At 37.4% G+C, this 144,179-nt stretch overlaps 5 protein-coding genes and 1 long non-coding RNA gene across 10 annotated transcripts in view; 1 reads left to right on the top strand and 5 right to left on the bottom strand.

Annotated features, from left to right (window-relative positions):
• Positions 1 to 33,253: 33,253 nt before the first annotated feature.
• On the bottom strand, positions 33,254 to 33,852 carry LOC131166536 (uncharacterized). Its single transcript, XM_058125129.1, has 2 exons — positions 33,784 to 33,852; positions 33,254 to 33,667 (listed from the first exon to the last, which is right to left on the bottom strand). Exons 1-2 carry the CDS (start codon positions 33,850 to 33,852, stop codon positions 33,254 to 33,256), a joined length of 483 nt encoding a protein of 160 aa, XP_057981112.1.
• A 2,218-nt stretch (positions 33,853 to 36,070) lies between these two features.
• LOC131165673 (probable phytol kinase 1, chloroplastic) lies at positions 36,071 to 39,081 on the bottom strand. 2 transcript variants are annotated; one of them, XM_058123663.1, is made up of 6 exons: positions 38,608 to 39,081; positions 37,098 to 37,165; positions 36,852 to 36,983; positions 36,641 to 36,756; positions 36,447 to 36,561; positions 36,071 to 36,350 (listed from the first exon to the last, which is right to left on the bottom strand). In XM_058123663.1, the coding sequence occupies exons 1-6, from the start codon at positions 38,998 to 39,000 to the stop codon at positions 36,167 to 36,169; spliced, it is 1,008 nt and encodes a 335-aa protein (XP_057979646.1). In that variant the 5' UTR covers positions 39,001 to 39,081; the 3' UTR covers positions 36,071 to 36,166. The 2 variants fall into 2 exon arrangements, with proteins under 2 accessions (XP_057979646.1, XP_057979647.1); XM_058123664.1 differs by having other exon boundaries at positions 36,852 to 36,926; positions 38,608 to 39,077.
• A 23,580-nt stretch (positions 39,082 to 62,661) lies between these two features.
• On the bottom strand, positions 62,662 to 77,455 carry LOC131166721 (probable U3 small nucleolar RNA-associated protein 7). The gene is made up of 8 exons (XM_058125295.1): positions 76,955 to 77,455; positions 76,240 to 76,305; positions 76,074 to 76,163; positions 75,390 to 75,522; positions 71,754 to 71,872; positions 67,834 to 67,901; positions 67,539 to 67,587; positions 62,662 to 64,194 (listed from the first exon to the last, which is right to left on the bottom strand). The coding sequence occupies exons 1-8, from the start codon at positions 76,961 to 76,963 to the stop codon at positions 63,166 to 63,168; spliced, it is 1,563 nt and encodes a 520-aa protein (XP_057981278.1). The 5' UTR covers positions 76,964 to 77,455; the 3' UTR covers positions 62,662 to 63,165.
• A 1,833-nt stretch (positions 77,456 to 79,288) lies between these two features.
• On the top strand, positions 79,289 to 81,350 carry LOC131166451 (uncharacterized). Its single transcript, XR_009139853.1, has 3 exons — positions 79,289 to 79,349; positions 79,800 to 79,863; positions 81,223 to 81,350. It is a non-coding gene; the product is annotated as an uncharacterized LOC131166451 (long non-coding RNA).
• A 36,647-nt stretch (positions 81,351 to 117,997) lies between these two features.
• Positions 117,998 to 120,430, bottom strand: LOC131166535 (G-type lectin S-receptor-like serine/threonine-protein kinase LECRK4). The gene has a single exon (XM_058125127.1). It carries the CDS (start codon positions 120,428 to 120,430, stop codon positions 117,998 to 118,000), a length of 2,433 nt encoding a protein of 810 aa, XP_057981110.1.
• Positions 120,431 to 142,753: 22,323 nt separating this feature from the next.
• LOC131165886 (uncharacterized) overlaps positions 142,754 to 144,179 on the bottom strand; it is a 5,018-nt gene continuing 3,592 nt past the window's right edge. For 2 of the 4 annotated variants that reach the window (XM_058124032.1, XM_058124033.1), the window contains exons 7-8: positions 143,442 to 144,179; positions 142,754 to 143,341 (exon numbers count right to left, since the gene is read on the bottom strand). The exon at positions 143,442 to 144,179 is cut by the window's right edge and continues 26 nt beyond it. In XM_058124032.1, the coding sequence (XP_057980015.1) occupies positions 142,973 to 143,341; positions 143,442 to 144,179 (1,107 nt within the window). In that variant the 3' untranslated portion in view covers positions 142,754 to 142,972. The remainder of the gene's footprint in view (positions 143,342 to 143,441) is intronic. The other 2 variants (XM_058124034.1, XM_058124035.1) reach the window with 1 other exon arrangement.

Genomic DNA, 144,179 nt, shown 5'->3' with positions numbered 1-144,179 from the left:
TACTATACTTATTAAATTCTATAAATTTGTATACAATATACATAACTGAGATTTTTCCCTGAAAAAATGTATGTCATGATTTAACCTTTCATGACAGGGTTGTGCGGCCCGTAGGCTAGACTTAACTCTGGTTGATCTACCAAGTAAGTCAACTATAATCTACCCTTCCTCAGTCCGGTCAAACTGCATCCTCTCCTAAGCACGGAACTAGAAAACTACCTCATCAAACTAGCTCCCCTTAACCCAGAGTTCTGGGGAGACTGCAAGCTCTCCGCGCGCGATTGACGGAATCCACATACTATCTGAGATATGTGGTTGCACTCTGATATGATAATAGCAACAGTAGTGTGCTCTATTGACTGAATCTGTCTAAAATATTTCATTAGGGATCTGATACTGTATATATACTATTACTATAATTACCCTACTGTCTTCATCATGTTTCCAAAATAACTATAACATTATAAATCTGAACTGGAAATACTGTAATATCTGAATAACATAATTGTAGTATCTGACTGTTATAACTGTATGTCTGACTGTATAATCTATAAAATTTGCTGTTATGGTTTTAGAAAACATGACATTCTGTAATTACTATAACATACTGGTATGAAAAATATCTATAATACTTGTCTGATAAGTATCTGTTAGGTAAATATTTGTCTATATATGCATATACTGTAAATCATGATATTCTGGAAAAACTATATAAATTCTATATCAAGCAAATATCCACTCAAGCCACACAAATATTAAAATTTATATTCTGGAAAAACCAAATAATAAACTGATATATATATATATATATATAAAATTTTCTAATAACCTTACTAAAATTCCTAATATAGCATATTTCTCTTACCTGGTTTCTAAAAAGCCCCTACAAAGCCTAGCCTTGCACCCGCAGGGTTCCACGTTCAATATCCTGAAAATAACATTTCCTTGAACAAAACTTCAGTATTTCTTTTACTACTACATTTTCTGCAACTATGGGAAAGGTAAATACTAAATAAAAAGTCTTACCCTGAATTTGGGATGGAGTTCAAATAAGCTCCACCAACAATCCACTCCAGCAAACTTAAAGAGAACTTTCCCTGGAGTGTCGTGGTGGCATCGGATCGTCGAACCAGCGAGAAACAGAGCCAAAATCGAAGAGAGAAGGGGAGAGGGTCAGTTTTTAGAGAGAGAGAGTGGTCCTGCGCAAATTTTCTGTGAAAAAAATCTTGTTTTTGCTTACTTATAGACCCTGATTCATCAATGAGACACGTCATCTCGTCAATGAGTTCATGAAGGAAGTTCGTCGCCGAACATGAACCCCTCGTCGACGAATTTCTGACTGCCAAACCTCCTTCTCTGTATCTTCTCGTTGACGAGACACGTGTCTACGTCGACAATCCCGAGTAGAATGCTCGTCGACGAAGTCTTGCATTCGTCGACGAGACCCCTTTAAGTCCTTTTGAAATTTTTCTTTCCTTCTTCTTTATTATTTAATTTCAATAATTTTATGGGTTATTACAAAAAGTCCCTTCGATACCTGTTCTCACCACCTAATCGCTGATGCGTGGCGTCTCCTTTGCAGCACATGTAGATGCTTTACGTGGTCTCCTCCTGTCCGCTCGATCCTCATTTCCCTGCAATGGGCGAGATGTTGCCACATCAGCTATCTTCACTCATCATGCCCTTCCACTTGCAGCACACCATGTGGCGCATGGTCTTAACCAAGACCTTAAATTGGTTCCCCCTCAGACCAGCCAACGTTTGACCGGTCCGTTCTCCCTTGAACCGGTTGGTACCAATTTCCTCTATTTTATTTAAATATTACTATTTAAACACCCAAATAATTAATGAAGACTTTACAAAAATCATACAAATTCAACAAAAACCAGAAAAATTAGAGACAAATCAGAAAAAATGGAAAAAAAAATACTTCCATACCAGTTTTCTTTGTTTTTTCCTCTTAAAATAATTTTTATGTTAAAAATCATAAAAAATAAAAAAGAATACAAATTTTCACAAAAAATATTTTTTTAAAATTAAAAATTGCTTTTTAAACTTATAAAAATCAGGAAAAATACAAAAAATAAAAATAAAAAATTTTTTTGTCTCAATTTTCATTATTTTCCTTTAATTGTTTTTTTGTTATTTAAAAAATTCAAGAAAATTATAAAAAAAATTCAGAAAAATGGAAGAAAAATCAAAAGAAATATTTTTGAAGATGAGGATCATTTTTGACCCTCTTTGAAGTCCCAAACCTCCCGAAATATTATTTTTCATACTTAGAAAATTATATAAAAATTTCAAAATCCCGGGAGTGTATTTTTGTAAACTACTTTCTCAATTTTGCGATCTTTATGATTTAAAAGGGAGTCATGAGCTCTTCAGAGTACGGTATGCCCCAAACCTGAGGGAATACTTATACTGTGCATTTTCTTTGATTCTTGAAAGGGAGTAATTTTCTAAGGCTTATTAGATTTATCTTGTGATAAATTTCAATTAATTAGTTATCGTTCGTAAGAGCGGGCACGTGGGGGTTGCTAATACCTTCCCCTCACGTAACTATACTCTCATACCCCACTCTGGTAACGCGGACCAATTCTACCCTTAATTGGGTAGTAATCAAGTGTTTTAACTACACTAAAAGGTTAGTGACGACTCCTTACACCATGTTTTCCACGAAAATATATTTTAAAATCTATCTTTTCAGTTCCCACACCCTGGGGCAATACACTTGGTTTTTCCGCCCTATGCAGGAGCACGTCGCGACAGACATTATTGGTGAAAAAAATTTTGCCACATGTAATATTTTGATCCGAGACTTAATTTTTTTATTAAAAAATTATATAGTTGGTTTTTTTTTCCTCGCAAATTTATATTGAATTTCTTTCAAGTTGAGACAAATCCAAATTCAGACCTTAAAATTTATTTTTCTAGATACTACTAATAAATTTTTGGATAAAATTACACAGACATATGCGTTTAGTAATTTATTTCATTAGGCATTAGCTCTAGTTGGAAAACAAAAGCTCAATATTTTGTTTTGTGTGTTTATCTTATATGCCTCAATTTTCAAGTCAAAATTTGGGGAACAACACTTGCAATTGACACCTTTTAAAAAAAAAAGTCATATAAATGTTGTTTGAATTTTTATTTCCTTTTAAATTCACTGGTTCTAATTTATTTTACAGGAAAAAAATTATGACTAAAAATAGTGTTTCATAAAATATATATTATCCTTTTTTCATTTAAATATGAAAGGCAAGAAAAATATAACAATTTTTAAAGTAAAAGTGATAATTTGATTCATAACGGAAGTGATTACATTACTTAGCTTCTTACATTAAATAGTAAAAATATTTTAATAATATAGTTTTGTCAGACCGTATGGGTCACTTTGACCTAACCCCGCTTGATTTTTTCCTCGTATACTATATTTTATTTTATAAAAATCAGTTAACAATTATTTAAACTAGATTTTCAAGCTTATATGATCATATTAATTTGTCTTTAATTATAGAAAATTATTAAAATTCTTAAAAATTTTTAAATAAGTAGAAAATAGAAAAAAATAAAGAAATATTTGGAAGTTTTTCTCATATAAAAAAAAAATATATTTTTTTTATAAAATTTATATCATTTGCCTCAGATCTTCTTTCTTTTATGAGAACTGAGATATGAAATATGTCAAAAATATAAGAAGGTTAACTTCAAGTAATATTGCACTAGTAAGGTATATGTTAGTAAAAGAGAAAAAAGAGAAAAAAGTTGTGATGCATTTGCATGTGTATGAATCTCACAAATATAAAGAAATTGGCATGTCAATGATTTTACGAGAACATGTGATAGCATATGCTTTATAAAAAAAAAATGACATGCCAATAATTTTATGAAAATAATTTTTTTCATAATATTATAATTTTTAAAATCATATGCTATCACATGTTCTCGTAAAATTATTGACATGCCAATTTCTTTATCAATGCACCATGACTTGGGATAAAAAAAAAAGAAAAAAAAGGAAATACATTTCTAATTTTTCTTCTCAACACAAACAAACCATAATCTTTTTTTTTCTCTTCTTTAAGAGCAGTTAAAGAACTTTTTTGTGATGGGATGTCAACAATTTTCTTTACATTCTTTAAACTGTTTATATATGAGATGTCATCAAATAATGTTTCAATCTTTAGTCTTTTCAATTCATTGTTCACGAACCAATAACATTAGATCAATGAAATAAAGTTGTTCTTGAGTCATAAAGATGCATAGTTTGGCTAATATCAGGTTCTTTATTTGTTTAGAAAATGTCAAGTTCTTCCTTTATTGTCTAGTAAATAAAAGAAATGTTGAAAATCTTACGTATGACATATTTAGTTGCTTAAGATTGAGAATTCTACTTGTAAGTTTATTGTCGACACCCCAATTTTAATCAGGTCTTCTCGAGAAAATTCAGTATAATAAAGGTTGATGTTGAGTCTTAGATGGACCCATTTTTCAAAATTAAGACCCCAAGTTCCCTTTTCCAAAAATTGAGTCTTTTTGAGTAGTTCATGTCCCTTTAATTTCAGTTTTAAAACCCAACTTGTATAATTTTAGCATAGTTTTCCTTAGTTACAAAATTAATCTTTTTTCATAAGGTTTCGTGAAATAAGTCCTCGTAATTTTAAAATTGAGTCCTTTTGACTTCGATCAGTCAAGCTTCTCAAAAATCTTTTCAAAGCAGGGTCTTGCAAAACAGCGTCTGCCGAATCTTCAAAACCAAGTTGTTAGTTTGTGTTTTTGATTAAGTTGCAAAATTAATCTCATCAGTAGAAGTCCTGTGATCTCAAACTAGGCTAGGCATTGTGTCTTAAGTCATAAAATCCCATAAATCTGAGTCTTTGATTTTAATCTTGAAATTGATCTCTTCGAATCAAAGTTTGAAGTTTTTAAAATTTAGTCTTTGGCTTCGATTAGGGTGCAAATTAAGTTTCTAAAAATTATTTTCTTAACTCCTTCGCGATTTGAAACTGAGCTTTTATATCCTAAATTTTAAAATTGGGTCTTTAATTTTGGAAATTGGTTATTTTATTGAGGTCTCAAAGTCATTTATTATTATCAGGAGTTTCTTGTGAAAAAGGGTCAACTCTAGAATTGTGGTCAAAATTAAAAATAAAGTCACATTTCATTAGGTAAAGGGAGGGGGGGGGGGGTGCACGTGTGGGGGTACATACACAGGCAGGCAGAAAAAATACAGTAAAATTTACATATGAAAAAAGGTGGAAAGTGCAAAATAAAAGAAAATGTACAAACAAGAGTTGCAAGACAAACCATTCAGGGGTACATAAAGGTTATAGTCACAAAAAGAAAATACAAAAAAAAATAATAAATATAAAAATTAAAATAAAATTCCCTACCATCCTCTCCTGGTTCGCCACCTAGAAGCACCCCAAAAAGCCAGCAAGTCCTGGGTTGTCACCTGGACCCTCACCTGCGCACAGAAAGAAAAAGAGCACAATTAGTTAACAGAAATTCAAAACACAATGGAATGAATCACATGCAAGTTGTTAAAGGGAATTATTCCCCGACATAGTTCGTTAGGGAGTCTCACTGTAGGAAATGCACCTGAGAATACAGAAGCACTCTACAAAAATAGAGAGAGACCTTAGAGAAGTAGAGATACCCTGCCGAATCAAGAAGTGAGAACTGAGAGCAGGAAGAAATTTTTGCTAGGTTGCATAGAGCAGAGAGCAAAGAGGCAAGAGGGATGAAGAAGGTGCAGACAGACCAACGAAGAGGCACCCCATGGTGCCTTCCTGTCCAGAACTTGAAGCAAAAGTTCAAGAATTCCCACCCAAACACCCAAAAAGACATAGAGGCAGACAAGTTTGGTCTCACTCACTGGAGAAGAAGACCGGAGGAGGAAAGGCCATAGGTAAATCTAACACTCTCCCTATTCCAATTCAGAATCATTATATGGTGTGTATGCAGATACCCATGATTAAGTCCTAGGTTCACATGTAAACCTAAGCCTAGGCTTAGCAAGGAGCAGACCCAAAAGTTTGGCCCGAACCCGAACTCGGGTTCGAAACCCTTAACCCTCCCCTGACCTTTCAACTCGAATTCGAGCTTGGGTTCAAGTCACATTCAGAATCCGAGCCCTTTCCCAAATTTTAAAACCCCCAGGTCCGGTCAATGTATTAAAAGGAAAGCCCATTTTATAAAACCTGGGGCTCGGGTTTGAGTTTTAAAATCAAGGCCCATTTTATTGAAAGTGCCCGGGCCCATTTTTAAAACAAACTTGAGGCACACATTCATTTTAAACTCAATTCGGCCCAAGTTTTAAGCCCTGTACCCTTTTTTTTTTTTTTTTTGTAAAACACCCAGGCCCGTAACCATTTTTTTAAACCAGCCTTGAGACCGTTTGAAAAAAAAATTTCCCCGAAGCCCGTTTCAAAAATTCTGATCCCATGCTTGTTTTCAAATTAACTCTAAGACCCATTTTTAAAATGGCCCGACCCACTTTCATTTTTAAACAAACCCCAGGTCCATTTTTATAAGTTGACTCAAAGCCCGTTTTAAAGAGTTTTAACCCCTGGGCCCATTTTTCATGAAAAACCAACCAAACCCACTTTTAAGGACTTAACCCCAAGCCCATTTTTAAAGACTTACCCTAGGCCCATTTCAAAACCGACCCAACCCAGTTCCAAAATACACACATGGGCCTGATTTTAAACAAAAGCACACTTTAGAGCCCACATGTGTCCAATCTAGACGTACTGAACTCACTCGGGTTTAACTCGAGTCCACATGCTTCCTCCCATGGTTTGTGTAACGACCCGAATAAAAATGGTATTTAAATAATAAAGAAAGGGAAATGGAAGCCGGAAAGGGAATCAGCAGAGCTTCGTCGACGAAGAATTACCGAGAGGGGTTTTTGAACTGATTGAATTTCGTCGACGAAGAGTGGATCTTGTTGACGAATTTAATGAAGGACTTGTCGACGAGGTGACGTGGCTCGTCGACGAAATCTCCTATCTATAAATAGAAAAATCCAGATTTTTAATTTACAAACGAAGCTACCTCTTCCCTCTCTCTCTCTCCCCTTCGGTTTTCCCTCTTTCTTTCGTCGATGTCGGGCTAGATCTTCACCGGATCAACAATCCAAAGTTACCACGACGTTCCTGGGGAAGTTCTCTCCAAATCTGTTGGAGCGGATCGTTGGTGAAAGTTAGGTGGAAACCATTCCAAATCTAGGGTAAGGCTTTTTACTCAATATTTCGATTTGTGACAGTTGAGAAAAGTGTTATATGCTTAGAAATACTGAATTTTAATACTGGGAGTTTTCATTTTCAGGGTGTTGAGTTGGGAACCCTGCGGGTGCGGGGCAGTTTTATTAGAGGCTTTCCAGGAATTAGGTAAGGGGATAAACTAAGCTAGTTCTTTTTGAAAAAATGTATATATATATATATATATATGAGTTATATTTGGGAAAATACTGTTTAAATGATGTTATGTTGAATACATGGAAAATATGTTCAGTGTGGCATGAGTATAAAAACATTGGAAATACTGTTTTCTGGGAATGTGAATGATACAAATTTTTGTGATGGAAAACTGGCGTACAGGCCAAGGTTTTTATATGTTTTTCCGGTGTACAGGCCGTGCTATAATGTGATTTGCCAGCGTACAGGCTGTGCTATGTTTGCCGGCGTACGGGCCGTGCTATGATGTGATTCGCCAGCGTACGGGCTGTGCTATGTTCGCCGGCGTACGGGCCGAGTTATGATAAAATAAGTAATACCAACGTATGGGCCGATGATTTTCTTGATTCACTTATATATGCAAAATTATATGATTGATGTGAGAATAAATGATATGAAATATTTATGTATCACAGTTTTAGTATATGCTATATGATATCAGAACCTGGTTGGTCTAGTCTAGGCTAGCATTTGCACGGTACCGTTGCTATGTGTCCATGGTCCTCGTGATCATGATATTTGTGTTAACGCCGCTGTACGGAGTGGTGTGAGATTGGATGGTCGATGTGGTTATTAAAGAAGTGTGCTGTGATTGCCCCTGGTGTACAGACCAGGTCTGGCAGACCCATCGGACCTACAGACTACTGTTTGACTTGGCAGTGGTCGGCCAACCATTGTCAGGTCCTGCCTTCGGGCCACACAACCCAGTAATGTGGGGGTAATACATGACAACAGCCAGCTAACCTACCAGGATGATTTTTATGTTATTATTACTATATGAGATGAGATATGTTTATGAAAATGCAATATGTTCTGCCATGATTTGACATATACATGTTTTCCCAGATTTGACAAAACAGTATTGAATATGTTATGTATGAGATATGTATAACACAGAATACTCATGTTGCCACACATTAGTATTAGTTTATTTCCCTTATTGAGAGGTGTCTCACCCCTTAATCTTATAAACTTTTCAGGAGCCCCAGATAGGTGAGCGGGAAAAGCCCCGCTGAACTAGTGTTGTGTATCTGCCCTTTTTGAAGGGTAAGTTTTGTAGGGATAGTTAGATTTTGGGGGGAAATGTCCCTAGGTCTTATTTTTGAGATGTATATATGGAAATACGGTGGATATAGTGGCTCTGGTATTTGTTGTTAAATGATGGATGTTTTGTATTTACAATATTGTGAATATATATATTCCTGCTGCTTAGGCTTCCGATTGTGTTCTGATGTATCCCTGATACCCACAGGTCCAGGTGGATTATGATGTGTTGAGCTGGATTATGAGATATGTGATATTGATTTAAAAAAAAATATGAAAAATAAGCAGGTCGTGACAAGTTGACTCGTGCAAATCAACCCTGTTGTTCACTCACTAGGTCTAAAGACGAGCCCACTTATCCTCAACCTTTGCCTTACCCCTACAATCAAACCCTAGCCAAACAAATCCTAGTTTTGAGACTCAGGGTCATCAAAACAGCCGTGAACATATCACAAACAACATTACATACACAAACAATCGTGCTCATAAAAAGCTGAGAAAGATTGAAAAAAATATATATATCTTGAGCATCTTCGGGACCTCTTTTAGGTCGGCAGTGGCCTTCTTTCTTGAAATCCTTCCCGAGTATTTATCGTTCATCATGATCCAACCATAGGGCTCCCTGGTCATGCAAATTTGACTACGAGAGCTTAAAGGGAGAGCTGTTCAAAGTTAGGTTTCTTTAGAGAATTGTGGTGAGAGTTTTGGAGTGAAAGGAGGTTACAGGTCCTAGGACCTGATTTAGGGTTTCGACTTTGAGCAAAGTTTCAAAGAGGAAGCTCGAGGATTGTTAAAAAGGTGAGGATGTTAGAAGGACGTAGGACTTTAGGGCTTTAGAGAACTTTGCTGGTGAGAGAAAGGAGAGGATTGAGAGCCAGGAGGAGCTTCAGTCCCCCCTTATCGGCCATTGGATCTCTGCCCCTGTGAACGCTCAAGATCTGTCCACATAATAGATCCGCGTCGAATGCCCTTAGCCACTCGTGGTGCAACACCTGGCATGGTCCTGACTCGGACCTTAAACCGGTCTCCCTCAGACCGGTCAAAGTTTGACCATTCCGATCCCTGACCCAGATTACTCTGATTTTTATTTCCTTTAATTTTTATTATTTTAAATAATTCCTTTTAAAATACATAAAATTCATAAAAATTCCAACAAAAATCATAAAAATGTCAGAAAAATCACAAAATAGTTTAGAAAATTCAGGAGAAAAATCTAAAAATGTATTTGCCTTGATTTTTATCACTTTTTCTTAATTTACTTTGTGTTATTTCAATTAAAATAAAAAATCGTAAATTATATTTTTAAGATCAAAATTGCTCTTATACTTCGAAAATCACATAAAAATTCAAAAAAATCATAGGAAAATAAAAAAATATTTTTGAGTTGGAAAACTCATTTTCACAAAATCTTCATTCCCAAATAAAATCAAAACCTCCCAGAATATTATTTTTCATACGTAGAAAATCTTATAAAGATTTCAAAAACCCAAGAGTATATTTTGTACCATATTTTCTCAATTTTTCAATCCCGATGATTGCAATAGGCATTGAGCTCTTCGGAGTATGGTATGCCCCAGTTCTGAGGGAATACTTATATAGTATTTTATTTTGTACATTTCTTTACACTTTTTTATAGGGAGTACTTCGAAGTATGGTATGCCCCAGTTATGAGGGAATACTTATATAGTATTTTATTTTGTACATTTCTTTACACTTTTTTATAGGGAGTACTTTTTTAAGGCTTATTAAATTTATTTCGGGATAATTTTTGGTTAATTAGGTACCGTTCGTAAGAACGGGCACGTAGGGGGTGCTAATAGCTTCTTTTCGCATAACCGAACTCCCGAGCCCGACTCTGGTAACGCAGACCAATTTTACCTTTAGTTGGGTAGTAATCAAGTGTTCTAACCACACTCCAAAAGGTTAGTGGCGACCCAATACACTTTGTTTTCCATGAAAATAACATTTTCAAAATCCACTGCACTTCACTTCATTATCATCTTTTGAGTCGTCCCAAGTTCACGTCCAGGAACGTCGCGACATCTATCTCATATTAGAAAAATAGAATGAAAGATGGATGCTCATATACATTGTTGGAGGAAGACCTAATATACTTAACTTTTGGATCGAGTTGGTGTTCGCCCATGTGTATCAATCCCGCTTATGGACACCTCCCACACTAACACTTAGTTTTGTAGAAGAATCCCATTGCTAGAGGGGATTGATCCTATGAATTAGGAATCGTTATCCAAAATCCTATGTTTTTCTTCTTCACTAATAAATTTGAATATGTTAGTTGTAATGACCCAAAAATTCATATCATTTTTTTTCCTTTTTTTATTAAATATACTGCAAAATAAAATACTCTAGTACCCTTGATAATATCTGTTATAACATCCCAAGCCCCAGGTGGGCACTGAAGAAATTCCTGCTCACAGAATTACATACCTATGCAACATAAAACATAAAGTCATACATCCATATTTATAATACCAAAATCCAGTATTTTTTCAAAATATACATATATAATTACACATCATCCCAACATCTTCTACCCAAAACTCCTAAATGCTACACAAAATACAACCACCTAATAACACTTATTGTAACACCCCAACCCCGAAGGGTCTGGGATATTTACTTTTTACCTTTGATTTACAGCGGAAGTAAATAAACTCAATTATTATTAAACCAAAGCAATCATTTATTTTAAAAGAAGAAAAATTACATAAGCCTAAACATCTGACATCATACTAATATTTATAATCAAAATTTTTTTTTTTCTATTCTATTCCCACCCGCATGCTTGCTATGCCTGATTTCCGATATGTCCTTCAGAGTTATTTGAAATGTAAAAATATGATTGGGGTGAGACAACACTCAGTAAGTAAATAAGATTATTATTAGTGTGTGGTCAAAATGAGTTTTTTTTTTTAAAAAAAATTCGTGAAACAATATTTAATACTATAACTTCAAAAATGCTTCTAAAATAAATGTAAATTTAAAAATTTCTACATAAAACTTTTACCATCAACTATAACAGTAAAATTTAATAACCATATACTGTGACTGTTAAATTTAACTTTTAACTTTAAAACTGTAAAAATATTTAATTATATATATATATATATATATATATATATATATATACTTTTTCTTATACGTTTCCTTTAGATCGTCATTTAGGCATAAGAATGACCATTTTCATATAAATATATACGTTTCCTTCAAATCATCAATAATTTTGTATACGTAATTAAATATGTATAAACATATATTGTAAAAAAAAAACCACCCTTAAGCCTGTTTGCCATAAGTCATGTTTACCCCCATGACTGGGTTGTGCGATTCGAAAATTGGACTTAACTGGCTGGCTGACCAAACTAAATCAACGTACGTAAACATTAAGTGAGATTTTCTTTATTAAGTCTTGGTCCGGAACCAAGTGTGCACTCAAGAGAAATCCACTAACATAAATAATCATTCTGTAAACAGTGTGGGTGCACTTTGATCCATTTAAAACTTTAAGCTGCGGTACCGAGCATCTGTAACTTTGAACTTCCTTTGCCATAGGGGGTTTTAAAACTATCTTATTATAATTTATGCAATATAAAATCTCATCTTTACTTATATTTTCATTAAAAAATATAACGTAGAAATAAACTCATGCCACACAATTTTTATGTTAAAAATATAATTTTTGTTTTGAATATAAAGAAATATTGAAAATTTATCCGAGGGGATTAGAACATTTCTTAACCGAAAAATAAATGCAAGTATATTAAAGATATAACTAATATAATTAAATATGCGTAAAAGAAATAAACTCATGGAAATTTTATGGAACTAACTAACATAATTGAAATTTACTTACAAAATAAATTCGGGTATAAATTTTAAATAAAGAAAACTAACATAATCAAATTTACTTACCTTTTCTTTTACCTTGTGCTACAAACATAATAATTATCTCTAAGATATGAGATCGGAAAGAGTAAGTGAGTGAGAACTTACTCAAAAATTCTCTCTCCACCACTAATTCTTTCACTCACTAATCCTTCTCTTCCTTAAAAAAATTGTTATGAAAAAATGAAGGTTGAGAGTTACCTATTTATAGGAAAATTTTGGGGAAGAAATGAAATTTGTGAAAGTGTGGGGAAAGGAGTGAAATTATAATTTTTTTAAAATTAAAGAATGGGCAAAAGATGAGCTAGGTATAGGCTAAGTATGGGATGGGGATGGAGGCCATGTGGGAGTGCTTGCCACCACTCCCATTTAATTAATTTTTAAATAAATAAATAAATAAATAATAAATTATTATTTTTTAATCATTATTATCATTATTATTATCATTGTTATTACTTTTAAGCTATTTTTAGTATTTATTTATTTTATTATTTATTTTTAAAAAAATTAAATTTGAATTTCGAGACCTAAGTGGGTCCTATGTAACTCCAATAGTCCTGACACGGTTTTATTAAGCCGACACAGTTTCGAGACTTATGTTGACCCCCACACGGCTTCGGCACTCATGTGGGCCCCATACGGTCTTGTGGGCTCCACTAGGATACCTATATTATTATTATTATTATTATTATTATTATTATTATATATTTCTACAAATTATATGAGTCAAAACATTATTTTATGTACTTATTTTATGGTCATGTGGGCTCCAGCAGGCCTAATATAATGTTTAGCGTTTGTCTATGCGCTAGATTTTAAGCTTGTCCTAAAGAATCTCATCTTCATACGGTCAAACGAATCTTTAGATACTTAGCAGACACTCATGACCTAGGACTTTTCTATCCTAAAAATGCTAATTTTAACCTCACTTGCTATTCTGATGCCGACTACGGTGGTTGTAAAACCAATAGAAAACGCACTAGTGGAACATGTCATTTCATTGGACACTCTCTTGTTTCTTGGTTTTGCAAAAAAACAAACCTCCGTAGCTCTTTCCACCACCGAGGCTGAATATATCCAGCCAGTAGCTGTTGTGCTCAAGCGTTATACATGAAACAACAACTTGAGGATTTCTGAATCTTAGTTAAAAGTACTCCATTCATTGTGACAATACTAGTACCATTAACATATCAAAGAATCCATGTCTCCATTCTAGAACCAAGCATATTGAAATTAGGCACCACTTCATTCGAGATCATGTCTAAAAAGGATACGTTGAGTTGGTTTACGTTCCCACCGAAAACCAACTTGCTGACATTCTAACTAAGCCTCTCAATGAATAAAGATTCCAAAAAATCCGACATGCCCTAGGAATGTGCATTCTTTCATACGTCCTATAGACTCCTCATGTCAGCTCCTACTCCCGGATTCACTCCCCATTCTCTTACACTTAGTTCTTCATTTCCCTTGCTCCAGTTATCGTCGACGAACAATGGGTATTCGTCGCCGAGAAGATTGCATAATTCGTCAACGAACACAGGGGTATCGTTGACAAATTTTCCATAATTTCGTCGACGAACACAGGGCGTCATCGACGAAAACCGTCGGGCTACTCATTTTCTTCTCAGTTAAAACAAGCTAACCCTAGCCCTTCTCACACACCTCCCCTTTCTCTTGGCTTTGTGTCCTTCCTTTGCCCACCCTGCGCCACCACCTATATCTCTCACCACCACCTACCTCTCTCGCCACCACCACGCTACCAGCCCCTCCTCTCGGCCGCCCTCATTTATCTCCTTCCCTCCAGTTCCCTCCTCCTCTTGGCCTCACCAGTTCTCTCCGCTCCTCTATGGCTCCCCACCCCAAACGCTGGAATCTTCATATAGAAGCCGGCGAAGGATCATCTCGCCCTGCCTCCGGCACCCCTACACCTGCTCCAGCCAACCCCAACCCTCACTTCGTCTCCCTAGAAGCCGCCTCCCGCTACTGCAACGACATCCTCAAGCGGCATATCGTCTATGGCAAAATCCTACCCTTCAATTTTCTCCAGCTTCATTTCCCTACCCTTCTCACCAAGATTAAAGCCCTCGGGTGGGATGTCCTTTTCAATTTTGATGAGCTCGTTTATAAGGACCTTGTTCGCGAGTTCTACACGAATTTCATTCCCTCCTATTGCGGCATTGCCGCTTACTCCACTGTTATTTAGCTTTCCGATGATACGTTCTCTACGGTACTTGGCTGCACCTCTTATCCTCTTTGTGGCATCCCCAAGTCCTCTTGGCCGACACGTTTTAACTGGTTCGACTCCCACACCGCTCTTAAACCGATCATTGGAAATCCTCATATTCCTGCGATGGCTCGCCCAAAATCCAACGACCTCACTGTGGAATTTTGGGTCCTCCATCATATCATAACATATAACTTGTGCCCTCGCACTAGCCGAGATTGGGTCACCCTCGGAGACATTTTCTGCATGTACTGTCTATGGACTGGTCGAGGTATCTATCTTCCCTCTATTATTGTTCAAAACATGGAAGAAGACCTCAAATGACAACGTGGTTGTCTCCCGTACGGTTGTCTCCTCAAAAACTTCTTTGATCACTACGATCTCATTCGCGCCGGCCTGCCTTGCATTCGTCCCGCACCGGAAGATGTTTACATTGAGGCGACTCTTCGTCGCATGCACTTTGAAAGGGACGATGCAACCAAAACGTGGGTCAAAGCCCACGAGCAGGGCAATATTCGCGTGGATGAGATTGAGGCCGCCCTGGAGGCCAAGCAAGAAGCAGCAGAAGGCGAGCATGTGGACACCATCTATGGCCACATACTAGAGCTCCTAGATGGGCTTCAGCACAGTATGACATAGTCAGAACTTCATCACCGCCACCGTTTTGACTCCATAGATGCATCTCTTGCTAGGCAAGAGGACGCTAACTACGCCCGTTTTGACTCTCTCGAAGCATCTTTTGCTGCGCTCTTTGATCGACTGGGTCACTCGCGTGAATAGCGCAGTTCCTCCGCTATCCCCCCAATTTTGATTATGGCAAAGGGGGAGAGATTATTTAGGTCTTTCTTTTCAGTTGTATTCGGATGTAGTTAGAATAGAATATATTAGCCTTAAACACTGTTTGTAAACACGACACATATTCAGTAATGAAACATTAGCAAGCATTGCATCTTTTAAATGTAAATGCTCTATCTATGTACTTGAATGATTGATATACTGGACTATCATAGTTTATGCAGGGATAAATGAAAAATATCTTACTTATAAACAACATGCTGCCAAAATGTAATAAAATGCTATTTCATAAAATGCAAACATTAAAGGGGAGAATTTTATTCAAACTATAAACTATTCCTTTTAGTAAGGGGGAGCATTTATCTTTCAAAGAGAACACTAATGGATTGCCATTATCAAAAAGGGGGAGAATGTTAGACCAAGGTTTTAAGGGTCTTTCATTCCTACCATGTTTTGATGACAACAACCCATTAGCAGTTCTTAAGGCTACTGACGTTTCTCTCTAAGTCATGTTTCAGCTATACAGAAAGGCATCTGAACCAACAAACAGTCAAAGCAACTCATACCATGACCAAAAGCACAAGCCTCTCAATGCATTCATGAACGATGCACAATAGACAAAGTCATCTGAAAGATGAATATGAGAATGAGAGAGAGACCATCTTATAAATATCTTGTATATAGAGTAAAACTCAAAACTAAGAGCAAAAAATGGGTGTATCACACACGCACACAAGTAAAGTTATCTAAAAGTGTGAAAATAAACCCCCAAATGAACAAGAATCTTCTTTGTACTTAAAAGAACAAATCATAAAGAAGGAACTCATCGACGAACACAGGGCTTCGTCGATGAACACAGGGTTCTCGTCGACGAAGAGATACCGAGAGGCATCTGAATTCAGAGCCACAATTCGTCGACGAACACAGGGCGTTGTTGACGAATATAAAGAAGAACTCGTCGACGAACACAGGGTTCTGGTCGACGAAAATATACCGAGAAGTACCTAAATTCAGAACAGCAACTCGTCGACGAACATAGGGCCTCGTTGACGTATTGACTGAAGAGCTCGTCGACGAAGTTCGACCTTCGTCGACGAACGTCGGGTAGCAGCGAACATTAAATGCCGCAGAACGGCTAGTTTGACCCTTGTTTCATATTCATAAATGCCCAATGGCTCTCTAGCTTTGCCCTCGCCCATTTGATGTTTAAATAGGAGTAAATAGCATTTATTCCTTACCAAGAAAGTTGATATTGTAAGAAAATCATTCATTGGTGTTGGTATCTTCTAGGGTTTGGTTATACACTCACTGCCCTATTCTTATTGCTCTTAGTCTTGCTTCTACTTTATTAACAAGAGGATATTGAGTAAGGTTTTTATTGTTGTAATAAACACAAAGGGAGTATTCAAGTTTACATTTATTTCTCATCTACTTCTTGTAAGGAAAGGCTCTTTGTGAGCTATTGTTGGGTGTCTCTAAGTGAGCACCTTGTTGAAAGCTCTTTGTGAGCTGCTGTGTATTGGCTTCTCTGCCTGAAGGAGGATTATAGTGGATTTTGGGAATCCTTGAGTTGGCCTCAAGGCGTGGACGTAGGCGGGGTGCCGAACCACGTAAATATCTTTGTGTTCAGCATCTCTTCTTTCATATCTTATTTATTATTATTAAGATTTCCTGCATCTTTACACAGCAACTTTATACACTTGCTCTTTGTAAGATTTTTGTGGTTGTAGAAAGTTGTACTTCCGTGAAGAAACTCTATTCACCCCCCCTCTAGACATTCAACCGGGCCAACAGTTACCATTTCATAAATCCTTGAGTTCAAGCATTTTTCAAAATTTTGGGCCTTCTTTGATTCATCCGAAACCAATTATGGTGCAAACCGGGATAATTCAATCAATTTTGCTGCATATTGTTGTACGTTCATATTTCCCTGTTTTAACTCCAAAAACTCTCTGGCCTTCGCATCTTTGGTGGTTTTGGGGAAAAATCGTTCAAAGAATACTTCCTTAAAACGCTCCCACGTAAGGATGGTTGGATTTGGTCCTTCCTCTAAGAGTAAAATTTTCAAGTTCCACCAGCGTTTGGCCTCACCAGTCATTTTATAGGCAGCATATAGCACATTCTGTTTGTCCGTACAATGAAGGACTCGTAGTATTTCTTCCATGACTTGCATCCAATCTTCTGCAACGATTGGATCATCTTTTCCCTCAAAAGTCGGAGGGCTGATTCGATCGAACTGTTCAACCGTACAACCTTCATGGGTTGGTGGATCATTCCGATCCTTGGAGTTCTGCAGAAATTCCTTCATGACTTGTGCCACATCACGCAACACTGTAGTAACATTGATGTCTTCTCCATTGCAAGTACTCGTATTATTCTCGTTTCCTTCAACACTCACGTTGTTGTTCCTTGAGTCCATTCTAAGGGAAAAGACTAGAGTTATTTTAAAATCATTAGCTTATCTTTAAAATTTAATCAAAGTTATAGGCAAAAGAAAGACATCCTAATTTACTTGTTATTACCTCATCATGGTTATGCTTATGTTCTGGTAAGATTATTTCTTAAAGTCTACAGAACCTATAACCTATTGCTCTGATACCAAATGTAACACCCCAACGCCGAAGGGTCTAGGATATTTACTTTTTACCATTAATTTACAACGGAAGTAAATAAACTCAATTATTATTAAATCAGAGTGCTAATTATCCATATTACAATCATTTATTTCAAAAGAAGAAAAATTACATAAGCCTAAACATCTGACATCATACTAATATTTATAATCAAGCTTTATTTTTTTTTTTCTATTCTATTCCCACTCGCATGTTTGCTATACCTGATTTCTGATATGTCCTTCAGAGTTATCTGAAATATAAAAATATGATTGGGGTGAGACAACACTCAATAAGTAAATAAGATTATTATTAGTGTGTGACCAAAATGAGTTTTTTTTTATAAAAAATTTTGTGAAACAATATTTAATACTATAACTTCAAAAATGCTTCTAAAATAAATGCAAATTTAAAAATTTCTGCATAAAACTTTTACCATCAACTATAACAGTAAAATTTAATAACTATATACTGTGACTGTTAAATTTAACTTTTAACTTTAAAACTGTAAAAATATTTAATTATATACATACACATATATATATATATATATATATATATATATATATATATATATATATATATACTTTTCCTTATATATTTCCTTTAGATTGTCATTTAGGCACAAGAATGACCCTTTTCATATAAACATATACTTTTCCTTCAAATCATCAATAACTTTGTACACATAATTAAATATGTATTAACATATATTGTAAAAAAAAAACCACCTTTAGGTCTGTTTGCTGTAAGTCATGTTTACCCCCATGATTGGGTTGTGTGATCCGAAAACTGGACTTAGCTGGCTGGCCGACCAAACTAAATCAACGTACGTAAACATTAAGTGAGATTTTTCTTATTAAGTCCTAGTCCGGAACCAGGTGTGCACTCAGGAGAAATCAACTAACATAAATAATCACTCTGTAAACAGTGTGAGTGCACTCTGATCCGTTTAAACTTTAAGCTGCGGTATCGAACATCTGTAACTTTGAACTTCCTTTACCATAAGGGGTTTTAAAATCATAGCAATTTAAAATAATCTCGTGAAAATCTTATCTCTACTCATATTTTCATGAAAAAGAAGGATTAGTGAGTGAGAATTTACTCAAAAATTCTCTCTCCACTACTAATTCTTTTATTCACTAATCCTTCTTTTTCTTGAAAAAATTGTTGTGAAAAATGAAGGTTGAGAGTTACCAATTTATAGGAAAATTTTGGGGAAGAAATGGAATTTGTAAAAGTGTGGGAAGATGAGTGAAATTATAATTTTTTTTAAATTAAAGAATGGGCAAGGGATGGGCTAGGTATGAGCTAAGTATGGGATGGGGATGGAGGCCATGTGGGAGTGCTTGCCACCACTCCCATTTAATTAATTACTTAATTAAGTAATTAATTAATTATTTTATTTATTATTTTTTAATCATTATTATCATTGTTATTACTTTTAAGCTATTTTTAGTATTTATTTATTTTACTATTTATTTTTAAAAAAATTAAATTTGAATTTCGAAAACTCATGTGGGCCCCACACAACTTCGAGACCTAAGTGGGTCTTACGTAACTCCAATAGTCCTCACACAGTTTTATTAAGCCGACACAGTTTCGAAACTCATGTGGACCCCCACACGGCTTCGAGACTCATGTGAGCCCACACGGTCTTGTGGGCTCCGTTAGGATACCTATATTATTATTATTATTATTATTATTATTATTATTATTATTATTATTATTTTATCATATATTTCTACAAATTATATCAGTCAAAGTCTTATTTTATGTAGTTATTTATGTATACAAACGGTGTCTACCCTGTTTTATCCTATGAAATTCCATTTTGATCAGGCCGATCTCGAGTGAGCAACTGAGTCGCAATGGTCTCTGATTACTCGCTTAGACAAGGTCTTTCTTAGGCATCAAATATGGAATCAAGGATCCTAACAGAGAAATACTTTCGTTTTGATACTAACTAAATGACCATTATTATAATTCTATATATTTTTTTTTGGGTTATTACACTTACCCTATAGGCAGGGTAGTATAGATGACCTCTCTACCTGCGAGCCTGATATCCTTGTCTAACTAGATCACTTAAAAAATGTTAAGTCATTGGGATGAGACAACACTCAGTAAGACGAAATATGCTATTACTAGTGTGTGACAACTGAATTTATATAAATAATTTACTGATAAATAACTAAACTGAGATATCATGTAAAATATAATATTGTGTAACTCACACCTATGTGGCTCAAAATACATCTGTAATATCTAAGTTTTTTATTTAATCATACTGCTAGTATTATAATATTTTTGCTGTTATTTTGTAAATCTGTATATACATAAATAACTGTGAAAACTACCCTGAAAATCTATATGTCATGATTTAACCCCTCATGACAGAGTTGTGTGGCTTGTAGGCAGGACTTAACACTAGTTGGCCTACTAGGTAAGTCAGTTGAAACTTTACCATCATCATTCTGGCCTCCTCAACCCAGAATACTGGGGAGTTTGCAATCCCTCTAGGCACGGTAACTGATCTCTACCTCGTCATACGAACCTCCTCAACCTAGATTTCTAGGGAGCCTGCAATCCATTCACACACTATCTAAGATATGTGGGTTGCACTCTGATATGAGTTAGCTATAGTACCGTGCTCTGCTAATTGAATCTGACTGAACTAAATCATCAAGGTCAGATACTATATATAATACTAATATATATAATTATTTTACTGTTTTATCATGATTTCAAAATAACCATAGCACTATAAATCTGATCTGTGAATACTGTAATATCTAACTGAAATGACTGTAATATCTAACTGAAATAACTGTAATATTTGACTGAAATATCTGTAATATTTGACTGAATAATATGAGTGTTATGGTTTTGAAATTCTTGAAATCATGGTATTCTGTAAATACTGTAAAATATCCGTCTATATAAAATCTATCTATAAAATATCTGTCTGTATATACATTATAATTTATAATTCTGTAGAATCTAGTAAAACTTATTTTTGTACATAATTACTGTAAATAATGGTATTCTGAAAAACTATATAAACTCTGTACTGAACAAATATCTACTCAAGCCACACAATTAATAAAAACTCATGTTCTAAAATCTATAAAACTGTATAATTTATACCATGTATCTTAATAAACAAATATTATAATTTACTGATAAAATTTCTGAATTTTCTAGCATAATGTATTTCTCTTACCTGACTAACTAAACTCGCCTACTGATTCTAACTCACGCCCACAGCATTCATAATTACAAAATCCTGAAATTATACACATATATATTTTCCTGTCAATCAACTGAATATCCAGAATAATTTTCATACTCATATTTCCTAAATTATAAACTATTCATCATTTTACTTGGATTCTTGAGAACACCCACTAGGTTCCCTAACCTTCTTGCAATAAAAGCCCCAACACCTTGGATTCACAACACTCACATAAATCATCCTAAACACCAGTATAACAACATCTGCTACTAAATTTGGGTTCAGAAAAACCTACAAACCAAATAACCCTTAAATAACCTACTTACCCTGATCTTAGGTTGGTGCCCAAACTTCTCAAATCGAAATTTTGTTTCGGTTAAGTTGTAGAGAATCTCCCAATGATCAACGTGGTAGGTTCTGATCATCGAATCGGGGAAGAAACGAGTCGAAAATCTAGAGAGAAGTTAGAGCAATTGTATGTAGAAAGAGAAATTGAAGGAAAAATTGATTCTCTTGCTAAAATCCCGATTTTTGCATATTTATAAATAAACAACTTGGCATGTGGTTTCGTCGACGAGACATGTGGCCTCGTCTCGTCGAAAGTAAAGAACTCGTAGACGAACCAGTGGGTTTGAAATACACCCTCTCGGTATCTTTTCATCGACGAACACTAAGACTCGTCGACGAATCCTATATGGAGTTCGTCGAAGAAATCAGGACATTCGTTAACGAACCCTGTTTTGACCTCTTTTAAATTTTTCCTTCTCCTCTTTATTTAATTACTATTATTTTTCGGTTCTTTACATTAGTGATAGAAGCGGAAAAAGAAAAAAATATTTCAACATCCCTAATTTTCCTTTTATAGTGCGGATGTAGGTTTTCGTGGGGCTTTGCCAAGAAATTTTCTAACCAAAGCATCATTCTACTTTTTTTTTTTTTTTAAGCTTTGATTACATATACTTGTTGGAGGTTAACTAAAGTTTTTTGTTTAAGTTTGAGGTTTAAATTACTCTAATGGCTTGTAGTTCAAATAGCTTATTTCCAATTTGATGGTTTTATTTTTGAGTTCATCTTTAAGTAATCTTATTTTTTTTCAAAAAAACATTTAATCAGGTCTTTTGGGGATTTTAAAAATCGGACTAATTTTGAAAAGTTCTTTCTTAGCGTTAAAAATGACAAGTAAAAATTGAGAAACATGCGCATTATGTATTTCAATAGCACGTACACGCACATATATTTTTCTCTAATCCTCTCCGACTCGTACGTTACGATAGAACTTGAGTCAAAAGCTGTTGTTTTCCTTTCCCATGAGTCGCTAGTCATTTGAAGGAGGGGAGTTAACGCAATATGAACTTGTCACAAAAATGGAGATTGGGGAAAAGGAAAGGCCAAGGCATTTCTGGGGGAATTCCATTTGGCAAATCGTCTGGCTTGCCTTGCGTATTAAAATTGAACGGGAATTTGAGGGGAGGCAACCTACACAAATTGGAATTGAAAGCGTGAGGGTCCTACGGAGGGGTCGAGAGGGAAATGACGTTGAGGATGGGCTTGGCTTGCTTGGGCCACTTTGAATTGACATGGACGACCATAAAAATGATGAAATAACCGAAAGTTGGAGCTTGGAAGATAGGGACAGCCACCATTTTATCCACACCCAAACATCAATTGTAGGACCCTGTGCCCTTCCTTGTAGAAACGCTATGCCTTTCGTTGTTGGACCCCATACCTTATCTCTTCTTTTATTTGGTGGAAATTGTAGAGCCAACAAGATTGTCAACAACTTGTGGACAGCTCCATCTGCCAATAGTATGCTTTTATTTTTAGATTGCTGAAAGAAAATACGAAAAGGGGAAAAGGGGAAAGGTGAGAATGTGCATAACCTTAAAATTAGTGGACTCTCAAGCTGTGAACATTTTAAAAAGTAGAGAATTAGCATGATGTATCTTTTTTTTCATTTATCTTAATTTTGTGTTTATGACAGGCTCGTTAAATATCAATTACAAAAAAAAAAATTATTTTCTCATCTTAAAAAACTTCTCATCTTTTTTTTTTATTTTTTATAAAATAAATATAAAGAGTTAGTAAAATATATATGAGTGTAAGGGTGCCTTTCCCAACTGATTATGCGGCCCGCAAAATATTTATCTTTAATATCGTTGTGAAAATAGGATTTCTTCAAACAATACACAGCGAAATAAAACATTATATAAAAGGATCACACATATACTTAAAACAATATCAGTGGTGAATACAGAATCATTTCACAACCATAGTAACATAAAGAAAACAATAATAAAGGCAACGATACCAGGAATTACGTGGTTCGACAAAACCTACATCTACGGGAGCAATCGGTAAGAGATTTCACTATAAAATTTGAGAATATACAATACACTTCACAAAAATCTCTCTCTTACTCTCTTACATGTCAAAATATGCCCAGAAGAGCATATATAATAAGTCCTCAGAGACTTCCCTCCGAATCTCCAACTATCATACCGTTTACATTCAAAATTCAAATATTTTCGCGCAATCCAGAAGTACTCATTGACAAGAGCAGGGCACTCATCGATGAGACAGAGAAAACCTCTCGTCGGCTAGTATATCCACTCTTTGATGAGTTTTTAAACACTGCGATTTTCTGACTCTCGGTATCTCTTCATTGACGAGTCTTTGTTGTTACCCTAGACCAAGAACACATCCATATGTTTTTCTTTTCTTTGTTTATAAACTCATAAAGTATAAGAGTCACACCATAAACAACAAATATGTCATTTGTTAGATATATATATATATATATATATATATATATATATATATATATATATATATATCAGGAGATTAATTAGCTTTACAAAGTTATGAACCATAAACTTGGTACTATTTGTTAAGTTGAGTAAGTCTTTATGTAGGTATTGTCTCTAATACCGTCACTAGTTAATACTAGGCATTTTTATCTTATTTCTAATTCTCTTGATTCTCGTATACCAAATACTATCCAAAATTTAAGCTTTAAAAGGATAGATGTTTTATTCTATTTTACTTGTTAAAAAAAATAATGTAAAAAGAATAATTTTGGAGATTAATATGGGAAATTATAATGATTTTGAAGGAAATGAGTAATCCTTGAGCTTGACCTAGATTAACCCCCCTTTTTTTATGATGCAAAATTAGAACTATTTGATATCTAAATTTGTAAAATGTATAACAGCATAAGGGCAAGATTGTCAACTAGTTATATAACCCATGTGTGGGTTTTAATATGTGTGCATGGATGAGGACCAATTTAATCTATCCGTGTTTGGTTCGCGGAATGAAATTGAAGCAAGAAAGGAATCGAGGGAGGAATAGAATCAAGGTAGGGATGAAATTATTTTTGTAATGCAATTAATGCATTTGGTTAGTAACATGTAATGATAGTAGGAATCCAGTTTCAATTTCTTTCCAACATTTAATATTCTACAATGGATTCTATAATGGAATGAAACATAGTAATTTTTTTTAAAATAAAAAAATCCCTAATGCATAATTATGTAATTTTGTGTTATTTTTTATTTAATAATAGTATTTTTTATTTGTTTTAATATTATTTTTTATTGTTGTTATTATTCTTGTTATTTAATATTTTGCTAGAAATAAATATTATTATTAGTGTAACAATCCCAAAAATAGTTATATTTGATTAGGGTTATGATACTTAAAAAATAAAATTAATAAATTAATAAATATTATTAATTAAATAATATAATATAATATATTAATATATTAATATAATATAATATAATATATTTATATATTTGTAAACGTGAAGGATCATATCCTTCAGGAATTGAATTCCAGAGAGATCTCTCTCTCTCTCTCTACCAAGCGTATAAACGATTAAATTAAAGAATATAATTATATGTATATTATGTTGATTTTAATCTAAGTATATATTGGTTTTAAATTTGAATATATGATTATATTATGAGGTATATGATTTTGTTGAGTGTTATTAAAGTATGATTTTATTATTTAAATGTGTGGCATGAGATTATTTCAGATTATTGTATAAATTAAATCTGTTGAGATTACGAAAATTGTTGATAGTAATGTGGGTAGACCTTTATGAATACGGTACCATGGTATTGTGTAATTGTATATATGAGAGATATGTTTGGCGATAGCAAGGCAAAGGGGGACGCGATCTTGATTATGGGACACTGATTCTCTGGACTTAGCCGAGGGCTTGCTGGTGGGGGACGACAAGACGTAACGCCTCACAGCGAGTGCTTGAATATGTACCAGATGTGGTCTTCAAAGGATAGATAGATTGCTTGATACATGAACATGATTCGGGGAGTGAGGAGATAGATATACTGATTTATGTGATTATTTTATGGTTTATTATACATTATAAAATGTTATTTATATGAAGCACGTATTGAATGTTATTTATATATATGATACACTAAAACTCATTAGTCACACACTAATGATAATATTCTTTCTTACTGAAAGGTGTCTCATCCCATCATGATTAATTATTTTTCAGATGACCTGTGAAGTATGACAGTAATAAGAGTAGCGCAGTGGAAGCGTGAGTGGGACTAGATAGTGAGATTTGGAATAAATGTTAATTTTGTTATTCTAATTTATCTTGAAATTCTTAAGGATGTATTAGATTGATTTTGGAGATATTGTTGATATTTTATTTATGTTTTGATGAATTCAGAACCTTATTGTGATATTAGTATATTTATTGTAATAAAAGATGATTTTAGTACTCTGATAAATTGTTATGGAGATCTTCCGCAGTTATTTATGTGGTATCAGAGATTCAATTTAAAATAACCCTTTGGGCTCCACTTGGCGGGTTATGGGGCTTTACAATTAGATTTTATTATTTTTATTATAATTAGTATTCGTTGTTATTATTTTTATAATAATAATAATAATAAATTGGTATTATTATTTGTTATTGTCTTTGTTTTATTATTTTCATAATAATGATTGTTATAAGCGTAATTATTATTTTTTATTGTTGTTATTTCTATTTTTTATTATTTTTAAAATAATTATTATCCTTAAAATAATAATTGTTATTATTTTCGCCTTTATTTATTATTATTGCTCTTGTTGTTATTACTATTTTATAATAATAAATATCATTTTCATTTTAGTTGACATTAGTTCTTATTATTATTTTATTGTTTTTATAATAATTAGTATCCCTAAAATAATAATAATAATAATTTTTTTATTATTAATATTATTCTTGTTGTCATATTATTTTTAATTACTATTATTATTAGTTGTTATTATTGTTATGGTATTTATTATTAGTTTTTATTGTTTTTCAATAATAATAATAATTATTATTATTATTATAATTTTTGGAATACACACCGGGTTTCCACGTATAATGATAATAATAATAATAATTATTATTATTATTATTAGTGGTTGTTTTTGTTTAATTATTATTTTTCTATTATTTTCATAATAGTGATTATTATTATTGTATTTTTTTTTATTTTTATTACTATTTTACTATTTTTATAATAAATATTATCCTTAAAATTATAATTATTACTTTTACCTTTTTATTTATTATTATTGCTCTTGTTTCTATTATTATTTTACAATAATAAACATTATTTTATTGCAGTTATTATTATTTTTTATTTTTATAATAATTTTTATCCTTAAAATAAAAACAGTTCTTATTTTAGCCTTTTATTATATAAAATAATAAATATTATTTATCATTAGTTGTTATTATTTTTATCTTTAGTATCATTAACATTTGTTGTTATTTTTAGAAATTTTTTATCATAAAATGAATCTAATTCTTGATTCCAACCTATTTGAATTAGAATCGTCATTCCTTCACTCACAGAAATCATATTCCGACCTTGATTTTGCAAACCAAATGCAATTCTTTTATTGAGATTTGATTTCATTCTAAACCTAACTCCAGAAAGAATTAAAAGTTTAAACCATTAAGTTTTGGTCCGATCAATATCTTCAATGTGTGACAAGCTCATAATTAATTTATAATAAAAATAATTTATATTTTAAAACTATAATTCTTAATTTTATCAAACAAAAAATCATTATAGTTCACAGTTTTTTAATGTTATACTAGTATTAATATATATATATATATATATATATATATATAAAACCAGTGGCAGCCTTCTTTAGGGTTGATCCCTCTAACGAGTCGAATTTTAAAAGGCAGCGTGCATTTGTAAGTTTGTGGTGATTGTTGTTGACCGGCGAGAATATACAAAGTCTTGATGAAAGCACGCGGAAGGCTATTTATTTATTTTCAAAATCTTGCTTTTCAGAGGATCACTGATTCACTGGATCTGATCTTTGGATAAAATTATAGTAGTGACACTAGGAAAATAAATATTATATTAATTAGTTTTAAATCATAATATTAAATATGCCTAAAAATAATATTAATTTAAATTATATTATAATTTATATTTTATTCCTATCTTGCAAACGTCACTGTTACCTTATACTTGCATGATGTTGTGACGTGTCTTTTTTTGTTATGTTTTATTTAAATAGTTATTTTGATAAATGTTATTATTATGATAGGCTCTATTCAATGATTTTGTTGCCATTCGTGTGTTTTTTTTTTCTTATTTTTTTTCTCCATTCAAAAATCATCCATAACCCAAATCAAAGACCTTACACTTGTCCATAGTTAATATTAATATATATATATATATATATATATATATACTTTTATCTTTTATTAATTTAATTATTTAAAACACTCATTTGTTGTAGTATGTGCCTCATTAACACATATACAGAGAACGTAAGCTGATGCTAAAAGTGGAACGTAACGACGACATCAATTTTTTTGAACTTGTAATTTATTGTTTTATGGTTAGGACGATTAATGGGTTGGGGGTACTGTATAGGGGTATTTGAGGAATTTTTCTAATATTTCTGTGCAACTAGGGTCGGTATAAATACATATAATATAACCCTACTTTCTATATAGTGAAACCTAGCCGCTATTTGCTCTTGTGGATGTAGGCATACTGTCAAATCACGTTAAATCCGTATGTTTTTATTACTTTATCTCCGTGTTTTACGTACTATTCATCATAATTTCTGCACGTTTGCATCTTGATCAAACACTATTGCTGCTGCAAGTAATTTCAATTATTATCTGATTCAAGTTCTTGATCCTTTAGTCCGTACCACTAAATTATCATATCGACAATTAAAAATAACTAACATTGTATAACCTTTAGTAATAATAATAATAATAATAATAATAATAATAAAATATTTTCTTTATTTTTTTTAATGAAATTTGGGGATTTTTTAAAGGGTTCATCATCCACATTATGCATGATTTAACAACTAGATGATATAAATAAATAAATAAATAAATAATTAATTATTGCAACTCATGATTGAATTGTTTAAAACAGTCTTATCCTAAACCATTGTTTGTCCACTCTCCCATCTATGCTGGTGAAGAAGAAGTATTAATTGTTGAGTGATGGAAGAAAATGAAGACAATAGTAAACCTTCAAGGCTGCAAATGATCACCTTCTTAGAAACCATATTCATATGATATGAATGATGACATTAATTATTTGGCCATTCTACAGGAGCAAGCCTGGTCAAAGTTTAAAATGCACCATATGACCATTCACCTTCATAATACCTATCAAGTATTTAATAGAAGAATGTCATTCTTTGTTTGCCCCATCCTTATCCTTTTTGTTTTTTAAACATAATAATTCTTTTCTCTAGATGAGGTTTGACGTTTACTATTCCTTGCGATGCTAGGTCATATTCCATGAAGGTTTTTTCATTTGTCAAAATTTATGTGTTTTTGACCTCCCATTTCTTATTTTGTCAATAAAATATTTTAAAAATTTTTAAATATATATATATATATATATATATTCGAGAAGACGAGCATGCACTAATGCAAATGTTTGAGAAATTCGGAAAAACCTCTTTCTATTATCAAATTACTTATGGATATGCTCATTTTTGGAAAAAAAAATATTGATAAATAATAATTATGTAGTGGAGAGTTTTTTGAAATATACTGAGATAGTGTTTCAGAACTTAAATTTTAGCCTGTGTAGATTAATTGGAAGAAACCTAAATCGTATTTGAAAGTATAAATTTGAGATTTTAAATTTAAATTTGTGTAAAATTCTACAAAAATTAAATATAATTTTTTACTAATTTGTTCTAAATCTATATAAATTCAAACTCAAGACATCTTCCATAGATTAATAAAATTTCATATTATATTTTATCTAAATTTACATACATTTTATATCATATTTTTCAAATTATAATGCACCATGTATCTGTCAAAGTCCTTTTAAGCTTCTTGATTAGGTCATGGTAGGCTGATAGGGAAAGGCCACTTTAATTAGGTCATGGGCAGGCTCATACATATCCCTGAGCTTGTCCATATATATATATTCGGGATAGCATGAAAGAAGTTTGTGTTGCATTTGATTTTTGCACGAGGCAAGTAAAACTCATTCTAGAAGTGGGGCTTTCTTCCAGCAGCCCATCGTGGCCTGATTTTCTTTTGACTACTACCAGGTCAGAGCAGGATTTAAGTTCGGCCATCTGGGCCTGGGACTGGTCCTGGGCCTGAGCCTGGGCCTCTCCAATCTTCTAGACAGACAATCCAGTACGGCGAGGCCCAAAACTCATATTCATATCATATATCATTTCGTTGTAAGGTTGTGTTTGGAAGTGTAAATTCTAAATATAAATTTGAATTTAAGTTTTAAAGTTTATTTATTTTGTATTTGAGAGCTATTTTCATTCTCAAAATTGATTTCTTTCTATAGAAAAAAGGGCAATGGGTGCATGATGCATAATTCAAGTTCTCGGTTGATTGCGTGCAAAATGCTTTTATCTAGAACAAGGGTTTGAACATTTGCTCTCCTTTTTTATTTTAAAATTCGAACGAACCAACATGATGTGGCAGGCACTTGACCGTTATATTTTATTTAAAGAATGAATTTTTGTTTGCTCCTGAGAAATGGACTACTTGTTTGACTTTACTTCCAGATTCATTCACTGATACAAAAACCAGAAATATATAGTGCGCCGTTGGATAGGTAATAATTTATAAAAGAACCTTCAAAGAATAAATAACAAAACAAAAAATGCAGACAGCTTTCAACTTGCTTCGCATTTTATTATTTTTACTATTACGGGATAAAATTGGTGATGACTTGTAACGTCGCTCTCCAACTTCTAATGACCTGAAAAGAATGGAAACACAGCAAGTTTGGATGACCTGGGGTGTACTCCGGGGGATTACTCCGATGCCTAAGTAAGGGAACGCTTCAAAGAGATTGAATACAATAGTAAAGTGGGTTAAGAGTGAGTTACCTTGGTTTGTTTATATCAACATTCTTTATAGTGGCGAGGTTTGACCCTTTGGGTGATTCGTCATTATGACGCAGGGGCGTGGATCACTTCAGAGGTTTAAAGCGCCAGCGTGGATCACTCTAGGCATTTAAGGCGCCAACGTGGATCTCTCCCTTCATTATTGGATTAGAACTAATTGCTTTTACTAGAGAATTTGACTTGGGTAGTGATTGCTGGATTTTGACTTCCTTTTATAAGCTGATATATTTAGGGCATATCAGTTGTCCCTCCCTAGTTTTGAAGTTTTAAACCATGTTCCCAAAGTTCGAAAGTTGTTCCTGTTGGGCTTTTGTGGAGCCTAGTTGTGTTTGATCTGGGTGATGACCCGATCTAAGGTAATGATGTGTGGTTTCTTAATGGAAGATTTCTTACTTGGGCTTAGTCTATGGAGCGAAGGTTTGGACCGAAAATTTTTATTTTTTAACACCCTCTTCAGCTACTTCTTTATCTACAGATTGTCGAGCCGAATTTGGGGCGTGCTCAGCTTACCCGAGTCGATCTTGTGGCACTCCTGGCTTTACCGAGCCAAACTCGAGGGGGCATCAGCTAGTCCGAGCCGAGGTGGAGGCGAACACGGCTTTGCCGAGCCGATTTACTGAGCCGTATTTTCATTGAGTATTTGTATCGAGCTGCTTTTGCCAAGCTGTTCTCGCTGCTCTTGCCGAGCTGTTCTCGCTGAGCTGTTTATGTCGAGCTGTTCTCACCGAGCTGTTTTTTTCGAGCTGTCCTTCGTGGGCAACTTTTGCCGAGCCGCTCTTCAAGGCAATTCTTGCCGAGCTGCTCTTTGTGGGCAACTTCTGCTGAGCTGTTCTTCAAGGCACTTCTTGTTAAACTGTTTTTACCAAGCTACTCTTCAAGGCACTTCTTGCCAAGCTGCTCTTCATGGGCAACTTTTGCCGAGCTGCTCTTCAAGACATTTCTTGTCAAGCTATTTTTGCTGAGCCGCTCTTTGTGGACAACTTTTGTCGAGCTGCTCTTCAAGACACTTCTTGCCGAACTGTTTTTGCCGAATTGCTCTTCGTGGGCAACTTCTGTCGAGCTGCTCTTCAAAACACTTCTTGCCGAGTTTTTTTTTGTCGAGCTGCTACTTCAAGGCACTTTTTGCCAAGCTGTTTTTGTCGAGCTGCTCTTCGTGGGCAACTTGTGCCGAGCTGCTCTTCAAGGCACTTCTTGCCGAACTGTTTTTGCCGAGTTGCTCTTCGTGGGCAACTTCTGCCAAGCTGCTCTTCAAGGCACTTCTTGCAGAGCTGTCGCTCTTCAAGGAAATTCTTGCCGAGCTGCTCTTTGTGGGCAACTTCCGCTGAGCTGCTCTTCAAGGTAATTCTCGTTGAGCTATTTTTGCCGAACTGCTTTTCATGGGCAACTTTTGCTAAGCCGCAAGACAATTCTTGCAGAGCTGTTTTTGCCGAGCAACTCTTCATGGACATTTTCAATCGAGTTGCTCGTCGTGACATTTCTTATTGAGTTGTTCGTCGAATCATTTCTTGTCAAACTGCTCTTCGCGACATTTTTTGCCGAGCTGCTCTTCATAGGCAACTTTTGCCTAGGTGCTCTTCAAGGCAATTCTCACCGAGCAGCTCTTTGTGGGCATTTTCTGTCGAGCTACCCTTCAAGGAAAATCGTGCCGATTTGTTTCTTTTGATCTGCTCGTTGTTCGGTATTTTTTGTTTAGTGAGTCGTGCTCACTTGTTGGCGGTTATATGGCTTCATGAGCTGTGCTTGTCAGCTTGACCTTCTTTGCCTAATGAGCTGTGCTAATTTGTTTGACACTCTTCTAGCCTCACGAGCTTTGCTTGTCAGTTGGGCCGATTTCGCCTAATGAGCTATGCTCATATTTTGGGCAGTCTTCTGGCCTCACGAGCTTTACTCGTTAGTTGGGCTGTTCTCGCCTAATGAGCTATGCTCATTTGTTGGGTAGTCTTCTAGCCTCACGAGCTTTGTTTGTCAGTTGGGTCGATCTCGCCTAATGAGCTATGCTCATTTCTTGGATAGTCTTCTAGCCTCACAAGCTTTGCTCGTTAGTTGGGCCGATTTCGCCTAATGAGCTATGCTTATTTGTTGGGCAGTCTTCTGGACTCACGAGCTTTCCTCGTCAATTGGGTCGATCTCGCCTAATGAGTTATGCTTATTTGTTGGACAGTCTTCTGGTCTCACGAGCTTTGCTCGTTAGTTGGGCCGATCTTCTTTGCCTAATGAGTTGTGCTCATTTTTTGGGCTGAAATCGAATAGCGTAAGAGAGAATGCAATTATAGGTATGTTTACAAAATTTGATAATTTAATAAAGGCACACTAAATGTTCGAGTACATGACTGATAGAGATGTAATTTTATAGAACAATTTTCTTGGGCATGCTAGATTAGGTCAGAAACCCCTAGAGCATTTGTATGCGAGACCTCTAGGGGAGTGTAGGACCGAAACTTACTTGTATGTCCTAACCCCCTAGGGCTGCTATGCAACTTGTTACTCTCTTGCCCCTTCCCTATTTAGAGGCCTCCTCCATATCCTTCGAACTCTTTCTCTTCAGATAAGTTCACTATTTTCTTGTGTCTATTACCTCTTCTAGATTAATATACTTCTGCGCTCTTGCTATCAGCTCCCCCATGTCAGCTGGGGGTCTCTTTCCTAGAAAAGACATGAAGTTTCCTGGCTGAAGGGCCGTGGTCAAGGCTACTAATGCCACTCTAATGTCCAGGTTGCGGATCTCCACGGTCGCAGTGACGAAGCGGTGCATGAACTTTTTTAGTGTCTCCCTTTCTCCCTGAACCATACTCATCAGATGAGCCGGTGTTTTAACGATTCTCCGATTACTGAGGAAATAGCCGGTGAAATGCTGCTCCATCTCTGAGAAAGAACCAATTAACCCAGGCCATAGGGTTCGATACCAATCTCTGACACTACTTTTAAGGGTTGCAGCAAATGCCCGACACATGATGGCATCAGGTGCGCCCTACAATTGCATCAACACCTTGAAGGTATCCATATGATCGACTAGGTCAGACAAACCCTCGTACTTTTCAAAGGTTGGCATTTTGAATTTGCTTTCTTAGGTGGGTTAGGGCTAACCTGGTGTTGGTGGAGGACATGCTCTTCTTGACTCTTTTGCTGCAAGAGTAGGTTGAACATATTCTCCATCTTCTTTTGAAAGGCAAGAAATTCCTCCTTGGTGACTCTTGAATGTTCTGCGCGTGTGGAGTGGATGGACTAAAGTGATTCTTTTCTAGCAGTAGGGCTAGAGCTAAAGCCGTGAGTGGTTGACATTATTTGAATGTCGGAGGTCGAAAGCCAGATGGGTACCTCTCAGAAGCAAGTTCCCATAGACAGCGCCAACTATTGCGGGATAAAATTGGTGATGACCTGCGACATCACTCTCCGACTTCCGATGACCTAAAAAGGATGGAAATACAGCAGGCTTAGAGGACCTGGGGTGTACTCTGGGGGATCACTCCGATGCCTAAGTAAGAAAATGCTTCAAAGAGGTTGAATGTAACAATAAAGTGAGTTAAAGTGAGTTACCTTGGCTTGTTTACATCACCATTCTTTATAGTGGCGAGATTTAACCCTTGGGGTGATCCGTCATTATGACGCAGGGGCGTGGATCACTCCAGAGGTTTAAAGCGCCAGCGTGGATCACTCTAGGCATTTAAGGCGCTAGCGTGAATCTCTTCCTTCATTATTGGATTAGAGCTAATTGCTCTTACCAGAGGATTTGACTTGAGTAGTAATTGTTGGATTTTGACTTCCTTTTATAAACTGGTATATTTAGGGCATATCATTTACTTCTTCTGTTTTTGAGATTTGGAAAGAGGCTAAAGCATGAAGCCTCGCAAATGTGCACTAGGCCTCATCCTATCAGTACACAACAAAATGCACAACTTTAAAAGATGCAAAAAAACTTCAACCAGGAAACAAATGCATTTTGTAATGATTAGCAAAACTTTAGAATGATAATATTAACATCAAATTGGCAACCAGAATTCGAGTCATATGATTCAAAATGTGTCATCTTGGAATGTTTTGGCTTAAGCTTCCTTTGCCAAAACTGTTTTTTCCAACCCTGTTACTCCATCCATTGCCTCTAGCCTTTTACAAGCTCATGGTTTTGACATAAATCAATGAGGTCAACTATCAATGGCAGGCAGGGACTGTAGGGGTGGCAAAATGGGTCAAAATCGATTGATGATCCGTGATCCACCCGATTAAACTGAGTTTGAGTTAAATGTAAGCTGATCCGTTTATAAACGGGTCAATCCAAATTTGACCCATTTATTTAATGAATTGGGCAGGTTCGGATCGAGTCACCCAATGGGTGACCATTTATTTGCATATATATATACTCCTTGTTACTTGCAATTGCCGACTTGTGGAGTGTGGTTTGGAGACCGGAAGGCTGAAATCCCTAACCCTAATAGCACGCACATGGCGTAGAAGCCTCTTGCCTCTTGATCTGCAGACAGAAGCCTCTCGATCTTGGGCTCTCCGTCACTCCCTAATCTATCTTGGATTCTCAATCTAACAATCTCATCTTCAGATCTCCCTCAGGCGACTTAGTCACTTAGCCACTTAAACCTCTTTGTATTGGCGCTCCAACAGAAGCCGGTGCTCCTAGCAGCGAGGAGCGGTGCAGCCGACACTCCAACATGAGTGTTTTTTATTTTATTTTTTTAAATGTCATTTTATATGAATGTTTAAAAAAAATTAAAATAAATAAATTATATTTTCTTAAACAAGGTGAGCCGTTTATGACCCATTTATTAAACAAACGGATTTGGGTTTACATACTAGTGAACAGTTAATAAACAGGTCAACTCGAACCCGAATTTGTTTAATCCTAACCTGCTTAGGACATGCCCAAATCCAGCTCGTGTTTTGTCGCCCCTAGGGAACTGAATGCTCTGAAAAGGGGGGAAAAGTGTAAATGAACTCCATAAAAAAAGTTTGAAAATTTATCCATTAGGTGAAGCTCTACGCACCCATGTCATATTTGTTCTTATACTTCGAACAGCCAGCTCCGAATCCGGAATAAGCTGTTGGATAGAAGATTAGATAGACTGGAAGCACAAAAGCTTTAGCCAAACCAAATATAAGAGACTGTCTTCAAGATTTAGTACAAGATTTAGTATCTAATGCAAGCCAGTTAGCTATGCTATGGCCAAAGCTAGTGTAAAAGAGACCACAGGGGCACAAAGCCAACGAAAAACAGCTGGATGGTAGTGGACTGGATTTGAACTGGGTGGAGGTAATGAGCCTAGAGAATACAAAATAATGGAATAGGATTCATGTTGAAACCAGACCCTGACAGTTGGAATAACATAATGACGGTTGCAACTTCTGCAATTATTAGGCCGAAAAATTCAAAAAAGAAGCCTGCATTCATTTTAATTTTACTGCTCCCTACAAAAGAAACAAAATAGCATGACAAATGTGGAGTTTTAACATCAGCAAACTGCTATCGAAAGCTCAAGAATGCCACCACCATGCTTGCTAGAGGAACAGATATATTGTCGTCCACTACATTTGCAGTTGGGAGAGACTCCACTACGGTTGCCACCAAAGAAACTAGAGCAACTGCGCTCATCGTCTGAGCCCAATCCAACTGGAAATATCCCAGAACAGAGAAGTAGTACAGCATCCTGAAAAATGGAGAAAAGATTGTGTCGAGGTCAAGTGAAGCAAGAGCAATTTTTGTTAATTATTTTGTTTGGATGAGAAAGAGATTCAAAACCCACCCAATGGAAATCGAGAAACCACATATAAACATGGAAATGCTACCAGCCCAGCTCTTCTTGTGATTATAAGGAATCCTTGCAGTCCCAAATCTTCTTCCCATAATGTCAGCAACACCTATAAAATTCCAATCTAGAAGTCAGTAACAGAGAGAAGTGAGAAATAAGCTAATTTTTGGATGGGGAAGAGGCATTACCGTCCCCACCACACATCATTGCCAGTGAGATTACCCCAACAGGTGACTCACGCCAGAAGAGGAGAGCAGATATTATCAGTATCAGGACATAATATAAAGGACCTCTAAGTAATTCCCTACAAGAATGAAATGTTGAACCATCAACAGAAACTTTAATTTTTCTCAAGAAATAGGAAATTGACAATCCAGTGATGATAAGTGGAAAAATTACCCTGGGTTTCCTTCTCGAGTAACAGATTTTACAAGTCCTTGATTAGGAGCCAATGAGAGGCCATGGATGACAAGCCTAAAGCAATTCACCACAGGAACAAAGGAAGCAAAGTAGCGAGCCTCCATTGAGGTACTAAGGTAGGATTAAAAAGAGGAGCTGAAGCAGTTTAGACACATTCATACTCACATCACTTAAGATATAGGAAATTGTTTTATTTGGAATTGCAAAGACAGGGAGAAGTGATACCTGAAAATTGGCCAGGAAGCCATGAAAAGTAGACCAGACAACACATGAACCAGTTTTCTGCTCAAACTCTGCTTCAAAGAGTAGAGAAGTGAAGAAGTAGGGCAATGTCATAAACTGAAAGGTATAATGATAATCTCTCTTTGGGCTAAAATGAAGTAGAAATTTTGTTATCAATTTGATAAAAAAAAAAATTCAAAATTTGTTCTGTTCCCCTTTTAAATAGAAAAAATAAAATAAATTTGCTGTGTCACTGTACAGAAGTACTAGTGTTCCTCTTAGTTTTGGGACGAAGTGACGTCTCCAAGCTTATTTCTCTCTAACTTACAAAATTAGACCATTATCTTCACTTAACTAAAGGTAGTCTGCAACATTTTTACTTCCAAGCATAATGTTTCTCAGTTCTATTCCAATTTCCAAATTAAGCAACTTCCACTAAACATTTTCAGAATTCAATGAGTATGGGGCTGTGGCCTAGTGGCTCAACTTCTGCCACCATACCCCCAATCCTCTCCCCAAATGGGAGAGGCCCTTTAGATTCCCCTCAAGTCAGGATGTGTGGGTGTGTTTATGTGTATGTGTGCGCGCTTGTGTGTGTGTGTTGCATTAGAATGGCTGCATTTTTACCAGTGAAGAAAAATTTTAGGAGTGTAATGAGAAAATCAATCGCCCTTCATGTGAAACCAGGTAAATTAAGTTCCATAGCTGATATATCTGTACTTGAAATGCACATGATAAATGAACTATATGTTCAAAACATAGGAATAGAAAATGAAATGGAACCAGTTACTTTATTTCTATATGTTCTTCATCCAATTATTATATTCAAGAACACAATGCAACAGTCCAAGAATCACCACCTGATAAGTTCAATTGCTATATTTCATGTCAATGAACTGTTGGTAGTAGCTTTAAACAAGAGAATCAGCGTTGTCCAAACCCATACTTGACCTAGACCACGAGTATTTTAATAAGTTGTGTGAAGTTTATGGGATCAAAAACAAGATGTCACACACCATGCATGTATAATCTTTTTCTTATTGAAAAACGAGCTGAGCACAAACAGGGGCGGGCGAAGCATTAATCATAAAACCCAAATGCTTCCAGGAAAAACCCTAAGAGACTTTCATTCTGTGCTTGTGTCTGCAGCATGAACATAGGCAAATGAGGCAATGTTGATAGCTCCCAGCTAAAACTTAATGTTGCCTATCAAATGCATTCAATACCTAGATTTATTCTCTCTCTCTCTCTCTCTCTCTCTCGTGTGTGTGCGCGTGATATAAATGCTCCGTGCCCGTGAGATGTAAATATTAAACGATTTGCCAGAGTTCAATTTCTATACGCCGTAACTATAGAGTTGCGCATTATCTGTAATGCGATCAATATGAGGTGTTGTGGGTTTCAATTCTTCATCATCTCTGTGAATGTCTGTGTATATGAAGTATGAATGCGCGTCCGTATTCTGTGTGTGTGTGTGTGTGTGAGAGAGAGAGAGAGAGAGAGAGAGTCGGACCCGCTCGATGAGATTGCGTTTGGTGAGAATATCGAAAACGAAGACGAGAGCATAAGCACCGGCCAAGACCAACACCGTGGCTCCGGCGTCCTGCAAGAATGATCCGCCGCCGCCGGCATCCGAGACCGCTCGGGAAACTCCCGAATTGGAGCGAGTTACGGAAGGCGAGCGAAGCCGCCATGGGGGATCCGCAATAGAACACCGCCGAAAAGAAGAAAAAGAAACCAGAGGAATTGGAGGAGGGGAGAGGATAAGCGTGGGGTGCACGTGGCGGCGCAGAATAGACAGCCCGCATAGAGAGTGGCAAGTAGAGGCGGGAGAAGGGGCGAAGGGTAAGCTAAAAGCAGCAGCCTCGGCGACCGCCGTTGGTGGTGCCGACAGCACCGGTCTCATGATAGCAACACGCCCCCGGCGCCTGCGCTTCAACAATCTTCTTTTGTCTCTCTATTTTTTATCTGATCACAGTATTTGCCACTCTACTAATCTTTTCTATATATATAAAAAGTTTTTTTTTTAAAAAAAGGTCATTCATAATCGTACCTAAAATTATTACTAGTCATTATTATTATTTTTAACGCAATAAGTTGGCATATCTGTCTTTTTTTATTTTTAACTTCCAATGAGAAAACAAAAATAAAAATAAAATAATTATGCAATATATATTAAAATATAAATATATTAAGTACTAATAACATTTTTTTAAGTTAAAAGTAATAATAGATAAAAAGAAAATAATATGAATATTTGGGCATGGGTGGGAATGGCAGGAGATGGGGCAGAATCTGTGTTCAGGCAACATCTTTTCAGGTTTAGAAATAAGAGTATGGGGAGGAGGAAGTGCCACCTGTCCTCTGCACCGCCTTTGGTTTCCTTTTTTCTTTTTTCTTTTTTTGGGTCCTCACTTCCCAACCTCAAAATAGTCCAAATGTACCTGCACCTTAGATCTCACCCTTTCATAATAATAATAATAAAAATAATAATAATAAATGTGGCAATTTATTTGGCCACGTTGCTTAAATTAAACAAATCAAGCACAATTTAATTAAATTATCTCTCAAAAGCCAAGAAATAGAGAGATTCATACAAGAAAAAGGACACAAAAATATTCAGAAAGTAAAGTAAGAGACATTCTAATACAGAACCATTCAGAAAGAGAAATTTAGACACACACAAGCAATCGGACAGAGGCATTTAGAGAAGAGATTCACACAGAGGAATTCGCACACAGTGAGAATAATAGAAAGAAATTTACACACATTGTGACAGACAGAGGTATTCAGTTAGTAATTCACACAAAAAAATTTCACAATTAGAATTTGGGATTCAAAATTGCAGAAAAAAAGATTTAAAGATCGGAGGAGTTGAAAACCAAAGGTAGGTGTTAATTTTAATTTGCTTTTTCTGTATTAATTTAGTATGAAAATATGCTGCAAGAAAGATCTGATTCATTAAATTTGATTAATTGACCTGATTTTCTTGGTTGACCCAATTAATTCATGGACTCGATTCGTCAATCTAGCTCTATTTACTTGACCCACTGAACTTGGGTTTACCCAACTCGTTGGGTTTAAGGACCCGTGGTCCCAAGACTCAAATTCAAATTGGATCTGGTCCACTAATATTAATGCCCAAAGGCCATATCTTGTTTTAAAAAAACTTGCAGGGCCCAAGCCCAATTTTACAACTCAAAGCCCACGACTCATTTTCAAAAATAAAAGGGTCCGGGCCCAATTTTTTTAAAAAACCAAACCTTTGTTTTTTTTTTTTTTTCAAAGCTCAAACAACTAGGCCCAATTCTTTTACAAAAAATACACTATGGGCCCAATTTCTAAATGTAATCCACTGAGACCCAATGGGTTGACTCACTAAGTCGCCCAAACACCAGAGTCAACCCAAATCACCTTTGTGGGTGATTCTAAGTCAAGCCAAACAGTCCCAATTTCCGATCTCAAACACATATCAATATAGTTTGGATGGATCTTTTAAAAAATAAACATAAAAAAAAAAAAGATATCAAAAGAAAAGAGAGGGAAGGACTTATCTTTTGCGAAATCTTTTTTATTCTTCCTCAAACCCACTTTGTTTCAAACTGCAAAACAGAAAAGAGAAGATTAGAGATAAGAAAGTGTTAGAAGAGAAACACACCGTAAATCTCATTAACACTATACAAGGCTTTATACAAGGGTACAAGGGTAACTTAGAAAATATACAAGGATACAAGGGTAACTTAGGAAGTATACTAACATCCCCCCTCAAACTCAAGGTGGTATTGAAGATGTCAATTGGAGTTTGCATACTAAAACACGATGGCGACCAGGTGGATGAGCCTTTGTGAAGATATCAGCCAATTGATCAGTCGAAGGAACTGACAAGAGGCGAAGTGTCCCTTCCTAAAGATGATGACGCACGAAATGACAATCGATCTCAATGTGTTTGGTGCATTCATGAAAAACATCGTTGTGAGCGATCTGGACAGTACTGTGATTGTCACAGTAAAGTGGAGTGCATGAGGGCTGAGGAACACCCATATCATGGAGAAGCCAACGAAGCCAAAGAAGCTCAGAAGTTGTATTAGCAAGAGCTCGATACTTAGCCTCAGTACTAGAGCGAGCAACAACAGTCTGCTTTTTGCTTCGCCAAGAGATAAGAGAGTCACCAAGTAGAAAAAGAAAACTAGTGGTAGATCGACGATCAGTAGGGTCCCCTGCCCAATCAGCATCTGAATAAACTTGCAACTTCAAGGATGAGTGAGAGGAAAAGAAAAGCCCATGAAATAGGGTTCCCTTCACATATCGTAAGATGCGAAGAACAGCTGCATAGTGAACTGAACGAGGAGCTGACATAAACTGGCTAACAAGGTGCACTGCATAGGCAATGTCCGGTCTAGTGACAGTGAGATAAATCAAGCTCCCAACAAGTTGTCGGTAATGAGTGGCATCAGGAAGAAGCTCCCTATCAGTAGGACGGAGTTTGATGTTGGGTTCTAGCGGACTATCAGTGATCTTACAATCTGTGATACCGGCACGTGTCAGAAGATCAGAAGCATATTTAGCTTAAGTCAAAGAGTAGCCATCAGAGGTAGGAGACACTTCTAAGCCAAGGAAGTAGCGAAGAGAACCGAGGTCTTTCATCTCAAACTGCTGACACATAAATTGCTTAGGCTCATTAATACCAGTAGTTTCATCACCAGTAATGATCATATCATCAACATAAAGTAGTAAAATAGTCATGCCAGTAGCTGTGTGACGGGTAAAAGGGCTGAATCATAAGGGCTAGAGGCAAACCCAAGCTGTGCAATAGTGGAGTTGAACTTGGCAAACCAAGCACGAGGAGCTTGCTTAAGCCTATATAAAGCACGATGGAGACGACAGACCTTACCAGAAGGATGAGGATATCCCGGAGCGGGCTGCATATATACCTCCTCAGCCAAATCACCATGTAAGAAGGCATTCTTAACATCCATCTGAAATAAAGGCCATCGGCGAGCAGAGGCAATAGCCAACAATGAGCGAACAGAAGTAATATGAGCAACAGGAGCAAATGTCTCCTCATAATCAATGTCATATTCCTGAGTAAAGCCCTTTGCCACTAAACGAGCTTTATATCTTACTTCAGAATCGTCGGAGTTCGTTTTCCATTTATACACCCATTTGTTCCCAACTACAGTCTTTCCAGGAGGCAGGTCAACCAGGTCCCAAGTATAAGTTTTGTGAAGGGCGTCTAGTTCTTCAGACATAGCTTGCTGCCAAACAGGAACAGAACAAGCTTCACGATAATCGCGATGCTCGTGAAAGGAGTCAAGAGTAGAAAAGCAGTGATAATCACTAAGATAGGTAGGAGGTGCCCTTACCCGACTAGAACGACAGACATCCAAATCATAGGACTCAGGCGGAGTGGATGCGATGGCATGATCATGAGGCGGGCCAGGTTCGGGAGAGGCAGACACGGAGTGATCACCTAATGAGCTGTCATGACCTGCACTAGAGGAAAAATCGGGAGAGAGATCGATGGCAAGGTCAGTGAAAATAGGAGAGTATGAGGGAAAATCAGAAGAAAATGGAGAGATACTTGTGAACATTTTATGTTCCCAAAACTGAACATGTCGAGAGACTCGAAGACGCTTGGCTATGGGGTCGTAGCACCGATAACCCTTGTGTTCAATGCCATAACCAAGAAAGCAATAGAGACGAGAACGAGGTTCAAGTTTTGTATGTTCATGAGGTGGGAGCACAACAAAGCAAGCACAACCAAATTCTTTGAGAAGAGAATAATCGGGTACCTTTCCATAGAGAGCCTCATATGGGGATTTATTAGAAAGAGTAGGGGTGGGAACCCGATTAATAGTGTAAACAGCTGTAAGAGTAGCTTCTCCACAAAAGGATTCTAGGAGGGATGCAGAGAAGAGTTGAGAGTGAATAGTGTCAAGGATGTGGCAATGCTTACGTTCAGCACGACCATTTTGTTGGGAGGTGAATGGACAGGATCAATGGGATAAGGTGCCAGCCTCATGAAGTTCTGCAATGAAAGGAGTAGAAGTATATTCTAGGGCATTGTCGGACCGAAAGACTTTAATGTTGCGATTAAATTGAGTTTTAATCATTTTCTTAAAGTCACGAAAAACAGTAAGTAACCCAGTGCAATCATGCAAAAGATAAATCCATGTAAACCGAGAGTAGTCATCGATAAAAATAACAAAGTAACAAGACCCACCCTTAGTAGGGACAGGAGCAGGTCCCCAAATATCAGAATGAACCAAATCAAAAGGTGAAGAAGACAGAGAAGTGCTTTCATTAAAAGGTAAAGCTTTCTGTTTCCCAAGTTGACAAGACATACAATCAAAAGGTTCAAACTTAACATTTCCCAAGCAACCACTAGAAGCTAAAGACTGAACACGAGGTAATGAGGTATGACCGAGACGAGAATGCCAAACACGGGAAGACACTGCAGCAGAAATAGATGGGGGAGAACACGAATGAGGCAAATGCAGAGATGTGAGCTAGAAAAGGCGACCAACTTTACGCCCGGTCCCAACAAGCTGGCCCGTCTTTGGATCCTGCACATCACAACCTTTGTGAGAAAAGGTTAAAATCAAACCACGCTCAACAAGTTGACCAATAGAAAGGAGATTGAGAGACAAGTTAGGCACAACATATGTGTTAGGTACAGAAAAAATAGGAGTAAAAACATGACCAAGATGAATAACAGACATATGCGAACCATTAGCAGTATAAATCAAGGGAACAGGAGTTAGAGACTGCTTATGCATCACTGAAGAGGAATCAGAGGTCATATGATTGCAACAGGAAGAATCAATAAACCAAAGTGAAGAGATACCTGTGGAGGCTGATAAGGCAATAGAAGTGCGGGAGAGAACCTAGGTGACAATTGCCTCAAGGTCAGTTGCAGAAAGAGATGACAAAGGAGGTGCAGGAGATGGAACAGAAACTGAGGAGCTGGTGGAGACAGCAGCAACAGGCCTAGAAGAGGAAGATGTCTTAGCCTTGAGAGCATCCATAGCATCCTTGGCCTTCTTCTTAGGACAATCAGAAATACAGTGACCTTCCTCCTTACAATAGTGGCACTGGCCATTAAAATGCTGCGGTCTAGAAGAAGCAATAGCCACAGCAGGAGTAGATGAACTAGATGAAGTAGTAGCCAAGATCATATCGGTAGAATGAACCCGACGAGTCTGTTGTCGTGTCTCCTCAGAAATGAGCTCCGCAAGAGCAACTTCAAGTGTAGGAAGAGGAGATCTATGTAACAAAGAAGCTCGAGTAGTCTCAAATTCATCCCGGATATGCATCATAAAGTATAGGAACTGATGGCGATCCCGATATGCCGCAAAAAGCCTAATTGACTGCTCATCAGAAAAAACAGGGTCAGCATGAGAAAGCTGATCTCAAATGCCACTAACCTGAGCATGAAACTCGGCAATAGACTGTCCAAGTGCCTGATGCATATGAGAAAGCCTAGTTTCCAATTGAAACTCGAGAGCACCATCACTGCCACAGTTGTATCGTTTGGCCAAAAAATCCCAAGCAAGTTTGGCATTACGAAACTTAGGAAGGAGACTCTGAATAGTAGGAACGGAGGTATTAATAAACCAGGAAAGAATCTTACAGTGAGTACTTTCCCATTCATCAAGAGCCTCATCAAACTCCTCTGTGGATTGCGTGGCAGTTTTGGTAGGTTTCGGTTTTGTTCTAGTGACAAAAAGTCATAATCGTCGACCAATCAAAGAAACTGACATTTGTTGAGCCCACGCATTGTAGTTGGAGCCATTCAAAATAATCTCTATAGGGCGAGCAACATCGGTGAAAGACGCCATTAAAAAATAATAATAATAAATGCAAGGACAATGGTGGGAAATTTGAAGCACAGGAAGGAGAGTAAGAACTCAGCAGATTATTTTTTATTTTATTTTTGTGTTTAGTAGTGGGCTTCTATTGGAGAGTAGGAAAAAAAAATGGTATCACTGTAAAGAGAGAAGGGGTGCTTCTCTGGTGACTTGTAGTGGAGCACAAACGGCCGTACAGAGGGACCGCCAGAAGGTGCAGCAGTGGAACCGATGCTGGTGTTGCCGGAGGGACAAAGCCGATGAGACGACGTTGATAAGCAAGGTTGCCGGAGAATCAGGAAGGACCACAACCAAGACGGCTGAGAACGGAAGGCCATGACCACCACGAGTGTAGAGACGACGAACGGAGACGACTCCGGAGAAGGAGACGACGAACCAAGATGCCATGAACAGAACACGACCACGACGAGTGCAGAGACGACGCAGGAGAAGGAGACGCGAGACGGTGGAGAACGAAGACGACGCCCGGAGAACACCGAGAGGAAGCCACGAACAGACCACGACGTTCTATTGTTGTAGGAGAGATGGTGGTTCGGGTGCTGGCTGTCATGGTTGGCCGAGGAGCTCGGTTGGCTGGAGATGGTGGCAGACTGCACGGGAGGCTGCTGGTGCTGGCTTCACGGGACGGCGGCGGCGGAAAAAAAAAAATTAAAGAACCCTAGTAGGCTCTGATACCATGTTAGAAAAGAAACACACCGTAAATCTTATTAACACTATACAAGGCTTTATACAAGGGTACAAGGGCAACTTAGGAAATATACAAGGATACAAGGGTTCTTTTGCGAAATCTTTTTTATTCTTCCTCAAACCCACTTTATTTCAAACTGCAAAACAGAAAAGAGAAGATCAGAGATAAGAAAGGAAGAGAGACAAGGAAGAAATTAGAGGGGGAAAAAAAAAGAAAAAAGAAAATGAAATAGAACGAAGAAGAAGAAGAAGAGGAAAAATAAAAGAAGAGGAAGAAAGAAATGTGAGAGAGAGAGAGAGAGAGAGAGAGAGAGAGGATCCAAAATTTTTACCATTTTTTTTCAATCTCTGATACCATAACTGTACGACCCGTACCACATTGGGGTACTGGGTTTACTTGTCCAAATCTCATTTTCATAACCAAGTAGCGGAATCAAAAATATAAAATCCCAAATATAATATCAAAGTTCTAATACCATCATATTTACATAAATACTCCCAAAACCTTATTACAACCCCACTACACAAAAACATGTCTAACTGTATACATAACAATTCTCAGCAATACTTACTTTCGATAACACTATATATATATATATATATATTTACGCAGTACCATACCAGAGTCTATACAAGAGTAGGAACAGGCTCTAACATATAGCATACGACTGGGTGCCAACACATCCCAAAATGGAAACCCATCAAAACACAGTCCTAACACTTACCCAAGCGCTAACCACAATACACCGGCCACTACGGTCCCTATACCAGGATGCTAGTTCTGGTTACTCGAAGGACCTGTAAAAATGTACGTACAGTAGGGGTGAGACACCTCTTAGTAAGGAAGAACACAGGTTATATCGGTGTGTGACATTTGAGTGTTATTATGACATACTAACATGCATAGTTCAATAGTCAAAACAATCAAAATTCAGTTCCAGTATTTTCACAAAACAAGCAATACAATCTGGTGTCGTCACACCTTTCGGCTCGAAGCCAGACTATCTAGTGGTATTTCACACCCTTCAGTAAAAACCAGCAATCTAGTGATATTTCACACCCTTCGGCCAACGCCCGCAGTCTTGTGATATTTCACACACTTTGGCAAGCGTCGGTGCTCCCGATAACCTGGCATAGCATCAGCGTTGAAACGGTGCAAATCTGGTGCTCGCACACCCTTCTGCTCGAAAGCTAACCAATCTAGTGGTATTGCGCACTCTTCGGCAAAATTCGGATTTTCAAACTTGGAACAATTCAGAACCTTGTTCCAATTTCACCAAGATACAACATATGCATGCGCCTATAACCAAACAAACTATCACCCATTTGGTAATCTAAATTCATGGTTTTCCAAACACATACAGTTTAAAACAAGTCAAGGCATGGCCATCCTGATAACACTATATAAATCAACATATACGTTTGGTTTTCAACAAAACTAGAGATGCAGTCCGTTGCCCCCTTTTTCCCATAACTATAATAATGAAAAACCCATAGTTTTTCTCGTTAGATCTCCTCAAATGAGTAGTCAAAACACACACAAGACCGTGAACCACAATTCTACAGAGTCCGATTTCAAAAATAACTGATATAAACACAATTCCCCTTACCTTTTCCCCGAATGGCCAATCCCAAACTCTAAGGTCCCTAAATAGTGAACCGAGTTCCATAACCTACAATCAACAGTACAGAATATAATCACAACACTGTTCCCTACAAAACTACCGGATAAGAATTTAAAACCGAGCCTTACCTCGATTTTAGGCTGAAAACCGAAAATCTCTGAAACGGGATTCCAATCCGTAGAACTTGTAGAGAATCCTTTTACGATTCTTGTGGTAACTTCAGATTCATGATTCTAATGACGAACGGTGAAGAAATCTAGAGAGATAGAGAGTAGGGAGAGTTCTAGAGAAAGAGAGAGATATTTGAAGTTTCTTAATGGTTAAGCAATGAAATTTCTATTTATAGCCCCTTTGACCCGGGCAAACTCGTCAACGAGATGGTGTCCTCGTCAACGAGGTTCTATAGTCCTCTCGTCGACGAGACGGAGGATTCATCGACGAATCCTAATATCACCAGTTCCCAAAACTCCTTAGCTTCTCCTCGTCGACGAGCCTCCAAACTTCGTCGACGAAGCCTGTTCAAATACCAATTTTACCTCTCTCTTAATTATTTAAACCCATCTATCACGGTTCGGGTTCTTACAATCTCCCCTCCTTACAAATATTTCATTCTCGAAATTTGCCATCTCTCATTTACAAACTCATACCACTGAATACACATACAACATTCCAGGAAGAAAAACTGGCGACTACTACAATGTAGCCCCCTCATACACATACACATATATACCCTCACTTATGGCGGAGGAATACCGTGGTTACATAGACAACCGTCTCAGGAGTTCACAATACACACACTCCCGACGACTAACCATCTATCCCAACCCAAAGTAGGATAACATACAAGTGCTCAAAACAATTGTGGATACTTCCGGCATATTTCTATTTCCAGTTCCCAAAAAGCTTCCTTAACCTCGTGGTTCCGCCACAATACCTTCACTAATAGTATCTCTTTAGTACGAAGCTTCTTAACTTTACGGTCTAGAACCTGAAGAGGTATCTCCTCATATGCTAAAGTAATTTCCAACTCATCATGACTGATAACATGTGAAGGATCCAACACGTACCTTCTCAACATGGATACGTGAAACACATCATGGACCCTCGAAAGTGTTGGAGGTAATGCAATCCTATAGGCTACCGGACCCACTCGCTCAAGAATCTCGAATGGTCTGATATACCTTGGGCTCAACTTGCCATTTCTCTCAAATCTCATCACCCCTTTCATCAGAGCGATACGCAGAAATACCTTACCCCCCACCTTGAATTCTAAATCACAGTGGCGAACATCTGCATAGCTCTTCTGCCGGCTCTAAGCTGATTTAATCCTCTCCCGGATCAAACTTACCTTCTCAGACGCCTGCTGTACGAGTTCAGGTCCTAACACCTGACGGTCACCAACCTCATCCGAAAACAAGGGAGATCGACACCTCCGTCCATACAAAGTCTCGAACGGTGCCATCCCGATACTAGTCTGGAAGCTGTTATTATAAGCGAACTCTACTAGTGGCATAAACTGTATCCAGCTACCATCAAAGTTAACACACAAGCTCGCCACATATCTTCCAAGATATGTATCATCCTCTCTGATTGTCCATCAGTATGGGGGTGGAACACGGTACTAAAAGTAAGCTTCGTCCCCAGTGCCTCCTGCAAGCTCGTCTAGAATCAAGAAGTAAACCTTGGATCTCGGTTTGACACAATGGACACCGATACTCCGTGCATTCTCACGATCTCATGCACATACATATCAGCTAGCCTAATCAAAGGATAGCAAACCTTCATTGCTATGAAATGAGCAGATTTCGTCAATCTGTCCATGATTACCCAGATAGCATTCTGCCTGTGAAGAGTTGGTTGCAGTCCGGTCATAAAATCCATGGAAATATGCTCTCATTTCCACACTGGAATAGGCAAAGGCTGCAATGGCCCTGCCGACCTCTGATGTTCAGCTTTCACTCGCTGATGCGTTAGACACTGCTTCACGAACTGAGCAATCTGCCTCTTCATACTAGACCACCAGAAAGTCTCGCGTAAATCCCAATACATCTTCATACTTCTAGGATGTACCGTATACAAAGAGCGATGCACTTCCTCTAGAATCGTCCTTCTGATCTCATCATCCTTCGGAACACATAATCTGGTCCCAAACGTCAACACACCTCCCTCAGATATGTTAAACTCTGTAGCCAGTCCCTGCTGTACCTTTTCCATAACCTCTACAAACTCTGCATCGCTAGCTTGCACAACCTTAATATGCTCGAACAAGGTCAGCTGGACCACCAAGCTAGCATTGAAAGCCTGATGATCACTAGATACCAACTCTATATCCGAGCTCTCCAAATCCCATCTTATGTGACTCCGAGTTACAACTGCATATACAACTGCAAGCCCTGACTTCCGACTCAACGCATCAGCCACCACATTCGCCTTCCCCAGGTGGTAACTGATCGTGCAATCATAATCCTTAACTAACTCCAACCACCGTCTTTGCCTCATATTCAACTCCTTCTATGTGAAAAAATACCTGAGGTTCGTATGATCAGCGAAGATCTCATACTGCACACCATACAAATAGTGTCTCTAGATCTTCAGTGCATATACAACAGCTGCCAACTCCAAATCATGCGTAGGATAATTCTTCTCGTATTCTTTCAATTATCGAGAAGCATGTGCTACTAACTTACCCTGCTACATAAGCACACATCCCAAACCTTTCAGAGATGCGTTGCTATAAATCACAAACCCACCATCCCTCGAAGGAATGGTTAACACTAGAGCAGTAACCAGCCGGTGCTTCTATTCCTGAAAACACTGCTCGCAATCACTGGTCCAGTCAAACTGTACTCCTTTCCTGGTCAATCGAGTCAGAGGCCCAGACAATTTAGAAAACCTCTCCATGAACTGACGATAATAACCCACCAATTTAAGAAAACTCTGAACCTCCTGCACACTTTTCGGCCTCACCCAGTCGACCATAGCTTCGATCTTGCTAGGATCAACTGATATACCATCACTAGTAACCACATGGCCTAAGAATGCAATCTGACTCAACTAGAATTCACACTTCTTTTGTTTAGCATACAACTTCTTCTCACGCATAATCTGTAATACTAACCTCAAATGATCCTCATGCTCTTCCGTACTCCTCGAGTATACCAGAATATCGTCAATGAACACCACCATGAACCGGTCTAGGTACTCATGGAAAACCCTGTTCATCAAATCCATAAAAACCGCCGAAGCATTTGTCAACCCAAATGGTATGACCAAGAATTCATAGTGGTCATATCTAGTTCGGAAAACTGTCTTTGCTACATCCTCAGCTCTAACCCTCACTTGATGATATCTTGACCGCAAGTCGATCTTTGAAAAGACCCTCGTTCCCTGCAACTCATCAAAAAGATCATCGATACGAAGTAAAGGATAACGATTCTTCATAGTTACCCTATTAATCTCATGGTAATCAATGCACATCCGCATCGACCCGTCTTTTTTCTTTATAAACAGTACTGTGGTTCCCCAGGGCAAAACACTAGATCGAATAAAACCCCTGTCCAGTAATTCTTGCAACTGCTCATTTAATTCTCGAAGTTCTACTGGAGCCATCCGGTACGGAGCTTTAGAGATCGGTGCCTTGTCAGGCAGCAACTCTATCGCAAACTCCACCTCACAATTCGGAGGTAAACCAATTAAATCATCTGGAAAAACGTCCGGGAACTCGTTGACTACCCGAATATACTCGAGCCTCAACTCATCCCGCGGCGGTTCCTTCACACAAGCTAGGTACCCTTGACACCCATCTAAGAGTAACCTCCTCGCTTGTTGTGCTGATAGAATCTGTGGTGCCGGATGCACACATGATCCTACGAACTTGTACTTCTGTTCTCCAGGAGGTCTGATAACTACCACCTTCCTACGATAGTTGATCCCAGCATAACTGAAGAACAACCAATCCATCTTCAGAATGACATCGAACCCTGACATGTCGTATACCACAAGATTCGTCGGTAGCAGCTTCCCCTGAATTACCACTGAGAAGTCTACCAACATATTCCCACAGAATGACACACCCCTAGATGGCGTATTAACAGATAACACCTCATTCATGTCTTGGGTCTCAACCCCACATCGTCCCACAAAATTCGCAAATATAAACGAATAGGTTGCACCTGAATTAAACAAAATAGAAGCTTTATTTGAAAGTAATAATAAGGTACCTGTCACCACGTTCCCTGTATGCTCAGCATCCGTTGGAATAAAAGAGTATACTCTAGCTGGAGCTGTATTTGTCTGAACGGTTCCCCGAAGTATATAATTGCTCCCTCAGTTCACACTAGATGCAGGCGCGTCTCGCCTCGGTGCATGACAATCACGAAACATGTGACCTGACTAGCCACAGTTGTAGCAGTTACCTCCAAACGTCGGCCACTCACCCTCATGCCATTTGTGACATCTGGTACAACGATCCCTAGTCTGGCTCCCCTGAAAACTGTGGCGCTCGGTATTCTGATGGTAACCCGAGCCCTTGTTCCTCTTCCTCCACGATCTTTGATAAGATCCTGTTTGAGAACCAAGAGGTACTATCCTCTTCCTCGATTCCTGATCCACCTCATCCTCTCGGATACCAGTCTTAATCACCATGGCTTTATCCACCAACATCGAGAACTTACGGATCTGAAGCATACCCATTAATCTGCAAATATCCTTCCTCAAGCCCTTCTCAAATATCAGAGTCTTCTCATACTCGCTCGAGATCAAACACGGCGCAAACCAGGACAGCTCTATGTACCGAGCCATATACCCCTGCACCATCATACTCCCCTGAGTCAGAGCAGAAAAATCATCTGCCTTCGCATCACGCACAGAAGCCGGGAAGTATCTGTCAAAGAATACTTCCTTGAAACGGCTCCATGTCATCTCCTCAGAGCCACCCCTCTACTTCTCCAGCAAATTCACCGCAGTCCACCATCGACCCGCCTCCCCAAATAGCTGGATAGTAGAATAGAGGACTCACTGCCTATCTGTGTAGTGCAGGACTTCCAGAATCCTCTCAATCTTCTTCATCTAGTCCTCTGCTATCGTTGGGTCAGGTCCTTTAGAGAACGTCGGAGGATGCATGCGTGTGAACCTCTCAATGGTGCACCCCATAGTAGTAGGAGAGCGCTCACGTCTCCTCACACTTCGCCCAATCTCCCGTAATACCTGCCTCGTCAAACCTCGAGGCACAAAAGGAGACTCATCACTCGTAGTCTCCTCGAAGCCACTTCCTAGGTCATTATCCTTGGGCTCCATTCTGTAGTACAATAAGAATCTATCAGTATCCCCACAACATATACAGTTAACACAATGATCTATACTAATCGTGTTAATTGCTTCCTGCTAGGTCCAGGTTTGTCTTATCACACCGACACGAAAGTTGTCAATGATCTGCCCTGCTTTTACTGGAATCGTCATCCTAGGAAAAACACGGAATACCGTCGACAAATCCTAGTCTAGCAACCGAACAAATCTCAACCAACTCTACCCATATCTCACATCCTATATTATAGTTATGGTATGTACTCACAGCTAAGCCTAACCAAGTCTGCAAGACCTAACAACCTGGTTAGCTCTGATACCAAGTTGTCACGCCCTGAACCCGGAAATGGGACCCAGGGGTGAAAATGTAATCTAACCTGTCCCAGTATCACACAAATCATCTATAGATACAGTACAAAGGATTAGGGTCCGATCCCGTGGGGTTCCCAGGCACCCTATATACATCCAAACACAACAGAATATACGCAGCGAAAAAAGTTTTTCTATATATACACAGTACCATACGAGAGTCTATACAAGAGTAGGAACAGGCTCTAACATATAGCATACGATTGGGTGCCAACACATCCCAAAATGGCAACCCATCAAAACACAGTCCTAACACTTACCCAAGTGCTAACCACAGTACACTGGCCACTACGGTCCCTACACTAGGACACTAGTTCCAATTACTCGAAGGACCTGTAAAATTGTACCTACAGTAGGGGTGAGACACCTCTCGGTAAGGAAGAACACAGGTTATATCGGTATGTGGCATTTGAGTGTTATCATGACATACTAACATACATAGTTCAATAGTCAAAATAATCAAAAACTAGTTCCAGTATTTTCACAAAACAAGCAATACAATCTGGTGTCGTCACACGCTTCGGCTCAAAGCTGGACTATCTGGTGGTATTTCACACCCTTCGGCCAACACCGACAGTCTGGTGATATTTCAAATTCTTCGACAAGCGCCGGTGCCCCTGGTAACCTAACATAGCATCAGCGTTGAACCAGTGTAGATCTGGTGCTTGCACACCCTTCGGCTCGAAAGCCGGTCAATCTAATTGTATTACGCACTCTTCGAAAAAAGCCAAATTTTCAAACCTCGAACAATTCAAAACCCCGTTCCTATTTCACCAAGATATAACATATGCATGCTCATATAACCAAACAAACCATACCCCTTTGGTTATCTAAATTCATAGTTTTCCAAACACATACAGTTCAAAACAAGTCAAGGCAGGGCCATCCCGATAACACAGTATAAATTAACATATACGTTTGGTTTTCAACAAAACCATAGATGCAGCCCGTCGCTCCCTTTTTCCCAAAACTATAATCATGAAAAACCCATAGTTTTCTCTCTTAGATTCCCCCAAATGAGTAGTCAAAACACACAGAGGACCGTGAACCACATTTCTACAGAGTCTGATTTCAAAAATAACCGATATAAACACAATTCCCCTCACCTTTTCCCCGAATGGCCAATCCCGAACTCTAAGGTCCCTAAACAGCGAACCGAGTTTCAAAACCTACAATCAATAGTACAGAATATACTCACAACACTGTTCCCCACAAAACTACTAGATCAGAATTGAAAACCGAGCCTTACCTCGATTTTAAGCCGAAACCCGAAAATCTCCGAAACGGGATTCCAATCCGTAGAAGTTGTAAAGAATCCTTCCACGATCCTCGTGGTAACTTCAGATTCACAATTCTAACGATGAACGGTGAAGAAATCTAGAGAGATAGAGAGTAGGGAGAGTTCTGGAGATATATATATATATATATATATATATATTTGAAGTTTCTTAATGGTTAAGCAATGAAATTTCTATTTATAGCCCCTTTGACCCGGGAAAACTCGTCGACGAGATGGTGTCCTCGTCAACGAGACGGAGGATTCGTCGACAAATCCTGATATCACCGATACCCGAAACTCCTCGGCTTCTCATCGTCGACGAGCCTCTGAACTTCGTTGACGAGAGATGCATGGCCTTTGTCGATGGCCTTCGTCGACGAAGTCTGTTCAAATACCAATTTTACCTCTCTCTTAATTATTTAAACCCATCTATCACGATTCGGGTTCTTACATCTCACGCTCTCGTTAACCGGTTAAATTCTAAAATGACAAGCATAAATCATTTTTCTTACCTTAACTTTGGAATGGTGTCTAAGATCCTCAAACTACAAATCTGCTCTAATTAAAATGACGAGAATCAAAGTTAGGACCCCGTGGTGGGGTCCGATCATCGATTTGGCAGAAGATTAAAGAGAAATTGAGGAGAGAGAGAGTATTTTCGTAACCCTAGGAGAGAGAAGAGAGAGAAAGAGTATTTGTTTCCAAACTAAATGAGCTTAAAGCCTTTATATATAATCTACTGCCTAGGGGAAACCGTCGACGGTTTGGCTTTTTAATCAAATCGTTTTGTACTATTTAACCTTTACTAAGCCTTAGTAAATTGAAATCGTCGATGATTTCCTGAACTTGCTAAAATCGTTGATGGTTTGGCCTCACTATACTATACACACTCAAAATCGTCGACGATTTTCCTGAGATTCCCCCAAACCATCAACGGTTTGGTCCTATACCAAACCAAAATTTCCTTTTTCTTTATTATTTTTATTATTCTATTTTTCGAGTCTCTACAGAGAGAGAGTACGTAGTGGGAGAGAGAAAAATAGAAGAGAGGGAGAGGAATCGAAAAAGGAGAGAGAGAAAGAGAAAGAGAGAGAAGAGGAGTGAAGTTGTATATAAACATCCCAAAAATTTCCCAACATCCAGTATCCATATATGTTCATCTCAGAAAACTAAAAACATAAACCCAAAAATACATCCAAGATTTGTACCCTTTCACAAAAATACTATGCTAACAAACCCAACCCCGAGCTCGCTAAGCTTGATCATGTGGAGGTCTTGAAAAAGATGAATTGTATAATAGGTAAGACACATCTCAGTAAGATGGAATAGATTCATACCAGTGTGTGGCTATCATGAGATTTGTGTATAAAATATAATCATCATTTTCAAATTAATCCACAATTATGAAATCATTCTCTGTTCCTACTCACACACATGCAGCGTATTTTATTAATAAGAGTTTCCCAAGGATTGGGGTGTTACTCGCACATACAAGTAGCACCCCTATGCTTTGATACCTTATGCAACCGGGTATGATTACAATTGATGCTCATCAGGGCACTTACCTTACTTAGTAAGCCCTCAGGTGGATAGTTTGTCTCATATTGACACACATTCACACAATTATTTATCAGCGAAGGTTCCCGAGGATAGTGAAGATTACTCGCCCATACAAGTAGTTTCCCTCTCCCCTAATACATTATGCAGCCCAGTATGGCTACATCTGATACCTATCATGCACTCGCCTTTCTTAGCAAACCCTTAGGTGGAAAGTTTACCTTGCCCCAAATACATATAATACTACAATATGTAATACACTTATTACTTTGTTACATTACTCTGCGCCCTGTTATCTCTGTAATACTTATCTCTTCATAATCTTAGTTTTCAAATTTCTCAATATTTCACATCACATAATATTTCGCATAACATAATATATCACATCGCATAATATCTCACATCGTATAATTTGTTCCCACATTCACATCACATAATTTGTATTCACATTCCACATCACATAATCTGCTTTCACATACATTATTCTCATGTTATACATTGGTTAAATTTACAATTATGCATTTATAACTCATTGCCAGATGCATAAACACTGTCATGTTTCCCCTAATGACGGGTTGTGCGGCCCGTAGGCTGGACTTAACCTTGATCGGCCTACTAGAGTTAAATCAATAACAACTTCTTCAGTCTGTAAATCAGATTGACTATTCCCATACTGGTCTAGACTCCAGGGGGACTCTACTCTTCTCAGCACAATTGACCATCCCGTCTCCACACTCTCTCTAAGACGTGTAGGTGTACTAACTCTTCAGAAATCACGCGCAACAGTACTGTGCCTACTATGGTCCACCGGAGTTCTCAAACCATAACTTGCAATTTAATATTCACATTTAGTTCTGTTTTAAACAATCACGCACAATATATATTCTCAACGCATTTCAGTATTTCCATCTCATAAATATATCATAATTCAACACAGTATATTCACTTTACTCATGCCACACGATTTGAATACTACGCATAATTATATCATCTGAAATAATAATTCAACCCATGTTCATCATCTGTTTTACTGAAAATGCACGTTAAATTATCTCCACAATTTATCCAGAAAATCTATTACTTTAATCATTCCATTTTCACTAATAATAACTAACACAGCCCTAGGCTCAAAATCATAGTTCAAACTTTTGGTTTTTCAAAACCCACATGATAAACATATATACACAATTATAATTTCCATTTTAATCGGTTGAATTACAAAATTATTGGCTTAATATATTCCCCTTACCTTATTCACGAAGATTGTGCTTGTAAGATTCCTGAATCGTCGCCTATGGCATTCAGAGCACAAACCCTATAACCACATATTTCAGTATAATCAGTTAAGTTTTGGAATAATAATTATTTCAATATCCCTAGGCTCACACACTCCCGTTAACTAGTTAAATTCTAAAAACGGGGGATGATCCACTTCCCATATTTAAATTTAATCTCTAACATATTAAAAAAAAAATACCAACATGATTAAATCCCCGCAGTTTAATCTAATTCCAAAATATTCCCAGAATTTTAATTTAATCCAATCCCTGCAATTTAACTTAATTCCAAAATATTTCCCAAAAATTCTATTTAATCAAATTCCTGTAGTTTAATTTAATCCCAAAAATATCTCCAAAAATCCAATATAATCCATTCCCTATAATTTAACTTATTCCCAAAACACTCCTAAAAATCTGATATAATTAAATATGTTGAAATTGGTGTATTCCCAAGAGGGGGGTGAATTGGAAATTTAAACTTTCTTAGGTCAATTTATATAAACAACAGTATTTTACAACTTAGGGTCTGTCTATGTAATACCAAATGCGCAGATAAATATAATATGCGAAAATTTAAATCATGCATAGCACTCACCGACTGATTGAAAAATAACATACATGTGCAATAATTAAATTGCGGAAATATAAAATGCACACACTATATGTTATCGGGGTTTAGCCAACTGTGCTTACGTCCCCGCCTCAGCTCGCAAGCCCGATGATTATCACTATTGCTCGCTTAAAGGGTGGAGCGACATAGATTACAACCAAGTCAAATTCCCAGGGCTGACCTCAACTTTTACAAACTCTCTTTGCGGGGCGAAGAAGGCCCTAGGTCAAATTCACAGAGCTGACCCCAACCTGATCCCTACAGGTTAGATCAAACCCCCTCAGGTCACGCCTAGAATAAAACAATGAAATATAAATTTGTGTACAATTCAAATTGTTTCTATCACAAGCATATTATGTATCGATACGCACATGAAATAATCAACGCAAATCAATATGATAAGAATTATAAGCTCAATGCTAATGAAGTGTAATTACACTCAATCTGATGCCAATAGTCAATCATGCACAAGAGTGTATTCTCAAATAATCTTTGAAACAATAAATCAATATTTCTCAATCTTACGTAGGGTTTCAAAGATATCCAAATAGTGCAGTTAAAATATTTCAATAATGATTTTCTCAAAAAATCTAGTGCAAGAGATATTTGTAATATAAGCTTATCAAAATAGTTTTCGCAAGAACACAATACAAGACAGTTTTCGCAAGAACACAATACAAGACAAGCTTAATGAGTCTTGCAATAACAGTGCAAACATTCACTAGCTAAAAGTTTTCCCCACTCAATGAGTTTATTAATTAAACCGCGGGGACGGGGGGGGGGGTGGAATTTTGGCTAACAAGCAATCAAATACAATAAGAGTTATAGCTTTGAAAAGCAATGTAGGATGATTTAAAATACTCTCACTCAAATGGATTTTGCAAAAGAATGATAAAAGGATGAGTATTTTGGCTTGGAGTATAAAGAATGGTTCTAAAAAATTTAGAGAAAATATTTGCTAGTTAAATCCCTAATCTTATCTTCATTTTTACAAATGAGAACCTATATATAGAGATGAGAAAAATTATAGCCGTTGGGGACACATTGGGTATTTTAGAAAAAGATTAACTGAGTTTAATTAAAAATAACTTATTTTAACCTCGGTAGAAATTGAGCAACCCGAGAGGTTTGGTCGATCATTTTTAGGGTTCGGTCAACTAGGTTACTCAGTTCGGTCGACCGGGCTAGGTTCGGTTAACCGAATTTGGATAAACGGTTGACCGGGGCATTTTACAATTAGGAGTTCGATCGACCAGGGCATTGGAATTTCCCCACATGTCAGTTCGGTCGACCATGGCGTTGATGCTCATTTTAAGAACGGCCGACCAAATGGTCAAACCATTGACCCTAAGGAGATTTAGTTGACCAAAGGTCTTAGTATGTTTTGGTTCAGTCTACCGACCAAATAAAATTTTTGAATTCAAGTCCTAATTTCACTTAAAGTCACCCCTATTCAAATGATTATTACTTCTAAGATATATGGGGGTTTTTTCATGCAATATATAAGGACCTATGATCAGTCTAAGGTCTTTGAGCATTTTAATTAGTCCCAAAATCTAGTGTCGGTCGACCTGATCCCTAAGGTCCATTTATGGTCTTGAGCTTATAATCCTTACATGCATGATATGCATTAATTATTACAGACCTTTCATTATAATTACAGACCCAAATAATAAATATAAAAATACAACTTAAAACAGAAAAAAGTTTCATGCTCTGCTCCTCGGGAATTCCATGGATTCGCCGAAAGATGTGCTCGTTTGAGTGCTTCTCAGCTTCCATTTCTTATCTTTCATCTGTGTTTTAGAAAGATAGACATGTTCATATACTAAGCACACAAATGAGATACTGTGATTTGTCATAATCAAAACAGGAGACGGACTCAAAAAGTCAACAAAATACTATAATTTAATAATTAAATACTACAATTTAATCGGTTAAATTTTTAAAATAGCCCACATAATTTGTACTCATCACCTTAGCCTTGGAGTGGTGTCTGGAAAGCCCAATTCAAAATTTCGCTCCGGTCAAATTGATGAGGATCGACGCTAGGCCCTAGAAATGGTGTATGATCGTCAATTAGGCTGAATATTTGAAAGAAATTAAGGAGAAATAGTGAGTTTACCTTACCCCATGAGTGGTGTCTACAACGCTCCTATGAAAAATCGATTCCAGTTAAATTAACGATGGAGGAGAATGGTATCCAATGGTAATTTTCATTTTTCGATTGGTCGAGTATTTGCCGAGAAAATGAGAAGAGAGAGAAAGGGAAGGCGGAGGAGTGACATGAGGCATAGAGAATTGGAGAAAAGAGGTCTCTATGATGGAAACTTAATAGTTAAGTTTTGATATATTTACACACACACACACACACACACATACATATATATATATATATATATATATATATATATATATATATATGTTTACTTATATATCCATCACATTATTTAATTAATTAATTTAATTTAATAATATTTAATTAATTAATTAATTAATAATACTTTTTTTTCCGGATTACTACATCACCACTGTGCGTTTTGGGCCAAGTATCAGGGGGCAACATGGCTCAATTTCAAGCGTCCAATCTGTGTTTTCTCTAGACGGCCAAATCTTTGCTACGTCATTGATCCCTATTTAAAGATTTGAACCATTCGAATGATGACACGTGTTAGGATGATGTCATGCTAATGTCATCCTATTACAAAAATTCCAAAAAAAAAAAAAAGGAAAAGGGGAAGCCACCGGATGATGACACGTGTTAAAGTGACATCATGTTGACGTCACCCTGCTGTAGTAATTTAAAAAATTAATAAAATAAAAAAAAGTGTCGTGTGTCACCACTGTGGGGGGCACACGTCGCCCCCACTAAAATGAATTGGTTGACTCGATTCAAATCAATTGAATCAGTTGACTGTTGACCCGATTCAAACCTCTTAAGCCATTTTTTTTTAAATATTTATTTTATTTTATGATTTAAATTCTTAATTGGTTTTTAATTTTAGAAATTAGGGGAAAATAATGAAAGATCATTAAAAATAAAAAAATAGGGAAAATTTGGAAAAATAATTTTGAAGTTTGAAAAAAAAATTTGAGTTATTTTGGCTCGAAATAAAAAAAATGAAAAAAATCAAATATCAAAAAATGAGGAAAAACCTTTAAAAATTTGAGAAAATTTTTGGAAAAATGCTAAAAATGTTCAAAAAAGTTCTACAAAGTTTTTTGAAAAATATGGGAATGTTTTTAAAGATAATTTTTGATGATTTTCTTGATTTGTGCTTGTGTGTGTCCCATGATTTTAAAAAGTGGTAAAAAAGTATTTTAGACCTCTCCTGCACTAGCTCTAAAGCCGCCCGGGGGGGGGGGGTGGTTTATCTAACAAAAGTTCCCTCATTTGGAGGTCTTATTAGGCATTCCTAATTGCACAGTGATTTTCATTTTCCTTTTAAATCTTCCTTATTTATTTATTTCTTTTATTTATGTATTTGTTTGCTTATTTATTTAATTATTTATTTCAAAAGGGTTAATTAAATATCATTAGATTCAATTTAAGAATAATTCATAATTAATTAAGTACCGTTTGAGAACGAGTGTGTAGGGGGTGCTAGTGCCTAGTACCTTCTCCTCGCATAACTAAACTTTCGATCCCAACTCTGATAAAAGCAGATTAAGACTACTTGTTCCTTGGCCTAGAAATAATCTAGAGACCAATCAATGAATAGTAAATAAGTGTTCTAACCGCACCAAGGTAAATAATAAGTTAGTCACGACTCCATTCAATTTATAATATTATTATTTTTTGCTATATCAAACCCTTCTCCGGGATGTTGAGCCCAAAAAGATGTCACCATGACGCAAAATGAACTCTCAATAATTTGTGTATTGCATCTACATCTAAAATTTAAATTGGTACAAATTAGCGATGTTTATAGATCAAGTTCGACCTAAAATTCTAATCGATTCAATTTCGTTGGTTCAACAAAAAATAAATTTTAATTCAAATGGTTGAAGATGCAGTTGATATTAATTTGGTTATCGAGTGGATTAGGTCCGATTTATGGTTCGATTTGCAAGTAGAAAAAAAGATACAGGCAAAGGAATACATATGAGAGACTTTTGCTAATATTGAAAATGCTATTTAAACTAGTGTCACCCAAATTAAAAATATTTGATGGTTGATTTCTTAGAAAAAAGAATATCAATGTCGCAATACAATGTAACACAATAAGTATCTAATAATTTTTAATTTTTCTCTGATATCATAATTTAAATGAGGTTCAAAAAATAATTTAAAAATGTTATATTTGGTGTATAATATACATATTATCAACCACGTTAAATCATAAAATGCAAAATATATTCATTTTCTTTACTAATTCCACAACCCATCACATGCATTCTTTCTTAGGCCCCGAGTAACTGACCCATACAATAAAATATACAAAATGAAAAACCACCAATCAATCCATAAACTATGTGAAACTGATTTTTTGAGTTAATTCGGTTTAGGTTGATTAGATTATTAGAGTTGGGTGGGTTGTTAAACATCCCTAGTGCAAGTTTATACAAAATACAAAAGAAACTGTATTTAACTACGTCAAAGCTTGAGATCTTAATTCCGGCACCCATTGCAATTGAAATCAACTTATGCTAAGACTAACAACTAGACAATGGGAGATTAATAGTATTTTCAGTTGGATGGGAAAATGGTTGGATTTATGGAGAGTTGTCTCAATGGCAGTTGACATAACATAACGAGAGAGAGAGAGAGAGAGAGAGAGAGAGAGAGAGTACTCCATAGCAATTGGATCCATAAACTTTTCATACTTAATACTTGCGTCACAAGGCCTCAAAGACCCATGAATGCATAACCCATATTATCCTCTTAACAACAAAAGCAGTCTCTTGGATCTAATTTCGAGTTATAAAATTGGAGTATTGATGCACTGCTGCATACAACTTCAAACTTTCATGGACATTTCAATATGAAACCAGCCAAATAAACTACCTGAAATATATGATTTCTTCGATGACATAAGGCCTACATTATCAGCCCAAAATAACGTTATTGAACAAGAGACAAATCAATTCACTTTCTCAATACTCAGATTTGACAAAAATGGTTGTGCTTGGGTAACACTTCTAGAATGTAAAACCAAAACAAATGCTGGGGTGACAGTCTAACCAAATACATACCCACCCAAAAAGAAACAAACCCACCCCCCCCCCCCCCCCGGCGGCGCGGGGGGCGGGGCGGTTGGGGAAGGTCTATCTGCTTCTCTCACGGACAAAAGTAAAAACAAGAGAAAAAGAAAAATAAATAACTGCAAGCAATTACTCAAAATTTCCTTCCAATGGCTGGTACCAGCTTGCTATAAAAATGTGTTGAATGAGATGGCACAGAAATGTGTGGCAACCTAGACACTGGAGAAGGACGTCGGCCAGACTTGTATTAGGCTTTGGAAAGGCAACACAGGTTACAAAACTCTAAATCATGCCGCTGATGTTTTGTGAGCAAATCTCTCTAGAGATTTGGGTAATTGTTTTTCTTCACTTACTCTTTGCTTCTTTTTGGACAACTCTTCTTCCTTCCTTTGTTGATCTAAGAAAGGCCTCTTGGCGTTTGCAACAATCTCCTGTTTCTTCTTTGTTCTTTTACTTGGCTTGTTCCTCCCCTTTGTTTTTTTCTTTTGGTTGATGCCCTTCACAGTTGCAACTGCAGCTTCCATATCAGCCTCCCTTTCCTGCTTTGTGGGCTTTTCTTTTTTCCTTGTTGGCTTTACTGTACCAATCTTTGAGGGGTCTAACATAATTGTCTCTGGTGGAAGTTTGTCAAGAAGAGAATGCACCTCTTTCTCCCTCCGCTGTTTAGGTGTTTCAAATGGGTTTGCCACCCAAGAGTCAAAGTTTGGCTCTCCAGATCCAGGGATAAGAATAGAAGAAAAACCCATAGAATGCCCAATACCTAAGACATCTTCATACGGTCGGAACAATAGTTTTCCTATTTGATAACCTTTCGCCATAGAATGACTCATGTATCTGCTATAATTCTGAGTCCCCGAGAAATCTGCTAAAATTTGCACAAATGATCCAGTACCAGTGGCAAGCAAACCTTTCTGGCTAAAATCCAAGGTCTTGGCATGGCCCGGTAATGTTTGAAGAACATCAAATTTCCTCAAGTCCCAAATCTTAATTTTCCTCTCCATGCCAGATGTAGCCATTAGATGGCCATTGGGGTGGAATGCCAAGGCTGAGACAGGCCCATGATGACACAGAATCTTTACAAGGGGAGCAGCACTGGTGGGCTTCCACATGGTCAATGTGCCACCAGTGTGACCCAAACCAACTACTCCATTGAAAGGATTCACTCGCATTACATCACAATGACCTAGACCAGTTCGATAATTAGCGATCATCCCACCCATAGTAACATCCTGATAATGAAGCTGCCCAAATTTGTTTATGGATGCCAATAGGAAGTGGTTTTTCAGAAATTCCAGCTTTAATACTGTACCATGTTCCTGCACAGAAAAGTACAAATTGTTTCCATCAGAATGTGCAATAACATATGATTTTGTTGCTACATATATGTATTCAAAAATGGAAGAGAAAAGGTCGCATATATTAATTTAGAGATAAAACAGTTGATGATAATGAACATCTATTCCGCTCAAAATGGGAATGGGCTAGGGTTATGAACTTAGAATCTAGAATCTGATGATCGAGTCGATTCCATGATTCTAAGTTCATTCCATACCAGATCAGACCAGAATAAGCGTTATATACATTCTCATTATGAGAAGGGGTAAATTGAAACTATGTTTACATATGGACCCCTACATCCTTACATTCCATTTTGAATTAGGAATAGGCGTAATCGGACCTGCTTTTTACATATAAATGTGGAAGAAAGCTTGAAAATATGAATGCAATTTTAGTAATGGGGGAACAATAAACATCAAGAAATTCCTAACAGCAATGGATTTTTTCTTTTACCTTGAATTAATCATTCAGCCAAGAGGAGATCAAATAAGAAATGCATAGAATCAAAGAACATTTTGTTAAAATGGAGAAGCATGTTTGGTGTGCTATGTGATCATAAAATACCAAACTAGTTCAAAGAATAATTTTATTGGGCAGTTATAAGCCTGTTATATAGATCAGACTATTGTGCAACTGAAAAAAAAAAAAAGGCAAATGCTATTGAAATAAGAAAAGATGGATGAGTACTTTAACCTAAAAGATTAGGAAACAAACATACCCATATTAAGCTAGAAGTAGAGTCCATGGCGATAAACAAGGTGCATTTAAAATGGTTTGGCGACTTGTAGCATAGACAAAATGGTGCCCCAGTGAGAAGAAGTTCCTTGATGTACATCAGTGGCAATAGAAAGGGGAGAAGCTTATGCCAAAAAACTTGGACTAAGGTAGTATAGGAAGCCCTCCAACTTTTGATAGATGCTATCCTAGATCGAGTACAATGACAAAAGAGTGCTCACATAACCAACAAATATACTAGAACTTAAGGGCCTGTTTAGTTTTGGAAAAAAGTTTTCATTTCTCATTTACAAGTTTTCAAATAATTACAAAAATACCACCTTTTTTTCCAATTATTAAAAATTTATTTAGAAAATCTAGAAAACAATTTAAAAAAAAACACACATTTTCCAACTATCCTATATAAATCTGGAACAAAATTTGGAAAACAAGGTTGCAATTTTGTAATTATTTGAAAAATGGAAATGATAGCCTAGCAAAAAAAAACTGGAAATGGTAAATAAAACTGTTTTCCACAAGTGAACAGGACCAAACATTTTAATGCTGTGATGATGGTTGTAACCTGTAGGTGATCCCAATTCACAGACATTCAACCCCAGGGGGCTTTGACTCAGATTAGGAGGATGACCCTTCAGACAGAGAGATGACAAGTGACAACCATAAGACTCGGTAGAACTTTGTGATAAGCTTCTGCAATCCCATATGTGAACTTTGCGGTATAGAAAAACAGCTTTTAAGCAATGCCACCCAAAGGAATGCAAGCAATGGCATCAATGTGCAGGAACCACACAGAATTCAAAATTACTAGTTTTAAGTAAGTGGCATTGCAGCAGGGCAAGCAGCCCAATGGATACTATATGTGGACCAAACACTAGGTTTTTTATGAATGTATCTAGGGATGTAAATGGGTTTGGACTGGTAGATGCCCTGACCTGATCTACCCCTACCAAGGATGCATTTGGTAGTTCATAAACAGATTAGAGGCAGTCGTTGGGATGAATGTTGTGATCCAAAGATGGATTTGGGGTTGCAAGTGGGAAATATATTTGCCACCCCAAATCTGCCTGCCCTTGAACACTGCTACGCTTAACCAAAACTGCCTCAAATATAAATAAATAAACAAGTATATGCATGCATGTGGGCGTATATATAAATATGGGTATATGTGTGAATGAATATAGTATTTTCATTCAATTTTACACAGATTCTAAATCTAGTATTTTTTTTTTTTTATTTAATATTATTCTACTAGAAAGGTTATGTTGTGAACAATATAATTACATTAAAAAGTAATTTTATTTTAAAAATATAAAGGCATAGGCATTGTGTTTTTCTTTCATAACATTGTATGTTTTTTCATAGTTGGTGGTTCAGATTCGAATCCCCAGCGGGAGGCAGACCCTCCAATGAGGTGGGGATGAGGATACAAATAATGCACTGAGATGGATTCAGGGTGGTAGGCACAGCGGATCCGTGTTCTGCCCTCCTGCTCCAAATCCGCCCTATTTACATCTCTAGATGTCAGGTATTTTAGATAAAGGTTTTATATCCAAATTCTCATTCAGAAACAAGCAAACACCAATATCAACACAAAACACATACGACGTAATGCCGACATGAGACATGGATGTGACACGGTACTGACTACTAACACTGACTATTAACACACATACAGCAAAATATCGATACGACAATAAAAATTTTTTAAAAAAAATAGGATACAACACAGCATAGAAAATCAATTAATGTATTAAGAAAAATGCATGTATTTAAGACATGTTTTGACAAACATTGAGGTAATTTTTAATTTAAAATGAAACAAAAGCATCACTCATGCACAATTAACAGTCTCGCGTTTTACGAACTGATACAATTATCAACTACATTCATAATATTTAATATTGGTCCAACCACAAAAAACAAACTCAAGGGCATGGCTGATGGAGGCATGCTCATCAAGAATTATGGGGAGCAGGGAACTGCCGATGGATTTAGAGAGGGGGGAATTCTGGGGATGAGAGGCCCCATTTGTGCACTGCAAGGCCTGTGCAGTGGGGTGAAAGCTCGAAAATACAACCACACCAATGTCAGCTTCTCCTTTTCTTTCTTCTTTTTTTCTTGTGTGTTTTTGTTAACAATAAAATTAAAGTGGGCAACAAAACACAATGCTCCACTGCAAGAAGTTCCTGGACATCTTTTATCTGTGTTGGGAAGTGTCTACACCATATCCAAAAATTAAAAATTATTTAATTAATTAATTTCTGAGTCTCTGACACATGTTGAATACATGTTGGGGCAGAAGTTGATATCCAACACGTGCCAGTGCTTCTTAGTTTAGAAGGTATGGAGAAAGAACTTCCTACCCATCATCGCATCCCTAGGACCAGAAATTAAGTGGGATCACACAATTGATGCCAGACATAGAAAATAAAATAAATCTGAAGAATATGCATGCAGGTAAGCAAGGGAACTTGCATGACAATGAACTAAACTGATTATTGGCAATTTGGGCGTAGTGAGTGGATCAAAGAGGCTCTACTATACCACAGAAGGTTGGACGTGACTCATATCATGACAAAATGCTAACCTTTAAGCAGTGAAGTTCTGTGCCATCCCGATTATAAATATATGGGTACCTGTCATAATTTAAAATGTTTAGGTTATTAATCAAACAATTATACAGACGTTCTAGATTAAAGTACTAGCAGAGTACGAAGCCCACTTCACTATATTTATGACAAAAGTAATGTTTTAACTCAAAGGTGTAAATTTTAATTTTATACATACTATGGACACAAAATATGAGAGATTTGTACATCTAGATTGTCATCAAGTTTAACCCAGAATGTCAAAAGAAGCAGTTCTATAAGAAAGAAACTCACTTTTTCTGGGCTGCAGCAAAGAATAGCTCATTGTGCAAGAACACCACATCACGCACTGTTTCCTTAACCTGAAAGAGTTGAAGATAAGCAACACAAAACTTGTTATCAATTGGGATGCAAGCCGTCTGAATAAAAATGGGCATTATTGGCAGAAATTATATAATACTGGAGGTTTTAGGATATTTTTGACTCAAAAAGAAAATGAAAAGCAAGATTTATTATTATCATTGACGGTCTAACCTTTTTAAATATGTGTGTGTATCCATAGGCTGAAAGTTCAATTTTCCTAGCAAATACCTATTTACCTTCCTGACCTCCTCCACTTAACTTATTATGTATTGCATAAAATTCTACATGAAGATATTTATGAATTTGTGGCATTAGAGAACAGAAGGTGGGGGATGATGAAAACAATGAATATTAATAGTGTCTTGCAATCATTTTCAACTTTTCCGTTGTTTAATTCATGTAATAATAATGGAAGGATGGCAAACCCATCAATAGTAGAAGGAATTTCATCCACATCACAAATAAAACGCAAATTGAAAAGGGTAGGTGGAAACATGAACAATTTAAGTGAGGACTAGTTCTACAAAAGCTTTCACTAATAAGATTAGTCCCACTGATAGGTTTTCCCTCTGATAAACAAACATCAACTGTAGTTATTGAATTCTTATTCTGGCCCAATTGGACAATTAGCAAGTCCTGGTCGAATCTTAAAGCAACAGAAAGTTCATCTGAGTTCCCATGCAACAAGTGTGTCCACCATTGCTTTTTTGACACCTGTTGATAACATATTTTGTCTAGACAATTCATGACTGCATTGGACAATCAATTTTTAAAATTATTTCATCTACCAAGTCCACGGCAATAGAAAAGAAAATTTTTGTTGGGTCTCTCCCATCTCATGTTGGATGGATTGATGATTATCTCTCCTCTCATTTTTTTTTTTGACAAAATATTCCATCTCTATCCCATGCATAAATGTGGCTCTCCCAACACTTGTGTTGCGTGTGTTTTAAGGCCAAAATTATTTTTAAAACAAAAATAATTTTTAGCATATATAGTACTGCGCCCCAAGTAACATAAACAGTGAATGTGTCCATACTAGCATGAATGGCCAATCTTGGGTGTACTTAAGCCTCCATTTTAGACTTGGATGCTCCTGCAACAGTGCAAGAGCAAAACAGATTTGGAAGAAAGTAAATATTTGCCCTAATTAAGCTATTCAAAAATTTGTAAGAATTAGAAAGCATCTAAATACATCTGTGACACAGCAATACTAACCATTTTAGACTTGGGTGCTCCTGCACCAGCGAAAGAGCGAAACAGATTTGAAAGACAGTAAACATTTGCCTAGCAAAGCTATTCAAAAGTCTGTAGAAATTAGGAAGCATCTAAATATATTGGTGTGCCACTGTAAATTCTTTTTTTTTTGGTTAACCCAGGTGTCCCAGGATCATTGGGTGCCACCCCCCTCCTTCGGACTAGTCCCACGCTTGCACGCACGGTGCCCTCCACACATGTAGGGGTAAATCGCGGATATGCACTCGGAATGGCAGGGTTCGAACCCCCGTTCCACCGTCAAGCGGCCCTCGGTCATCCGTCCTTACCACTGTAAATTCTTACTACTAAGATTGTATGTCATACTGCATACAAAAATTGATGCATATTTTGAAAGAAGCATATTGCTTCAATTTCAGAAATAAGAGTCAATTTTTTTATGAAACATTCAAAATAATTCCCTTATATTTGAAAACTTATTCAGAAAGTAACAATGTAATCATTTTAATGCTGTAGAACTTTCTCACAGCAACTTCTCCATCAATTTAATTTGCCTCAAGGTAGTCTGAAGCTGCCTCACTTTCTGTCACAAAAGAGCCAGAGGGGTTAACAGCCTTTCTATCTAAATAAACAAACCTCAATACTTCAACAGGGACTCACTTAATTCACAAACATATGGTGATGTAACAATTGGTCAATTTTTCAACATGCATGCAAACACACATGAAAACAAGAACTGCCAGAAAACTTGAAGTTGCTGAAACTTGTGTGCACATGGAGGTTATTCCATGGTTCTTAATGAGCATCGGAGGTAGTTTAATTGAAATTACAATCAGTATTTTAAGAGGTGAAGGCACAAGGTGAGGTATTTTAACCCTTAATGGGTGAGGCATAAGCCTTTTGAGAATTTTTTTAAAGATAAAAATATGTAAATTAATCACATATATTTTTAAAATAAAGAAAAAAAATAAATATAATCATAAATATAATGAAAAAAAATAAAATATAATTTACAAACTTCTTGTTGAGCATTCAAAAATTGCTGACTTACATCCATTACATAAATCATGACAACAGATACCTATAACATTACAAAGTTAAAACTATTTTCAAGATCCATTCGATACTTCCTCAAAGTAACGGATTTGGAGTTTTTAAAAGCTAAAGGTTAGCTTCTTCTACTAGATTATTATAGTGATTTTTATATAACAAAAAATTTCATTAATGTATGAATAGAGAAAATTACAGTGGAAGGAGGATAAGGCATCTTTCAAAAAAAATAAAATAGAATTATATCAATGCTGCCTTCCAATACCTATGGATAATCGACAACAAAAGATCCTCAAAAGCTAAAAAAAAAGCAAAGAAAGCTACTTTCTCTGAAAGCAAGTTCAGAGAAGTCTTCTGGTCTTTCAAGCCAAAGTGCCCACAACGTAGCAAAAACTGCACTATTCCAAAAAGTTATCTTTCTTCTATCCTTTCCAAAAACCCTAAAAATTTATTGCTATGAAATCATGACTAGTCTGCAGAGCCACCCAAACCTCATCAAAGCAAGAAAGCAACTTGTTCCACAAAAACCTTGCCAACCAAAATGAAGAAATACATAACAATTAGTCTCGTTTTCCTCACGCTACATCATGCACACATCTGACTTAAGTCCATATGAAAACCCAAATCTTAAAAGGAACTTTTGCCTTTGACACAGATGGAAAGGCCTAGAATTTAGGAATTTGTTAAGATGAATTAAAAAAGACTTTGAAGAAAAGGATCGCAAAGCATCCCCAATCCAAGGCCTAGCATCCGCCCTTATATTAGGATTAAAAGAATCCAAACACTCAACAAGCAAGTGAGCTCATCAATCTCTCTTTCATTGAGATTCCTACAAAAGTGGAATCCCGTGAAACAGAAATGCCCAACACTAATAATTCCAATGAAACCTCACCCTCCCAGAATCGTACTCGAGCACCACTACCCACTGTAAAATGAATGAGGGGAAAGAAATAACAAGATACCTGGGAAACAAATTTCCAGGAAATCACAAGGGTTACAATGCCACTCCCCTGGTATCCAACCCATTACTATGAATACCATACTTACTCTTAATGATCTTTTTCTATAAGGAGTTAGGCTCTAAGAGAAACCTCCATAACCATTTAGATATTAAAGGGATGTTCTTAGAAACCATATTTCCAAGTCCCACCCCCTCAGATATAGGTCTCCTGACAAACTCCCAGCTGTCAAGGTGATCCCTCTTATCTTCCCGAAAACCAGACGACAAAAAATCTTTCATTGACTTCTCCAAATTCCCAGCCACTCTAATAGGAACTTATTTTATTCTATGAGCGACCATATATATATTTTACAAAATTACAAAATATCGACACATTATTTTGTCCTAAAGTGATATATTCATTTTGGTCATTTTAAGCATTTCAACCAGCTTACTATTTTTTTTATTTTTTATTTTTTAAATTCTAACAGATCCTTTTTCACAAAGGGAAAAGAGGATTTTTTTTAGCAACATGAATCAGCTCCCTTACATCAGTTCCTTCTTAAATATTCCTTTTCATCAGCTACAAGGGGGCCCAAGCAAGCTGTAATTGCTAATAAAGATGACTTTAAAGGCAGGAGCATACCTGAATTTCTTTAACTAGCCCCATAGTTTTCATGTCTATGATAGCTAGGTGGCCCTTGCGTCCCGCAGCTGCCATATACCGGCCACTAGAGGTGAAATCCAGATTGTATGGACCAAGCTCTGCACGTGTGGACAAAAAAATAACAGTAACAATGTGAATTTTCTTTATAAGTTATGCTGGATATAAGCAAATGTGCAATCTCAAACGCATAAAATTCCATATATATGGGACAACTTGTACATATATGAATTTTTTTTTATAGAAAAATAAATCTACTTGGAGAGAAGAATGTACAAGGATGAGGTATCTCAAAATAATAAACAAAAAGAATGAAAAGAAAAAAGAAAACAATACAATAGGAAAACAAAATTAAGCTAATAAATCCAACCAATCCTGTATATCTGAAAAAGTCATACTGCCAAGTGCTAAACACTCCCGGGGGAGACAATCCTGTCTCCTACCAAATCAGGACTCAGGAGATGAAACACAATCTAATCCAAGAATCTTTATAGTGAAGATGATAAATCTATTATCTGGAAGTCTTTAAGTGTCACAAATACTGAATATAAAAATTTAAGAGCATTGCTGATAACCAATGTTTTACATGGTGAAGGAGTAAGGCGAGGCGTTTTAACCCTTAAAAGGCGAGGTGTAAGCCTTTTGAGAATTTGTTTTTTAAGATAAAAATTTGTTAAAATAAATTATATATATTTAAAATAAAGTAAAAATTAAGAAAACCACACAAATATAATGTAAAAAAGAAAAACTAGATGTACTTCGAAAAATACTTGTTGACCATTCAAAAATTGCTAACTTGAACATAACATAAATCATGACAAGAGATAGCTGTACCATTACAAAGTTAGATATAAATCTAGTTATTTTGGAAAGGTTGAGGTTGAAGAATTTTACAAATAAACTCATATTATAACATTCCTTTTGTACAAACATGTAGTTAAAATTTTCTAACCAATTCTACCTTGAGAATCACACACCCAAAATGCGTAAGCCTCAAATAAAAAAGTGCAAAAGGCGTGCTTTTTGTAAAAATGCGTAAGCCTCAACATGTAATGCATTAGCCTTTTTGGAATTTGGTATTTTAGATTGAGCCTCAAGGCATTTTAAGCATGCTTTGCCTTGAGGCGAGCCTCGATTGAGCCTCTTAAAACACTGCTGATAACACCAAAATATAATAAAAAAATATTGCTGAATTTACCTAAATTGAGTATGATTGGAACACAATGATTTGAATTTATGGCCACGAAATTCCAAAAAAGTCCAACAGGATTGATTTTGGTTCTCAAAGGAAATAGAGAAGGAAAAAATGTTAAAAGGGGATGCTATATGTAACTAAAGTGAGATCTATTTTCTGAGATAGCATGCAATAAGCATATGACATGCACCAGACAAGAATCACATGCCTATAGATCAAATATATTTGACATGACGATGCTGAGAAAATTGTTAAAGAAGATGCTAAGAAAAAATGTTAACATAGAATAAGAAATGATTTCAGATAAGAAAAAATAATAGCAGGCAGAACGACAGATTCAAAGCATTTCAAACAAGCTTCATACACCTACCGGGGAAACCCATTACAAGCTTCATCACAAGGTCAAATATCCAACAGGATAAGCAAATAAAGAAGAGATATGAAGTCACATTAATCTTTAAAAAATTGCATTTTATTATAGCAAAATTGGGACATATTCTGACTACAAGCAGACTGAACTTAGAAGGTTTCAGATATTATGCAAAGCCCAGAGCTCACAGCTTTGCAAGAAAGGTTATTTTACAGCTGCCAAGCAAGCATATATCTGCACATGGGTTAATCAACAATGATGAGATATGGGGCTGTTTGATATCATTCTGATTTCCTACTTTCTGTTTTCATTGTAGTATGACGAAGAAACAGGCGGCTGTAATGCACTTGTTTGTGCTTCTAGTTTTCAATTTGTGTTGTCAGTGTTTCGCATCAACAACAAAACCAAAAAATTTTATTTTCACTTGTTGTAACAACAGTAATTTAACATTCAAAATTTTATTTTATTGATTAAATCCTAGTGTATGCAATGACTAGTTAAAAATTAAAATAAATTAAAACAAATATCCCCAACATTCCTAAAAAATTTGAATAAATTGTCCAAAATATATTTTCACTAATTTGTGACCTATAGAATATGATGTTTTCGGAGTACTAATAGAGCAATTTTAATTTTATAATTATTAAGTAAAATAATTATTTGGTAATTCCTATTCCTTATATTTTGACTTATATTATTTTTCATTTTTAATTATTCTAATCATATTTTAATAATACATGCTTAAAACGTATTTCTGAGGTTTGATTTATTAAGGTTTAATAGTGGTACTGTGTTACCATTAGCATTGCTCGACACTTGATCATGAAAATTTGTATGCTAATTGAAGGGTGGTATAATTAATATCCAATACCAAAAATTGAAGATGCGTTCAATCAGGTTCGTAACTTATATCAGTTTTGAGAATATAACCAAGCAACTAGCTAGTTTTCAGTTTTCAGGTTTTGTTTCTCATTCTAGTTTTTTATTTACATTTTTTTTTATAGTGAAACCTAACAGCCCTTAAACCCCATTTGGTTCACGGCATCATTCCCGAAAATGTGATTCCCATGGTGATTGATAGACTTTCATTCCCGCATTTGTTTACACACCGGTACCTCATGTGGTGGGTGTATTAACGTCCTTGAGAAGAAAAATTTTCACAAAACTCCCATGCTCCCCGTGGGTAAGTTTTAGGGAATCCTACTTTTTGGACCAATTCCCCTCAATATTTTGGCAGGTTGGGCCCCTATGATATAGTATTATCACTCTCTATTATTACTTTTAAATAATAAATTATTAATAAAATAAAAACAATAATATTATTAATTGTTTGTAATAATTTAATATAATGATTAATACTCAGACACATATTGCCCTCAATTATTTGGGTTAATTGATTGTTTAAGTGTTGAATTTTTATAATATATGATTGTTGGAAATTTTGAGACATGGTTTTAATAAAGTACATATTTTTAGTAGGTTTTTATGTTAAAAATATAATTATTTTTCATGTTAGTTACACTTCAAGGGTATAATAGTCATCTACTCATCTTCTAGAAATGTTTGCCATTCCCATGTTGAACCATATGGGAATCTATGTACATACCTCAGACTATTATAATGCAAATTAAACAAAAATGTTTACATAAGGCAAATATCTCACTCACAAGATTCCTAGAATTTCTTCAATGACAATAATGTAATATTTGATCTTTGTGACACCCTTCAGGGTGGTTGACTTTCTATAATATGGGCTGATAACCCCTTGATGCCTTTTCAATAAATATTCCTTTATTTATCAAAAAAAGAAAAAGGATTCCTGAGAACGCCATTGAAATATTTTTTACGCTGCAAACTAAATGCCCCTGATCATTTAAAATAATTTTAATTATGCATATAACAACCAAATTATTTCTTCAGTTAGGTTGTCAAGCAATATGTTAAGAAAACCCCAAGTACATTCATAACAATGAAGCAATTGCTCCTAGCATTCCTCTTCATTGTATAATACCAACAGGAAAAATCTAAAAGCAATCTAACAGAGGGTATTAACCTGGCAAGACAATGTCATATTGATTTCTTGAGCTTGCGATATCAACTTCGCGAGCTATTGACTCTTGTTTGATCCTCCATGTCTTCTCTATGCCCTCAGCCTCCAAATAGCCGACCTCACTTGGCATAAGCCACTGAAGTAAATCATAACAAATCAAGAATCATTCAAATGATATAAATGGTAATTTGTGTCTATTAAAAGAAGAAAAATCTTAAATTTCCACATGGTATCCAAATCAAAGCGCATGAAAACCAAAACTCAATAAACTATGCGTTTGAAAATAAAAGAAAAAGATTATTCACACCCTCAATCCCACTCTCCTCCAACACCAAAAGAAACTCCATTTCACCACAAATTGGAGAGGTGTGTCTATTCTAGAATGGACTGTTAATTAGCCATGAAATTTAGGAGGGAGGTATTGGGTTCGCCATGTTAACTGGGTGCTTCGGTTTCAGTGATAAAAGATCCCTCTACTACCCACAAAAGGGAAAATCTTAGCACTGTATTTTTTTCTACTATGCTTGGAGGTCTTCTCAACTGCCCCTCTCTAATTCCAGTTATAAAACTCAATGCAAACACTGATCCTAAGAATACTTTAGGATTCCAATGCATGCAAAATTGCAGAGGAACAGAAGCAAATGTTTGACAAGAGCCGGTACAAACTACAAACACATAGAAGGTTACCTTCTCAGTCTTGGCAGCTGCTTTTGCAGATCTTCCATATAGTTCTTCTCTAATAGCAAGTTGCCCCCTCAGTTTTTTATCTTTTAAAACCTGCATGGATATTTGGAAAGCAATTAAAAATGCAAAGAAGAGCCACAGCTAGACATCTCAATCACTAGAATCATACCTCCAAATTAGCACCTTCACCTCTGAGATACTTCTTCACTGTCATGTCCTTCTCATCAGAATTCTCCTGCAAATTTAAGTGTGTCCCACTACTTTTAAAATTTTATACATAAAAATGTTAAGCAAATTTAGATAAATTACCAAGAATTAAGAATCAAATATAAGCCCTAGGTTGAGCTTGCAGATCGGGTTTTGAAATTTAAAACTAATTTCACTAAATATCGCAAGATAATGGTTCACAGCGTGCACTCACTGTCAGCAAAACAAATAAACTTCTCTTTCTCAAAGTCAGTCTCAGAAAATCCCACCTACTAATTCCCTAGGGTTAAGGACTCCACTCCACAAGCCCCCACAAAGACCCTTGGGGCATGCCAAGGGAGTTCATTCAAAAGGGCAAGGCCAACAGTGAGCGCGCATTTAGCTCAAGGAATTCCCAAAGCCCTACTCCCAGCCGAAGAAGGTGATGTGCATCAAGGCCAACAGTGAGCGCGCATTGTTCATTCGGCCAGGCAATTACACGCATCCATGGTTATGCTCTAAGATGTGTCGATCAGAAAAGTACTAATTTAGATGCATTAAACTCCGCATAGATTGCAATAAACTGGAGTAAGGATCACGACTCAAATCATTGTCAGAGACAACCTTTCCCCGCGTATAATAACAAATAAATCATTGCATGGTTTTACGATATTTTTCATATGAAATGCAATACATACCTGCTCCATGGCAAAAATAGTCTCTGCAGGAGCACCAATCGTTGCGGCTGGGCTCAAAGTCAAACGAAGCAGGAAAAGCTGGTTCGCCTTCGAGAATTTGACGATTCGTTGGCCTTCGAGACTTCGACAAAAGACACCCGAGAACAAAGCAGCAGGAACGAAGGGAATGGGATTTCCGACTCTCCGGTGAAGCAGGCTGGGACTCTCGGAGGTCCGACGGCAAGGATGGGAGGAAGAAGAAGAAGGGGTTTAAATCAAAATCAGATTTTTAAATCGTGGGGGTTTAAAACCACGAGAGACTAGGCAGACGAGAGACGCGAGAGACGTGCTGGTGCTGGGTAGACGGCCAGACGGGCAAGGGACCACGCCGACCACGGCGTGATGGGCAGACGGGCAAGGGCCAAGGGCGCACGTCAGTGGGGTGCAGGAGGACTTGAGGCGTGGGAATGCAGACGGCGGGATAGGTTTGATGTGCAACAGTGCAAGGGGTGTTTATTTAGCAGGCCAGGCAAATAAACGATAAATCCGAACCGGTTTTAAACTGCGGGTCATGGATCACGGGTTTTGACCCGTTGTGCCACCCTAGATAAACCCTCGAGTCTTCCAAGCTGCCTCTCTTTAGTTTTAGTTTTAGTTTTGTGCAGTCACCGAGGGCGGATAATTTTCTCAAAAATTATAAAAATAAAAATTAGAGAAGAAAATTAAAATTTTATTTGATTAATATTTTTAAAATTAGAATAATATAAGATTTAGTTGAATAAATGCTCATTTTTGTGACTTCATTAGTTCATTCAATAAGAAGCAAAAAGCACTCCCAGGGTGTGGTTCAGGTGGTAGTACGGGTTGCGTGAGTGCCTTTCACGAGGTCAGGTATTCAAATCCTCCGGGCTCGCTTCCGCCCTTGGACTCCTGAATTTACCCTCCCTTTGGAGTTGTGGGATCAACTTCAAGGGGCGCAGGATTAGTCACGTGAACCGTAAAACGAACGCGTGGATACCCGGTACGTATTCCAATAAGAAGCAAAAAGCATAATTAAAAAAAGTTCAAAATAATATAAACTAAAAATATTATAATAAGACAAGAATTATTAAATTATTTTACTTAATTTTTATATTTCAGTCACTTTGCAAGAACAATTTTATTATATTTTTGAAAAATTGAAATTTTATAAATATTTAAATTTTAGTTATATTTTGAATTTATAGAATCATTTTGTTTTAAATTTTAGTTAAAAATTATATATAAATAAAATATTTAATTTACGAAGTTAATTTTAAATATTAAATCCAATTAAAACAAATAATAGGAAAAAAATTAATAACTTAAAAATGAATTTTTATAAATTATGAAAATTGATGTGCCCCAAAATATCTCAGTTTATAAGAAGGAGTCAACACCCAGTCATCACCCTCCAAGTCAGACCTGTTAACAGGAGCAATCAACTCTCATCTAATAAAGAGGATGAGAGATCCATGTCGGTAACTTAAATAACAGAGTAATATATGTGGACACTTTATGACCCAAGAGAGATTCACGCCCCTACACCATAAAGTTAAATCAACTCCAAGGTCAACCCAGGCCACTATAAGAAGGGACGCAGGGAAGAGGCTAAGGTAAGTCATTCAATACCCATTCTTCTATTGCATCTAGCCTCTCTAAAACGTTTCCTTTACTCAGGCATCAGAGTGATCCCCCGGAGTACAACCCGAATTCTCCAAGCCTTTATTTCTTTTCCTTTTTCAAGTTCTAGAGGTCGAAAGAGCAACCCCGCTGATTTTTACCGGGCAACAGTTGGTGCCGTCTGTGGGAATTTGCTTTTGAGAGGTGATCATCTTACTCTAGACCTCCAACATTCAAACAATGCCAACCACCCGCAGTTCTAGCTCCAGTCCGACCACCGAAAAGGAGTCGCCCCAGTCCATTCATTCCACACCTGCACTGTAATAACCCCAAAAAGGGTTATAGAAGATTAGTGAAGTGATTTTAAAAAATAAAATTAAAAATTAAAAATAATAATAAATTAATTAACTAATTAATTAATCAGATTTAAAAGAAAAAAAAATTTTAATTAATTAAAATTTATTTTTATTTTTATTAATAAAATATATTATTATTAATATTAATTAAATATATTATCATTATTATTATTATTTCCTGAAGCCTAGAAGCTTCAGGCTTCTTCTTCTTCTTCTTCTTCTTCTTCTTCTTTCTTTTCTTCTTCTTTTATTTTCCTTTTCCTGCAGCAGCGCAGGTCCTCTCTCTCTCCTCACGTTCTCTCTCCCTCTCTCCTCGATTTCGTGGCGGATTTTCGCCCGATCGAAAATCCGAAGATACCACTAGACTCCATTCGCCGCTACCGTCATTTCTACCGGAGCGGATCGGCGGTACGAGCGACGTAAGTATATTCCCTGGGGTAAGCTATTTTTCCATTTTTCTTTAATTTCTTACAAAATATAAGCCCAATTGACAAACGGACACCACCACAAGAATCTAGGGATGATTCTCTAAAAGTCTAGTGGGACGGAATTCTCATGGGGGTGTCGGGCTAAATCCCCAAATTTGGGGTGCGGGGGTTCTTAAGGGGCTTATTTTTAATTAATTAACATTAATTTAGAAATGCTAAAATATTGAGCATTTTGGGTTGCAGTAGGATTTCTGGAATTTAGGACCCGGATGAGGGCCCAGGTGTAATTTTGAGACCTGCAGGCAAAATTTAGAAAATTAAGTGAGGGTGTTAAATAATAGTTTAAATATTAATTTGAGGTATATGGAGTTTAGGGAAGGCTAGATGGGTATTATTTTGGAGAAATAGATTAATTAATTTGGGAAAAAATGTAAATTGCAGGAGTTGAATTTCGGACGCCAAGGGCGTAGAATTTGGGATTCTAGGGAGACTCTCAGTAAGTCAGGTAAGGGGAATAAATTATAGCAGTGTTTTTAGAATTATTACTTGAATGAATACGTGAAATTGAGCATATGATATTTTGTCTGAAAATTATTATGATATAAATATCAGATAAATTGTGTGGCATTTGAGTAATTATAAATTGTGATATTTTGGAGTGTAAAATATAATAATGTGTAATTCTGAGAAAATATTGAAATGAGAATTATTGATCTAATTAGTGAAAAATAATGTAATATGGTATTATTATATGAGTAGAAATGTTTTGCCTGGAAAATGAGATTTTGTGAATTATTGATATTGGAAAATAATGAAATGTGGTATTTATTTGTGAGTGGAAATTATTTGCATGAGAAATAAGTATTTTGGGAAAATGTGAAAAATACATGAAATATGATATATGATATTACGAGATGATGAAATGTGCATAGAAAATGATGAGAATATTTATATTGAACTGAATTGTGATATACTGAAATATAATTGATGAAATGTCATTACCGCATAATGATTGCGGGTATGTGGTGGTAAACCCTGTTGGATGGTTATGATATTTAGTACGGTACCGTTGCAAGTGGTGTTAGTCGACTATGCCATTGTGTAGGGTTGTTGAGCCCCCTGAGTCCGGATCAGGGTATTAGGCCGGCCAGTCGTACTACAGACGGGATATGTGATATGATATTTGATCTAACCGGGTCGGCCAACCGATTTTAGATCCAGCCTTCGGGCCGCACAACCTTGACCATGGGGGGAAGCATGGCGTGTATAGAAAGATCCTCAGGGTGGCCACGAGTTACAGACGCGATGTTGGTATTTGATACCGAGGATACTCATGAGCCGAAAAGTAAAGTGAAAATGAAAAGTGAAAGAATGATTAAATTGGCTAAAATGAGGAATGAAAGAAAGAATGGAAATTGAGAAATAGAGAATGATAAAATTGAGAAATGGAACAATGTGAGTTAATAATTTAAATAATTAAGGCAAAGTGAAACTCTCCGCCTAAGGGCTTACTGAGTAAGGTGAGTGCCCTGATGGGTATCAGATGTGGCCATACCTGGCTGCATAACATGTTAGGGCAGAGGGAAATTACATGTATAGGCGGGTAATCTTCCCTATTCTCAGGAATTTCGCAGGTAAATATGTGTTGGAAATCATTGAATTTGATAAATGATTTTAAAGCTTATAAAAGCTTGTGTTGTATATCTATATGATTATGTGTATGTGAATACAGTGTATTTTCTCAGATGAAATGGTGATTTGAAAAATAAAGTGTATTATAATTGTACTCATTTGGCCACACACTGTAAATAATTTATTCCTTCTTACTGAGATGTGTCTCACCCAATTTATCTAAATTTTTCAGGGAACAGAGACCGGCCGGGTGATAGAGCTCCGTAATAGTAGAGAGCTGAGACCCTGATACATAGGGTGAGTTTTTGTACTAGGGGAGATGTAATTCCCCTAGAGTTGAATAGTAATTTTTAGTATGGGAAGGTAATGTGAATATTTGTATGTATGTTGATACTCTGGGTATTTTATTTTGACTGATATGTGTATATTGTCTTCCGCTGTTAGGTTGAATATAATAAAATACTTTTTACCCAGTACCCAATGCGGGTCGGGTTGTATGAATGGTACTAGGATTATTGACGTGGCCGATTTGTGAATGTTGTGAATTTATGACGTGATTATTTATTTATTATAAAAAAAATTGTATGAAAATCGGGGCGTCACACGCACAACCATCCGGGGTCACCAGGGAAAAATTTCTTGCTTTTCAAAAGAAAATGGAGGATATGTTCCACCTGATTTTACAGCAAAAAAGTTAGGAAAAGCATGTCCCCCATCAACATCAGGTGTGTAACGACCCACGGAATTATGGTATTTAAATAATAAAAAGAAAGGGAAATAGAAGTCGGAAACAGAAGGAGGCAGTCGACTTCATCAACGACGTTGCATTTTGGAAAGGATAATCCCGATAAATTTTTCAGCTCCTCGTCGACGAATACAAGGGATTTGTTGACGAGGGTATAATAGGAGCTCGTCGACGAGAATAGGATTCGTCAATGAACTTTCTACAGCACTCGTCGACGAGGTGATGTGTCTCGTTGACGAGGAAATACCGAGGGGATGATTTTAGGGTTTCTGAATTTCGTTGACGAAGGGGAGAGTTTTTTGACGAATTTTATTTGGCCTCGTCAATGAGGTGACGTGGCTCGTCGACGAAGGCCACAGTTTAAATAGGCCTAAAATTCATTTTTGGCCAAAATTTCCTGCGCAAAACTTCTCTCTCTTACCCTACAGTTTCTCCTCCTTCTCACTAAGATTTTGGGTCGGATTTCCGCCGGTTCGACGATCTGAAGCCACCACGACGCTCCTAAAAAAGTTCTCTGCAAGTCTGTCGGAGCAGATCGTCGGTGGGGCTGAGTTGGAAACCATCCCAAATCCAGGGTAAGACTTTCTACCCAGTATTTAGTTAATTGGTAGTTATAGGTGTAGACACCCCATTTTTACCCAGGCCCGATATGATTATTATTATTATTATTATTATTATTATTATTATTTACATTGTTATTATTACTTCATTTTTATTTTTATTTTTATTTTTTGCTATAATAATAATTATTATTATTATTTTATTATTGTCATTTTTACTATTACTATTAGTATTATTATTATTACTAGTCTTATTATTATTATTTTATTGATAGTATCTTTATTATTTTTACTTTTACTACTATTATTTATTATTATTATTATTATTACCTTATTGATTTTATTATTATTATTATTATAATTATTATTACTATTACTATTTTCATTATTACCATAATAGTAAAAGCAAAAAAAAAAGAAAAGAAAAAGAAAAATAAAATCAAAAAGGAAGTTTTTTTTAGGGTTTACAGAATTTTTTTTTATAAAAGGGGGGCATAGCCAAGCCAAAGGGGAGGAGGCACAGACCAAAGAAAGAAAAATCTTACCTTGCAGTCTTGTGCGGCGGCAATGGAGTCGTTGGCGTTTGCGCAGTCAACTAGATGAAACCAATCGAGCAACGATTTCTTATCCGATTAATGCAAAACTTTATGAGGTGTTTCCTAACCCTTTCATCTTAATTTTCACCGTTCAGATTCTTCTTTTGAGTTTTCTCCCTTTGTGTTAATGTCTTGTACAGCCGTATTACCGCCGCAGCAGTGGAGTCATTAGTGTCTGCGCATCGAACTGGACGAAGCCAATCAAGCAGCGATTTCTTATCCGATCAATGCGAAATTTTACGAGGTCGTTTCTAACCCTTTCTTCTTAATTTTCACCGTTCAGATTCGTCTTTTTAGTTTTCTCCCTTTGTGTTAATTTCTTGCAAAGTCGTATCACCGCCGCAGCAGTGGAGTCATCGGCGTCTGCTCATTCAACTAGACGAAGGCAATCGAGCGGCGATTTCTTATCCGATCAATACGAAATTTTACCAGGTTGTTTCTGACCCTTTTATCTTAATTCTCACCATTCAGATTATTATTTTGAGTTTTACAATTTCATTTTAATTTATTACACAGCTGTCTCACCGCCGCAGCAGTGGAATCGTCGGTGTATGCGCATTCAACTAGATGAAGCCAATCGAGCGGCGATTTCTTATCTGATCAATCTGAAACCTTACTCGGTTGTTTCTAACTCTCCCTTGTTAATATTTACTGATTTGATTAATTTCTTTGAGTTTCATCTCTTGGACAACTTGTCCACACACACACAAACACACACATGCACGTGTGATGTTTTTGTAATTTGTTTATATATATATTTTTTTCTTCTTAATGTTATTTTGTATATATATTGCTATTGCGTATATATTGATGTTCATTATTGTTTATTATTTATTTATTTCTTGTGTACGATTGTATTATCATTTTGTCGTGTTCATAACATTGTTGTGGAATTTTTAATGCTATAATATTTATTTGAATAAATGATATTTATATTTAGCAACTTAGAATTGTAAGTAGCATTATACATTTAATTTAGTATTTTAGGTGACCGTGTACATTTAGTAATATAACATTTTAGGTAATATTATATATTATTATTATATTTTTAGTATGTTAATATACAAGGTATTAATTATTATGGTAAGTTTAATATTTTAGGTAATATTCTTTGTGTTTTGGTATCATGCTATTATATGGTATGTTTAGTATATATAGTATTATAGTAATCTATTACGTATTATATTATTTGTGGATATTTATTATTATTATTATCGTAATTATGTGTATTATGGTATGTTTAAGTATTTTTGTTTATAACGCACATGTAGTATTTTAATATTTGCTCATTATCTTAGTCTATATTATTGTTTATATTCTACTATTATTGGTATGTTAGATATTTTAGCTTCTATTATATATGTTGATTAGTATGTATTTTGGTATCCTAATATTCTAGTTTATTACTATTTTATTTACTTATTTATTATGTTTAAATTATTATATCTATTATTAAAACCTCCCATACTAATATTTTCCTATAAAACTTTTACTTACAATTTTAAAATGTGGGAGCGTATTTTCTTAAATAATTTTGATTTTAATCCCTATGATTTTATTGCGGGGGTATGAGCCTTTGGGCATCACGTACCCTAAGCTCTGAGGGAATATATGTATATATTTATTTATTTATTTATTTATTTATTTTCCCTATGTATTTATAAAATTATAAAAAGGAGTAATTTAAAGAATTGTTAGATTGACTTAGGGATAATTTCAAATTAATTAGGTACCGTTCGTAAGAACGGGCGCGTAGGGGGTGCTCGTACCTTCCCCTCGCGTAACCGAACTCCCGACCCCAACTCTGGTAATGTAGACCGATTCTACCCCTAACGGGGTAATAATCATGTGTTCTAACCGCATTAAAGGTTAGTGGCGACTCCTACACCATATTTTTCCTGAAAATATTAAAATGATTTTTAATTTCGCCGCCCGGGGCACACGCGCTCCAGGGACGTCGCGACAATAGGAAATGATGTACACGTAAAAATACTAAAATTTAGTACTGGAAGTTTTCATTTCTAGGATGTTGAGTTGGGAACCCTGCGGGTGCAGGACAGATTTTCTTAGGGGCTTTTCAAGAATCAGGTAAGGGGATAAACCAAACTAGTATTTTTTTTTTTTTTTTGAAAGATATGTATATTGATATAACATTTGATTTCAGGAAAATAAATATAATTATATATGATTTATATTTGGAAAAATGCTGTTGAAAGTGATGATATGTTAAATATACGGAAAACTTGTTTAGTGTGGCATGAGTAGAAATTAATATGAAATACTGTTTTCTGGAAATGTGAATGATACAGATTTTTATAATGAAAAACCGGCGTATGGGCCAAGATTTTCATATATTTGTCGGCGTATGGGCCAAGCTATGTGCATGATTTGTCGGCGTATGGGCTGAGCTATGTGTATGATTTGTCGGCGTATGGGCCGAGCTATATGTATGATTTACCAGCGTATGAGCTGAGCTATGTATATGTTTGCCGGCGTACGAGTCAAGCTATGGAAATGATTTGCCAGCGTACGGGCTATGCTATGATTTGCCGACGTACGGGTCGAGCTATGGTAAAATGTGTAATACCAGCATATGGATCGATGATTTTTATGATATACGTATATATGCAAAATGATATGATTGATTTGATAATTAATGATATGAAATATTCATGTATCACAGTTTTAGTATATGTTATATGATATGAGAACCTGGTTGGCTTGGTCTAGGTTAGCATTTGCACGGTACCGTTGCTATGTGTCCATGGTTTTTGTAATCATGATATTTGTATTAATGCCGCTGTACGGAGTGGTGTGATATTGGATGGTCGATGTGGTTTTTAAGAAGTGTGTGAGCGCCCCTGGTGTATGGACCAGGTCAGGTAGAGCCATCAAACTTACAGACTATACTTTTGACTTGGCAGTGGTCGGCCAACCATTGTCAGGTCCCGCTTTCGGGCCACACAACCCGGTCATGTGGGGTTAATACATGACAACAGTCAGCTAACCTACCAGAAATGTTTTTTTATATTATTATTATATGAGATGAAGTATGTTTATGAAAATGCAGTATGTTTTGCCATGTTTTGATGATATATATATGTTTTCCCAGATTTGACAAAACAGTTACTGAATATGTTCTGTATGTTATATGTATAACACAGAATACTTATGTTGTCACACACTGGTATTAGTTTATTTCCCTTACTGAGAGGTGTCTCACCCCAAAATTTTATAAATTTTTTAGAAGCCCCAGATAATAGTGCGGGAAAAGCCCCGTTGATCTAGTGTTGTCTGTTTGCCCTCTTTGAAGGGTAAGTTTCAGTAGGGACAGTTGGATTTCGTGGGAAATGTCCTTAGATTTTGTTTTTGGGATGTATATACTGAAATACAATGAATATAGTGACTCTGGTATTTATGGTATTGTGATGGATATTTTGGTATTTATGATAATGTGATTGTATGTTTCTTGCTGCTTAAGCTTCCGTTATGTGTTATGATGTATCGCTGGTACCCACAGGTCTAGGTGGATTATGATCTGCTGAGATTTATGATATTGATTTTATTATAAAAAAAAATGTCAAAATTAAGCAGGTCGTTAGAATTTGGTATTAGAGCGTAGGTTACTAGGTTTTGTAGACTTTAGAATGCAATGGAAACAATACCAGAGTTTAGGAAATGATTTGAGGTTTTGTTCTATAGTCTAGAGGCAGGACTTCCATGGTAGTTTCTGTGTTTTTCCTAGGGTGACGATTTCACATAGTAAGCTATTGTCGGGTTGTATTCCTAGAATGTAGGACTGGGGATTAGAAATGAGTTGGAAATGTTGAGATAAGTGGCAGTGATGGAGCAGGACCATCAGGTGCAACTAGGACCGACTCTGACGCAGTATTACGTAGCGTGACTTAACAGGTTATGGCTGAGATCACTAAGAGCTCGAGAGAGCAGGGTGGTCCATCTGCAAGTTATGGGTGTACCATAGAGAAATTTATGAAGATGAATCCTTCGGCGTTCTCAGGTGGAGTTGATCCTGCAACCGCTGAGAACTGGATGCAGGAGACCGAGAAAGTCTTGGTTGTATTGCAGTGTACAGAGGAACAAAGGGTCCTCTTTGCCACCTATAGACTGACAGGAGAGGCCGAGAGGTGGTGGACTGCGATGAGACTGCTAGAGCAGCAGAGGGTGATTCCGATAGCCATGACATGGGACCGGTTTAAAGAATTGTTCTTCAATAGGTATTTTCCAGCTACTGTCAGGGAGGCTAAGGTAGAAAAGTTCCTGAGTCTGAAGTAGGGACAGCTATCTATCTAGCAGTATGCGGTGCGTTTCATCGAGCTCTCTCGTTTCGCCCCATACATTGTTCCTGATGAAGTGAAGAAAACGAGGCAGTTCGAGAGAGGCTTGAGGCGGAACATATTCAAGCAGGTGGTGGTGCTGCGGATCTAGGACTTTACTGAGTTAGTCGACAAGGCAGCCTTGGCAGAGATTGGTGAGCATCTTAATGTAGAGGAGCAGGGACAGAGGAAGAGATCTACATCTACCGGCTACCAGTAGGGTCATATACCGGGTCAGTGGAGGAGTGGAAACCATGGTAGAGGGTGGAGACAGGAGACGAGAGGACACGATGTAAAAACCTGCTTAGTTTCCATGTTTTTTTTTTTTTGATATTCTACATGCTCTGATACCATATTGAGGGGTAAACCCAATCATTAGCCTAAGCAGCGAGAAGTAGAAATCAAATAAACATATCCATATACATAATGAAATACAATACCAGAGTGCTAACAGGTTTTCCAAAATTACATATATGACTGTTCCCAAAATATTCTCAACTAGTGAGGGCTATACAAAAACACTCCCAAAAATATACTCACTCTCTACTGACAGGGCAGTACTGTGGCCCCTCTATCTGTGAGCCTGATCTGCTCGCCTACCTGGATTACCTAAAAAATGATTCAACACTGAGATGAGCCAACGCTCAGTAAGATGAAATATGCTATTACTAGTGTGTGGCAAATGAGTTATAATATTATGAAAATCTGTTTTCATATAATCATGTATAACTAAATAGGTAAATACAGTATAAGTAATAAAATTCACCACCCTTTCCATGTTGCTTAACATAACAATATTGTAGGTTACTATTCAAAATACTTCTATTATACATAAGTATGTTCCCTATTTCTGTAAATCTGTACATACGTAATAGAAACTGAAAACTTTCCCTGTGGATAATTGTGTGTCATGATTTAACCCCTCATGACAGGGTTGTGCGACCCGTAGGTGGGATCTACACTAGCTGGCCGACCAGGGTAAATCACTATACTCCATTGGTCTGATCTGCCCACCTCAACCCATATCTGATGGGGAGTCTATCCACGTCAAGGGCCTAGGTGATCAACCTACTACCACGTATTATCTAAATAGGTGGTTGCACTCATAACATAATATTTGTAGCAACGGTACCGTGCTCTGTAACTATATGGTCCAACAGGGTCTGATACTATGTAATATATCTCTATATACAACTATCTGATTTACCATGATTCTGAAAAAACTGTAGTAACCATAATACTAAATAGATTGTAACTATAATCCATACGTCATAGTACTGAGAACTATATAATCATAACACTGAAAACTGTATAATCATAGTACTGAAATTCGTATAGTCATGATACTGATATTTGTATAATCATGGTACTAGAATTCATATAATCATGGTACTGAGATTCGTATAATCATGGTACTAGAATTCGTATAATCATGGTACTGAAATTCATAAAACATATCTCCGTACTATATTCATATTCTTAAGCCACATCATACTTTAATACATAATATTCATAATTTAATAAACTGTATAATATTTTAAAATTTCCTAGCATAGCATATTCCCCTTACCTGATTACTGGAAAGCCCCTATGGTTTTCTGGCCTAACACTTGCAGGGCCTCCTACGCAACACCCTGAAAACAACATTTGCCAAAATAAAATATCAGTATTTCTTTGCCTATATCATTTCCTATAACTGTTAGAAGGCCAAAAATGGACTAAAATGTCATACCCTGAATTTGGAATGAATTCCAACTTTGTTTCACCAACGATCCGCTCCGCCAGACTTGTAGAGAACTTCACCAGGAGCGTCGTGGTGGCTTTGGATATTCGATTCGGCGACTGGTGGGGCCGAAATCAAAGAGAGAAGGAAGAGGGACCGTAGGAGAGAGAGAGAGAGAGAGTGGAGAGAGAGAGAGCACTGAAAATGTGATAAAAATCCAAGTTCTTACTATTTATAGGGCCAGATTCGTCGATGAGACACGTCATCTCGTCGACGAGTCCTTTAGTAAATTCATTGACGAACCTTACCCTTTGTTGATGAAATTCAGAGCAGCCCAAAACCTTCACTCGGTATTTTCTCATCGACGAGACGGGACCTCGTCGATGAGATCCTGAAGACCTTCATCGATGAAATCCTGCATTCGTCAACGAAGCTTGGTAGTTTCTTGAAAATTTTCTCCTTCTGTTTCTATTTCCATTTCTCTCCCTCATTATTATTAAAATACTATTATTCTTCGGGTCACTACACATGAGGTGCTGACGAGGCAGGGTCCTCCAGTCTGTCAGACTTGTGGTAGGAGGCACTAAGGAGAGTGTTGAGCTGGTGGTGTGGTGTGCTATCGCTGTGGTAGATCGGGGCACATGGTGCGAGATTGCCCTACCCCACCAGATGCAGTTCCAGCTCCTAGACCATACCGGGAAGGTTATCAGTCGCCACGTGGGGGTCAGCAGAGGAATACGGCTCTAGCCAGGGTGTTTACTCTGACGCCGGGTGAGGCTGAGACAGCAGGTGACGTGGTGACAGGTATGGTTATTATGCTTTCTTTTAAAGTTATTGCATTGTTTGATTCAAGAGCTACACACTCGTTCGTGTCTTCGGGGTGTGTTAAATTATGTGGGGTAGAAACACAATCATTAGATGTTGAATTGTTGGTATCTACACTGACTAGGTCAGCAGTGAGGTGTAGTAGGGTGCTCTGAGGTTGTCCAGTTGATATTCAAGGGAAGACTTTGTCTACTGATTTGATAGTATTGGACATGCACGGGTTTGATGTTATATTTGGCATGGATTGGCTAGCAGCTAATTTTGCCAGCATAGATTGTCAAGCATGAGAAGTGATATTCAGATCTCTGGGGGAAGCAGAATTCAAGTTCGTAGGATCGCGAGTGCAATCCCCGCCTCAACTAGTTTTAGCTATTCAGGCCAAAAGACTACTACTAAGTGGTTGTCAGGGGTTTGTGGTTGTTGTGAAGGAGATGTTAGAGAATGAATTGAAACTTGCTAGCATGCCTGTAGTAAAGGAGTTTATAGATGTTTTCCAAAACAAGTTACCAGGCTTGCCACCTGATCATGAGGTAAATTTCCTTATTGATCTACCTTCCGGTACAGTGCCGATTTCTAAAGTACCTTACGGGATGGCGCTAGCAGAATTGGCAGAATTGAAGAATCAGTTGCAAGATCTGCTTGATAAGGGCTTCATACGACCCAGTGTATCTCCGTGGGGAGCTCTAGTTTTTTTTGTGAAGAAGAAAGATGGCACTATGAGGATGTGTATAGACTATAGGGAGATTAATAAAGTGACAATCAAGAACAAGTATCCTCTACCCCATATCGACAATTTGTTTGACCAGCTCTAGGGTACACGGGTGTATTTGAAGATTGACCTCAGATCCGGCTACCATTAGGTAAAAGTGAAAGCAGAAAATGTCTCGAAAACGACCTTCAGGACCAAGTACGGGTATTACGAGTTTCTTGTTATACCGTTTGATTTGACGAATGCTCCTGCGGTATTTATGGACTTGATGAATAGAGTCTTCCACCAATACCTAGACCAGTTTGTTGTTATTTTTATTGATGATGTACTGGTCTATTTGAGGAGCTATGAGGAGCATGAGACGCACTTGAGGCAAGTTTTACAGACACTTCGGGAAAAGAAGTTGTACACCAAATTCAGTAAATATGAATTCTGGCTTGAAAAGAATGTAAATTTTGACTTGAGAAGGTCGTGTTCTGGGGGCATGTTGTATCTAGAGATAGTGTTTCTGTGGATCCTAGCAAGAATGAGGCGGTAGTGAATTGGGCTAGACCGAGAAATGTCCAGGAGATAAGGAGTTTCTTGGGGCTAGTTGGCTATTACCATCATTTCGTTAAGGGATTTTCAGTTTTGTCAGGACCTTTGACACGACTGACGAGGAAGAATGTCATATTTGAGTGGAACGACAGCTGTGAGTAGTGTTTTCAAGAACTGAAGCAAAGATTAGTCATAGCATCAGTATTGGTTATCCCATCAGGGGGTGACGGGTATGTCATTTACAGTGATGCGTCCTTGAAAGGACTTGGCTGTATATTGATGCAGCATGGCTGGGTAGTGGCGTATGCGTCCAGGCAGTTGAAAGAATATGAAAAGAACTACCCTACGCATGATCATGAATTGGCTGTAGTGGTACACGCATTGAAAATTTGGAGGCATTACCTGTACGACGAGTAGTGTAAGATTTTCTCCGACCACAAGAGCTTAAAGTATTTCTTCATGTAGAAGGAATTGAATGTGAGGCAGAGAAGGTGGTTGGAGTTGATTAAGGATTTTGATTGTACCATCAGTTATCACCCAGGGAAAGCAAACGTGGTAGCTGATGCGTTGAGTAGGAAGTCCAGAGAATCAACGTTGGCGACTATGGAGATCCAGTATCTGATTATAATGGATCTGGAGAGATTTGACATTAAATTAGTTGAGAGTGGTTCTCAGGCTCACATTGCCAGTTTAGTGGTGCAACCTATTCTGCAGGAGAGAATTAAAGCCGCCCAGAAGGAAGATCCAGAATTAGCAGAGGTGATAGACAGAGTACAGAGTGGTCAGGGGGAGGAATTCAGTATTGCAGATGACGGAACTTTGCGGTTCTGTTCTAGATTATGCGTTCCTGCCGATATTGAGATCAGAAAGACTATTTTAGAGGAGACTCACAGATCTTTGTATATAGTTCATCTTGGTAGTACCAAGATGTACAGAGATCTGCGAGAGTCGTACTGGTGGAGTGGAATGAAGAGAGAGATCGCCGAGTACGTGGCCCAGTGTTTGACATGCCAGCAGGTCAAAGCTGAGCACCAGAGGCTAGTAGGCCAGTTGCAACCGTTATTTATCCCAGAGTGGAAGTGGGATCATATATCCATGCATTTCGTTTCAGGGCTGCCGTCAACATCGCATGGCCAAAATGCGATTTGGGTGATAGTAGACCGGTTGACTAAGTCCACCCATTTCCTTCCTATCAAGATCAGTTATACCTTCAACCGTTTAGCGGAGATTTACATTCAGGAGATAGTTCGTTCTCATGGGGTGCTAGTATCTATTGTATCAGATCGAGACATGCGATTCACATCACGATTTTGGAGGAGCTTGCAGGAGGCTCTGGGGTCTCAGTTATCGTTTAGTACGACATTTCATCCTCAGTCAGATGGGCAGACTGAGAGAACGATACAGATACTAGAAGATATGCTCCAAGAATGTGTATTAGATTTTGGGGGTAGCTGGACTCAGTTCATGCCGCTGGTGGAGTTCACGTATAATAACAGTTACCAGTCCAGTATTGACATGGCACCGTTTGAGGCTTTATACGGTAGGAGATGTCGTTCTCCTTTATTTTGAGATGAAGTGGGTGAGTGACGAGTAGTGGGGCCAGAGCTTGTGCAGCAAGCGCGTGATAAGGTTCGGCTTATCAGAGATAGGATCAGTGCAGCTCAGGGCCGACAGAAAAGTTTTGCTGATAATCGCCGCAGGAATCTAGAATTTGATGTGGGTAATCATGTGTTTTTGAAGATAGCTCCGATGAAAGGAGTTATGCGATTTGGAAAGAAGGGTAAACTTAGTCCTAAGTTTATCGGTCCATTTGAGATTCTAGATAAAGTGGGACCAGTAGCCTACATGTTAGCTTTACCACTTGTGTTGTCCAGGATCGATGACGTATTCCATGTTCCTATGTTGAGGAAATACGTCCTAGATCTCTCTCATATTATCAGTTATGATGAATTAGAGTTTAGTGAATCACTGATGTATGAAAAGGTTCCAGTACAGATTTTGGATAGGAAAGTACAGGAGTTACGTAACAAGGAGATTCCTCAGGTGAAAGTTTTGTGGAGGAATCATGCAATTGAAGAGGCTTCTTGGGAGTTCGAGGAGCAGATGAGATAGAAGGATCCGCATCTATTCCAAGTAGTCTAAATAGGTAAAATGTAAGTAGTTAGGTAGCATTTTTTTTTTTGCAGGTACATGTAAGGGTTTAATTAGTGTAGCATTTTAGTTTTGGGAGAATTTTATTTTGTTTACGTAATCTCCCAGGACTCAGAATGTAACTATGGTATTCCTCCGCCATAAGTGAGGGTAGGTAATAAAATAAGTAGACTCTTTTCTTTTAAAGGATGATGAGTTACATGAGCATCAAATTTCGAGGACAAAATTTTATAAGGAGGGGAGAATGTAACGACCCGCAGAATAATGGTATTTAAATAATAAAAAGAAAAGGAAATGGAAGCCGGAAACAGAAGGAGGCAGTCGACTTTGTTGACGACGTTACATTTTGGAAAGGATAATCCTGAGAAATTTTTCAGCTCCTCGTCGACGAGGGTATAAAAGGAGCTCATCAACGAGGATAGGATTCGTCGACGAACTTTCTATAGGACTCGTCGATGAGGTGACGTGTCTTGTCGATTAGGAAATACCGAGGGGATGATTTTGGGGTTTCTGAATTTCGTCTACGAAGGGGAGAATTCGTCGACGAATTTTCTTTGGCCTCGTCAACGAGGAGACGTGGCTCATCGACGAAGGCCACAGTTTAAATAGGCCTAAAATTCATTTTTGGCTGAAATTTCCTTCGCAGAACTTCTCTCTCTCTCTTACCCTACGGTTTCTCCTCCTTCTCACTAAGATTTTGGGCCAGATTTCCACTGGTTCGATGATCTGAAGCCACCACGACGCTCCTAGGAAAGTTCTCTGCAAGTCTACTGGAGCGGATCGTCGGTGGGGCTAAGTTGGAAACCATCCCAAATCCAGGGTAGGGCTTTCTACTCAATATTTGGTTAATTGGTAGTTATAGGAAATGATATACACATAAAAATACTGAAGTTTAGTATTGGGAGTTTTCATTTCTAGGGTGTTGAGTTGGGAACCCTGCGGGTGCAGGACAGGTTTTCTTAGAGGCTTTTCAAGAATCAGGTAAGGGGATAAACTAAGTTAGTATTTTTTTTTTTTGAAAGATATGTATATTGATATAGCATTTGATTTCAGGAAAATAAATATAATTATATATGATTTATATTTGGAAAAATGCTGTTGAAAGTCATGATATGTTAAATATACAGAAAACTTGTTTAGTGTGGCATAAGTAGAAATTAATATGAAATACTATTTTCTGAGAATGTGAATGATACAAATTTTTATAATGGAAAACTGGCGTATGGGCCGAGATTTTGATATATTTGTCGGCGTATGGGCCGAGCTATATGTATGATTTGCCTGCGTACAGGCTGAGCTATGGATATGTTTGCCGGTGTACGGGCCGAGCTATGGAAATGATTTGCCAGCGTACGGGCTATGCTATGATTTGCTGACGTACGGGCCGAGCTATGGTAAAATGTGTAATACCGGCGTATGGGTCGATGATTTTTATGATATACGTATATATGCAAAATGATGTGATTGATTTGATGATTAATGATATGAAATATCCATATATCATAGTTTCAGTATATGTTATATGATATGAGAACCTGGTTGGCCTGGTCTAGGCTAACACTTGCACGGTACCATTGCTATGTGTCCATGGTATTCGTGATCATGATATTTGTGTTAACGCCGCTGTATGGAGTGGTGTGAGATTAGATGGTCGATGTGATTTTTAAGAAGTGTGTGAGCGCCCCTGGTGTACAGACCAGGTCAGGCAGACCTATTAGACTTACATACTGTACTTTTGACTTGGCAGTGGTTGGCCAACCATTGTTAGGTCTCACTTCGGGTCACACAACCCAGTCATGTGGGGGTAATACATGACAATAGCTAGCTAACCTACCAGAAATGTTTTTTTGTATTATTATTATATGAGATGAAATATGTTTATCAAAATGCAATATGTTCTGCCATGTTTTGATGATATATATATGTTTTCCCAGATTTGACAAAACAGTTACTGAATATGTTCTGTATGGTATATGTATAACACTGAATACTTATGTTGCCACACAGTGGTATTAGTTTATTTCTCTTACTGAGAGGTGTTTCACCCCAAAATTTTATAAACTTTTCAGGAGCCCCAGATTCCGGAGAGTGGGAAAAGCCCTTTGATCTAGTGTTGTCCGTCCACCCTCTTTGAAGGGTAAGTTTCAGTAGGGACAGTTGGATTTTATGGGAAATGCCCTTAGATTTTGTTTTTGGGATGTATATACTGAAATACAGTGAATATAGTGACTCTGGTATTTATGGTATTGTGATGGATATTTTGGTATTTATGATAATGTGATTGTATGTTTCTTACTGCTTAGCCTTCCATTATGTGTTCTGATGTATCCCTGGTACCCACGGGTCCAGGTGGATTATGATCTGCTGAGATTTATGATATTGATTTTATTATAAAAAAATGTGTAAATTAGGCAGGTCGTCACAAGATGAGCCCCAACGATATAAAAAAAGCTGATAAGCCAAAGGAGAGCGAGGATAAAACCTTCCCTACCAAGAAGGTAGAAGACGTGAATAACATAGGTGTCAACCAACAAAGATCCACGAAGCTGGAGGATAGGATCAAGAAAATAGACCAAATAGAGAAAATGATGAAAGAAGACAAGACCAACCTCTTCTATGGGGAAGCATCTCTAAGGTCCTCAGAGCCGCTGTTCACCAAAGAAGTGATGGAGGTCCCACTGCCGACCAAATTCAAGATGCCCACTTTTGAAAGGTACGAGGGTCTCTCCGATCCAATCGACCACTTGGATACCTTCAGGGTGTTGATGCAGTTGCAAGGTGCTCCTAATGCCATTATGTGCCGAGCTTTTGCAGCTCCCCTTAAAGGTTGTGTTAGAGATTGGTACCGGACCCTGCGACCTGGATCGATTGGCTCCTTCTCGGAGATGGAACAGCTATTTACCGGCTACTTCCTCAGTAGTCGGTGAATTGTCAAAACATCAGCCCACTTGATAAGCATGGTCCAAGGAGATAGACAGATGCTAAAAAAGTTCATGCATCGCTTCAACACCGCGACCCTGGAGATCCGCAACCTAGACATGGGGGTGGCTTTGGCAGCTCTAACCACGACCCTTTAGCTTGGAAACTTCTTGTACTCTCTGGGGAAGAAGCCGCTGGCTAATATGGGAGAATTGATGGCCCAAGGATAGAAGTACATCAACCTGGAAGAAATGATGGACACCAGAGGAAATCGCATCGAGCTGAAAAGGAAAGGTAATAGTCGGGAGACGGGAGAACCCTCTAGATCCACAAAGAGATAAGAGACCAATACGCTGCTCACCAACTTTAAGATGAAAGGGTAACCTAGTAAGTTTTCCACCTATACACCTCTAAATGCACCATGGTTTGATATGTTGATGCATATGAGAAAGAAGGACTATGTCTCGTGGACCGAACCTATGCGAACCCTTTCACATAAGTGGAACATGTCCAAGTTTTGTCAATTCCATAGGGATCATGGGCACGATATAGAGGAATGTATTTAGTTGAAAAACAAGATTGAGACCTTGATCAAAAGGGGATACTTATCGAGATTCATAAAGAAGAAAGATCGGTAGGAGGAACCTCGCAAGCAAAAAAGACCTAACAGGGACGAGAAGGAAGAACAAATCATTGGGGAAATCGCGATCATCTTTGGAGGATCCGCTAGCGGCGAAGATAGCGAAGGTGCTCGCAAAAGATATGCTAAGCAGGTACTCTCAACGGAGAGAGGGGAACCAAACAGCAAAAGGAACAAACAAGATAATGTTATCGTCTTTAACAATGAAGACGAAGAAGGAGTGCAGCAACCACACAATGACGCACTAGTACTCTCTCTATTGGTGGCAAATTACAAAGTGAGGCATGTATTGATAGATAACGAGAGCTCGACTAACGTCATGTTCTGGTTGGTGCTTCAAGGAATGAAGACCAGTAAGGAACGACTCAAACCAATCTCAACCCCTTAGTCGAGTTCGGTGGAGATGTAGTTCATCCCATGGGAACAGTCACATTACCAATAACAATGGGGACGACTCCACAACAAGTTACTTCACTGATGGAGTTCATCGTGGTCGATCGACCATCAGTGTACAACATCATTCTAGGTCGCCCCTTGCTTAATGAGGTCTAGGCCGTAACATCCACGTACCACCTCAAAATGAAATTCCCTACTCCGCACAGGACAAGGATGGTCAAGGGAGATTAAGTAGCAGCTCGGAATTGCTATGTAATGGCACTAAAAGGAAAGATGGAAGCAAGGGAGACCTTAACTGTAGAAGACCTAGAAGTAAGAGGGGAATGCCCTCAAATCAGCATGGTGGATGAAGACATCACACGCATACCCCTAAAAGGCAACCAGGAGAGATGCGTGCAGATCAGGAGTAGCCTACCTGACACCTTAAGAGCAAAACTAAGCGAGCTGCTCGGTGAATTCGCAGACGTGTTTGCTTGGTCTGCCAAAGATATGTCGGGTATTGATTCGTCAATCATAGAGCACATGTTGGAAGTTGATCCCAACCACCGACCTGTGAAGCAGAAGAAAAAGAGTTTCGCGATGGAGCGAATCTGGGTAATTGACGAAGAGGTGACGAAGCTAGTGCAAGACAAGTTTGTCAGGGAGGTTAACTATCCGAAGTGGCTGAGTAACGTGGTTCTAGTAAAGAAGCCCAATGAAAAATGGCGCATCTGCATAGATTTGACAAACTTAAATAAAGCATGTCCGAAGGATAGCTTCCCCCTCCCTCGAATTGATCAATTGGTAGATTTGACCTTTGGACATGAACTCCTCAACTTCATGGACGCTTACTCGGGATACAATCAAATCCCAATGCATCGAGCCAATGAAGAGAAAACATCCTTTATCACTGGAAAAGGGCTATATTGTTACCGAGTAATGCCCTTCGGACTAAAAAATACAGGGGCCACATATCAAAGATTGGTGAACAGGATATTTAAAGACTAGCTCGAAAAAATAATGGAGGCATATGTAGACGACATGTTGGTGAAAAGTTTAAAAGCAGGGGAGCATTGCGAGGATCTGAGGGAGACATTTGAACTATTGCACAGGTATCAAATGAAACTAAATCCTTCAAAGCCTGTGTTTGGTGTTTCAGCTGGAAAGTTTTTTGGGTTTGTGGTGACGCACAAAGGCATAGAAGCCAACCCAGAGAAAGAAAGGGCACTGCTAGAAATGGAGGCCCCGCGGATGAAGAAAAAGATCCAAATCCTGACAGGAAGAATAACCTCCCTCAGTAGGTTTGTCTCTTGCTCAGGGGACAAAGGCCTACCCTTCTTCAAAGCATTAAGGAAGAAAGGAGGGTTTGAATGGGGGGAGGAGCAGAATAAAACCTTCGAACAGCTCAAACAGTATCTCGGCTCCCCACCTCTATTAACAAAGGCAAAAACGAGAGAAGATCTCTACTTATATATAGCTTCAACGGCAAATGCAGTCAGCTCGATCCTAGTATGAGAAGAGGATAGACAGCACAGACCCATATACTATACTAGCAAGGTGTATGAACCTATCTTCAGGAAGTGGTTTAGTGAATATGTGCGCCCACTGCTCATTGGTGCATACAAACTCAAGTGCAACCCCTTTCTGCACATGATCACAAAGGAAGTGATGTCTAATTTCAGTGTGTTTAGTTCATGAATGTGAGATAGGATTTTTGGAGATGTTGATTGCACTAGTATTATCACATTTAATCAGTATTGTATCATAGTGCAATCCAAAATCCATAAGTTGTTGTTTCATATAAAGAGTTTGGGCACAACAACTTCCAGCCGCAATATATTCTGCTTCGGCTGTGGATAAGGCAACTGAGTTCTGTTTCTTAGAGAACCAAGAAACAAGAGATTGTCTAAAATAGTGACAAGTGACGCTGGTACTTTTTCTATCAACCTTACTACCGGCAAAGTCAGCATCAGTATAACTCACAATCTCAAAGGTAGTATGCTTGGGGTACCATAAGCCTAACTTTATAGTCCCAACTAGATACCTAAGGATTCGTTTAATTGCTTTTAGATGGGATTCCTTAGGAGCAGCCTGGAACCTAACACACATACAAACATTAAACATAATATCAAGCCTACTAGCAGTGAGATATAGGAGACTCCCAATCATGCCACGATACAATTTCACGTCAATAGGGATTCCTTGCTTATCTTCACAAGCTTAATGGAAGAGTTCATAGGTGTACCAAGAATTTTACAGTCTTCCATATTAAATTTCTTTAGCAAGTCCCTAATATATTTAGATTGGCATACGAAAGTTCCACATTTAGCTTGCTTAATTTGTAGCCCTAAAAAGAAACTAAGTTCACCCATTATGCTCATTTCAAGTTCACTTTGCATGCATTTGGCAAACTCATTACACATCTCATCATTAGTTGCTTCAAAAATAATATCGTCCACATAAATTTGAACAAGGAGCATATCATCATTTTTGGATTTGATAAAGAGTGTAGTGTCAATTTTGCCACGGGTAAACCCATTTTCTAGTAGAAAACCACTAAACCTCTCATACCAAGCTCTAGGAGCTTGTTTCAATCCATACAAGGCCTTAGATAATCGGTAAACATGATCTAGATATTTATGATTTTCAAAATCGGGTGGTTGTTCTACATATACTTTGTAACGACCCGAAGAATAATGGTATTTAAATAATAAAAAAAAAGGAAATGGAAATCGAAAATAGAAGGAGGCAGTCGACTTCGTCGACGAATGCAACGTTGCATTTTGGAAAGGATAATCTCGAGGAATGTTCAGCTCCTCGTCGACGAATACAGGGGACTCATCAACAAGGTTATAATAGGAGCTCGTCGACGAGGCTAGAATCTATTGATGAGAAGATATCGATAGAGGATTTTTGAAAGCCTGAAATTCATCGACGAGGGTTGAAGTTCGTCGACGAGGTGACGTGGCTCGTCGACGAATCCCGCAGTATAAATAGGGTTAAACGTGATTTTCAGTCCATTTTCTTGCGCAGAAACCTTCTCTCTCTCATCCTTCGGTCCTTCCCTCTTCTCTCTTCGATTTTGGGCTGGATTTTCACCGGTTCAAGGATCTGAAGCTACCACGACGTTCCTGGGAAAGTTCTCTGCTAGTCTACTGGAGCGGATCGTCGGTGGGGCTGAGTTGGAAACCGTCCCAAATCCAGGGTAAGACTTTTTACTCAGTATTTGGTTATTTGACAGTTGTAGGAATTGTTATACGCGTAGATATACTGAACTTTAGTTCTGGGGAATGCTGTTTCCAGGGTGTTGAGTTGGAAACCCTGCGGGTGCAAGACAGATTTTCTTAATGGCTTTTCAAGAATCAGGTAAGGGGATAAACTAAGCTAGTATTTTATGAAAAATATGTATATTGTTATAGCATTTGATTTCAGAAAAATAAATATATTTATATATGATTTATATTTCGAAAAATACTGTTGAAAATGATAGTACGTTGAATATGCGAAAAACCTGTTAGTGTGGCATGAGTAAAAATTGTTATGGAATACTGTTTTCTGGGAATGTGTTAATGATACGGATTGTTATAATGGAAAATTGGCGTATGGGCCGAGATTTTGATATATTTGCCGACGTACGGGCCGAGCTATGTGTATGATTTGCCAGTGTACGGGCCGAACTATGTGTATAATTTGCTAGCATACAGACTGAGCTATGAATATGTTTGCCGGCATACGGGCCGAGCTATGGAAATGATTTGCTAGCGTACGCGCTGTGCTATGATTTTCCGGCATATGGGCCGAACTATGGTAAAATGTGAAATACTGATGTACGAGCCGATGATTTTTCATGATATACGTATATATGCAAAATGATATGATTGATTTGAAAATTAATGATATGAAATATCCATGTATCACAGTTTCAATATATGTTATATGATATCAGAACCTGGTTGACTTGGTCTAGGCTAGCACTTGCACGGTACCGTTGCTATGTGTCCGTGGTCAACATGATCATGATATTTGGGTTAACGTCGCTGTACGGAGTGGTGTGAGATTGGATGGTCGATGTGGTTTTTAAGAAGTGTGTGAGCGCCCCTGGTGTACGGACCAGGTCTGACAGACCCATCAGACTTACAAACTGTACTTTTGACTTGGCAATGGTCAGCCAACCATTGTCAGGTCTCGCCTTCGGGCCACACAACCCAGTCATGTCGGGGTAATATATGACAACAGCCAGCTAACTTACCAGGAATGTTTTTTTATTAATATTATACGAGATGAAATATGATTATGAAAATGCAGTATGTTCTGTCATGTTTTGATGATATATTTGTTTTCCCAGATTTAACAAAACAGTTACTGAATATGTTCTGTATGGTATATGTATAACACGAAATACTTATGTTGCCACACACTGGTATTAGTTTATTTCTTTTACTGAGAAGTGTCTCACCCCAAAATTTTATAAACTTTTCAGGAGCCCCAGATAGCAGAGCGGGAAAAGCCCCGCTGATCTAGTGTTGTTTGTCTGCCCTCTTCGAAGGGTAAGTTTTAGTAGGGACAGTTGGATTTTGTGGGATATGTCCCTAGATCTTGTTTTTGGGATGTATATACTGAAATACAATGGATATAGTGATTCTGGTATTTTTGGTAATGTGATGAATGTTTTCGTATTTATAACATTGTGATTGTAATAATTACAAAAAGAGATATAAAAGATTAGTAGAATGATTCACAAAAAAAATAAAAAATAAAAAATAAAAAAATAAGATTAATTAATTAATTAAACGAATTTTAAAAAAAAGGAAAAAAATTAATTGAAATTAATTTTATTTTATTAATAAAATATATTATAATTAATATTAATTAAATATTATTATTATTATTATTATTATTATTATTATTATTATTATTATTATTATTATTATTATTATTTTACTTTATCCTGAAGGTTCAGGATAGTTTCTTTTTTTTCTTCTTCTTCTTTACTTTTTTTTTTTTTTTTTATGCTTTTCCTGCAACGCTGGACTTTGTCTCTCTCTCCTCACGTTCTCTCTCCCTCTCTCCTCGATTTCGTGACGGATTTTCGCCCGATTGAAAATCTGAAGATACCACTGGACTCCATTCGCCGCTGCCGTCATTTCTACGGGAGCGAATCGGTGGTAGGAGTGGCGTAGGTGTATTCCCTAGGGTAAGCCATTTTCTCATTTTTCTTTAATTTCTTGCAAAATATAAGCCCAATTGACGAACGGACACCACCATGAGAATTTAGGGATGATTCTCTGCAAGTCTAGTGGGACGAAATTCTCGTGGGGGTGTCGGACAAAAACCCCAAATTTGGGATGCGGGGGTTATTAAGGGGCTTATTTTTAATTAATTAGCATGAATTTAGAAATGCTAAAATATTAAGCATATGGGGTTGAAATAGGATTTTGAAATTTAGGACCCGGCTGAGCGCCGCAGGTGTAATTTTGGGACCCGTAGGTAAAATTTAGAAAATTAATTGGGGATATTAAATAATAATTTGAATATTAATTTGAGGTATATGGAGCCTAGGGAAGGCTAGATGAGTATTATTTTGGAGAAATAGATTAATTAATTTGGGAAAAATGTAAATTGCAGGAGTTGAATTTCGGGCGCCAAGGGCATATAATTTGAGATTCTAGCGAGACTCTCAGTAAGCCAGGTAAGGGGAATAAATTATAGCAGTGTTTTTAGAATTATTATTTGAATGAATATGTGAAAATGAGCATACGATATTTTGTCTAAAAATTATTATGATATAAATATCAGATAAATGGTGTGGCATTTGAGTAATTGTAAATTGTGATATTTTGGAGTGTAAAATATAATAATATGGTATTTATTTGTGAGTAGAAATTATGTGCATGACAAATGAGAATTATTGATGTGATTAGTGAGAAATAATGAAATATGGTATTTATATGTGAGTGGAAATATTTTGCCTGAAAATGAGATTTTATGAATTACATATATTGGAAAAATACGTGAAATATGATATATGATATTACGAGATGATGAAATGTGCACAGAAAATGATGAGAATATTTATATTGAACTGAATTGTGATGTACTAGAATATAATTGATGAAATGCCAATACTGCATAACGATTGCGGGTATGTGGTGGTAAACCTTGTTGGATGGTTATGATATTGAGCACGGTACCGTTGCGAGTGGTGTTAGTGCAACCACACGGACTCTTGGAGCGTGTGGCGTGACAGTTGACTGTGTCATTGTGTAGGGTTGTTGGGCCCCTTGAGTCCGGATCAAGGTATTAGGTCGGCCAGTCGTACTACAGACGCGATATGTGATATGATATTTGATCTAACCGAGTCGGCCAACCGCGGTTAGATCTAGCCTTCAGGCCGCACAACCTTGACCATGGGGGGAAGCATGACGTGTATAGAAAGATCCTCAGGGTGGCCATGAGTTACAGACGTGATGTTGGTATTTGACACCGAGGATACTCATGAGCCGGAAAGTAAAGTGGAAATGAAAAGTGAAAGAATGATAAAATTGGCTAAAATGAGAAATGAAAGAAAGAATGGAAATTGAGAAATAAAGAATGATAAAATTGAGAAATGGAACAGTGTGAGTTAGTAATATAAATAATTAAGGCGAAGTGAAACTCTCCGCATGAGGGCTTACTGAGTAAGGTGAGTGCCCTGATGGGTATCAGATGTGGTCATACATGGCTGCATAACGTGTTAGGGCAGAGGGAAACTACCTGTATGGGCTAGTAATCTTCCATATTCTCAGGAATTTCGTGGGTAAATATGTGTTGGAAATCATTGAATTTGATAAATGATTTTAAAGCTTATAAAAGCTTGTGTTGTATATCTATATGATTATGTGTATGTGAATATTAGTGTATTTTCTCAGATGAAATGGTGATTTGAAAAGTAAAGTGTATTATAATTGTACTCATTTGGCCACACACTGTAAATAATCTATTCCTTCTTACTGAGATGTGTCTCACCCAAATTATCTAAATTTTTCAAGGGACAGAGATAGGCCAGGTGGTAGAGCTCCGTGATCATAGGGAGCTGGGACCCTGAGATACAGGGTGAGTTTTGACTAGGGAGGTGTGGTTCCCTAGGGTTGTATTATTTTTGGGTATGAGATAGTATTGTGTATTTATGTACGTTGATACTCTGGGTATTGTATTCTGACTGATGTGTATATACTGTCTTCCGCTGTTAGGTTGTTTAATAAAATACTTTTTACCTGGTACCCAATGCGGGTTGGGTCGTATGAATGATAGTAGGATTGTTGACATGACCGATTAATGGATTTAGGACATGATTATTTATTTATTATTATTGAAAAAAAAATTGTATGAAAATCGAGGCGTCACAGTGATTGTATGTTTCATGCTGCTTAGGCTTCCGTTATGTGTTCTGATGTATCCCTGGTACCCACGGGTTTAGGTGGATTATGATCTGTTGAGTCGAGCTTTGTGATATTGTATTTATTGTATAAAAAAAAGTTGGTAATTAAGCAGATCGTCACAGTGTGGTATCAGAGCCTAAGTTGTTAGGTTCTGTAGACTTTAGAATGCAGCGGAAACAATACCAAGGTTTAGGAAATGATTTAATGTTGTTCTACAGTCTTGAGGCAGGACTTCCGTGATAGTTTCTGTGTTTTTCCTAGGATGATGATTTTAGGAAAACCATAACAAGTTATTATAGGGTTGTGTTCCTAGAATGTAGGATTGGGGATTAGAAATGAGTTGGAAATGTTAATAAAAGTGGTGAGGATAGGTGGGTAAATTATAAGGATAGAATTTCTAAGTTATGTTTGTTGTTTCCAAGATGGATCTAGGAGGAAGTAGTGCCCATGCAAGTGGTAGTGATGGAGCAGGACCATCAGGTACAGCTGGGACCAACTCTGACGCGGTATTATGTAGCGTGGCTCAGCAGGTTATGGTTTAGATCGCTAGGAGCTCGAGGGAGTAGAGTGGTCCATCTACAGGCCATAGGTGCACTATCAATAAGTTTACGAAGAAGAATCCTCCGACATTCTCAGGTGGAGTTGATCTTGCAGCCGGTGAGAACTGGATATAGGAGACCGAGAAGGTCTTGGCCGTGTTGCAGTGTACTGAGGAACAGAGGATCCTTTTTGCCACCTATAGATTGACGGGAGAGGCCGAGAGGTGGTGGACTGTGGTGAGACTGCTGAAGCAGCAGAGGGCGATTCCTATAGCCATGACATGGGACCGATTTAAAAAATTGTTCTTCGATAGATATTTTCTAGCTGCTGCCAAGGAGGCTAAAGTAGAAGAGTTCCTGAGTCCGAAGTAGGGACAACTATCCGTCTAGTAGTATGCGACGCGTTTCATCGAACTCTCTCGTTTCGTCCCGTATATTGTTCCTCATGAAGTGAAGAAGGCGAGGCAGTTTGAGAGAGGCTTGAGGCGGAGTATATTCAAGCAAGTGATGGTGCTGCGGATCCAGGACTTTGTTGAGTTAGTCGACAGGGCAGCCTTGGCAGAGATTGGTGAGCGTCTCAATGTAGAGGAGCAGGGACAGAGGAAGAGATCTGCATCTACGGGCTACTAGCAGGGCCATAGACCGGGTCAGTGGAGGAGAGGAAATCATGGCAGAGGGCGGAGGCAAGAGACGGGAGGACATGAGGTGCAGATAGGGCAGGGTCCTCTAGTCAGCCAGACTTGTGGTAGAAGGCACTAGGGAGAGTGTCGAGCTGGTGGTGTGGTGTGCTATTGCTGCAGTAGATCGGGGCACATGGTGCGAGACTGCCCTACCCCACCAGATGCAGTTCCAGCTCCCAGACCATATAGGGGAGGTTATCAGGTGCCACGTGAGGGCCAACAGAGGAATATGGCTCCAGCCATGGTGTTTACTCTGATGTCGGGTGAGGCTGAGACAGTAGGTTACATGGTGACAGGTATGGTTATTTTGCTTTATTTTAAAGTTATCGCATTGTTTGATTTAGGAGCTACACACTCGTTTTTGTCTTCGGGCGTGTTAAATTATGTGGGGCTGAAACACAATCATTAGATGTTGAATTGTTGGTATCTACACTGACTGGGTCAAGAGTGAGGTGTAGTAGGGTGCTCTGAGATTGTCTAGTTGATATTCAAGGAAAGACTTTGTCTGCTGATCTGACAGTGCTAGACATGCACAGGTTTGATGTTATATTTGGCATGAATTGGTTAGCAGCTAATTTTGCTAGCATAGATTTCCGAGTACAAGAAGTGATATTCAGATCTCCGGGGGAAGCAGAATTCAAGTTCGTAGGGTCGCGAGTGCAATCCCCGCCTCAGCCAGTTTCAGCTATTTAGGCCAGAAGACTATTGCTGAGTGGTTGTCAGGGGTTTGTGGGTCTGTTGTGAAGGAGATGTTAGAGAATGAATTGAAACTTGCTAGCACGCCTGTAGTAAAGGAGTTTACAGATGTTTTCCCAGACGAGTTACCAGGCTTGCCACTCGATCATGAGATAGATTTCCCTATTGATCTACCTTTCGGTACAGCATCGATTTCTAAACTACCATATCAGATGGTGCCAGCAGAGTTGGCAGAATTGAAGAATCAGTTGCAAGATCTGCTTGATAAGGGCTTCATACGACTTAGTGTATCTCCGTGGGGAGCTCTAAGTTTATTTGTAAAGAAGAAAGACTGGACTATGAGGATGTGTATATACTATAGGGAGATTAATAAAGTGACAATCAAGAACAAGTATCCTTTACCCCGTATCAATGATTTGTTTGACCAGCTTCAAGGTACACGGGTGTATTCGAAGATTGACCTCAGATCCGGCTACCATCAGGTAAAAGTGAAAGCAGAAGACGTCTCGAAGACGACCTTCAGGACCAGGTACGGACATTACGAGTTTCTTGTTATGCCGTTTGGTTTGACGAATGCTCCTATGGTATTTATGGACTTGATGAACAGAGTCTTCCACAAATACCTAGACTAGTTTGTTGTTGTTTTTGATGATGTACTGGTCTATTAGAGGAGCTATGAGGAGTATGAGACGCACTTGAGGCAAGTTTTGCAGACACTTTGGGTAAAGAAGTTGTACGCCAAGTTCAATAAATGTGAATTCTAGCTTGAGAAGGTTGTATTCTTGGGGCATGTTGTATCTAGAGACAGTATTTCAGTGGATCCTAGAAAGATTGAGGCGGTAGTGAATTGGGCTAGACCGAGAAATGTCTAGGAGATAAGGAGTTTCTTGGGGCTAACTGGCTATTACCGTCGTTTCGTTGAGGGATTTTCAGCTTTGTAAGGACCTTTGACACGACTGACGAGGAAGAATGTTAGATTTGAGTGGGACGATAGCTGTGAGCAGAGTTTTCAAGAACTGAAGCAAAGATTAGTCAAAGCATCAGTATTGGTTATCCCATCAGGGGGTGAGGGGTATGTCATTTACAGTGATGCGTCCTTGAAGGGACTTGGTTGTGTATTGATGCAGCTTGGCAGGGTAGTGGCGTATGCATCGAGGCAATTGAAAGAATATGAAAAGAACTACCCTACACATGATCTTGAATTGGCTGTAGTGGTACACGCATTGAAAATTTGGAGGCATTACCTGTACGACGAGCAGTGTGAGATTTTCTCCGACCACAAGAGTTTAAAGTATTTCTTCACGCGGAAGGAACTGAATATGAGGCAGAGTAGGTAATTGGAGCTGATTAAGGATTTTGATTGTACCATCAGTTATCACCCAGGGAAAGTAAACGTGGTAGCTGATGCGTTGAGCAGGAAATCCAGGGAACGAGTGTTGGTGACTATGGAGATCCAGTATCCGATTATAATGGATCTGGAGAGATTCAGCATTGAATTAGTTGAGAGTGGTTCTTAGGCTCATATTGCCAGTTTAGTGGTGCAGCCCATTTTGCAAGAAAGAATTAAAGTCGCTCAAAAGGAAGACCTAGAATTAGCATAGGTGATGGATAGAGTGCAGAATGGTTAGGGGGAGGAATTCAGTATTGCAGATGATGGAGCTTTGCGGATCTATTCCAGATTATGCTTTCCTGCCGATACAAAGATCATAAAGACAATTTTAGAGGAGGCTCACAGATCTTTGTATACAGTTCATCTTGGCAGTACGAAGATGTACAGGGATCTGCGAGAGTCGTATTGGTGGAGTGGTATGAAGAGACAGATTACCGAGTACGTAGCGCAGTGTCTGACGTGCTAGCAGGTAAAGGTTGAGCACCAGAGGTTGGTAGGGCAGTTGTTGCCGTTATTCATCCAGAGTGGAAGTTGGATCATATATCTATGGACTTCGTGTCAGGACTGCTGACGGCATTACATAGCCAGAATGCCATCTCGGTGATTGTTGACCATTTGACTAAGACCGTCCACTTTGTACCTATCAAGATCAGCTACTCCCTTAACCGTTTAGCGGAGATTTACATTCAGGAGATAGTTCGTTCTCATGGGGTACTAGTATCGATTGTGTCAGATCAAGACCCACATTTTATGTCACGTTTTTTGAAGTGTCTGCAGGAAGCACTAGGGTCTCAATTGTCATTTAGCACGACATTCCATCCTCAATCAGATGGGCAGACTGAGAGGACGATACAGACATTAGAGGATATGCTCCGTGCATACGTATTGAATTTTGGGGGTAGTTGGACTCAGTTCATGCCACTAATAGAATTTGTGTATAATAATAGTTACCAGTGCAGTATTGGCATGACACCTTTTGAGGCTTTATATGATAGGAGATGTCGTTCTCCTTTATTTTTGAATGAAGTGGGTGAACGACGAGTAGTGGGACCAGAGCTTGTGCAGCAAGTGCGTGATAAGGTTCGGCTTATCAGAGACATGATCAGTGCAGCTTAGAGTCGATAGAAAAGTTATGCTGATAATCGCCACAGGAATCTAGAATTTGATGTGGGTAATCATGTGTTTTTGAAGATAGCTCCGATGAAAGGGGTTATGCGATTCGGGAAGAAGGGTAAACTTAGTCTTAGGTTTATCGGTCCATTTGAGATTTTAGATAAAGTGGGGCCAGTAGCCTACAGGCTAACTTTACCACCTGTGTTGTCTAGGATCCACGATGTATTCCATATTTCTATGTTGAGGAAATACGTCCCAGATCCTTCTCATATCATCAGTTATGATGAATTAGAGCTTAGTGATACACTGGTGTATGAGAAGGTACCAGTACAGATTCTGGATAGGAAAGTACAAGAGCTACGTAACAAGAAGATTCCTTAGTTAAAAGGTTTGTGGAGGAATCATGCAATTGAAGAGGTTTCTTGGGAATCCAAGAAGAAAATGAGACAGAGGTATCTGCATTTATTCCAAGAAGTTTGATTGGGTAAAATGTAAGTAGTTAGGTAGTATTTCTTTTGCAAGCACATGTAATGGTTTAATTAGTGTAGCATTTTAGTTTTGGGAGAATTTTCCTTTTGTATATGTAATCTCCCAGGATTCGGAATGTAACCACAGTATTCCTCCGCCATAAGTGAGGGTAAGTAATAAAATAAGTAGACCCTTTTCTTATTAAGGGATGACAAGTTACGTGAATAGTAAATTTCGAGAACGAAATTTTATAAGGAGGGGAGAATATAACAACTCGAAAAATAAATGGTATTTAAATAATAAAAAAAAATGGAAATGGAAACCAGAAACAGAAGGAGGCAGTCGACTTTGTTGACGAACGCGACGTTGCATTTTGGAAAGGATAATCTCGAGGAATTTTCAGTTCCTCGTCGACGAATACATAGGATTCGTCAACGAGGGTATAACAGGAGCTCGTCGACGAGGCAAGGATTCGTCGACGAGAACATACCAAGAGAGGATTTTTGGAAGCCTAAAATTCGTTGACAAGGGTTGAAGTTCGTCGATGAACTTTCTACAGGACTCGTCGACGAATCCCGCAGTATAAATAAGGTTAAACGTGATTTTCAGTCCATTTTCCTGCGCAGAAACCTTTTCTCTCTCATCCTTTGGTCCTTCCCCCTTCTCTCTTCGATTTCGGGTTGAATTTTCGCCGGTTCAAGGACCTGAAGCTACCACGATGCTCCTGGGAAAGTTCTTTGCTAGTCTGCTAGAGCGGATCGTCGGTGGGGCTGAGTTGGAAACCATCTCAAATCCAAGGTAAGGCTTTCTACTCAGTATTTGGTTATTTGACAGTTGTAGGAATTGTTATACGCGTAGATATACTGAACTTTAGTTCTGGGGAATGCTTTTTCCAGGGTGTTGAGTTGGGAACCTTGCGGGTGCGCGACAGATTTTCTTAGGGGCTTTTCAAGAATTAGGTAAGGGGATAAACTAAGCTAGTATTTTATGAAAAATATGTATATTGTTATAGAATTTGATTTCGAGAAAATAAATATATTTATATATGATTTATATTTGGGAAAATACTGTTGAAAATTATGGTATGTTGAATATGCGAAAAACTTGTTAGTATGGCATGAGTAGAAATTGTTATGGAATACTGTTTTTTGGGAATGTGTTAATGATACGAGTTTTTATAATGAAAAATCGGCGTATGGGCCGAGATTTTGATATATTTGCCAGTGTACGGGCCAAGCTGTGTATGATTTGCCGGCGTACGGGCCGAGTTATGTGTAACAACCCGAAGAGTATTGGTATTTAAATAATAAAAAGAAAGGAAAATGGAAATCGGAAACAGAAGGAGGCAGTTGACTTCGTCGACAAATGCGACGTTGCATTTTGGAAAGGATAATCTCGAGGAATTCTCAGTTCCTCGTCGACGAATACAGGGGACTTGTCAACGAGGGTATAACAGGAGCTCGTCGATGAGGCTAGGATTCGTCGACGAGAAGATACTAAGAGAGGATTTTTGGAAGCCTGAAACTCGTTGACGAGGGTTGAAGTTCGTCGACGAACTTTCTATAGGACTCATCGACGAGGTGACATGGCTCGTTGACGAATCCCCCAGTATAAATAGGGTTAAACGAGATTTTTAGTCCATTTTCCTACGCAGAAACCTTCTCTCTCTCATCCTTCGGTCCTTCCCCCTTCTCTCTTCGATTTCAATCCGGATTTTTGCCGGTTCAAAGATCTGAAGCTACCACGACGCTCTTGGGAAAGTTCTCTGCTAGTCTGCTGGAGCGGATCGTCGGTGGGGCTGAGTTGGAAACCATCCCAAATCTAGGGTAAGACTTTCTACTCAGTATTTGGTTATTTGACAGTTGTAGGAATTGTTATACGAGTAGATATACTGAACTTTAGTTATGGAGAATACTGTTTCCAGGGTGTTGAGTTGGGAACCTTGAGGGTGCGGGACAGATTTTTTTAGGGGCTTTTCAAGAATCAGGTAAGAGGTTAAACTAAGTTAGTATTTTACGAAAAATATGTATATTGTTATAGCATTTGATTTTAGGGAAATAATATATATTAAATATGATTTATATTTGGGAAAATACTATTGAAAATGATGGTATGTTGAATATGCAAAAAACCTGTTAGTGTGGCATGAGTAGAAACTGTTATGGAATATTGTTTTCTGGGAATGTGTTAATGATACGAATTTTTATAATGGAAAACCAACGTATGGGTCGAGATTTTGATATATTTGCCAGCGTATGGGCCAAGCTATGTGTATGATTTGCTGGCGTACGGGCTGAGCTATGTGTAACAACCTGAAGAGTAATGGTATTTAAGTAATAAAAGGAAAGGGAAATGGAAACCGAAAATAGAAGGAGGCAGTCGACTTCGTCGACGAACGTGACGTTGCATTTTGGAAAGGATAATCTCGAGGAATTTTCAGTTCCTTGTCGACGAATACAGGGGACTCGTCGACGAGGGTATAATAGGAGCTTGTCGATGAGGCTAGGATTCGTCGACGAGAAGATACCGAGAGAGGATTTTTGGAAACTTGAAATTCGTCAACGAGGGTTGAAGTTCATCGACAAACTTTCTATAGGACTCGTCGACGAGGTGATGTAGCTTGTCGACAAATCCCGCAGTATAAATAAGGTTAAACATGATTTTCAGTCCATTTTCCCTACGCATAAACCTTCTCTCTCCCATCCTTCAGTCCTTCCCCCTTCTCTCTTTGATTTCGGGCTGGATTTCCACCGGTTCAAGGATCTGAAGCTATTTCGACGCTCCTGGGAAAGTTCTATACTAGTTTGCTAGAGCGGATCGTCGTTGGGGTTGAGTTGGAAACCATTCCAAATGTAGGGTAAGACTTTCTACTCAGTATTTGGTTATTTGACAGTTGTAGGAATTGTTATACGCGTAGATATACTGAACTTTAGTTCTGGGGAATGTTGTTTCCAGAGTGTTGAGTTGGGAACCTTGCGGGTGCGGGACAGATTTTTTTAGGGGCTTTTCAAGAATTAGGTAAGGGGTTAAACTAAGCTAGTATTTTATGAAAAATATGTATATTGTTATAGCATTTGATTTCAGGAAAATAAATATATTTATATATGATTTATATTTGGGAATTATGTATATTGTTATACGGGAATTATCAGGGCTTTGTCGATGAACACAGGGGATTCGTCGACGAGGGTATAAGAGGACCTCGTCGACGAAGGCAAGATTCGTCGATGAGGAAATACCGAGAGAGGTTTTGAGCAGTCTGAATTTCGTCGACGAGGAGTGGGTTTCGTCAACGAAATTATTGAAGGACTCATCGATGAGATGACATGGCTCGTCGACGAACCCAGTCCTCTAAATATTAAAAACTCGGTTTTTTACTTCAAAATTAAGCAACTTCTCACATTCTCTCTCCCCCTTCAACTCCCTCCTCTTCTCCCTTCGATTTTGGGCCGAATTTTCGCCGGTTCGAGGATCTGAAGCCACCACGACGCTCTTGAGGAAGTTCTCTCCAAATCTGCTAGAGCATATTGTCGGTGGAACTCCGTTGGAAATCATCCCTGAGTTGAAGTAAGACTTTTTAACCCAAATTTGGTCTTACGGTAGTTATAGGAAATGATATACATGTGAAAATACTGAAATTTAGTACTGAGAGTTTTCATTTCCAGGGTGTTGAGTTGGGAACCCTACGGGTGCGGGACAGATTTTCTTAGGGGCTTTTCAGGAATTAGGTAAGGGGATAAACTAAGCTAGTTCTTTTTAAGAAAATGTATGTATATATATAGCATTTGATTTCAGGAAAGGAAATATGTCCATATATATGATTTATATTTGAGAAAACACTGTTGAAAATGATGGTATGTTGAATATATGAAAAACTTGTTCAGTGTGGCATGAGTAGAAATTGTTATGAAATACTATTTTTTGGAAATGTAATTATGATACGAATTTTTATAATGGAAAACCGGCATACAGGCCGAACTATGTGTATGATTTGCCAGCATACGGGCTGTGCCATGGATATGATTTGCCAACGTACGGGCTGTGCTATGTGTATGATTTGCCGGCGTACGGGCCGAGCTATAGCAATGATTTGCCAACGTACGGGCTGTGCTATGATTTGTCGGCGTACGGGCCGAACTATGGTAAAATGTGAAATACCGACGTATGAGCCGATGATTTTTCATGATATACGTATATATGCAAAATGATATGATTGATCTGATAATTAATGATATGAGATATCCATGTATCACAGTTTCAGTATATGTTATATGATATCAAAACCTAGTTGGCTTGGTCTAGGCTAGCACTTGCACGATACCGTTACTATGTGTCCATGGTCTTTGTGATCATAATATTTGTGTTAACGCTACTGTACGGAGTGGTGTGAGATTGGATGGTCGATGTGATTTTTAAGAAGTGTGTGAGCGCCCCTAGTGTACGGACCAAGTCAGGCAGACCCATCAGACTTACATACTGTACTTTTGACTTGATAGTGGTCAACCAACCATTGTTAAGTCCCTCCTTCGGGCCACATAACCTAGTCATGTGGGGGTAATACATGACAATAGCCAGCTAACCTACCAGGAATGTTTTTGTATTATTATTATATGAGATGAACTATGTTTATAAAAATGCAGTATGTTCTGCCATGTTATGATGATGTGTATGTTTTCTCAAATATGACATAACAGTTGATTAGATGTGTTTTTATACGATATATGTATAACATGGAATACTCATGTTGCCGCACACTAGTATTAGTTTATTTCCCTTACCGAGAGGTGTCTCATCCCAAAATTTTATAAACTTTTTAGGAGCCCCAGATAGGAGAGCGGGAAAAGCCCCGCTGATCTAGTATAATAGATCTACCCTTCTAGAAGGGTACGTATTTTGATAGGGTCAGATGTATTTTGTGGAAATGACCCTAAGACATCTTTTTGGGGTGAGTGTTGTGTATATATATATATACACAGTGATTGTAGTAACTCTGGTATTGTGAGGTATGGTATAATAAGATGTTTATGATTGTATGTTTCCTGCTGCTTAGGCTTCTACTATATGTTCTGATATATCGCTAGTACCCACGGGTCCAGGTGGATTATGATCTGCTGAAATTTATGCTGTTGATTTTATTATATAAAAAAAATGTGAAAAGTCGTCACACTATGTGTATGATTTGCCGGCATACGGGGCGAGCTATGTGTATAATTTATCAGCGCACGGGCTGAGCTATGGATATGTTTGCCGACGTAGGGACCGAGTTATGGAAATGATTTGCCAGCGTACGAGCTGTGCTATGATTTGCCGACATACGGGCCGAGCTAAGGTAAAATGTGAAATACCGGCGTACAGGCCAATGATTTTTCATGATATACGTATATATGCAAAATGATATGATTGATTTAAAAATTAATGATATGAAATATTCATATATCACAGTTTCAATATATGTTATATGGTATTAGAACCTAGTTGACTTAGTCTAGGCTAGTACTTGCACGGTACCGTTGCTATATGTCCATGGTCATCATGATCATGATATTTGTGTTAACGTCACTGTACAGAGTGGTGTGAGATTGGATGGTCAATGTGATTTTTAAGAAGTGTGTGAGTGCCCCTGGTGTACGGACCAGGTCTGGCAAACCTATCAGACTTACAGACTGTACTTTTGACTTAGCAGTGGTCGGCCAACCATTGTCAGGTCCCGCCTTCAGGTCACATAACCCAGTCATATGGGGGTAATACATGACAACAACCAGCTAATCTACCAAGAATGTTTTTGTATTATTATTATATGAGATGAAATATGATTATGAAAATGCAGTATGTTCTGCCATGTTTTGATGATATATATGTTTCATAGATTTGACAAAATCGTTACTGAATATGTTCTGTATGGTATATGTATAACACAGAATACTCATGTTGCCACACACTGATATTAGTTTATTTCCCTTACTGAAAAGTGTCTCACCCCAAAATTTTATAAACTTTTCAGAAGCCTCAGATAGGAGAGCAGGAAAAGCCCTGCTGATCTAGTGTTGTTTGTCTGCCCTCTTTGAAGGGTAAGTTTTAGTAGGGACAATTGGATTTTGTGGGAAATGTCCCTAGATCTTGCTTTTGGGATCTATATACTGAAATACAGTGGATATAGTGATTCTGGTATTTTTGGTAATGTGATGGATGTTTTCGTATTTATAATATTGTGATTGTATGTTTCCTGCTGCTTAGGCTACCGTTATGTATTCTGATGTATCTCTGGTATCCACGGGTCCAGGTGGATTATGATCTGCTGAGTCGAGCTTTGTGATATTGTATTTATTGTATAAAAAAAAATGTGGTAATTAAGTAGGTCATCACATACTTCCTCATTAATATAGCCATTTAGAAAAGCGCTTTGAACATCTATTTGAAACAATTTAAAATTTTTAAAAGCAGCATAAACAAGTTGCATATGAATGGCTTCTAACCTAGTAACAGGAGCATATGTTTCGTCAAAGTCAATTCCCTCCAGCTGATTATAACCTTGGGCAACTAGTCTAGCTTTATTCCTAGTTACTACCCCATTCTCATCTTTCTTATTTCTATATACCCATTTAGTTCCAATAATGGTATGATCACTAGGCCCAGGAACTAGGGTCCACACTCTGCTTCTTTCAAATTGATTAAGTTCTTCTTGCATGGACATCACCCAAGACTCATCTTCTATGACTTCTTTAATATTTTTAGGTTTTTGTTGGAACAAGAAAGTAGAATAACTCACTAGGTTTTTTAAGGAGGATCTTGTAGTTACACCACGGGATGGTTCACCTATGATTTGATCAATAGGATGATTTTTAACAAATTTCCAATCTCTAGGCAACTCTTGAATTTCATTTTTATTATTTTCAGATGATTTTTCATTTACTTTTGAATTTTCGCTTGCATTATTTTCAATAGATAATTTATCTAAGCATTTTTCTAATATCAATATCATTTTCATCATCTTTCTTAGAAAATGAATTAGATTCATCAAACAAAACATGAATAGATTCAGTGACAGTCAATGCTCTTTTGTTGAAAACCCTACATGCTTTACTATTAAGAGCATAACTTAGGAAAATACCTTCATCAGATTTAGAGTCAAATTTCCCTAGGTATTCATTATTCCTAAGTACAAAGCATTTACAATCAAACATATGAAAATAAGAAATATTAGGTTTATGGTTGTTTCACAATTCATAAGGGGTTTTATTAATTGATGGTCTAATCAACACCCTATTCATAACATAACATGCAGTATTTATAGTCTCGGCCCAAAAGTATTTAGGTAATTTATGTTCATTCAGCATAGTTATACCCATTTCTTGTAGTGACTTATTCTTTCTTTCTACCACACTGTTTTGTTGAGGTGTACTAGATGCAGAGAAGTTGTGTGATATGTCGTCTAAGTTACAATAATTTTTTATTCCCTCATTTTTAAATTCTGTGCCTCTATCACTTCTTATATGAGTTATCTTAAATCTCTTTTCATTTTGAATTCTCTTATAAAGTTTGGTAAACTGTTCACATGATTCATTTTTATGTGCAAGAAACAACACTCATGTGAACTTAGAAAAGTCATCTACAATTACAAAAGCATATAATTTACCCCCAAAACTTTGCACAGAATTAGGACCAAACAAATCTAAATGAATCATCTCAAGTGGTCTAATAGTAGATATGTATTTCTTTTTCTTAAAATTAGATTTTGTTTGCTTACCTATTTGACATGCATCACAGATTTTATCTTTTACAAATACATTTTAAGGAAGCCTTTTACTAATTCTTTTCTAACAAGTTTTGACAATAAATCCATGCTAGCGTGTCCTAAGCGCTTATGTCATAACCAACTAACTTCATTTACAGCATAAAACAAGTCACTTGTTGTGAAACTAAGTTATCAAAAGAGGTAGTATAAACATTTTCATGACGATCGGCAGTAAAAAGTACTTTGTGATCTGATTTATTTTCTACTATGCATTTATCATTCTCAAAAGATACTTTATATCATTTGTCATACAATTGGCTTATGCTAAGTAAATTATGTTTCAGCCCATCAACTCATAAAACATTATCAATAGTAAGAGAGAAATCCTTACCAACTTTACCTACACCGATGATATGTCATTTTGCATTGTCGCCAAATATCACATATCCTCCATCATTGGGAATAATTGTAGTGAATTTTCCCTTGTCGTCGGTCATGTGTCGTAAGCACCTGCTATCTATGTACCACCTGTCCTTGGAGAAGGACGACTTAGACATACCTGTAATACAATAACATGAAGTTATTTTGTTCCATTGCGACATTCAAATGTACTCTTTTGGGACAATCTTTTAGGAAAATAATAAATTTTTTGGCCTAGAAAAGACCGCCTAGAAAACATTCACTGGTGCATGATAACAACCATTTTCCTTACTAAGTTCCAGTTACATATACATGCTCTAGTTTACAAATTTGTTAAAGTTAGCTTCAAACCAAATATACCGTGGCATAGACTAATTGCTGAAAGATATTCTCAAGATATTTAAAACAAATTAAAAACAGAAGTAAAGATGACATTCTTAGTGGGGAGTTCCATCAGACTGAGCTAAAGGGGTAGGGCATGGGGGCGTAGGAACTTCAATTACTCCCTCAAGCATCTGTGTGACTGTCTTCATGGAGGGCCTCAAGGAAGGATCCTCTTGAACGCACCAAATTGCCACCATCACTAGTGTCTTTACCCTTCCCATGTCATTTCTTGCCTCTTCGTCATCCACTACTAACTTTTCTAGTCTTCTATAATTATAGCAGTCATAAACCCAATCGGTGAGTATTATTTCCTCTTCCTTCTCCCTTTCTATTTCCATGCTCCTCCTGCAACAAATGATCTCCAATAACATGACCCCATAACTATAGACGTCCACTTTTGCAGTAATGGGCATGTTCCTGAACCATTCTGGTGCAACATATCCTCTAGTGCCTCTAATGGCTGTGTGAGTTCGAGTTTGGTCACCCATAAGAAGCTTTGCCAGTCCGAAGTCTGATATTCTTGCCACAAATGCGTCATCGAGTAATATGTTTTGGGGCTTAATATCACAGTGGATGATCTGTGTGCTGCACTCCTCATGCAAGTACATGAGCCCTCTTGCGATCCCAGATGCCATTTGGATTCGTATGTTCCAGTCCGGCCTCAAAAGTCCAAAGAGGAAGCTAGCCAGCGTGCCATTACTCATGAACTCATACACCAAAAGCCTGTGAGGCCCTTCGTCACAATATCCAAGCAATCTGACTAGGTTCCTATGATGGGTCTTTGCTATCGCCCTCGCTTCTGTTTTGAATTCTATCTCGCGTTCTTGGACCATTCTGTCTAATTTCTTCACCGCAACAATGTTTCTTGCTGTTGTTGATGATATGATCCCTTTATACACGATCCCAAAAGCACCCCTTCCAAGTTCTTCCCTGAACCCGTCTGTGGCTTCTCTTAGATATTCATAAGTAAAAGAGCGCAGATTTGTTTCTGAAATACTTGATACTCTAGGAAGTTTCCGTTTATTTTGGAAAGAACCTAAAACTACCAGAGAAATTGTAGCAACGAACATTAAGTTTAGAAACACTGAACTGCCTAAAAGAATTGATCCCACCAGAATCAGGGTTCCTTGATCTTTCTTTCCCGTGTTTGAACCGCGTGGGAGAGGATCCTCACCTGAAGAAACATCAAACTTTGGTAGCTTGATGAGGGCCTTTCCATATGAATTCCGGTCCACCCTCCCATTTGACAATGGCAATTTCTTCTTCCTACAGCTCCCGTTTACACTAATAGCAACAACACAGTTGCAATCATGCAGACAAGATCTGCTGCAATCATCTTCATTCAATGGCTGCAACCACTCAAAGTTCGAAGTTGGCCAAAATGTATTCGGCAACACATGCATTTCATAGAAATCCTCTGGCTTCGATGGTCCATCATCACATTTTTGTATCCTGTCTTGCTTGCATCCATTAAACTTGTTATTTGGGTCTGAAAATGAAAATCCAGGAGGGCATTCGCAAAGTGGCCTTCGGTTAAAGTCAAGCACACAGTAGCTGTTATATCCACAAGCCCCACTGCCCAAGTCGCCCTCAATTCTTGAGCAAATGTCATCTGGGGCAGACCAGATGGTGAACCAGGTTCGATCCCAGGTTCCATTTCTAGGAGACTTGGGGTGAGCATACTGCGTGAAAATTCCGTCGTGATCAAGTGTTGCCCTGAAGTAGAAATCTCTCGGAGGCACTATATTTCCAGATGTGAGGTTAACAATGTTTCCATTCCTTCGTTTGACATACATGTAACCTGACTCGTTAAAAATCGTCAAGTAACCACAGTTCATCACATCCGCACCATCATAAGTGTGGCTGTGATAGTAAGCGGCATACGCAAACTCCGTTGGCAGGCCGATGGTGTTGAGGACAAGATTGCCATCCGGTAGCAAGCGAAGCTGGAACCTCCCCTTAGAGTAGCTGTTTTCTGTTTGCCTTGAAGATAGCATTCCGCCGACTTCCAATACTTGAGTTGGCAAAATGGTATCGAAGGGGTTTTTGAAGCTCTCCCATCCATAGTTATCAGAGCTTCTATTTGCGAGGACAAAATTGCCGGTGTCAAGCATGGCCGCATTAGTGAACACACCATCAACTTTCCAGAGGACTTGGCCCTGTGGGTCATTAAGCGTGAAGTCACCATCTGCTGTGAGTTCAATCTTGGATCCTCCTGGTGCTGGATTTTCTCCATTTGCAAACCAAACTAGAGTTTTATCTGGTATTTTGTCAAACCAGATGGCAAGCAAGAATAGATTTTTATTGTCAAGCCGACGAAATCCAAAGGCAAAATCGCCCGAAGGTGAGCGCCATGAGGAAGAAGAGTCATCAGAAGCAAGAAGGAACGATCCCAAACTTACGTTCTGATTATTTTGAGAAAATGCTGGACGGGCCAGGACAAGAGTAAACAAGATAATGAGATGATGAAGTACAGGAAAAGCCATTGCACTCAACAGGGGTTTTTGTGCTGGAATAATTTATAATTAAAGAACTTCTTCAGGAACAATTAGCTTGTGCTTGAGGATTCCATCCACATTCAATTCTTCAGTCAATTCTTTGAATCTCGGTTACTTGAGCAATTAGAGAAAGAGTAAAGTCAGTCAACTGATTTAGATATGCATGTACGCAGAGGAAGAGGGTGCATCTTAAAAAGAACATCTTATATTTTTAGGATTTATAGCGTTCTCATATCTAGGTTGTCTCATAAAAATGTTCATATTTTTATAGTTAATGCCAACAAAATATAAATTCCAAATAGATAACTTCAGTATTTGTATTTTAATATATAAAATTAATTATGATTGCGTATTGTCAATTTGTTTTAGAGGACATTATTTTGAAAATTATCAAAATATCTTACTTAAAATTCATTTGCTGTGTGTATGCGTTAGGGGAGCGGCGAAGTCAAGCTGAACTCTCAACTACTTGTTTGAATCTGGAGAAAAGGAAGATTGAAGTTAGTCAACTTTGGACGAAAAGGAAGATTGAAGTTAGTCAACTTTGGGAAAAGTTCAACAGTCATAAATTGTGGGCAAGATCCCTCTTCACGCGGCGAGATCTATTCTTTTTTTTTTTTTTTTTTTTTAAGGTACGTCCATAGTGTTCACGTCCGTTTTACGATCCGTAACTAATCCCACGCCCTATGTAGCTGGCCCCACAACCCATAGGGAGGGTAAATATTTAGGAGCTCAGTGGCAGGAATCGAACCCGGGAGGGGAGAAAGCCCTGACCTAATGAGAGGCACTCCCAAGATCCGCCCTGCCAACTGAACCACGCCCTGGGGGTGAGATCTATTATTGTTAGTTGAGCATTAACTTGAACTAAAAGTCTATTTGGTATTGAATCTATTGGTGTGCGTTCAGTTCACATCATCTCTGTGAATAGACCCAAGTGAGTATAATATCATTTAACTATCTATTCTTAATACCTAGGTTTTAAGGATGAACTCTCTAACTTGGTATCAGAGTTAGGTCTTGAGCAGCTTGGCTCCATCGTGGGCTGAACTTCTTCTCGCCTCATTTCCTTGTATGGGCTCAAGGGAGAGTATTGGTGTGTGTCTAGTCCCACATCGCCTCTGTGGACAGTCCCAAACCAGTATAAGATCATTTTAACTCTCTCTTCTTGATACCTAGGCTTTGAGGAGGAGTTTTCTAACTAGATCCAATCATGTATATAAGTACCCATCATCCACTATATTTTTTCAATTTTAAATGATTCAAATTCTTCCTCATTCTATTGTGTTCATTGAAGGAACTGCCTAAGCATACTTTTTCAAATCCAAACTTCTTTATTTTTTCTAAGTCTTTTTCTAGCATAGAAGAACACAACTGTTGTAAAAACCAAGATTTTAGTAGTAGGCAGCATCCCCTCTTTGTAAGGACCTGGCTCGAGAAATGTGAATTAAAGAAATAAGAAAAAGGGAAGGAATTTAAAAAAGATGAAAACAACAGGGCTCGTCAACGAGGCTCTTTCTCTCGTCGACGAAGTCTCTTTTGTGTCTCGTTGGCGAGGTTCAAAGGATCGTCGACGAGTGGATACCAAGAGATTTCTGGAATTTTGGAATCTCAGTCTCGTCGAAGAGGCCAATTTTGTCGTCGACGAACGCCCTTCTTCTGCTTGTCGACGAGCGATCCACTTCGTCGACGAGTCTAGCCGGGTCAACTAAATTATAAATATTTATTTCATTGCTTCATGGTTAAGAAACTCAAAACTCTCTCCCTCTCTCTCTCTCTCTCTCCTCGATCCTCCGCTGTTCGTCACCCGAATCCACGATTCGATGTTACTACGTGGATCAGGGGAAAAACCTCTGCGGTTATAGTGAATCAGATCTTCGTCTTGAGGATTTCTGGGTTTCATCTCGAAATCAAAATAAGGGTCTAAGTTCGTTTTTGGTTCGGTAGATCTGTAGTAAATAAGATTGTGTTAAAATATTGTTCTTTGGCTTTGAGGTTTTGGGACTCGGCTCGTTGTTTTGGATCCGTATAGTTCGTGTTTTAGTGTTTGAGGAAATAGGTAAGAGGATTTGTTTACATTAGTATTTTTAGAAAACTAAATTGCTAGAAAGTTAGCTTATGTTTTTATGCACGTATTGACTGTGTAACGACTTGCCTATTTTACTATATATATTTTTTTCACATGAAAACATAACATTATTCAAAATTACCCTGTCTCCTTGTTATACTAATATAAACATGGTCCACCAAGACCCGTGGGTACTGGGGACATACTTGTCAAATAACTTTGACACCTAAGCAGCAAGAAACGTAATTTACATACAACCATCCAATCAATCACAAGACCAGAGTTTTATTAAATCCGCTAATTATATGTATACAATCATCCACCAAAAGATTGAAATGTATCCTAGGGCCAATTCCCAAAGTAAATCTAACCCTAACACAACAACTCACCCTTCTGACAGGGTAGCACAGTCCAACTGTACCGTCACAGAGCTCTATTTGCTCCTCTATCTAGATTTCCTAAAATTTTTTAATGTTGGGGTAATACACCTCTCAGTAAGGGAAATAAACTAGTATCAGTGTGTGACAACATGAGTATTTTTGTGTTGTACATATAAATAATACATAAAACATAATGGAAAAGTCTGACTGTACTAAACTGAGTAAAACATGATTTTTCAATTCATAATATAACATACAGCATACTGTACATGGAAAACATCTTATATAATTGTACTATACTAAAATAACACCCAGGATGGATAGCTAGCTGATGTCATATCTTACCCCCACATGACTGGGTTGTGTGGCTCGAAAGCGGGACCTAGCAATGGCTGGTCGACCATGTTAGATCAAACATAAGTCTATAAGTATGATGGGCCTGCCCCACCTGGTCCCGAACTGCCAAGGGAACATCACCACTGTACATTGAAGCCGCATCGACTGCCATCTCCCATACTATTGGTCGTGTGGTAGCACTATCATAATTCAAACCTTTGTGGATATTCAAAAAGGGATGTTGTTCTTCCAATTGTTTAACTATGGTAAAAAATTTATCTCCAGTAAATGTATATGAAGATTGCATGTTGGCTTACTATGACAGACATGTGACAACCCAGAAAATATTCATATTCAAATATTAAAGAGAGAGGAAAATAGAAACGGGAACAGAAAGAGGCAGTAGACTTCGTCGATGACATCGCATTTTAGAGATAATATTAATATCAAGGAATTGTCAAAACTCATTGACGAATACAGGGCTTTGTCGACGAGTGCATAAGGAAACTCGTTGACGAATACAGGGCCTTGTTGACGAGTATATAAGGGAATTCGTCGACAAATACAGGGTATCGTCGACGAGAAAATACCAAGAGGGGTTATGGAGCAGCCTGAATTTCGTCGACGAATACAGGAACTCGTCGACGAATTTATTGAAAGACTTGTCGATGAGGTGACGTGTCTCGTCGACGAATCTGGCAGTATAAATATCTAAAAACCGAGATTTTTATCCATTTACCAACACCTCACTTTCTCACCTCTCTCTCTCTACGACTTTCTCTCCCTTCTCTCTTCGATTTTGGCCCCACCAGTCGCCGGATTGACGATCCAAAGCTACCACGATGCTCTTGGCGGAATTCTTTACAAGTTTGCCGGAGCGGATCGTCGGGAAAATGAACTTGGATTTCATCTCAAATCCAGGGTAAGGTCTTTTATTCAGTTTTTGATTACCTGGAAGTTATAGGAAATGATGTAGGCTAAGAAATACTGATGTTTTGTTCTGGGGGATTGTATTTTCAGGATGTTGAGTTAGGAATCCTGCGGGTATAGAGCCAGAATTTTTAAGAGGCTTTCCAAAATTAAAGTAAGGGAAATATGCTATGCTAGGAATTTCCATAATGTTATTAGAGATTTCATCGACACATGTTTATTCCAGTTTATTATACAGTATTTACAAATTATGAGTTTAAATACTTGTGTGGCCTAAGTAGACTTTTATGTGACAATGCAATTTATATAGCTTTTATAATATATATATCATACTATACTGAATGTATGAAAGTAGACAGTATGTACAGTTTACATAGTTTTTCCCAATGTATGGAGTTATACAGAATATGCAGATACAGATATATATTCATAGAAAATTTAAACAGAGAATATGGACAGTGATACAGACAGTTATATATATATATATATATATATATATATATATATATATATATATGTATATAGAGGTAGCATCAAGATGCTACACATACAATATACAGAGTTTATAGTATTTACAGTACAGAAAGATAGCATGAGGGTAATTTTGGAAACATGGCGAAAACAGTAAATGAGTATATATGTATATAGTATCAGATCCCTGTGGAAAGATTACAGACAGATACAGTACAGATATAGATTACAGAGCACGGTACCGTTGCTATATTCAGATAGAGTGCAACCACACATCTCAGATAGTGTATGGGTACCGTCTAACTATACTCGAAGAGGATGCAACTCCCCAGTACACTGGGTAGAGGGGGCCAATTAGACGAGGTAGCAGCCAGTCCCACGCCTAGGAGAGGATGCAGTTTGGCCGGGCTGAGGTAGTGTAGAGTATATTGACTTATCTGGAGGGCCGACCAGATAAAGTCCTGCCTACGGGCTGCACAACCCTGTCATGAGGGGTCAAATCATGACGTACAGAGTACCAGGTATAAAGTATAGATATGTAAATGTATACAGTTTTACAGAATATAATGAGTATAGTATGATATTATCAGTATGAAAAGTAGAAAATATAGACGATACAGTATATTTTAAATTGAGAAAGAAAAATATGTTTTACAGATGTTTTATTGCATTACAATTCAGTACTAATTTTAAGTATTCTTAATTTAGTTGCCACACACTAGTAATAGCATATTTCCACTTACTGAGCATCGACTCACCCCATTACTCTAACATTTTTCAGGTGAGCCAGTTAGGTGAGTAGATCAGACTCGCGGATAGAGAAAGTATTTGATCACCTTGGTTTAGGGTGAGTTTTTGACAGAGTTGGGTATATTTTGAGTAGATGATGATAGAAGGGCATTTTTGTATGACTATGGTTGTAGACACTGGATTCTGGTGTTGTTTTGTATATATATGTAAATGATTGTATGATTTGTGTTCCCGCTGCTTAGGTATGAATGTTGATACACAGATATATATTTAAAAAGAAAAAAAAATGGTAAGAATTTTGAGGTCGTTATAGCTACGGTACCGTGCTCCTGAAAACTGAACTATCCCATACCATCCGGGTTCCGATAATATATAATTTGTTTTATATATTGAACATAATTGTTTCATGTTTCATAATAATATCGGACATATTAATATTTCATGAATTCTGTAATATCATACATGAATATGGCATCACAGCATCTGCGCTGGTATAACATAGCATGTAATCTCGGCATCTGCGCCGACATATCCTAATATACTGAACATGCATTTCTTGAACTATTTTACATTATATTCATAAATTCATGGTTCCTGTACTGTTTAATAATTTTCCTGAAAACTGAAAATACATAATAATTATGAGAAAAAGTGATATTCCATTAACATAATTTTCATGATAAATAACTCATGCCACACAGATTTAGGTAATATCCGGAACATAAAACCTGTTCTAAAATCATATTCTCTCGTAACCAATTAAAATCATATTTCTGTTCAACCACGGTACTTTCCAAACATAATTATACAGTATACATATTTGCCTGAAATTAAATGCTATAAAATAATGATTAATTTTATGAAAAAAATACTGAATTAGTTTATCCCCTTTCCTGGCTTACTGAGAAGCTCACACAGTTCAATCCTAAGCCCGTGGCATTTCTAGCACAAAATTTACAATTTCCATTTCCCTAAAACATTCAATAGAATTCCAACATAATTTCCATAAAATATTTCCTAGGCTCCCAATAACCTAAATAAATTATTAAACTCCAAAATAATCAAATTACCTTGGTTTTCCTGAACTATGCCCATAAGGTCCCGAAATTACACCTACGGCGCTTACCCGAGCCCTGAATTCAATGACCCTAATTCAACCTCTGAATGCCCAATATTTAACATTTTTAAATCTACAATGATTAAATAATAATTAGCCACTTAATAACCCCCTTAGCCTAATTTTGGGGTTATGTTTACGACAACCCCATGAGAAATCTACTCTGTTAGACTTGTATAGAATTATCTTTAGATTCTCGTAGTGGTGTCTGATCGTCAATTGGGCTTAAAATTTACAAGAAATTGAGATAAAAGTGAGAATTGAGCTTATCCTAGGAGATATGCCTACGCTACTTCTATGATAAATCCGCTTCAGTAGAAATGTCAATGGTGGAGAATGTGTCCAGCGGTATTTTTCGTTTTCCGATCAGCCGAATATTTGTCGAGAAATTGAGAAAAGAGGGAGAGGTGGCGGAGGAGGGACGTGAGGAGAGAGAGCACGCAGAGAAGTTCTCTCTCTGCAAATCCAATTTGAAGTTTCCTAAATCATCAGGAAACTTTCCTTTACTTATTATATAACTTTACTTTTTTACATTTAATATATTATATATACATACGCGCACGCGCGCGCGCACACACACACACACACACACAGATATATATATATATATATATATATATATATATCATGATAATGTATTGTATTATGTTAATATATTATATTATAATTTAATTAATAATTATTATTAATTAATTAGTTATTTAATTTAATTTAATTTTTAATTATTATTTTTTGAAATCACTATATCCTCTTGTAATAATTATTTTTGGGGCATTACATTCTCCCTTCCTTATAAAAATTTTGTCCACGAAATTTATTGAATATAATTCCAAATAAAATTCATCGTCAACCTTACAAGTTTGAGTTAAAACTCGTAAACAATCCTATCAAAATTGATAGCTAACATTGACAGATCGATTAGATTGATATCATGCTCTAATACCCCTTGTAGCAGAACCAACACTCAACAACTTCAATTTTCATCTCCAATCTTCCAAAGATCTAACATCAACATAATCTTAGAAGAATCAATAGATAATTATCCTTTAATTATGACATAATCCAAAATTTTCGTATTAGTTGTCCAGAACCCACATTTCCTGTTTGGCATATAACTGATGCTCTCATAATGCTTGTAAAATTAATCGCAGATGTTGTTCATACTCTTCTTGAGTCTTTGAGTACCCAAAAAAAAAATCATCCATAAAAGTTATATTAAGTTAATCCAAGTATAGTTGAATAACATGATTTATCTTATCCATGAAAATATAAGGTTCATTGGTAACTTCCATTGGTAACACCAGAAACTTATAGCAATCTTATTGTATACTCAATTCTGCCTTTGGAATATGTAATTCCCAAGTCTTAATTAGTGATAATTTAATTACAAATCAATCTTCAAAAATTTTGGGATTTATCAATTATTCCAATAATCCCCCAATCACTGGAAGTCGATACCAATTCCTACTATAACGTGATTCAACTTCCATTGATTAATGCATAACCTCAAGGCCCCATTATGTCTCTTAGTGAATAACACTGGTGCAACAACAAAAGACTCCACATTAGGTTGTATACAAATCAAATCCCGATCGAGCTGATGCCTAAGCGGTTAAATTGGTATCTTATTGCCAAGTAAGATTTGCATAGGATAGAGCAAAAAGATAAAGCTCCGTGTCTTAGCATGTACGGTTTCTTTCTGGATAGCAGATTGCTAAAGATCCAAGTATCATTATGATTTTTCTTCTAAGTAAGTTGATAAAGATGATTCTATCAAGTGTTATTTGATTTACAGAATCCTTCGGAAGGCTTGGCAACGTGATGCCCATGAGATGTTGTTCCCATGGTTGGTTTCAGGTTATGGTGATGACCCCACTTCCTAAGGAACAAAAAATTTCCACAGAACATAGAAGTCCAATTGTTACCCACTTAGTATCTTACATTCTTATGGGCATCTTAATTTTATGATTAAACTACCCCACTATTTTAGTTGACTTATGGAAATATGAAAATATGTAGCCGATGCATATTCTTATCGACCCATCTTTCTCTTCCCCAAACAATTCTGGCGCTCCCCAGGGTGATACGCTGGGCCCGATAAACCCCTTATCCAACAATTCCTGTAACTGTTCTTTCAACTCTTTTAGTTCTGCCGATGTCATTCTATATGGCGCTTTAGAATTCGGCGTTGTCCCCCGAATTAGATCAATAGCAAATTCTACCTCACGTTCAGGAGGTAGTCCCGACAAATCCTCGGGGAACACATCAGGAAAATCCCTCACTACTGGGTTATCTTCTATGCTCAACTTTCCTTCTGATATCGCCTTCCCACAATCCAAATATCCCTGGAAACCCTCTAGCAACAACACCCTTGCCTGAATGGCGAGTAACAATTGTGGTGGGGTGTGCACACGTGATCCCACAAATCTATACTCCTATCCTACTGGAGGTTTGAATACTACCTCTCTTTGATAACAGTCCATACTGGCATTGTTAGCAGCTAGCTAGTCCATTCGCCCAGAATTACCTCGAACCCATGCATATCTAAAATTACGAAATTAGCTGGTAAAGACCACCCCTGAATCCAAACTAGATAGTTCCTGTCATGACATCTCCTACTGCTTTAGCATCTCCCGTTGTCAGCGCATAAACTCGTTCTAGGGCGGTATTCCTCTGCTGTTCGCCTTGGGGTGCCTGGCGACCTCCTAGGTATGGTATAGGAGCAGGCACAAAATTGGCGGTGCTCGACAATCTCTCGCCATGTGGCCAGACTGACGACATGGATAACATACCATCTCTCTAACATGACACTGTTCCGGGTGTCTCCTGTAGCATATGGAACAAAGAGGAGGCATCGGTATGTCTTGTATTGCTTGACCTCCCAGCCCCTGTCTCTGACCTCCTCTGCTATCCTGCCTCCTACACGGTCCCCGGCTGGACCTTGCTTGAAAATCTGGAGGTGTGAGCCTTTTCTTCTGAGTTTGTGCCGTAACACCTCTCTATAGGCCACTCTCAATCACTGTGGTTCTATCAACTATCTCCGAAAAGTCTGGCCCTAAAAGCCTACAACCTACTCATAAAATCCCTTACTCAGGCCCTCCCCAAAATTTCTTGCTTTTCTTTCCTCATCCGGCACCAAATACAGGGCAAACTGGGACAGTTCGACAAATTTAGCTGCATACTGTTGTATCATCATCTGCCCCTACGTCCAGTGCAGAAACTCTACTACCTTCGCACCCCTGACAGTAGTGGGAAGTATGGCTCAACAAAAATCTCCTTGAAGCAGCTCCACGTCACCGCTACAGGGTCAGGTCTATGCTCTTCTAATAGTCTCGTTGATACCCACCAGCGTTTTTGTAAAAACCCCAAAAAGAGATATAAAAGATTAGTGGATTGATTTTCAAAAAATAAAAATAAAAAAAATTAATTAATTAACTAATTATTAATCAGATTTAAAAGAAAAAGAAAAAAAAATTAATTAAAATTTTATTTTATTTTTATTAATAAAATATATTATTATTATATTAATTAAATATATTATTATTATTATTATTATTAAATTACCTGAAGCTTTAAGCTTCAGGTCTTCTTGAACCCCCCCCAATCATCTTCTTCTTCTTCTTTTTCTTTCTTTCTTTTCATTTCTTTTCTTTTCTTCTCTCACGCGCAGTCCCTGTAACCTCTTTCTCTCTCCTCACGTTCTCTCTCCCTCTCTCCTCGATTTCGTGACGGATTTTCGCCCGATTGAAAATTCAGAAATACCACTAGACTCTATTCGCCGTTGCCGTCATTTCTACCGAAGCGGATTGGTGGTAGGAGCGGCGTAAGCGTATTCCCTGGGGTAAGCCATTTTCCCCTTTTTTCTTTAATTTCTTACAAAATATAAGTCCAATTGACGAACGGACACCATCACGAGAATTTAGGAATGATTCTCTACAAGTCTAGTGGGACGGAATTCTCGTGGGGGTGTCGGGCCAAAACCCCAAATTTGGGGTGCGGCGATTATTAAGAGGCTTATTTTTAATTAATTAGCATTAATTTAGAAATGTTAAAATATTAAGCATCTAAGACTGAAGTAGGATTTCTGGAATTTAGGGCCCGGGTGAGCGCCGCGGGGGTAATTTTGGGACCCGCAGGCAAAATTTGAAAAATTAATTAAGGATGTTAAATAATAATTTAAATATTAATTTGAGGTATATGGAGCCTAGGGAAGGCTAGATGAGTATTATTTTGGAGAAATAAATTAATTAATCCGGGGAAGTGTAAATTTAAGGAGTTGAATTTCGGGCGCTAAGGGCGTAAGATTTGAGTCCTAAGGAATTTCTTAATAGTTAGGTAAGGAAATAAACTAAAGTAGTAATTTTCCATGCAAATTATTATTGATTATGAGTAAATTTATTTTCAGAAAAACATATGTTATATTGTGTATTGCGAATGAAATGTACGATTGGGAAAAATACTGCTATGATGATTAAAATATATATGTATGTATGAGATGCCGAAAAATCACGATTTTAGAATATGAAGTATGACTTTTAACAGCATATGTGTGGCATGAATATTATTTTATGTGAAGTGTATTATGATGTAAAAGATTTTACGAACAAAGCATGATTTTAGGTATTATGAAAAGATGAGTCATATTGTGATGAATTTGACGAATATATGATAAATGATTTATTTTCAGAATATATATGCCTGAAACAATTTTGGCGTGAGGCCATATATTTATGTTATCGGCACGAGGCCGTATTTATGTTATTGGCGCGAGACCATGTATTTATGTTATCGGCACTAGACCGTATTTATGTTATCGGCACGAGGCCGTATTTATGTTATTGGCGCGAGGCCACATATTTATGTTTTCGGCACAAGGCCGTAATTACTATATTTTCGGCACGAGGCCGTAATGATGTTATATATATGATCATGTATTATATGTTATCACCACCAGGATGTTAGTTTAGTTCAGTTCAGGGGCTCGGTACCGTAGCTATATGTGTAGATCAGATATCTACGTCAGATTAGTGCTAACCATCCCACGAGGGGATGGGAGATGGATAGTCGATGTGGCTTTCAGTAGAGTGTGGACGTCCACCTGGCAGTCCGGACCAGGGTGTGGCGGGCTCATCGTACTTACAGACATATTTGACTCGGCAGTGGTCGGCCAGCCATTGTCGGGTCTCGCCTTTGGGCTGCACAACTCGTCATGGGGGGTAATACATGACACCAGCTAGCTATTCATCCTGGGTTTGTTTTCAGTACTACAGTTATAACAGATGATTTTATGTATATTATGATTTATTAACAGATGTGAAAATATATGTTTACCTAGTACGATATGATGATGTTTATAGAATTATGAAATGTACTGTATACGTATAAATGCATTAAATATTCATGTTGCCACACAGCTGTATTTAGTTTATTTTCCCTTACTGAGAAGTGTCTCACCCCCAAACTTAATTAATTTTTCAGGAGCCCCTGAGAGACCGGGGAGTCAGGGCCGCCATTGAGCTAGTGAGATTACCCTATGAGAAGGGTAAGATTTTGTAATAGGGTCAGAGTTATTTTGTGTTTAACCCTAGAGATATTTTGATGTATGTGAGGATGTAAAGAATGCTCTGGTATTATGTTTTATGATTGGATGTTTGAGATTTCATGTTTACTGCTGCTAGGTTTTCTGCTGTGTTTGACAGGTGTCCCCGCTACCCACGGGTTCGGATTGACCATTTTATTTATTATGTGATATTTTATGTTAAGAAATTGAGGGACGTTACAATTTTGCTTCCCCAGTCAGCTTGAACGTTGCAAACAACACCTCCTGCTCATCTATACATGAAAGCACTGCCAACATGTCCTCAATATCCTGGACCCAATTCTCAGCCACGAGTGGGTCATCCCCCTTCTAGAAAATGACAGGGCTTCATACGCGTGAAATGCTCAATCGTGCAACTCCATTCCCCTAAACTCCTAGCCATTTCTGCCATCACCTGCTGGGTGATGCTACGTAATACTACTAATACACTTAACACACTAGGATCCAAAAATAATCTTCTATGACCATTCATTTTATCATCCTCAATCCCAATTTAAGATTCAGTTCTACCACTTAGAAACAAGAACCGGCGATAGTATCCATGGTTTTCCTGAAATTGTCACCCTAGGAAAAACACAACAACAACCATGGAAGTCTTGCCTCTAGATTGCAGAACAAAACCTTAAATTCTTTTCCTAACTTTCGTATTGTTTCCGCTGCATTCTAAATCTACAGAACCTAACAACCTAGACTCTGATACTAAACTGTAACTACCTACCTATTTTACCATATATATATTTCACATGAAAACATAACATCTGTAACGACCTGCTAAATTAATTGGGTTTTCTTTTTCATAACAACAATTATTGTGAAATTCTATTGCTCTGATACTTCTATATATAAAACTAAACATCCACCTAAGCAGCAAGAAGCTAAAATCACATAACCACCACCATATATAAATATATGCAATACCAGAGAGCTACAGTGTTCCTCAAACTATACATATATGACTGTTTCCCAAAATATCCTAAAAAATACTCTCTATTAACAGGGCAGTACTAAAGCCCCTCTACCTGTGAACCTGATCTGCTCGCCTGGTTGGATCACCTGAAAAATATTAATTTAATGGGATGAGACGACACTCAGTAAGACGAAATATGCTATTGCTAGTGTGTGGCAAATGAGCACAATACTATGAAAATCTGTTTCTACGTAATCATATATAACTGAATCTGTAAATATAGTACAAGTAATATAACCCACCACCTTTTACCTTGTTGCTTAACACATCTGTATTTTAGGTTTCTATTTATAATACTTTTAATGTACATAAATATATTCCCTGTTCATGTGAAACTGTACATACATAGAAATAATGGAAAACTTCCCTGGATGGATAACTGTATGTCATGATTTAACCCCTCATGACAGGGTATGGGCCCGTAGACGGGATCTATCCTAACTAGCTGACCAGGATAAACCACTATACTCCGTCAGTTTGATCAGCCCTCCTTAATCCATATCTGATGGGGAGCTTATCCACACGTGGGCATGCGATTGACCTACCTATCACGTATTATCTAAATAGGTGGTTGCACTCTATTCTGTATATAGCAACGGTTCCGTACTCTATAAACTGTATCTATAATGGTCCATCAGGGTCTGATACTATATAATACATTTCTATATACAACTATCTGTTTTACCATGATTCTGTAATAACTGTATTAACCATGACGTTGTAGTAAACTGTATCTATATCAACTGTGTTTCTGAGATTAACTGTAAATCTGTATGTCATGATACTGTAAACTGTATAATCATGGTATACTGTAATTGCTGTAAAAATATATTCACTGTCTGTATATTCTGTAAAACATAACTCTAAAAAATACTCTAAAGCATGTATGTGTACTTTATCTATATTCTCAAGCCACATAGTAATTTAAAACATATTATACATAATTGATAAACTGTATAAATTTCTGTTGTGAATATTAGTCTGATAAAAACATATAATTTATACTAAAATATACTAGAATCGCCTAGCATAGCATATTTTCCTTACTTGACTCCTGCTAAAATCCCCCACTGTGATGGGTCTTACACCCGCAGGGTTCTCCACTCAACACCCTGAAAATCATATATCCCAGAACAAAATGTCACTATTTCTTAGTCTGCTGCATTTCTTACAACTATTGGAAAGCCAAAATTTGACAAAAAGGTCTTACCCTGAATCTGGGATGAAATTCAACTTCGTTCCACCAACGATCCGCTCCAGTAGACTTGGAGAGAACTTCCCCAGAAGAATCATAGTGGTCTCAGATCGTCGATCTGGCGACTAACGGGGCCAAGAAGGAGGTTCGTCAACGAAGCCATCTTCTCGTCGACGAATTTCAGAGCTTAGAAACAACCTCTCAGCATTTTCTCGTTGACGAAACATGTCCTCGTCGACGAGACCCTTTTGTATCCTCGTCGACGAATGCCCTATATTCGTCGACGAGAGCTTTATATTTTTCTTGGGTTATTACTCCCAAAGTGCAATGTCGTTGACGAATGTTGTATATAGTTTTTACCGCATTTGATAAATATAGTATGATGTTAGCTGTATGAAAAATAGAAAGTTTAGATGATACAGTTATATTCTAAACTACAATAAATGTAAGATATATTTTTATTGATTTACCAGCTTATATAGTTTGAATGTTATTATTATAGTTATGCAACTTGGTCACCACACACTAGTAATAGCATATTTCCACTTACTGAGCGTTGACTCATCCCATTACTTTACCATTTTTCAGGTGAACCAGCTAGGCGAGTAGATCAGGCTCGCAGATAGAGTGGCCCCTTGATTGCCCTATGTATAGGGTAAGTGTGAACAAAGGGATTGAGTTTTTGAGGAGATGGCACTAGTGTATGTAATTATAGTATGGGAAATACTATATTCTAGTATTGTGTGTGTGTATATATATATATATGGGTGTATGATTTTATATTTTTTTTCCGCTGCATAGGTGTGCCCATTACATACAAATATACCTCAGTGCCTATCTGAGGCCTGAGGTACTATACTAGGGATATCAGAGTAATTTATGAAAAAAAATGGAGTAATTTTTAGGTTGTTACAGAACTTCTATCAGATTCAAGCAAGTATAGAAGGCTCATAGGTAAATTGATGTATTTGACACTCAGCAGACCTGATATCACATATGTCGTGAACAGGCTAAGTCAATTTTTAGCCAAACCAAGAGTTCCTCATATGTAGGCTGCAACAAGAGTCTTGTAATATACCAAAAGAACACCTGGACAAGGGATTCTATTTCCTAGTGATTCAAATTTACAATTAAAAGCATACTATAATGCTGATTGGGCAGGATGTCCTGATACAAGGAAATCACTTACTGGATATTGTGTTTTTATTAGAAATGTCTTAATTTCATGGAGATCAAAGAAGCAATCAATGGTATCAAGATCTTCAGTTGAAGTTGAATATAGATATATGGCAAGCACCACATGTGAAGTTACTTGGATTTTATTCTTATTAAAGATTTGCAAGCGAAGCATGAGAAATCAGTTTTGCTTTACTGACAACTAGGCAGCATTACACATAGCTGCAAATCCAGTGTTTCATGAGAGATCAAAACACATAGAAGCAAATTGTCACATTGTTAGAAACGGAGTTTTAGATGGCACAATCAAGACTTTCTATGTTGCATCCAAGAATCAATTGGCAGATATTTTTACTAAGGCACTTGGTGTAGACAACTATGTTAGAATGGTTAAGATATTGGGATTGATTAATATTTTTACTCATCAAATTGAATATCCAGAGTATATTATGGATGATCAAGTAGCAAGAGCTTTGCTCTTGAGGGGGGGTGTTAAACTTGACAAGATAAATATTAATACTGGTGATATCGGTGCAGTGAAAGGCAAGAACACAATCCAAGTATAGAACGTGAGTGATGAGGAATTTGCTGACACATGGCTTGAGTAAATTAGGGCTATGATATAACTTGTAATCATAAGTAGTTGTAAACTTGTAACCACTTTTCCCTCCAAAAGGTGGAAATTTGTTTCTTTTCTGCTTTGTATTTGCTAGCTTTTGTACATAAACAGCTGGCGTATGTATTTAGTGAGTTGTTGTATTTTTTTGCTCATCCCATGATTCATTAAACGCAGAGTTTATTTACAGAAAGGATTCAATTTTACAAATGTAAATTTAAAGTTTCTTCTAAATTCACACAAATGTAAATTCAAACCCAAAAATTTATGATTCCAAGCATTACCAATATAAAATTAGGAAAATTGGAGATAAGTCGTCTTTTGATTATTTTGAAATCCAAAAGTTAAAATTGAAAAATTATTTTGCATGCTAAAACTAACTATTTTTAAAATCTTCTTTATAAATCAGGACTTGTAATTTAGGAGCTTGATTTGAAGTGTCTTTCCTTATACAGCATGCCCCTGAGCTTTCCAACCATCAAATTTTGGAATTGCCAGGCAGAATCTCCAATAAGAGTTCTCCACATTTTCTCCAAAATGCATGTCACAAATATTATCTTTTTATTATATTTTTCTTCTCTTTCCATACAATAGCCTAACGCCCACAAATACACATCAAGCACGAGTTTTTTCCCGTTTTAACTTTTTTTTAAAAGAATATATTAAATAATACCTCATTCTGGGAAGTATTTCCCAGAATGACTCTGACGTAATCTCGCTACTCCAAGTAGCGATATTTAACCTCGCTACTCTAAGTAGCGATATTTAACCAAATCTCGCTACTTGGAGTAGCGAGATTTACTTTTGCCTGAAGGGCTCGTGCTAACGCGTGGCAAATCTCGCTACTCCAAGTAGCGAGATTTAATTGGGAGAAATAATGCTCTGCCAGTCGCCTTTCGACGCGAGGTAAATCTCTGCCAACCACCATTTGACGCGTGGTAAATCTCTGCCAACCACCATTTAGTCTCTCTATGTATGTTTCTTAGGTTTTATTTCTACTTTTAATTTCACAATATTGAAAGTAACACCAAACGGGCCCCCGAGGAAAAAGGAAAGAATTCAATTAGGTGCAATTCAACTTGAATAGGGTTGAAATGTATACTCAGTAAAAGAGCTGTATGATATGATGATTTATCTTTAGAACTACCAAAAAAAATATAATCCTAAAAAGTGTATACCGAGCCATTTGTATTTCTACAACAGTTGGTTCGTGGCATCATTGTATCCTTCGAATTTTGGATGCTTCAAAATTGTGTTACTAAAGATACAAAATTTTCATGAACATAAGAATTTTAATGTTTTGACCACAAACATATTGCTAATAGATCCATTCGCATGGAGCATTAATCTTTTGTTCATAATAAGATTGATATGGAAAGGAGTGTATGTCTTCTTATTTTACATATAAAGTAAGATTTTTTGTTAATTAATACCAAGTTGCAAATTTAGATATGAATGAACAGCTTCGAAGAAATGGAATTCGAACTAAACGAGGGAAAACATTGGAATACTTTGGAATCATTGAATGCACAAACCAAATGCTAAGCAAAGGCACAATAGAACCAATCATTAAATCAGAAATGTAATGACAATCCAAAATGTAGAAAGTTAAACATAAGTCAGACGAAAATAATAACCTATGATCTGTAAAGGAGGAAGTTCTATTAACTCCTATCGATAATGGATACATATATGATGAAGAAGTAAAAGTTAAAAAACATTAAATGTAGGACAGTGTTGTCCCAACTCTATATGTTGGAACATGTTAATAACATAGAAGAAGGAAATAATTTACAAATTTTAGCTCATTTTGTATGATTCTTGAAGGGTTAAATCGTTTAACATTCGGAAATGTGAAGACAATCCGAAGGGGGATTGTCGTTTGAAGGAGAAGCAGAATCAGAATTCACCTTCTCTCAGCTCCTCGCTGCCTTCTCTTCATTACCACCTACGCTGCAAGACACTGAACTGCTCTTCTTCTCTGGTGAAATACATGGATTCTCTGCAGGTATCAAAATGTCCGTCAGCAGCTTCTGGCCTACTAGCTGAGGCTGTTGCTTATTATATTGTCCTCTTTTTTTTTCATGCAGCTGTTGCTGTCGATTTAGCATTTGTTGCTATTTGTTTTCATCTACCCCCATTCTTTCCATATTCTGGGCGACCAGCTACCATATCCACCTTAAAATCTTTATCTCTAAAATCATCGTTTTCATCTTCCCCATCAGATATCTCTGTAACAGTTAATGATTTTTCTGTGCTGCAGCGTTTGATACTTTCTTCCTCGCAGACACTTGGGTACTTTCATGTTAATTCCGAACATAAAGAACAATAGGTTTTGAAATGAGCAAAAGACTCCATAAGTATAATTGTAGTAGTCATTGGAGGAGTAATGACTAGTCTATCTGATCTGAGATCATTAGGGTGTTCCCTTAGTTGGACAAATGGTACGGTTTGGAGCAAATTGGCCAGGGTGATTGCTAATCAGATATGGATTCTGGGGGATTTGAGGGCCTAAAAAAACCTGTCAAGGCTCTTAATGCATCCCACTTCTCCCAACAAAAACTGCACGACATTCCCTCGGATGGTGACCTGCAACTACTACTGAATGAAAGGAGAGGGACTGTGAAATTATAGATGGGAAAGGAGAGGGAATGTGAAATGATAGGTGGTCTGGGTGTGCTGGATGTGAAAGCCTGGCATCTTTCCTTGCTCACAAAAACACTCTGCAATATCCACTCTAAAAAGGCTTTGTCTGGTCCAAATGCGTAAATCAAATCTACCTGAAAGGTTCAAGTCTGTGGGAGGCCAGGATATCAAATGATGAATTCTCACTATACAAAAAGCTCTATAGAATTAAGAATCAGATTATGTGAAGATGGGCGAACCACCTGGATCCATTATTTCAACTTTTTGAGGAATGGGACCTCGATCATTCTAGCTCTTTCATTTGCTATAACTTCTGGATAAGTAAAGGAACTACGGGACCAGTTCCTTGGTCCATGGTGGTTTGGAAGAGTGGAAGTACCCCTATACATGCTTTCACTCTTTCGCTGGGAATTATAAATAAACTACCTACTTGTGATAGGCGTATTGGGTTTGAAGGAAACCTGTATTGTTCCTTTTGGTTGGTAAGAGACTTGGTTTGGCCTATACTGTTTATCTCATATGGAATTCCAGAAATAGGAAAAGGTTTGAAGGAAAATTCATATCTCCAATGGAGTTGATTGTGACCATTTAGAAACATATATACACAGTACTAGGCCAAAAGGTCCCTACATTTGCTCAGGCTGTCTTAAGATCCTAAGTGTTAACTTTATTGCTTGTAATTTTGATGGAGTTCATTTCCCCCCCTATATCTGCCCAGTGTTCCATGTAAATACTCATTTTGATCAATATATCTATTTTCGATCAAAATAACAATATGATAAATTGATGGATCATCGACTCTCTTTGTACTACAGATAGCGGTAATAAATGGAACATAACATTTAAATATATATTTGTTTAAATTTCTTCTCAAGCTCTTGTTGGTTTCTACATCCAAATTGTGCTTGATTAGTTTGCCTCTGTTAATGTTTGATATGCTTGTTGGCCCACAACCTAACAGCTTAAGCATTTAGGTAAAGTGGTAGTCTAATTTGGTACTGGAGCTGGGTACCAAAAGGTCCTGGGTTCTAGTCTTAATGCCTGCCGTGGTGGTGTTTAAAAAATTATTGTATTACTTGTAATGAGGGTTATTTATCAAGTGTCCATCTCTTCACGTGTTGTCGGGCTGCATGTGCGGGGCAGTGCCAAAGCTTGCAATACATTGTTAGCCCACAACCTAACAGCTTAAGCTTTTAGGTAAAGTGGTATTTTTACAAACAATATGGAATGTCTAGTTTGCAATTTCAATTTGTGATATTGTGCATTTTTTTTTTCTGGAAATCAACTCAATATGGTCCTTGATGTTCAGATATTTGCATCTGATAGCTTTCTTGAATTGACGGAGTATACGCGCGAAGAAATTTTGGGGAAGAACTGTCGATAAGATATATTATATTTTGCATTTTTTTTTTCTGAAATATTGTTTATATTATTAAGCTAGAGTGCCTTGACCCAAGTTGCTGGTTGGAGAACACAATCCCATTCTATCTTAAATCGAGTAAGAGCCAAGTTCTTGTAAAATACATGGTGCCTTAGAGACATCCTTTTCCCTACTCACCTCTTGCTTTTAGATCATTCATGTTTTATTTTACAACTTCTCTTCGTGTTTTCATCTCATTGTATTTTGAAGCCTCTCAATTAGTCATTCACAAATATTTACAGGCATACAACCATAAGTTACATATGGAATGTTATATTCATTTATGTCTCCTTTATATTGAGGGATATGGATGTTAAAGCTTGATATACATTATTGTCCCAAAACATAATAGCTTAAGCTTTTAGGTAAAGTGATAATGTAACATGGTATTAGAGCTGGTTACCAGGAGGTCTTGGGGTCTAGTCTTGTTGCTTGCGTTTATTGTGTGGTTTTTAAAACTATTGTATTTCCTATAAGTGGTAATCTAACAATGAATATATTAGCTTTTCACTGGGGGTTTGGGGAGCTTCTTGGTTCTCATTTGTTGGGGAAATTTCCTCCATTTTGAAATTATAATTGAAGTTTAGAACATTTGTTGGTAAATTTAAATGTGGAAGGTAAGAGCAAATCAATCTCAATAATTTAGCGCCATTAATCATCATGCATGGGACTGGTGCTTAGAAGCTCGAAGTCTTGGGGATTATAGGTTGCAGGCTTATTCTTGATTTTATCATGATATGTGATGGGGCTATTTCTGAAAGGTATGCATGCAAGACTTCATGCCATTTATCCTTTTTATTATGTCATTGGTCTAGTCTAAAGTCTGAACTCTTAAAGATTTCAGGTTGACACTGAATGGTCTTGAATTCAACATTCTATATAGTTTAATATGTCCATGAACTCAAGTCTAACTTCATGCTTGTAAAGTAAAAGATAACTTCATGCTTGTACTATGGGGGGGATATCATACAAATTTGATATGAAAAATATTAAATTCAAAATTTTGAATAGTATATGAAACAATTTTGAAATGAGGATACACTTCTTAATTTTGTTGTCTTGCCTGATCTTAATAAACATTTAAATGGATCCAAAAACATAAGGGGGCAGCAATACAATATTAATGAATTTTTTTTAAAATTATAATTACATTATTATTATTATTATTATTATTATTATTATTATTATTATTATTATTATTATTATTATTATCCCCAAGATCCAGCACTATCTATGATAAGTATTTTTGTCATTTGACTTAATAAATGAAACTGACGGATCCTTCTAATTTAAATATTAATATGAGTAAAGATATTTTTAAAAAATAGGCTAAAATCAACAAAATTAGATTTAATTTTTTTTATTTTTATTTTTAAAAGTAACTAAGATTTAAAATTGGGACTAAGAAATTGTGTTACAGATGACCTCCTCTTCCTCTTTCTTAATTATTCTCAAGCGATAACCACCCTTAGGCCTCCCTATTAAAGAAACTTTTTTTTTTTTAAGAAATGAATTACTAAAAAGGTGAATTACATTTTTATTGTGCATGTCAGTATAATGGATGTGATCTGCAGTTCAGAATTCTGAACAGTTGCTGCAGAGCATGCACAGTAGCCTGCATATAGCCATTATTTCCTACCATCCTATTTTTGCTAGCATCCATCAACTACAAATACTAATAAGCAATAAAAATAATATAATGTATATAAACATATTTAGTAATTATTTCTATAAAAAATTTTAAATTCCATCTTGGGATTTGCTGCCGTCCAAAGAGACTAAACTCTCTGTCAACCATTTGATATTGTCCAATCAGATACTGACAAATCTGGGCTGACGTGGGCCATCCAACTCTGCACATTTTGGGGCTGTCCACCCGAGACGATCCATCCAACGAACCAAAAAACACCACAGCACACGAAACCGAGTTTTTTCCTTATTTATCATTTTTTAAAATATAGATATTAAATAATATTTTTTTACAAAACTAATTCTTAAATTGACACGTGAAAAATCTCGCTACTCCAAGTAGCGAGATTTGTTTTTAGAAAAATAATTCTCCAGTTGACACGTGGTAAATCTCGCTACTCCAAGTAGCAAAATTTGATTTTAGAAAAATAATTCTCCAGTTGACACGTGGTAAATCTCGCTACTCCAAGTAGCGAGATTTGGTTAAATATCGCTACTTGGAGTAGCGAGATTACGTCAGGGTCATTCTGAAAAATACTTTCCAGAATAAGGTATTATTTAATATATTCTTTTAAAAAAAAGTTAAAACGGGAAAACACTCCATCAAGCACAACCGTGTCCTAGAAAAAGGTCTCTCTCATTTGACATAAAAAGCATATTCAATGATACTTTAATTTCTCCATTTTCATTTTCTCTTACAAAATCATCGATGGCCTAGATGTTCAAGAGCAACCGGCTGGGGTAAGAAAAACTCTTGTCATGGTTGAATTAGCGAGGCTTCAAAAATAACCATTTCTAGTGATCTAGGGTAGAGGATAACCTCAGGTCACTAGAATAGGCTTTACAACAAAAGCGGAAACGGATCCATTCTTTTTTATGCGACTCTTGCAGGTGTAGATGCATATAATACCAGTTCAAAAAGCAACAAATATTTATAATTTTCTTAAAATTCAATAAACGAAAACCATTTCTGGCTCTTACCAGCTGATTGATCAAAGGAATGTTTACAAATGTCCCATTTGATAAAACAAAATTATCCAACACAAACGATGCGAATAAGCTATGTATTCCACCTCACATATTCCCACTCTTCCAACCCGTAAGCAAAAAGATAGATTAGCATATATGGGTAAAAACCACACCAAATACCCAAACAACACAGCATCACTTCCGTTAAAAGCCAGCCCACCCAGAAGGCTGAGAAGCTGGTTTGCCCTCGATATTTTTGGAATCACCAGAGCGCTGGGAATAATTCCCTTCACCAGCAGCAGATCCAAACATTTGCGAGCCAGATGCCGGGACTGCTGTGAAACTCTCCGTTCCAAAACCCCATGAATCGGGGCTAGAAGTCAGTTCGGTTGCCTGTTTTTTTTGATGAATGTTTCTCGTCCTAACTGATTTCGTGGCATTGTTGTTTGACATTGTCTGTGGATTGGGATCTTCAGTAAAAGCCTGCCATGGCTTTGAATCTGGGCTTCCCGAGTTCTTGTCAAATGGTCCTTGCTGGACTTCCCAAACACTTCCTTCTATCTTTTCCCTCTGCTGCAAGAAAAAATAACTACTATCAGGAATGTTAACAACAACATCACTAAAAAAAATACAAAAAATTCATAGAGATCGGTAAAGGGCAAAAAAAAAATACCGGCTTAGTGGCTGAGAGGCCAAGTCCTGGAGAGTCATGGTTTCTCGAAACATCTCTAGCTGGGGATGGAGCAACAAGAGCTTGCTTAAGCTCTTGTATCTCCTGCCGTTGTGATCTGCATATGGCAGAGAGCTTTTCATATTTGGAAGTTATTTCAGACTTCTCCAAGTTAGCTTGCTGCAGCTGCTCTTTCAGCCTTGCAATTTCAGCTTCCAAGGCTGCTTCATTTGTGCTTTTGTCATCATTAATTCCAGAACTGAGTTTACTGGTATCAAATTCTGCAACAAAAGTGTTGAAAGCCTCGTTCTGAAAAGCAGCCATGTTTTCGGATTTTGACACTTTTGGTCTTTCAGTACCTCTGTTTAAAGCCTCAGGGTAAAACCTTGTTTCAAAGTCCTTGGAAAGACCATCCTCAAGCTTGTTGGAAGATATTCCCCGAACATTTCTCTGGACATGATGAGTTTGCGTATTTTCCTGTTTTGAATGGTTAGGGCTAGGATTTCTATCCAGACGAATCCCATTATGTTTTGATGTGCTAAGGGTGGTTGGTTCTTCATCGAACTTAATTCCGCTCTTAGTCTTAGCAACAATTGTGTCCTTGGCATGCTGACTGGCCCAGAAAGCACCCAGAGGCCCTCCATCTCCCCCTGCTCCTGAGGAAAGTGGTGGTGGGGATAAAGTTCGAGTTGGCTCTTTTGGAGAAGGTGGGGGTGGTGGGCTTCTACGAGGCATTGGAGA

Source organism: Malania oleifera, chromosome 10 (genome assembly GCF_029873635.1).
Source record: "Malania oleifera isolate guangnan ecotype guangnan chromosome 10, ASM2987363v1, whole genome shotgun sequence".
NCBI lineage: Eukaryota > Viridiplantae > Streptophyta > Magnoliopsida > Santalales > Ximeniaceae > Malania > Malania oleifera.
The sequence above is the reverse complement of the archived record's forward strand: the minus strand, read 5'-3'. Positions and strand labels throughout refer to the sequence as shown.

Coding starts and splice junctions, on each gene's coding strand:
- LOC131166536 (XM_058125129.1), bottom strand. CDS start 33,852: ATGGAGAATATGTTCAACCTACTCTTGCAGCAAAAGAGTCAAGAAGAG. Junction 33,668..33,783: donor ATGTCCTCCACCAACACCAG/GTTAGCCCTAAC, acceptor ATGCAATTGTAG/GGCGCACCTGATGCCATCAT.
- LOC131165673 (XM_058123663.1), bottom strand. CDS start 39,000: ATGAGACCGGTGCTGTCGGCACCACCAACGGCGGTCGCCGAGGCTGCT. Junction 36,984..37,097: donor GCTTCCTGGCCAATTTTCAG/GTATCACTTCTC, acceptor ATCCTACCTTAG/TACCTCAATGGAGGCTCGCT. Junction 36,757..36,851: donor ACTCGAGAAGGAAACCCAGG/GTAATTTTTCCA, acceptor TCATTCTTGTAG/GGAATTACTTAGAGGTCCTT.
- LOC131166721 (XM_058125295.1), bottom strand. Junction 71,873..75,389: donor ATATGACATTGTCTTGCCAG/GTTAATACCCTC, acceptor CCACACGTGCAG/AGCTTGGTCCATACAATCTG. Junction 67,588..67,833: donor TTTGCTGCAGCCCAGAAAAA/GTGAGTTTCTTT, acceptor AAATTATGACAG/GTACCCATATATTTATAATC.
- LOC131166535 (XM_058125127.1), bottom strand. CDS start 120,430: ATGGCTTTTCCTGTACTTCATCATCTCATTATCTTGTTTACTCTTGTC.